Here is a 123,431-nt window from a genome sequence, read left to right on the forward strand (position 1 = left end):
GGGGCTGGTCTGTGGCTTTGTTTCCCACATGGAGGCTCTATCAGTGGGCTCCACTTCTGCGGCACTCCTTGGATGTGTGGGTCTGCATAACTGTGCAGCATCATAATAACTGTGCATCATAATAACTGTGTAGCATCATAATAACTGTGCAGCATCATAATAACTGTGCAGCATCATAATAACTGTGCAGCATCATAATAACTGTGTAGCATCATAATAACTGTGCAGCATCATAACTGTGCAGCATCAGCATCATAATAACTGTGCAGCATCATAATAACTGTGCAGCATCATAATAACTGTGTAGCATCATAATAACTGTGCAGCATCATAACTGTGCAGCATCAGCATCATAATAACTGTGCAGCATCATAACTGTGCAGCATCAGCATCATAATAACTGTGCAGCATCATAATAACTGTGCAGCATCATAATAACTGTGCAGCATCATAATAACTGTGCAGCATCATAATAACTGTGCAGCATCATAATAACTGTGCAGCATCATAATAACTGTGTAGCATCATAATAACTGTGCAGCATCATAACTGTGCAGCATCAGCATCATAATAACTGTGCAGCATCATAACTGTGCAGCATCAGCATCATAATAACTGTGCAGCATCATAATAACTGTGCAGCATCATAATAACTGTGTCGCATCATCATAATAACTGTGCAGCATCATAACTGTGCAGCATCATAATAACTGTGTAGCATCATAATAACTGTGCAGCATCATAATAACTGTGTAACATCATAATAACTGTGCAGCATCATAACTGTGCAGCATCAGCATCATAATAACTGTGCAGCATCATAACTGTGCAGCATCATAACTGTGCAGCATCATAATAACTGTGCAGCATCATAACTATGCAGCATCATAATAACTGTGCAGCATCATAATAAATGTGTAGCATCATAATAAATGTGTAGCATCATAATAAATGTGCAGCATCATAATAACTGTCTAGCATCATAATAACTGTGTAGCATCATAATAACTGTGCAGCATCATAACTGTGCAGCATCATAATAACTGTGCAGCATCATAACTGTGCAGCATCATAATAACTGTGCAGCATCATAATAACTGTGCAGCATCATAATAACTGTGCAGCATCATAATAACTGTGCAGCATCATAATAACTATGCAGCATCATAATAACTGTGCAGCATCATAATAACTGTGCAGCATCATAATAACTGTGCAGCATCATAATAACTGTGCAGCATCATAATAACTGTGCAGCATCATAATAACTGTGCAGCATCATAATAACTGTGTAGCATCATAATAACTGTGCAGCATCATAATAACTGTGTAGCATCATAATAACTGTGTAGCATCATAATAACTGTGCAGCATCATAATAACTGTGCAGCATCATAATAACTGTGTAGCATCATAATAACTGTGCAGCATCATAATAACTGTGTAGCATCATAATAACTGTGCAGCATCATAATAACTGTGTAGCATCATAATAACTGTGTAGCATCATAATAACTGTGCAGCATCATAATAACTGTGCATCATAATAACTATGCAGCATCATAATAACTGTGCAGCATCATAATAACTGTGTAGCATCATAATAACTGTGCAGCATCATAATAACTGTGTAGCATCATAATAACTGTGTAGCATCATAATAACTGTGTAGCATCATAATAACTGTGCAGCATCATAACTGTGCAGCATCATAATAACTGTGCAGCATCATAATAACTGTGTAGCATCATAATAACTGTGTAGCATCATAACTGTGCAGCATCATAATAACTGTGTAGCATCATAATAACTGTGCAGCATCATAATAACTGTGTAGCATCATAATAACTGTGTAGCATCATAATAACTGTGCAGCATCATAATAACTGTGTAGCATCATAATAACTGTGTAGCATCATAATAACTGTGCATCATAATAACTATGCAGCATCATAATAACTGTGCAGCATCATAATAACTGTGTAGCATCATAATAACTGTGCAGCATCATAATAACTGTGTAGCATCATAATAACTGTGTAGCATCATAATAACTGTGTAGCATCATAATAACTGTGCAGCATCATAACTGTGCAGCATCATAATAACTATGCAGCATCATAATAACTGTGCAGCATCATAATAACTGTGCAGCATCATAATAACTATGCAGCATCATAATAACTGTGCAGCATCATAACTGTGCAGCATCAGCATCATAATAACTGTGCAGCATCATAACTGTGCAGCATCATAATAACTATGCAGCATCATAATAACTGTGCAGCATCATAATAACTGTGCAGCATCATAATAACTATGCAGCATCATAATAACTGTGCAGCATCATAATAACTGTGCAGCATCATAATAACTGTGCAGCATCATAATAACTGTGCAGCATCATAATAACTGTGCAGCATCATAATAACTGTGCAGCATCATAATAACTGTGTAGCATCATAATAACTGTGTAGCATCATAACTGTGCAGCATCATAATAACTGTGCAGCATCATAATAACTGTGCAGCATCATAATAACTGTGCAGCATCATAATAACTGTGCATCATAATAACTGTGTAGCATCATAATAACTGTGCAGCATCATAATAACTGTGCATCATAATAACTGTGCAGCATCATAATAACTGTGTAGCATCATAATAACTGTGTAGCATCATAATAACTGTGCAGCATCATAATAACTGTGTAGCATCATAATAACTGTGCAGCATCATAATAACTGTGCAGCATCATAATAACTGTGTAGCATCATAATAACTGTGTAGCATCATAACTGTGCAGCATCATAATAACTGTGCAGCATCATAATAACTGTGTAGCATCATAATAACTGTGTAGCATCATAACAACTGTGCAGCATCATAATAAATGTGCAGCATCATAATGCACCAACTGAATGCAAAAGAATGTTCATGTTCACAATTCAGTCACAAGCAAAAGGGCATGTGCCAGATGTCAGGTGTGTGTCACTATATGATGAGTGTGTTCATGTATGTATGGTCACTATGCATCGAGGGGCGCGGGGTCAGACCTGGGTGCTGTAGGGGCGCGGCGGGGGTGGGAACATGTCCGTGGGACTGTAGTAACCCAGAGGGGAGGGGCCCCGTGGGGAGGGGCCCCGCGGGGTGACAGACAGTGGGAGGGGGTTCTCGTAGTAGGTGTGGAAGCCCAGCCGCTCCCCTCCGTTACACATGTCGTCCATGAGTCCAGAGCGGAGGTAGCATGGCGAGCAGGTGGGGCAGTGGTTGCGAAGGGGAGCCGTGTCCGGCTGGTCCACAGGCGTGACGGGCGTGCCGTTCATGGCGAGGGCGCTGCACGCGTTGCAGGCCAAGTGAGCGTGGGAGTCCCCTTCCACCGCAGAGCCCCCGCCCCCCTCTGAGTCATTCTTCTTACAGCAGTAGTACTGTGGAATGAGCGAGAGACACGGGGAGAGAAAGTGAGGAGGTGTTGGGGCTTCAGTTTTTGTTCCTGTCACTAATGTGCACAACAGAGACAGGGAAGAGAATACTTGAGAAACTTGACTTGGGTTCTGGTGACTTGGGACTTGACTTGTCTTTGACTTGTACTGTACTTGAATGACTTTCTAAAGCCTGGACAAAAGTTATTGTGTTGGTGTAAATACCTTAGACCAGAGGTTCTCAAATGTTTCTCTGCTGAGGACCCCTTACAAGATAGAAAATATACCGGGCACCCCCTCATTCTGATTTGTGATTTTGGGCTAAGCTTAATTGTTTCCACGGTAACATGCTTGACTTTTAAATTGATAGGTTTGTTAGATTAGAATGTAATCCATGAACCATTTTAGATTTAAAGCATACAATATTTTCGTTGAACTATGAAGCTTTTGCACACACCAAAAAAGTTTTAATTTAGATTTTCCTGAAAACTTTTCGCGGACCCCCTGGCAAAGTGCCACGGACCCCTGGGGGTCCCCGGATCCCCATTTGAGAACCACTGCCTTAGACTGAAGAGAGTTTTCCATAAGACAACTTAATGTAATATAATTTATTTTGAGTAACAGTAACTTCAATGATTATTGAAGTTGAAACCGATTATAGAAATGAAACTCATGATGCACTTACCAGGTTTTTATCCCATTCATATTTTGTTTTCTTGAAGATATTAAATTGATACTGGTCTGTTGATTTGTTCTGACTTGACTCAGTAGCTAATCTACATTTAGACTTGAGACTTGTGCCTCAACACTTGAGACTGACTTGGGACTCGAGCAAAGTTGACTTGGTCACATCACTGGCGCTCATCAAAGTCAAAGTCAATCTAAGATGAAGATTAGACGTTAAAAAATATAGTTGGAAAATGAAATAAAAAGTCAAGAAATTTAGACAAAATTAAAGGTGTACTAAGATGATCCGATCTACATGTTAAACTAACTAACCAAAATAAAATAAAAACATGTTGTGAAGTGTGTGCGCTTTAATGAGCATGGTACAGGTTGGAGACCACATTGCATTAATCAACCAGCAGGGGGCACTGTTCCATTTCATGGAACTCCCTCTTGTGATGTCACAGGGATGCAAACTAGTCACCTTTAGGTGACATCGCCTTTTTCATTCCAAAATGAGAGGATTTCTGAGTGGTTTTATGTCTGCCTTGGTATCTGTCACCTTTTTTCCAATCTCCATGACTTTGCATCCCTGTGTCAGTCCCAGCAGAACGCTCTCCTCTTGAGATGTCACATGCCCATTTAAAGAATGCCACCTTTTCCTCCATATTTATACCGTGGGGGCCTTTGTGTTTTTTTTGTACCTGGAGTCTACAGTAACAGAGCACTGCTACAATGCACAGCAGTATCAGCCCGGCGAGAATTCCTCCGGTTATAACAACAGTTCCCGCTGACATTCGACCAGCTCTCCATCAAACCCTTCATATGGAGAGAGAGACAGAGAGAGAGTGACGGAGAGAGAGAGAAAGAGAGGGAGGGAGAGAGAAGGGAGAATATGTTTGATTGACAGACTATCAGACATCTCGATCATGGCAGCAATGGAGACAAAGCTCAAATTTCTTACAGAACATTCAGTGTACTTACGTTCAACAAAGGTTTCTATGATACCTGCAAAGATAACCCATTTGGCTTGAATTAGTTGGATTATTTGATATCATGATACATGATATAAAGAAAGGCTATATGAGGCACTACAGAGGGCATGTAGTATAGTACGTATTTTCTTGATGCATTGTCTCTGGTGATAATTAACACACAAGATTTTGTGAACATGTTCAGCATTGTACATTTCGTGCAGTTAAATTATGAAAAAGTAATCAGCATTGGTGATAGGGGTGTCGAAATCTCTCTATTATTAGATATATCGTGATGTGGGCGTGGACGATTCTGAATCGATGCACAAATGTAAAACAAAAAGATGATCTAATGTTAATTAATAACGTGATGTTGGCGGAAAGAAAAAGGTGAAACTCAGCTGCAAGGGCTTTGCAGGACCTGAACCGTCTACAGCACGACACGGCAGAGTAGAACTTCAAAAAGGCAGCGGTGGCAAACATTGATTTATTTTTGCATCCCTGTGTCAGTCCCAGCAGAACGTTCTCCTCTTGTGATGTCACACGCCCATTTAGAGAATGCCACCTTCCTTCCGTCACCTAAGGGGGCAACAACATCTGAGCTCTACAGCTGAGACTGACTTACACTAGAGGACAGCGGGAGAGGGAGAGATGGAGGAGTGTGACACGGTGGAGGATCATGATGCTGCTCTCAAAACCTCCACTCACTGGAACTCCTGCAGGAAGAGAAACATGGCAGGACTTATGTCAAGAGGAAAGACTTAGCAGGAGACAAATGGTAAATGGACTGCATTTATATAGCGCTTTTATCCAAGGTGCCTACATTCACCCATTCATACACAGAGGGCGGCAGGCTGCCACACAGGGTGCTGGCACAGCCATCGGGAGCAATTTGGGGTTCAGTGTTTTGCCCATGGACACTTCGACATGCGGACTGGAGGAGCCGGGGATCGAACCACCGACCTTCTGGTTGGTGGACGACGTGCTCTACCTCCTGAGCCACAGCCACCCCCCCCACATATTAGCAGCTGATCACACCTGCTCGCTCACATGTCATGGAATCTGGTCTGAAGGACAAAACACATTTAGAATATGATGTACTGTCATTTAGAAGGGACAGTTGTGGAGTACCATTGCTTTCCAATCTGCCCACTCCACTGAATTGAGTTTTGGCTGCTTCTGGTCTGGCACGGTGACATGTAACAGCGATTTCCTCTGTTGAACAAATTATTAGCCAATCAGTGCCGAGGGCGATCTGATGATTACCCAATCAGCGCCAATAAACAGCACATCGGCGGGACTAATGCCGTTGTCAAGTGCACTGAGGAGGAGTAACACCCACAATGCCAGCCGCCATAGATGAGATAGACGCTGCTATTGAGGCTGAACAGGCCTTTATTCAAAAGTTTTTTTTTTTTTTTTGCGTTCTCCCAACTGGATCAATGTTATATTCAGGTGGATATGTTTGTCTCTAGTGATTGGTTAGAGAAAATCTATTCCCCCTGAGGGATTCCCCTCATGGAAATCGTTTTTAGACCGGAGGCGATGTCAGACTAGAAGATGGAAATGGAGTCTAACGAATTGACAAATCAGTCTGACATCAGGCTGGGAGTGCTACTGAACTCAAACAAGCCCACTGGGAATGGGAAACAGGTTTCTTCACTGACTGGATGTGGACGGTGATGAATTAGCATGCTGGACGTAGCAAAACCTGCTGTGTGCACTACACACCATGGACAGTAGGCTGTGCTGCTGTGTGCACTACACCATATGGACAGTAGGCTGTGCTGCTGTGTGCACTACACCATATAGACAGTAGGCTGTGCATGCAGTAGGCCTACAATTTCAGCATACTAAATTCAAGTCATACATGCATCTAGTGTCAAGTTGCTTTTCAGTGACTGATTAATTTGATCATCACTCAATGCATAGATAATTTATCATTATATGAACTCCTGCCTGGGGAGCATTTTGTTGTTGACTGATAATTCAGCAACATACAAGTACAGATGTATTTACTAAAACACCCCAAATTACCATAGGGCTATATATGATGAGAAAACTCCATGTGCCTGATGGTGTCATGGGAGCTCAGCCAGTACCCACACATAAGACACATTACATTACATTACATCCAATATAGCTTCTCTGCCAGGTGCAAATGAAGAAGAGACATGGAAAGCCACACACTACTGCCTGCCTTTTCTTTGGAGGCAGTTTATAGAGTGCAGTGCAACTCCTGTCAGCATTTACACTGCATTGCAGATACATAATGAGGATGAGGTTAAGGTTTATAACAATAATTTTAATACCTAAAAACTAAGGACTAAACAACAACAACACAAACTACATCAAACCAAAAGAACAAAAAAGTGCACACAGGTGAGGAGGGAGAGCGACACTGGTCTGCAGGCTTTTAAGGTCAACATACTGTAACTGTTTATTTAAATGTTTTAAACTTTCTAGTTTTACAAGGGTCAAACAAATACAATGATTTATTAGCAAACACACGCCCAGAGATAGTGTGAGGGTCTGCTGCCTCTGGAGCCCCATGTTTCCCTCACTGATTTCCAACAGTCTGAATACAAACCAAACACTGAAGGTGAGTAGGCCATCCTGCTTTTTGCAAATACTCTTTGACGCAGGTATGCCAAGCACTACCAGCCATGACCACAAGGGGCAATAACTGACCCTAATGCATGGTTAAGTAAGTAGTACTACTATACCACCTACTCAGATACGGTAGGATGAGAAAACTAGACAGCTGAATGCACCTGAATCTCTGCCGCTTCTAAATATGTACCACAATCGCCAAGAAGACAGGGAGTAAAGGAGGGAGAGTGAGGTAAAGAGAAAGGTGTGTGTGTGTGTGTGTGTGTGTGTGTGTGTGTGTGTGATGTGTGTGTGTGTGTGTGTGTGATATGTATGTGCGCGTCTGTGTGTGTATGTGTGTGTGTGTGTGTGTGTGTGTGTGTGTACAGGGAGTAAAGGAGGGAGAGTGAGGTAAAGAGAAAGGTGTGTGTGTGTGTGTGTGTGTGTGTGTGTGTGTGTGTGTGTGTGTGTGTGTGTGTGCGTCTGTGTGTGTGTGTGTGTGTGTGTGCGTGCGCGTCTGTGTGTGTGTGTGTGTGTGTGTGTGTGTGTGTGTGTGTGTGTTAAATGTGCATGTGAGCCTCCCGACCAGGCGGCTCCCTCTGTGCAGTATCTTCATTGCGTCATGGCTCTAAATTATATAGACCACGGGCTGGGATAATGCTGTTAAAAGCAATGTGAAGTCTCTCTCGCTCCATCTATCGTCTATCTCTCTCTTCTGTTCTCTACTCCTCTTCTCCATTCTACTCCTCCATCTCTCCCCTCTCTCTTCTCTACTCCCGGTCTCCTTCTCTGCTCCTCCTTATGCTTTGTGCTTCTGCCATCCTCCCTTTGTCTTCCATTCACTCTTTCCCCCACTTCCTACTCCCTCAGCACACACAGCATCACTCCCCTCTACCTGCTCTCTACTCCCTCAGCACACACAGCATCACTCCCCTCTACCTGCTCTCTACTCCCTCAGCACACACAGCATCACTCCCCTCTACCTGCTCTCTACTCCCTCAGCACACACAGCATCACTCCCCTCTACCTGCTCTCTACTCCCTCAGCACACACAGCATCACTCCCCTCTACCTGCTCTCTACTCCCTCAGCACACACAGCATCACTCCCCTCTACCTGCTCTCTACTCCCTCACCACACACAGCATCACTCCCCTCTACCTGCTCTCTACTCCCTCAGCACACACAGCATCACTCCCCTCTACCTGCTCTCTACTCCCTCAGCACACACAGCATCACTCCCCTCTACCTGCTCTCTACTCCCTCACCACACACAGCATCACTCCCCTCTACCTGCTCTCTACTCCCTCAGCACACACAGCATCACTCCCCTCTACCTGCTCTCTACTCCCTCACCACACACAGCATCACTCCCCTCTACCTGCTCTCTACTCCCTCAGCACACACAGCATCACTCCCCTCTACCTGCTCTCTACTCCCTCAGCACACACAGCATCACTCCCCTCTACCTGCTCTCTACTCCCTCAGCACACACAGCATCACTCCCCTCTACCTGCTCTCTACTCCCTCACCACACAGCATCACTCCCCTCTACCTGCTCTCTACTCCCTCAGCACACACAGCATCACTCCCCTCTACCTGCTCTCTACTCCCTCACCACACACAGCATCACTCCCCTCTACCTGCTCTCTACTCCCTCAGCACACACAGCATCACTCCCCTCTACCTGCTCTCTACTCCCTCAGCACACACAGCATCACTCCCCTCTACCTGCTCTCTACTCCCTCAACACACACAGCATCACTCCCCTCTACCTGCTCTCTACTCCCTCACCACACACAGCATCACTCCCCTCTACCTGCTCTCTACTCCCTCACCACACACAGCATCCCTCCCCTCTACCTGCTCTCTACTCCCTCAGCACACACAGCATCACTCCCCTCTACCTGCTCTCTACTCCCTCAGCACACACAGCATCACTCCCCTCTACCTGCTCTCTACTCCCTCACCACACACAGCATCACTCCCCTCTACCTGCTCTCTACTCCCTCACCACACACAGCATCACTCCCCTCTACCTGCTCTCTACTCCCTCACCACACACAGCATCACTCCCCTCTACCTGCTCTCTACTCCCTCAGCACACACAGCATCACTCCCCTCTACCTGCTCTCTACTCCCTCAGCACACACAGCATCACTCCCCTCTACCTGCTCTCTACTCCCTCAGCACACACAGCATCACTCCCCTCTACCTGCTCTCTACTCCCTCAGCACACACAGCATCACTCTTCTCTACCTGCTCTCTACTCCCTCAGCACACACAGCATCACTCCCCTTTACCTGCTCTCTACTCCCTCAGCACACACAGCATCACTCCCCTCTACCTGCTCTCTACTCCCTCAGCACACACAGCATCACTCCCCTCTACCTGCTCTCTACTCCCTCAGCACACACAGCATCACTCTTCTCTACCTGCTCTCTACTCCCTCAGCACACACAGCATCACTCCCCTTTACCTGCTCTCTACTCCCTCAGCACACACAGCATCACTCCCCTCTACCTGCTCTCTACTCCCTCACCACACACAGCATCACTCCCCTCTACCTGCTCTCTACTCCCTCAGCACACACAGCATCACTCCCCTCTACCTGCTCTCTACTCCCTCAGCACACACAGCATCACTCCCCTCTACCTGCGCTCTACTCCCTCACCACACACAGCATCACTCCCCTCTACCTGCTCTCTACTCCCTCAGCACACACAGCATCACTCCCCTCTACCTGCTCTCTACTCCCTCACCACACACAGCATCACTCCCCTCTACCTGATCTCTACTCCCTCACCACACACAGCATCACTCCCCTCTACCTGCTCTCTACTCCCTCACCACACACAGCATCACGCCCCTCTACCTGCTCTCAGTCTATCAGTTCAATTCACTGTGCTCTAAATTAGGGATGCACGATATATCAGCAATGATATCGGTATCGGCCGATGTTAGTCATACATTTTTTAATATATTGTGTGAGCAAAATAACAGCAATGTTAATCATATTGGTTATCGATATCGGGCAAAATGTTCATATTGAGAGGAAACAATGCTGTAAATCTATGATTTCTGAGCTTTTCCAAATGTTGGAAATAAAGAAAGACATTACTTTTTCAAACTCAGTGTTTACATGTTTTTCAGTATGTATGGTACAATTTTCTTTTTTCAATCAGCCAGGTTTAATTCACTCTGCCATTTCACACATGAAAGCTTAGCTCTTAACACTGCTATTTTATTCTGCCAGTGCCTACTGATGTACCATGAAGGCCACTAAAGCAGTTATCTCTTAATTCTATAGAAACTGGTTTTTATACAGATCATATCAACATGGATAGATATTGGGTATTGGCCATAACAGCCATGTTAATATCAGTAGGGGCCAACATTTTCATACGCCAACACAGGCAAAGAAATGCAATATCTCTGGAAGTAAAAATAAACATTACTCTGAATAAAGTGCGACCAAATGACACCATGCAGTTAGGGCGAGGTAATACATCAGGTATGGAGAGAGAACCCACGTGACAGAAGCTGGGAGACTCAACCTGTTGTCAGAATATTTGAAACACAGTTTATGTAATGTATGCCTGTTCAGAGCTGTCAGATTGATCTGACAAACACTCACACAAACCCATACAAGCACAGGCACACACAAACAAGCAAGGACATCATGCCTTACATTTTAACTGTGGCATAAAAGAAACAGTCATTCCTACATAAGGGATCTGCCAAAACTCTCATCAATTATTAACTTGGGGAAGTGACAGAGAGAGTGAGCGAGAGGGATGAGTTCTCAGGGGAGCCGACAGGCGTCTGATTTACACAACAAAACCTCCTTCAAGGCATTAAAGCGTAGAAGTCCCAGTGGACTAGAGTTGACTCGTAAGCCAAGGATCCAGCTCTTCACTTTACAAGAAAGACAAATGTCTTTCCCTAAGATTTGCAGGATTTTTTAAGGTAGCACAAAGACATATTGATGCGGGTGGTGCGCGCATGTGTGCGTTTGTGTGTGTGTGTGTGTGTGTCAGCAACACCATCTATCACTCATGCAGTGAGTGTAATATATAGATCAATGCATCTGTGTTCTCCATCTGTCCACACACACACACACACACACACACACACACACACACACCAACGTGGCCACCTTTGCTCAAGTCCCAAGTCAGTCTCAAGTGGCGTACAAGTCTCAAGTCAAGTCCAAAGTCTAAATGTAGATTAGCTACTGAGACAATCCAGAACAAATCAGCAGACCTGTATCAATTTAATATATTAAAGAAAACAAAATATAGGGATGACTTTTTTGGGATAAAAACCTGGTAAGTGCATCATGAGTTTGATTTCTATAATCAGTTTAAACTTCAATCATCATTGAAGTTACTGTTAAATTTAATTAAATTCAGTTCTCTTATGGAACTACTCTCATAACTTTTAATCTAAGTTATTACACACATTAACTTGGGTAGGAAATTAGCGGGGGCTCGGACAAATTGCCCGTAAAAAAATCTAAAATTGACCTTGGAATTGGGAAGCCCCGGTAAAGTAAAGTTAACTGTCTGTATTTTAATGTTAGTCTGTATTTTGCAAAATGTGTTTGGATTTTGTTCTGTATTTGCAAAGCGTGACTCGAAAGTGGCCAGCTAGGCATCTATACCTGCACAACCCCGGCCCCTTCCTCCTACTAGCGTTATTTCAGTGACAGGCAGCGCAAGCTAGCTGGCCAGCTAGTTCACTAACTCACTAGTTTTTCAATACGCAGTCGCAAACCACCCACTGAGTCAGGACTAGAAACTGATCAAAATGAAACAGAAACCGTCGCTGACACTCTCCTGCCATGCAGGCAGGGCCGATTTTACCAACGGGCTTACCCGGGCTGATGCCCGGGGCCCGGGACATCAAGGGGCCCAAATTTTTTTTTATTATTATTATTATTTTTTTTGGGGACCCTTGATGTTTTTTTTTTGGGCCCCCTGTCCAGGGTCTTCGCAAAAAATGTTTTTTTTACTGACGCCATTCAATTTTTTTTGCAGAGTAATAACATCCACTGTGAGAGGGTGTCCACCTGCTATGCCGGCCACTCGCAATGCCGACCTTAGGTTTAGGCGTGGGGGGTGGGAGAGGTTAGGTTTTGGGTTAGGGTCTGGGGGAGGTTAGGTTTAGGCGTGGGGGTGGGAGAGGTTAGGTTTTGGGTTAGGGTCTGGGGGAGGTTAGGTTTAGGCATGGGGGCTGGGAGAGGGGAGGTCGGAACAGCGAGAGGTCGGAACAACGACATGGAACCCTGTGAGAGGGCTCCCGAATTTGTAGATGAAATAGTGCAATTCAAAGAATTCATCAAAAACAAAGACAATAAAAGTGTGCAGCACTTGCTTCAAATAATAAGGAAGAGGAACCTGTCATCAGTTTTTCCAAATGTGGATATTGCCTTCAGGATTTACTTAACTCTCCCTGTAACAAATGCCTCTGGAGAGCGCTCCTTTTCAAAACTTGGGCTTGTCAAGAACAGGATACGGTCTACAATGGGACAAGAAAGGCTCACCCACTTGACATTGATGTCATTGGAAAGTGACATTGTTAGAACATTGGACTTCACCACTCTAGTCAAACGCTTTGCCACGGCAAAAGTCAGGAAGAAGACATTTCAGGTACGAACAGACTTGAATACTGCTTGATTGATTTGTGCAATAATTGTGAGAATGTGTGTGTGCACTGTAATAATAACAGCAATAATAAATACTAAATAATAATAATAAAAGTGCTTGTTGTGACATCTCAGTGGCAATGTTTTCTTTCCAATCAGGCTGTTTATGAAAGAACATGATGGCTAAACCTACAGTTTGTGTTTGTAAGTTAGAATGCTGACAGGAGAGCAGGTGGTGACATGAAAGTTAGTGAGAAAAGGAGAAGATACTGAATAATGACATCACAACAGTATAATCCTAATGTTGATTTAAAATGAGATATTCCTTTAAATACGGCTAAAAAAGGTAAAAAAAAAACACTCTAATTTTTTTGTTGGGCGCCGCCGAAGCCCCCCCTTCCGCTTGAGGGGGGGGCCCTGCAGAGATGAATAGACCAGGGGCCCATGAAGTGTAAAATCGGCCCTGCATGCAGGGCCTAAAAAAGCTGTCAAAGAGTCGACTATTGTGGGTTGGAGGATGGACTGCATAGCGACATGTACCTACAGTATGTGTACTATCTGTCTACATGTTATCTGAAACGTTTTTGCCAAGTACTGTACATTACATAACATGTAAAAAAAAATCCTAATTTCTTATCATCTCAACAACACTGTCTGCAGTGTTGTTGAGATGATAAGAAATAAGGATTTTTTTTAAAACTGTGATTGTTTATGAACTTTTATGCTTGGATAAGAGTCGTTGAATATTGGTCTGTCATGCAACATAGAAAAACTAAGGTATTTCCCAACATTTGATCAAATTGCCCAGTAAATGATTCAAAATGCCCCCGAAACATATTTCACAATGGCAAAAAAAAAGCCAACACACACACACTTCACTTCAAAAGAGCATATTTTCTGACCTTCATAAAGTCTGTGTGAGGAATGTTCACAGAAAGGTTTATTGGCCCTACTTGCAGAACTATATTTTTAGTAATTTGTCTTCTCCTAGTGAGAAGCAGGGGATGAGAAGCAGCTGTGAGCGAGGTGTCACTTTTTAATTTGCTTTCTCTGTGGGAAACAAGCCTAACACTTGGGCACATGTGACTGCACACAAGTGCATGTGCAACTTCCGTGGGCATGCGCACCCAGCGCATAGGCGCATATACACATTCGCCATGCACGCACGCAGTACATCACACTCCCACCCACCCATTCCCAAACATATTGAAGAGATTTTTTTTTCTGAATGAGTCCTTCCAGGCCCGTAGCCAGGGTTTGAGAAATACCGAGGTCATTTTAGCACGGCGTGGGGGGCCCAGGGCCTAAAATCTAGCCTCAATGCAAAATCTGAATGTTGTGAGTTATCTCTCTTCCTTCTATAGCACACAGAGAGAGAGGAAGCAAATTGTTGCATTTCTGATCAACTGTCACATTAAAACATCAATGTCAGATGAAAAGATCTGGGGGCTGGGGCTTTTATTTTTTTTATTTTTTATACCTCGGTGTCTTCAATGATTCAAGATTCAAGATTCAAGATTCAAGATTTTTATTGTCACTCCATGGTACAAGTATCACGTGTGAAATTCTTGTGCTGTGGACTCCGTTTACGACATAGTACAAATAGGCAACAAGCAATGAGCAATAGGCAATAAGAAATAGGCATCAATAGCAATACTAAGCAGCAATAGGCAATGAGGCAGAATAGCGATAAGACAAGTCAGTGGCATATTCATTGCACATAGGTGCACATGTTATGTGCATACGTTAGACATGTTCGGACATTTTAATTCGACGTATTTGACATACAGTGCAAATAGCATGTACCTTATTAAACATACAATTAAACATTAGGCATTGTGCATACGTTAGACGTGTTCAGACATTTTAAATTCGACGTAATTGACATACAGGTGCAAATAGCATGTACCTTGTTAGACATACAATTAAACATTAGGCATACATAATGGTAGCAGCTGCAGTACGGTACGGTACGACTACTACACTATTTGTGTATGTTAAGGAGTCTCGTGGCCTGCGGGAAGAAACTGTTCCTCAAGCGATTTGTGCGTGCTTTTGGAACCCTGTATCTCCTCCCTGAGGGTAGCAGGGAGAACAGGCTGTTGTGGGGATGGTTTGTGTCTTTGATGATCTTCAGGGACCTCCTGAGGCACCGCTGGTTATACAGTTCGTGCAGTTCTGGCAACTCGTCTCCTGTTACGTGCTGGGCCGCGCGCCTCACCCTCCGTAGCGCCCTGCGGTCCATGGTGGTACAGTTCCCGTACCAGGCGGTGAAGCAGCCAGTCAGCAGGCTTTCAATGGTGCCTCTGTAGAAGTCCCTGAGGATTTCTTTCCTTAGCCCAAACTTCTTCAGGCGCCTGAGTCCGTGTATTCGCTGTTGGGCCTTTTTGACAACAGTGGCGGTGTGGCCGGCCCAGGTCAGGTCCTGGTGGATGTTGACTCCCAGGTACTTGAAGCTGTCCACCCTTTCCACCACTGTGCCGTTGATGGTGATTGGGGGGTGTGTGCCCCCCCCTCTCCTGTAGTCCACAATGATCTCCTTGGTCTTGGAGACGTTCAGAGAGAGGTGGTTGTCCTGGCACCATTGTTCCAGGACCCTCACCTCCTCTCTGTAGGCCGTCTCGTCGCCCCCCGAGATCAGCCCCACGACTGCTGTGTCGTCTGCAAACTTCACGATGGTGTTTGAAGTTTGAGTCGCCACGCAGTCGTGGGTGTAGAGGTCGTACCAGAAGGGGCTGGAGACGCACCCCTGGGGCGCTCCTATGCTGATGGTCAGCGGGGAGGAGGTGAGGTTGCCAACCCTCACCACCTGGCGGCGGTCTGTCAGGAAGTCCAGGATCCAGTCGCACATCGCTGTGTTTAGTCCCAGGTCCCTGAGTTTGCTTACCAGCCTGGAGGGTACTATGGTGTTGAATGCTGAGCTGTAGTCCACGAACAGCATTCTCACATAGGTGTCCTTCCCCTCCAGGTGGGACAGGGCGGTGTGGAGCACGTGTGCCACTGCATCCGCTGTGCTCCTGTTGGGGCGGTATGCAAACTGTAGCGGGTCGTGGTCCGGGGGGAGTGTGGGGCGGATCTTTGATATGACCAGCTTTTCAAGGCACTTGCTGGCTATTGGCGTGAGGGCTATAGGGCGCCAGTCATTGAGGCTGGTCACTTTTTGCTGTTTGGGAATGGGGATGATTGTTGCTGCCTTGAAGCAGGAGGGAACTCGTCGGAGGGAGAGGGACTGGTTGAAGATGTCTGTGTACACGGCTGCCAGCTGGTGGGCGCAGGCCTTGAGGACCCGCCCGGGGATGCCGTCCGGGCCGGCCGCCTTGCGTGGGTTGATACGCAGGAACGACCGGCACACTTCATCCTCAGTGATGGTGAGGGGGCGGTCTGTGGGGGGTGGAGGGTGGGGGGGGTTGGTGGTTAGGTGGGAATGGGGGGGGGTGGGGGTGCTGAGGGGTGGGGGGGAGGAAGGGGGGAGGGGAGGTGATCGGGGGGGGGAGAGGAGGAGGGGTGGTGGGGGGGCGGAGAGGGGGAGGGGTGATGGGGGGGGAGAGGTGGCAGGGGGGGGAGGAGAGGAGGAGAGGGGTGATGGGGGGGGAGAGGTGGGGGGGGAGGAGAGGAGGGGGGGTGGGGAGGGGAGGAGGAGGGGTGGTGGGGGGGAGGAGGGAGGGGGGGGTGATGGGGGGGAGGAGAGGGGGAGAGGGGTGGGAGAGGGGGGGGGGAGGAGGGGAGGCGCTCTGGCAGAGGGGTCGAACCTAGCGTAGAACGCGTTGAGTTCGTCCGGTAGGGTGGGTGACGTGCTGGGGTTCTGTCGTTTCACCTCTTTGAAGTCTGTGGCAGCATGGAGCCCTCTCCACAGGTGTCTGGGGTTGTTAGTGTCCAGTTTTGACTCCAGCTGCCTTCCATAATCTCTCCGTGCTATTTTTATAGCGGTCCGGAGGGCATATTGTGCCTGCTTGTATTGGTCAGTTGTGCCAGAGCTGAAGGCGGTGGTCCTGGCGTGAAGGGCAGCCCTGACGTCGCTGTTGACCCAAGGCTTTTGGTTCGGCATTATTTTGACTCTTTTTGTGGGGACTATGTCGTCGGTGCACTTCTTTATGAAGCATGACACCGTATCTGCATACTCGCCCAGGTCTCCTGCAGCTTTGAACTCCTCCCACACCACTTGGTCAAAGCAGTCCCTCAGGATGTCGTCTGATTGGTCTGACCAGCAGTGGGCGGTTCGGAATGCTGGGGGTTGTCTTTTTAGTTTTTGTTGGTACCTGGGTACAAGTAGAATGGAGGCGTGGTCCGATTTGCCGAAAGGGGGGCGAGGGACGGCTTTATAGCCATGTCGGATGTTTGAGTAACATTTGTCCAGTGTGTTACTGCCTCGCGTGGGGAAGTGAATGTGCTGGTACAATGTGTGCATTCTGCCTCTCAGGTTTGCCCTGTTAAAATCCCCAGTCACCACCAGGGCCATTTCGGGTTGTTTTGTCTCCTGTGCGCTGATGGCGCGTTGCAGCTCTTTCAGTGCGACAGTCACGTTCGCTTGTGGAGGAACGTATACACCCATGATGGTGACTGTCGTGAATTCCCTCGGACTCCAGAACGGCACGCATTGTACCATTACATATTCAAGATCTGCTGAGCAGTGTTTCCCAATGTCTGTGGTGTTTACACACCAGTTTCCGTTAATCATTAGACAGACGCCTCCGCCTTTCATTTTCCCGGATCGTTCATCTCTGTCTGCTCTGAATACATTGAATACAATGAATGGTAGCTACGGGCCTGAGTCCTTCCTACTAAAATACATAAAACTAGAAAAGCTTTTGAAGGTAAACATGAATTGATATATATATATATAGATATACTGTATATATATATATATATATATATATGAGGTCTTCGGGTATGCCCGACCCCCCGAATACCCGAGGTTCCGACCCGGACCCGGCCGGGTCTGGGTCCATTCAAAAGAAGTGACTCCGGGTCTGGGTCGGTTCCGGTAGCGATTGTCACGGGTCTCGGGGCTCTGACAGTGAAATGCCGGGTCCAATAAGACCCGAGTGGACCCGGCGATCAGCGCTGATCACGAGAGAAGCGAATCAAAACAGCACACGTGAGGCTTGTTGTCACAAACTGCAAGTAAATCCATAGAGAAAATAACTAGCAAAGAGCGTTCCCATCTGCAATGAAAATTACTTCCTCGTTTACATGAGGCGCATGTGACCACATGCGGACACATGCGCACACATGCGCCTCAGGCAAACGAGGAAGTGATTTTCGTTGCAGAGAGGTAACCCTCTTGCTGGTTCCTCTCGCTATGGATTTAATTCAAGATGACTGTTTCCCGTACTTTTGGATTACTATTCGATGATCGCATGGTGAGTACACAAGTCACAACATGTATGTGATTGTTTCTAGCGCTGTTGTGTGTGTTTTTGGGCGAAGGAACGGCGGTAGCAGAGACTGCCACTGTACTATCTAACTAGCGTTAGGCAGCATCAACCAGGGGAGAATACTATAACGTTAGTTAATAAAGATGCACAAAGTTTCATTTGATATACAACTTGTAGCAGTTAACAAGCAACTTTGACGTCGACACCACTAGTCTCTGCCTCGGTATTTCTCGGATCTGAACGGGGCCGGGTCTCAAATTTCTAATAATAGACGGGCGGGAGGAGCAGGTGGCGCGCTGGGCTGAGCTGAGGCCGCCGCCGGTTGGAAGGGCCACATCTGGGCGGGAGGAGCGGGTGGCGCGCTGGGCTGTGCTGAGGCCGCCGCCGGTTGGAAGGGCCAAAATGGGTACGGTGTGGCGGGTAGAGCAGGCAGCACGCTGGGCTGCGCTGCGCCCGTCGCTGGTTGCCTGGGAAGGAATGGGTGAGTGGGAGGAGCGAGGAGCATGCTGGGTTCCACTACTGTTGCCGCCGGTGGATAAGGCATGGGGGTTGAGTAAGGCATGGGGGTTGGGTCTGCGGGCACCGCTGGTTGCATGGGCACCGCCTGCTGGACTGGTGGCTGCGCTGGGCGCATGGCCTCCAGGCAAGCCTGGAACTCGCTAAGGGTCCCTGCTATAGAATGCATGGCTGCGGCCAGCCCCCCCCCCCTGCCGCCTGGGCGGGCCGGGGGGCCTGCCGCGGCGGGTGGGAAGCCTGAGGGGATTTGCGGAGCTGTTGGCCTGCCATATGCCTCAGGCGGGGCGGCTGAGCTCCTCGCGGGAATTTTAGCGGCGATATTGATTTTCGCGGCGATATTTGGCCCCAATGGCCTGCCGTATGCTTTGGCCGGGGCCGCTGCGCTCCTCACGGGGGCGCGCGTTTGCTTCCCTCCGCGCCCCCTAGTGCTCGTGCCCGGGCCCGGAGCGCTCTCCACTTCGCCCCTTGCGCGACTGCGAGTTGTTACTTGTCCTCGTGACTTGGCACAGTTTGCTTTCTTTCCTCGGCCGCGCGCCCTACCTCTGCTGCGCGCCGGCCCCGCTTGCCTGCTTTTGGCGATGAGGTCCCCCGTCTAAGATGCATTTGGTGCTGCCGAAGCCTGCTGCCGTCCGCTTGCCTGTTGCAGCCCGTGCCCGGGCGTGGATGGTTCGACGGGCAAGTCCTCGTCGGAGCTGGATGCCTCGAGCTCGAATTGGTACTGCGCCTCGAAGTCTTCGTCTTCGCGGCCCGACATGATGCAGGAGAGAACGGTGAGTGGTCTCGTGAATGCGGATGGCTTGATAGCGGAATCTGGAGGAAGGTCTCGTGAATGCGGATGGCTTGATAGCAGGATCTGGAGGAATGGGCAGCTTGAGAAGTGAAACGCGGCTTCCAGAGAAGGAATTAGATCAGCTCAGTGCAGCGGCCAGAGGACAGGGAACAAGGACGGTGGTGCGCCCGGCGTGGCTATAAATACTGCCGCGTCATAGCCTCGGCACTGACGACATTAACGCCGTCACTTAGGCAAGTGCGTCACGCGGACGTCACTCTGGGATTACTGCATTGACGACATTAACGGCGTCACCTAGGCAAGTGCGTCACGCGAACGTCACGCTGGGATTACTGCACTTGTCGTCACTCTAGGATTACATGTGATGATGAGGTCGCTATGTCACTAGTTTACGTGTGGCGTGTGGCAGCGTGTCTGGTCTTCATCTTGAAACTAGGTCAAGACTATCATATATTTAAGCAATATATCACGAGAGCAAGTGTGTTGTGGTGAATATATCCCCCTGATCAGTTGTTATCCCACGAGGCCGCAGGCCGAGTGGGATAACAACTGAGCAGGGGGATATATTCCACAACACATGCTGCTCGAGTGCTATATTGCTTTTATAAAAGGGTTCCAAGTATAATAATATAATAATAATAACACTATAAGTCCGACTGGCATGGTATTCTGAGAGTCAGTTGAAACACTACTGTAAGGCGGGACCTCTAGCAAGAAGATAGACGTGCGGGTGATTTGATTGGATCGTTCTGGAGACTGAAGTCGACATTGGCCAATCCTGGCGCTTGCCTGGACTTTTTACAAAGCCCGACACCAGAGCCATATGCCCACACCAAGTAACGTTACGTCTTATTTAGAAATGCGGGGTTAAGAGTGAGGGCGCGAGAGAGGGGTTAAGACATTAGCCCGCGTCTATTCTTGTACAAAACATCATTTTCTGCGAAGTATTAGTAAAGTTATAAGCGAAGATCGATTCACAAGGATCTGAAAAGCTGTCTCCGCCATTTTGTTTTTGAGGTACTTTTAGTAAGAGAGTTGCGCCATCATGCGTCCGACTAGTGACCCTCCATACAGCAGATCAGGAGAAAGCTGTTTGGCTCGAGTGCAGCGCTGCCTTTTAGTAAGAGAGTTGCCATGGCAACCAATAACCCATGGCCATGGGTTATTGAACTCGGTTACTGGAATTATACAATGGCTGTGAACCAATCAGATTGCTTGATTTGAGAGAGCCATTTTATAAATATATTTATACCATGGTCTGGGTGAATACTCAATTCTGATTGGCTGCAAGGTGTCCATTATTTTGTGATATTGTACAGTGATAATGTACACCTAGCTAAATGGTCTGTTCACCGTTCATATCAATGCGCCATACTGGTAACAGTGGTATCAAGAGAGCTGTTTGAGCTCTATACCCCCGTTAAGGGTTAATATGACAATTTTGGAACTTGAGAAAAAAATTGAGTCGGTCAAAGTAAGTATTTAAATCACCCCTGTGTGCTCAGTTTATCAAAAATAACTCTTATTTACAATTTTGATTTTCGTTTCGGAGATTTTTTAACCTCGCGTCACCAGGCTCTTCTCGGCGAGAAAGAGGAGATTTCCCTCGCTCGTGCACGAGCGGGGGCGAGCCCGGCCTTTGACACAGAGAGAGAGAGAGAGAGAGAGAGAGAGAGAGAGCGAGAGCGAGAGCGAGAGCGAGAGAGAGAGAGAGAGAGAGAGAGAGAGAGAGAGAGAAAGAAAGAAAGAAAGAAAGAACTCATTTTCGTTTCGGAGATTCCCTCTCCTGAGAGAAGCCGGCTCTGTTCTGGTCAGCTGACAGAAACCGGGCTCTCAGCTGTCAACTGTCAAACCCCCTGTTTACAACTTGCAGCAACCAGCAGCCAGGCGCTCTGGGAGAGCGCGCGCTGCCTCTTATCACTGATACAAATCAAGGGGTCCACCCGCTATGCACAAATCAAGTCAAAGAGGAAAAAGACGAGATCAACAAAAAGAAAACAACGCAATGGGCAGTTAACAGCAACACACTGAGAGACGTCCTTGTACAAAACATACCTGGACTCCAACATACTGAAAGCAGATAGTTTTCACTCTACTCCTGCCTCGCGCCATTTACGTCTTATAAGACCCGCAAACGTTAACGCAATTCCCTGGAATGCGAGATTAAACAACCCAGTTACATGCCGTTGCATTCAGACATTGCCGTTTTATTTTGTATGTTGTTACATAGGCTACAATTGGCCAAATTATTAGTTAGCTTGATTCTAGAATTGTGCCAGGTGTAGAAACTAAGCAGCCATTTTATCCAATGATAGCCTAATCTTGAGCAGCCGAGGGGACTATTTTATCTCGCCGGTTCGCAACTCATATTCAAGGTTATGAAAACTAGATTTTGATTGCAAAATGCATGAAAATATAAATGAATGGTCTTGTTTTGTTTCTTTGGCAAGTGACCATGGTATAAGCGGGTTAATGCACTTCGAGGTGTCCATTATCACTTTTTAAGGGACTTCGCGGAGGCAACCATCCTCGGCTTCGCCTCGGACGGTTCACGCCTCCACGTCGTCCCTTAAAAAGTGATAATGGACACCTCGTCGTGCATTAACCCTTACATATATATATATATACTCAACATAACAGAGGATAAAAAGAAAATCAGACGACAAAAAGAACATCTAACAACTCAAACTAATAAGGTCAACAAATATACAACTGAGTGAAAATATGAAATGACATGTTAACAGATAACAGTACAATTAACTCATTCTCTGCCAGGGTCATTTCGGTCTGTATGCTCCCAGTGCCAGGATTTTGAGCATATTTCCTGATCTTCCAGGACCCACAGAATATTCTGTGCTAGGAATAAAATTACACAACATATCTCACAATAAAGCAGAGACTCTCTTCTTACCCCTTGTAAAAAACTGAAACTCTCCCATGTTTCCTTGTTTATTTACAAGCAGTGGAAGTTAGCTTGTTTTCACTAAAAATGCCCTCTTTGGAACAGAAATACGAGAAAAAGAGGTTTTTAGTGAAGGACACCGTTTCAAGCAGAACTCTCTTTTGAGCCTTTTATTTTTTGCCTCAGTGACACATCAGACACATTATACAGTATTTGTTTTCCCAAATAAATAAATAAAAAATAAGAGAATGTATTTGAGGGAGCTGTGTCGGTCCATCCCGCCCAGTGAGCGGCTACAGAGAGAGAGAGAGAGAGAGTCTGGCCCCTGGGGTTTCTTGACAGATGAGGCTTGGCCGCAGTATTTATCAAAGTATGATAAATATGTGTACAAAATCAAATAAATAATTTACTTTTACAGTTGCCATGTGGATTTTTAGCTTAGCTTGATAAAAGCATAAACAAATGGAACGAACCCTTATGTGGTCACACTCACACTCTCTCTCTCTCTCTCTCTCTCACACACACACACACACACACACACACACACACACACACACAGGAATAACGAGTGCTGTAACGTGACCTGCTGTCACATTACCTCTCATAACTAACGTTAGCACAGAAGATCACACAATAGCTACGTTAGTGCTGTAAACTTTGAAATGTTTATGTGACACATGTTTCGCCTTGGTTGCTGGGGACGGGTGTGTGACGCGGTTTGACGCGTTTGACGTATCCATGTGATTCCCCCTCCCTTGAGTGTGACAGAGCTCTCCCTTGAGAGGGAGAGCTGGCAAGAGGAAACGTGAAGCGAGTCATGCCGGCGGCATAAGTTATAAACAATGCGTGACAATTATACTCGAATGTTGTGTGTGTGATCATTTCATCTCAAACGCGATACAAAAAATAGGCTACTTTTTACCATCGTCATCGCTCTCTCCAAGTGGCACCCATTTCTCCTCCTCCGATTCATCTGTGTCAGACGGATCAGAACGCTGTGAAGGGGAGCCTTCGTCGCCCTGGCCCCCTGTCGTGGAGCAACAACAAAAACGCCGGCGTCTTCCTCGCCATCGTCGCCATCCGAGAACTCTGGGTCTGACTCTGTTTCGACCAAAGGCTCCACCCATAAATACTAAACTAGTATTTTATCCTTTTATCAGTTTGACCTGAAACAATGTCACAGGCTGGGAAAGGGTCTGATCTAATGTAAACAGCCAAAACATGAAAGTACGTCCGAGTACGTCTTTGGCACAGAACGCCATTGTTAAAAGTACGTCCGGGTACGTCTTTGGCAGAGAATGAGTTAAACACACTAGACAGAGTAAAAACATGAAATAAACCACTAAAGATAGACAAAAGCTATTTGGCAAGGAATTGCTTTGTTTGTTTTCTAAAGGCAGATTTATTGCTAACAGTAGATATGATGTCCTTTGGCAGAGAGTTCCAGAGTGATATTGATCTATATAAAATGGTAATTTTCCGAAAATTGGTTCTTGGAGCTGGGAGTGTAAAGTGACCAGCCGCAGCACCTCTAGTGCTGTATCCATGCCCAGAGGTCATATTTAACTGATCAGCTAAGCTGGATGGTTTGTTATGACTAATTATGCTCCGCAGTAACATTAAAAGAGACAGAGACATTTTCTGTACAACCATCAGCCACGACAGCCGTGCATGCATGACATTTATACTTGTTCTGTATGAACAACTGAGTGCTAAATGAGCCGCCTTATTTTGAGCAACCTGCAACTTTTTCAGATCAGACTGTGAAGCAGAGGACCAGATTACAGGACAGTATTCTAAATGAGAGAGAACCAAGGAATGAATAACTGATTTGAGTATTGAGGGACTGATGAACGCAGAACACTTCCTAGTGATTCTGATTCCACTTCCCATTTTGGTGACAATATTATTTATATGTTTAGACCAAGATAGTGAGTTGCCAATTGTCATGCCCAGAAGTTTTATTGTGTCAACTTGTTCAATATTTGTGGTATTTATTACCAGTTTTAGTTGAGGGTTGTTGGCCAACATATGTCGGGATCCAAACAAAATGGATTTAGTCTTAGGAATATTTAAAATCAACTTGTTGCATTCAACCCATTTGTTTATTTCTATTAGGGCATTATTTAGGACACAAGTTGCAGCTTGTTCAGATGTGGCGGCACTATACAGAGTGGTGTCATCAGCGTACATAACTGTGTTGACATTTTTGACACACAACGGCAGATCATTAGTGAAGATGGAATATAACAAAGGGCCTAGACAGCTGCCTTGCGGAACCCCGGGGTCTATTTGGCCCAGATGAAGGTTGCGGTCCCTATCGTTGCATCGGCGCTGTTTCTAGGCCGAGCGCCTGGCGCAGCTCAAATCAGTGGGCGTGGACCAGCGCACTTGATATCGTCGTGCTGGCGCTAGACGCAGCCTCAACCATTACAACCACACCTTTTAAGCGTAAAATTATGCACCGTCATGCTCATTGGATAACTGCAATAAACGAATCGCACGCTTGCCTTTTTAGCTCCAATTCCAGTGATCCCGCAAAACCAGACGAAAGCCAAACGCTCTGCCCCCCCCCCCCTCCCTTCATCCAGTCTGTCTGTCTGCATTATAGGCTATTATTCTATATTATTATGCTTCTCAAACCAATCTAACTGCAGTTTCAATACTGCAAGCATGTAAATACGCTACACTATAGCAAGATCAAAGAGAAAATAATGTTCTAAACGCATCAGCTAGAAAAATATAGCCTATTAGATTGGTGAAAGTTTGTCCAGAAAGATATCATTTTCTCTCGCCTGCTGCAGGAAGGATGATGCACATAAATATAGCCTACATTATGTAAAGTCATTGCATAAATGTGTTTTTATTGTAAAACTAAATGTGGAGTAGGGCCAAGTTATTGGAGCGGACATCACAGTATAGCAGATGACAGTAGAAGCTTCCGAAGCGCGTTCCGCTGTCACTTATCTAAATCACGTTAAATCGACAAGGGATATTTATAGCCCCAGTAGGACATATATGTTTCAAATAGGGTGGTGTTTTCATTTCGATGTTTTATTTGGTCCAATATTGAAATGTTCTACAATTGGAGGTTGTCTTACCATTACACATTATTTAGATCCTCCCTTAATATAGGTTTTCGGCTCATTTGGTTGCTATTTAGTAGCGAAATGGAGAAACACAATGCATCTTGGGACATTCACATTGCAGTGAAGTTACAGCTTATTTTTTCTATGGGACTCTGAGCGAGGGAGTCAGAGACAGTCGGTATTGTGCCTGTCAGACTGAGGAGAGAGGGAGAGAGGTGACACAGAGAAGGGTGAAAGAGGAGAGAGCCAGAGGGGAGGGAGAGAGCCAGAGGGGAGCGCTCCGCGCAACTGGCCCACTGAATAGGCCTGCTTTTCAAAGGCGCAAGGCGCTAAATTAACGCCAGGTCGGAAGATAGCAGTACGCCGGTATTTAGCGCCGACACGCCCACTTTAGCCCATTCTGGGACTGCGCCACGCCCATTCGGCCTAAAGCGCATTTGGCAGCCTAAAGCCATATTGATATCGTCCCAAAACAGGCGCAAGGCACATTTTTTTTTGCGTTTAAGGCCCGTTTTAGCGCCGAAGGCTTGTGGGAGAATAGGGCCCTGCGTGTTGGTACCTTTTTCTGTAATAACTTCATTGATGAATACTTCTAAAACCGTTTTAGATTGTTTTTCTTTTTAGCTTTTTGTATTTTTTCGTGTGTCATTGTTGAGTGAATGTGTGACCTGTGTGTACTAAACTGTTTCCTTCTACGTTGGTCTGCAAAATTCCATTCATAGACAGGAACATATTTTATTCTGTTCTCTCTATTCTATTTTGGAGCTGGAGGCCTAACTTACTGTATGGATTTTTAAAGTCAATAACATTCCTTTACTTTATATGTGCTGTATTCATGTAATACATATACAAATGTCAGATGGTAATCTGCATAAGAAATAAAGAAAAAGAAAACAATCTGTTATAATGATCACCCATTTATAGTGAACAATTTGACCCGTCCCTGGTGCTCACTATAAGAGGAGTGAACTGTATTGATACAATACGTTGTTACTGGTAGAAACTGGAATTGCTTTGAAGAGAAGTGAAGCGAAAAGAAAAGTAAAGAAGTAAAAAAATGTAATGAAAAGAGAATGAGACGAGAGAATACATAACAAGATGTGTGGAAACAATGAGATAAAGGACATTAGAGAGAGAGAAAGAGAGGGAGAGAGAGAGAGAGAGAGAGGGGAGCAGTACGTGAGTGGCTCTCTGATACGTATATCCATTCTTATTATGAATATTTCGGTGAGGTGGCCTCTAACTTGGCACTGGATATCACGGCGAGTTCTGCAATTTTAAAGCCCAGGGGCTTCAATTATTCAAATATCATTCCTTTAACAATATTTTTCCATCACGGGGCAATTTAGCCAGGTAGTAAAATGGAGCCTCTGAAAGCACTCATCTCAGCGTGTGAGAAGAGGAACACGTTCACATGGAGGAGCGAGGAGCAGGAAAGGCAGGAGAAGTGGAAGATTTCATTTTCAAATCGTCTAAACCAGAGGTTTTCAAAGTGAGAGGCGGGCCTCCCCAAGCGGGCTCCAAACAGTTTCAGGGGAGGCTCAGTGAATGGAAGTGAAAAAATATTCCATTAGTTCTTACATTAGTTATCAAATCATATAGAATAACCTAAATGTGTGTGACTCCCATAGTCAAAAACAACTAAATGCATTGCTGCCGTCCATCATCATACGCACTCGCCCACAGCACTCCTTTCTACCGTGCCTCTTCATCGTCCTCCTCATCACTCATGATTCCACGGCAGCACATAGACAGCAGTGCTGTTCTCTGTGTGTCTGTTCCCTCTTTGTTGAACTTGTTTGGTCCAGAGCAGAAGTAGCAGCAACATTCGCCGGCATTACAGTTACGGCCACTTAGTAGGGCACCTCAGAGGGGTCCACGCACAGTCGCACACCCCGCTTACTTTTTTCTAGTCTGGATTTTTGGCATCCATAGGACCTCTAAAATAAAGATTTTGATGATCCCAAGAAAAGAACCTGTCCAAAATGTGTTTTTTTCTATGTTTTATTACCCCTATGACACCCGTGGGATTGCCGGCAGGAACGCCGGTGAGACTGTCTTTCAGAGACTGTGGCACACTCAAATTCTGAGCTAGGGCAAAGGTAGGGATATCATTTGAAAGGAGACAACCTAAGGTTTCCAATGCAATGGGACCAAGCTTGTCATGCTAGCTTGCCGGGAAGGGAGCTCAATAACTAATGATTCAAAGTCAGACAAAATTTTGGCGAGGGAAAAACAGCCATCACCATTTTCCAAATGGTCCCCGCCAAAATGTTGTCCGACAGGTTTTTTTCTTGGGATCATCAAAATCTTTATTTTAGAGGTCCTATGGATGCCAAAAATCCAGACTAGAAAAAGAAAATAAGGGGGGTGTGCGTGGACCCCTCCAAAGTGCCCTACTAGAACAACATTGCCGAGTTTTCGAGTCACAATATTGTCCCTCGTTGGTATCCCCGCGAGACACACTCGCCCGGGCTCGGCGGGCTCACACACACAGCTCAGCCACTACGCGGCCTCGCTTGCTCAACTGGCCTGAGCAATTGTGCAGCGTCGGCTTTCCCTCTCCAATTATAGGGTGGTCAGATGGTGCAGAACAGAGATCAGCTCCAGCACATAAACAACATATGCTCAGCTTTTTGACAACAATGCTTTATATTTGGCACCCTTCTGACCTGTACTGGGGCAAAACTATGTGTGTTGATAGACTTTGATCTGCAAACTCAGTGCTGTAAGCCCACGTTCACACCATACACCGAAGCAACGCTCAACCCACAAGTTTAATTTCGGCGTCCTTGTTAACAGGCGAGGCCGTGCACACGATCCACACGCGTGCCTTGCTCAAGCCGCGCTGAAGTGATCGTTCAGGATTCAGTCCTATTTTCCAAGCATGAAGCTGCCAGGCCTCAAGTCAATAGAAGTTGTGGTTGTGGGCGGGGTCAAGGCACCCTGAGGGAGGCGCTGAGGAAAAGAGAGTGCTTCTTGTGTGACCGGTTAAGCGTGAGCTCAACTTCAGCGTGGCTTTAGTTTCAGCTCTGCTTCTGTTAAGAGCCAGGTGTGAACAAAGGGTAAGAGGGAGATGTGTGTGTGGTAGGGCATCGGGACCACACACACACACACACGTGCGTGTGCACGCACGCACACACACCTTACCTGTGGAAGTCACCATCTGGGGGTAGCATCCTGGACCGCGCTGCAGAGCCCCCTGGAAGGAACACAGGACATCTATTCAGGAGAAGCCTCAGTGAGATGTGGTGTGTGTGTGTGTGTGTGTCAGTGTGATGTGGTCAGCACTACAGCTGATTTGAATTTCATTTCTCAGCATGTTGCAAAATATATTGAACTTCATATTAAAGATGTAGTAGTGCCCGTCATCTTACCCAAGGCTGACAAAAATGTTATAAAATCAGTGTGTCTATGTGTAGGCTAAGTTAGGCTATACAATCTAGTTGTAGGTTTAGTTTATTTAGCACATCAGAAAAGAAAACAAACAAGCAAATACAGAAAACAGTGACCAGTGCTGGTAGAGAAGGGAAGGCCGCCTGACTTGTAGGCTACGTCTTGTCCCATCATGAGTAGATCATGTTGAGGGGGGGGGTAAAAAAAACAACTAAAAACTAGAGAAGAAAAGAAAAGAATTTAAAAATAAATAAAAAGATAGACCATCATCGGATAAGAGATAGCTGTCAGACTCCGAGAAGTTGAAGACACGATGGAGACAGGGAGTTCCAAAAATTTGGCACCTCTAAATTTGATAACAGAACTACTTCTTTGAAGTCATAAAAATGTAACATAGCCTACTTATCTGAAAATATATTTTGGTTTGTAGCTGTGGTTGCCATATGAGGATCACTGCAGGTCATAGTTTCTCAACCTTTTTAATTCACTATCAGTCCCTGAAAAGGCTCGTTTTTACTCAATTAAGCGGCTAAATTGATGAGGTGTTAGTGGCGGATGCGCATGAAAGCCTAACCTAAAACCCATAAACATGCATCCTCACAAATGAATTACCTGAAGGAAATCTCGGCAGCCTCTACGTCGCTCAACAGTAAAGTCCGGTGCGGGAATAATTGATTCCCTCCTTGGTCATTAAAGACGCTCGGAGCCCCGCTCTGCTCGCGCTACAACGGGGACCATGTGTGTCTTTATCCGTTGTTGTGTGTCCCCTCTCCTGTCCCCCCTCCACTTACAGCCAGCCAGGTGCTAAAGGAGATCTTATGGCATCTTCCTCTGTGCGCTGGAGACGGACCGGAGAGACTCACGGCGGTCTGGAGGCTGCCGCTGCTGCTGCTCCCGGCGGGGCGGGGGCAGGCACGGGATTGGAGTGGGTGATATCACCCTGCATCCTAGAGATATAAGAGTTGCTGCCACATCTCCAAGGCTACCAACAACCCCCCCGCCCGCAGACTTGGACTTAGTTATATTATTTCTGCTATATATGCGTGTAGCCTATAATTTGTATATTTTACGGTGTATATATTGTTACTCTGTATTTGTATTTGTCAAACTGCTGCTGTGACAAAATAATTTCCCCTTGGAAATTAAAATTATTACCTACCTACCAAAAAGAAGCCAGTTTGAGCTTGTTTTGTTTGTATCTAATCGAATAGGGGTCCATGGCTCGTCTATGTACTGCTGGGGTTTCAGCTGGTGGATGCTGCCCCCTGGCGGCCACATTGGAGGTCCACAGCTCATGGCAACAAAGACAGAGCACTAACAATTTCCCAGTTTCATTTTAACATGTCCAGGGGATGAACTAAAAAGGTGATTATAGCAGTATAGCAGAGATGGGGACTTGGACTTGAGTCGCACTTAAGTCACACACACAAGACTTCTCCTCAAAGACTTGACTTGAACTTGAGATTTGGGACTTCTGAACAATCTTTATTTTTCTGTGTATTAACATTAAGGAACGGTCCATTAATGTAAACTAATCAATGCTGATACTATATGACAATAAAGGAGTAAGGATAATACAGTACATGCTTTGATTTCCTTAGTTTTAGTTATGCAGTGTAGTTCTAAGCAGACTGGATGGCAATTGGCAAATGCTCATCCGTAAGAGACTTGACTTGGACTTGTGAGCAAAGACATGAGACTTGACTTGTTCTATAGCGCAATGACTTGGGACTTGCAAAAAATGACTTGTGAGCATCTCTGACATATAGCCAACTGAACATTTTAATTCTACGCAATTACTAATGAGCATTTTATTGAAAAATAATTCTGCAATCTAGTGCATGTTTCGCACATTAAAGAAAATTACTGAAACAAATAAAAGCCAATAGAAAGAAACATTACTGTTATTTTCTACATGTAAATAATTTAATGTTTGATATTAAAGCTTGAGAAATGTCTTTACTTTAAAGCTAATCCACAAAGAGCAGAAATGCAAGACCAAAACCTCTTGCGACAAGAACAGCTTCTTCCCAACTGTCATCGGCTTCAACAAGTCCCCAAAGCCCCTCTAACAAGGACTCTACCACCCCCCCCCCCTGAGCAGAGCACAGTTGAATGTCAATTTACAGTAACAGCAGCTGGACTACACTCATTACATATGAAAGTATTATAGTTGCTTCTCCTACCAGAACTTTTTGCTCCATTAGATCACACTTGTTAACTACATCGGGCACCGCTTGGACTGTAAACTCCTATTTAATGCCTATTTAACTTGGGCAGTAAATTCCTATTCAATTTCTACTTAACACTTGTCCTATTTGTATATTGAACTGCACTTGTTGCAATTTTGTCTTTTGTATCTTTTGATCTCTGAATATTGACGATACGCTGCATACTTACACAAAGACAAATTCCTCACATGTAATCTTGCATATTGTGGCAATAAAAATTATTCTTATTCTGAAATTAACCATATTTATTCCACTGATTCAACAGACAAATCATAAGATACAAATACAATCAACGGTTTTCACACTCCTGCAATAGTGATTCGATTCAATAAAGTTTTTATGATCCATGTGTTTGCTGCAACAAGAAGCAGTAATACCAAACACATAAAAGAAAAACAGGATCTAAAGAAAAAAAACGAATTTGCAATATTAACCAGAATCTGGAGGTTCATTCACTTTAAAGTTTGTCCATGACCTGCTTTTTTCCCCGGCAGAGTTTGTCTAATTCTTCTCTCAGTGGAGAGCTCCATTGAAAGAACAAATCCATCTTCAAATGTGTTTAAAGCCCCCCTCCAATGTAGTTTGCCATTTTTAAGACATTTCATATTTTCCTGAGTCATTTCCTGACATTGTTGATTAGACACACCGTTTGCCAAATATTTTTGAGAAATAACCTATTTTTGTGCTCAAAGTTCAAACATTTAAGCTGTTGCTACAATGGGATGACAACAACATGACTATAGTAATGCTAGAGCCATAGCTATGGCAATTCTGATTGAAGACGAGCTAGCATGTTAACTAGCTAGCTAGCCGTTAGCTACACCCGCTGCCTGCTATACCACGCTACGACAAGCTCAATACACCTCTGAGTGACTGAAACACTAGCTAGCCAGCAAGTACAAGTCATGCCGATTTCAATGGTGCATTCTGATTTGAAATGAATTGCTGGTTGTTGAGAAAATTGTGCTTTTCCACCTTAGCAAAGCTGCAGAGGAACGTCCGTGAGTAGCTTTTCATATGCAGCAGCCGGTTTAGCTTACGCAAATAGCGTAGCAGTAGCACAGAATCAGATTACGTATGCCTATTAACCAGGCGCCCATAGAATGTTTGAAAAGCACATTAACCGTTAAACAGGTAGTAACACTGACTAGAGGGGAGGGGGTGCTTTAAGACAGGTCTGTCAAGTGTTTTTTCTGTTGTTCTATCAAAGAAATTCAACATTAGAATGGATAATGTGGCTATAACAGTTACCTGAAAAAACAACGTAGGTCTATGTATACATTTGTTATCTTAAATGACATTGAATCCTATCTGAGGAAAATCAATTATTCTAATGAGCCTAATCTGTGTGATTTGACAGGCAAGATGATCAGAGGGGCAGCATTTTCATCACCACCATTATCATCACCTGCTGGACTGAAGAATGGGTAAAGTTTCTCAGTGAAGGTGCAGCCAGTGAAGGAGTAGATAAGGGCAGCAGTATCTACGTCATAAAAGGAGACCAGACCCTCCTCATAATGCACAAACACCCCCACCTTCTGAGGATTCGTCTTCAGTTGGAGACGGACAGAGTGAGGGCCACCAACAGCAGCGCCGTACCCATATCCCTTCCTCAGATAGGTAGTCCAGAAGCCAATATCTGGCCTCACTAAGATTGGTCCCTTCGTGTTGATCGACTCTCTGGCCACTCCTAATTTCCACGCAGTCTTCCCTTTAACCTGAACCTCGAAGTAAAATCTTCCTGAAGAGAAGCTCTGCTTTCCTAAGACACAGTCAGCAAAAGAAAATCTCTTTGGGTTGTCTGGGAGATGCTTGCATTCATCAACATAATGTACTTGTTTCCCATCATCAGACAGCATGAGCTGGCCATGTGCTGTAACAGGATCCAGAGTCACATCCACTGCATACCGCTGCGCCCTCTTCAGCTCATCAGCAGCACTCAGCTTCTGCTTCTCTTTCCTGAGAGTCTCCTCCAGCTGAGACACAGCGCTCCTCACAGTCCCCTTATATGAGTGATGGACACCGACCTCTGTCCAGCCCTTGGTGCGTGGAAGAGTGTTCAGGGATGGAAAGCATTGGAGGAGGTGGAGGTGGTCTTCAGTGTGTGAGAGCTGCTCCATCTCAGCAGTTCTCTTAATCAGCTCAGAGATCTCCTTTTCCAGCTCTTTGATGACGCCTTCAGCCTGTTCCTCCGTTGTTCTTTGCTTCTCTTGGATTGTCTCAATGACCTCAGCCTGGCCTCTCTCCACAGACTGCATGAGAGTGGTGAAGACCCGCACACTGTCTGCTATCGCTGTGTCTGCGTCTTCCTTGCTGAGCTCTACTGAGTGTTTGATCTCCTGAATCGATAGTCGTCTCTCCTGGATCATCTCCCCCAGCTCAGCCTTATTTCCTTCATATCCTTCCTTCAAAGGGACAATTTGATGTTTCCTGTGGACTAAAGCAGTGCAGACCAGACACACACAGATTTGGTCAGTCTTGCAGAACAGCTCCAGGGGTTTCCCATGCTCTTTACACATCCTGTCTTCCACCTCCAGAGGATCCATCAGCTTGTGTCTTTTCTGGCCCGTCATTCTCCGATGAAGCTCCAGGTGAGTCTCACAGTAGGAGGCCAGACACACCAGGCAGGACTTCAGGGCCTTCCGTTTGGTCCTAGTGCAGACGTTACAGGGAACCTCTGCTGGTTTGGGACATTGTTGGTCTGGGCAGCTGCTGGCTTTCATCTGAGCTGACTTTTTGGACTGAGCAACCATCTCAGCTATTAAAGTATTGACCCGCAGCAGAGGTCTTGTTTTGAAAACATCTTTACACAGGGGGCACTGGCACGGGCCATCGATATCCCAGTACTGTGTGATACAGTTCTTGCAAAAGTTGTGTCCACATGGTGTGGAGACTGGATTAATGAACACATCCTGACAGATGAAGCACATAAATTGCTCTTCAGATAGGACACTCCTGGCAGCAGCCATATCTAGACTCCGAGACCTAAAGAAAGTGTGAAATAACAATACTGTAACGCACAATTCTTAATATTCAAAACTATCCAAGTATCATTGGAAAATGATCAAAACTAATTTTGAGTTATGCAGTTAGTTACTGCACTTAGCTGAAAATGTCGTTTGACAAGTATCTGTGCAAAATGGAAACATCTTAAATAGTAATGAATATTATCTGCTGTACTCAGTAGGCTTGGGCTGATATTAATCAAATATCGCAATATTTCATAAACATGGTGCTATTTCCCACAATATCAAAAATCTACTAATGGTGTGATAGTAAAAAACTAAAATAGTCACACTTGAAGTGAAAAGAATTGTCTTTTTTGCTATGCTATGCTATCTGTTTTGTATTGTAAAGCAGCTATTATTATTATTATTTAAACCTTATTTAATGAAGTAGTAAGGAGGGGCAGGACTAGATAAGCATGGCTTCTTTCTGTCCCTTCTCGGACATATAATATGTTGTTTTTAGGGATGGGCATTTCTAGCAAAAACACTATTCGAAATTCGCTGGCCAAATTCGAATTTAATTCGAAATTCGAAAATAAAAATAAAAATGTAAAAAAAATTAAAAATGTAATTTTTTTTTTTTTTTGTGAGTGAAATGTTGCATTGTCTCCCCTGATTCTAAGTCTACGGCTTTATTAATTAATATAAAAAGCTTCTGCTGTGGATTTTTAGCTCAAACAAGCATTGCACCACTGAAGTAAAGAACATGTTACATGACATTGACATTTTCGAAAATAAAAAACAGTTTTGACAATCATGAGTTATTTATTTTAAATATATAATAGAGTATAATATAATTAAATATTTAGTAGGCTCAGGTCTGAGTGCCAAAGGGGTGCCAAAGTCACCCCCTCTCCCTCTTCATGGGATTTCATCCGCCATTCATTTTTCCATAAACCTTGCTTAAAATGCTTATAAAAATTGTTTTACTTGCTCAAACCAAGCGATTTGACTATACTTAGAATCAGGGGAGACAATGCAACATTTCACTCAAAAAAAAAAAAAAAAAAAAAAAAAAATCGAATTTCAATAATAAAAGTCGACCTTGATAATAACAACGATTATTCGAAAATTCGAAATTCGATGCCCATCCCTAGTTGTTTTGTAAATGAATGTGTTTTTAACTTCTGTTCGAGACAAATAAAAAATTCAATTCAATTCAATTCAATTTTTAATTCTGGTGGATTCCCTTTTGCACAATCAGTTTTCCTCCAATTGAATAGTAAGATCAAATTTCTAGGCTGTGTTTATAATAAATAGAAATATTAATGTATAGCGTACCTCACACGCTTCGCACAGTTGTGCACAGGGTTCATACGGCTTTTTAAGAATAAAATTCAAGCACTTTCAACATATCAAAACCAAAAAATGTCAAGACTCTCAAAGCTTTTATCATCACATCTAAATTGTTACTGTAAATGCAAAAATAGTTTGAAATATTCCAGTATACCTAGTACACAGCAAACAATGTATATTGTCACGGTTTATTTTACCAGCTGTTCATATGAACTTTGATTGTATGTTTTGATCATGACTATTTAATGCTTGCTAATTTACAGAGTAACGGATCAACAGAGCACTTTATCTAGCTATTCTAGCCTTCTTTACTGCATAATTATTTTTAAAGTTTCATTTGAAAGACCAGATTATGTTGAAAATAAAAAGCACTTTTCATAACCTTGAAAAGACTAGCGCACCGCGTGGGTGTTGGAATTAGGTAATTAGGGCAATTACCTAATTAAAAAAATCTGGCACCATCATCAATTGTGAGTCACGAGCCGCGCGGAACCCCTCGCGATATAGTAGTTAGAATGTTATTAGTAGCCGGGCTAGCGAAGCGGCAGGGCCACTTAATTGTATTTGCCAATATTATTATTATTATTATTCTTCCGGGAAGTTGGACTTCCCATGCATGAAAATAAACCAAACTTTGCACAAAGGTCCAGTCCCATGCCAAACTTCGTTGACGCAAATTTGTCTCTCAGAATTGTATCTCAAAAAATGAATTTTTTACATTTTGAATTCTGCCCTCATGTATAGCCTAGAGCATCGATGCCTTCGCCATCCTGGGGAACGGTGGGACATACCCTTGCCATCCTGGGAAAACACACATTTATGACGTCATGAGTGATGTCAGTTGGCAAAAGTGCATTGTGACATTACTGATGATGTCATCAGTGATGTCATCAGTGTTGTGACATCACTGATGATGTCATCAGTGCCCAGAGATGGGGACTTGGACTGGAGACTTGGAGGTGAGTCGCACTTAACTCACACACAGTGCCTTGAAACTTGACTTGAGACTTGTCCTCAAAGACTTGACTTGGACTTGTGAATAATCTTTATTTTTGTGTGTATTAACATTAAGGAAAGGTCTATTTATTAATAATAATGTAAATCAATGCTGATGCTGTATGCTAATAGATAGAGTGCGGATATTACAATTATAGCCTACATGCTTTGAATCCCTTAGTTTTAGCTATGCAATGTTCTAAGCAGACTGGATGGCATGCAGCAGATGATAGAACACTCATCCATAAGAGACTTGAGACTTGACTTGGACTTGTGACCAAAGACTTGACTTGGACTATAGCTAAAAGACTTGAGACTTGACTTGTACTCTATCTCAAAGACTTGAGACTTGACTTGGACTTGCAAAAAATGACGTGAGCATCTCTGTCAGTGCCCAGCCACGACCCATTGATGCGCAGCAGCTATAATTATTATTATTGTTACTAGAAATGTGATGTAATTTGGAATTAATTAAATAAAATACCCACCCCAAAAACTTAGAGTGTATACGTAAGGGATAATGTATACAGAGCCGGTGATTACTGTGGAAATAATGACCGACAGGTGAATGATTTAGCCCGACGCGCAGCGGAGGGCTTAATATTCACCTGAAGGTCATTATTTCCAGTAATCACCGGCTCAGTATACATTATCCCGCTTAGAACACGGCCTACAACTAAATCATTCAATAATCTGACAAAAATAATTATTCAAATAGATTTTTTTATAGCGTTTTCAACACAAAGCGGTTTCATTCGTAATTGGCACACAAGACACCACAGCTGCAACTGGTTGGCCTAATTAGTAGCGTCTGCAGACAAAATGCTCTTACCAACTGATTAATCCAGGTGTGGCAGAGCAGCGGTCGGTTGTCGAGAAATAATGACCGGTGAATATTGTTGATTGACCAATCAGAATCGAGTATTCGAGAGAGCCGTGTTCTAAATGTATATACACACACATGCAGAAAAATATTGTGATATTTTTGCAGGATAGTATCGTTATATATATATATTTTATCTTGATCAAAAACATGATCTTGGTGACAGTCTCGGGTCCCCTTTGTAATCTAGCCCAGATTTGAAAGGTCCAAGTATAATAGTCTTTGAACTGGACCTTGTTTTATGTGGTCTAGATAGGGAAAACAATTAAATCTCACATGTTTGCATTTTCACAAATAGGATAAAAGTTTCACAAATTTGAGTGTTACTTGGTGAGAGTGGTCCCCTTGGTAATCTAGCCCAGAATTGAGGGCAACTTGCTTGCAGCTCCGCAAAGAATGTAAATAGCATATGTATTTTATAGTGTTTAGTATTTAGTGATATCGTTTTTTCTAGCATCGCTTTCTCAACTTATATAGCCTAGCTTCGGTCTGTGATTTTGTGCCCTATTGTTTGCACTATTTACCTACAGCACCTTGTCTGTAATGGAGCCCACAGCATAAGAATTTCACACGTGCGTACTTGTACAACGGAGTGACAATAAAAAATCTTGAATCTTGAAATGTCTAAGTGTAATGGTCTTTGAACTGGGCCTGGTTTTATGCGGTCTTGATGGGGGGAAACAGTGAAATCACAATTTATTTCAGTTTTCACAAATAGGATAAAAGTTTCACAAATCTGAAAGTGTTTCTTTATGAGAGTCTAGGTGCCCCTTGGTAATCTAGCCCAGATTTTGAAAGGTCTAGTGTAGTGGTCTTTGAAATGGACCTGGTCTACTGTAGTCTAGTCTCGCTGGCCAGCCTCCTCTCCCTTCCGTCCGAGGAGTCTGGCGCCGCATAGTCTCTTAAAACAGACTGTCTCATCTACATCCGGCGAATGCAGCTATACAGTCTGTACGTTACACCCCCAGAACATGTACAAGGAAGTTGGGAAAAAAACCTTCAGACAGGAAAGAAGTTTGACAGAATCCGACCAATCACGACACGTGTGTCCACGAAAAATGCGGCATATTGGATTCTGATTGGACTAATGAGCGGAAAACCCGCCTTTCTACTTCCCATTCCTGTTGGTGCATGATTCCACGAAGTACAGACGGTATGGCGGAAGCATTTGAAAATTGCGGAAGCCAACTCGTCTGTTCTAAGAGACTAGGCACCGCAGGTCTCCATAGTGGGATTGCGATGGGCGGCGCTTATCGGCAGTGCCCTTGGAAAATAGTTTCAAACAATCCAGTGAACTCAACCCTTTTCCACCAGTTTACCTAAAATTGCACATGCCCCTCAGCATGTGAGAAATGTCATGCTTGAAAAAGTGCACAATTGTTATCCACCTTATTTCTAGTTGCCATGATGCCTGAAAAAACGTCTATGAGGATTTTACAGCAGAGCCATTCTGCTCTACAGCCGTGTCGTTCGGGTGCTGGGATAACGTAATGCATTGTGGGTAGTCGGCTACTGTGGCTAATGCTAGCGGCTAGCGTAATAGTTACTTTACATGGCAGTAAAACGCCACTGAATGACCAAATTGATTTAACTTTTAACCATTTCGAGTAACACTGTTTCCATACGGACCCTTGGTGGTTAGTTGTTTATAACGTGACTATATTTATAACTTTTATAACGTCCTCCAGTTTCCGGTTTATAATTCGGGTCTGCAGCAGAGTATAACAAAGGAAATGGTAAGCTGCAAGTCACGTTAAACCGGACCTTGTACCCACAATTCTTTTCTTTTTTTTACAGTGGGGCAGTCAAAAATACGGTGGATAAGCATTATTTGAACATTAGAGCTAGGAAAATGGTGGCCATCTTGGATTTGAGATCAAATCTGACTTCCCTCCACATCTGAAAATAAACCTTGTGGTATTCACTTTATAGCCCTTTTCCCACATGCGCTTTGTACCGCAAAATGTGAGAAATGTCATGCTTTTCTCAAAAAGTGCACAATTATTGTGTTTATACGCTCTACTATGTTGCTACTATGTATTATTCACAGGAGTTTCCCCACAGTTTATTTCTTCCATTATATCAAAGTTCATTTCTGATAATGCAACGTGGCCTGGCTTCTATGCGCGCACACACCTGTACAAAATCAGCTTTGCGCCTGTGTCTAGCATGTTGACCACATTTAACCAGTTCTAGGTTCTAACACGCGAGTATTGATAGGAGCAGTCATACAACTTACCTCTCCTCTGTGTGGCCAGCCAGCAGCCGACTGAAGTGAAGGAGAACAGCGCACAGAAGCGCGAACAGGAAGTGACGTCGCCAAAATTCTTCTTCTTCTTCTTTAGTGTTTTATGGCGGTTGGCAACCAACTTAAAGGTGCATTACCGCCACCAACTGGACTGGATTGTGGAACAGGGGATTCAAAACGAAACAAAACAAACAAAACCAAAACAACTACTCTTAAATTCTTGTGTCTACCCCAATTTCTTTAAGAAACTTAATAACATGCATATAAATGCTACCTGCTGTTTTCCCTAATAAACCTGGCAACGAAAAATCTTGATGTTTTGCCATTCTCAATGCCTGAAACATAGAATTCCTTTCTGTATCGTATTTCCTACAGTGTAAAAGGCTATGTTCAACAGTTTCTGGTTCGCTACAGTGTATACATTTCCCATCAGGGTGCTTGCCTATTTTATGTAATGTATTGTAATAATCCGCTCCCGGGATCATTCAGTGAGGAGGAGAAGAGGCAATACTTGGTACAGGCTTTATTCACGCTTCACACTCATAGCTCCTAGCTATACACACACAGCTCTTAGCTACACACACGTCCTGTCCGCTTCCTCATATTCTCAGAGTCCCTCCCCTACCCGAGACCGGAAGTCCCCTATACACTGGCTGGTCCGCTGCCTTCACGTAACGTCGTAATCGCCACCGACATGTCAAACTCTGGGTCGCCACATTACCCCCTCCCTTCTTAGGCCAGCTCCCACGCTGGCACCCACAACCCAACCCACACATATCCCCCTGTACCAAAACACACCAACACATCAACACTTTTTCCCAATATCTTTTTTTCACCCCCACATTAAATTCTAATTCCCCACAACAGTCTTTTCTTTTCTTTTTTTCCACACACCATCATCTACATCATTGACATTTTCCCCCTTTCCTTTTACACTCATTTTCACTCACATTTCAATTATCTCGTTTCTCTTTTCCCATTCATTTAAATTCTACACACATTTCCATCCCCCCTTTTACAGCTTCTGTCCCACCTGAAGCACATTACTCCCTCTCAACCCCCAGTGGGGTTAGTCCTTCGCAGGGTGACTCTTTTTCAGCCCCTCTTCTGTGCTCTACAGTCATCACACGCCCTGCAGTATCTCCGCACGTCCTCCTTTTGTTTGCCCCAGTAGTAACGTCCACGGATGAGGCTGAGCATCTCTTCGGGCCCACGATCACCGCATGGGCCCTCGTGCATCATCTTCAGTAACGCTTCTCGCAGGCAACCAGGTACAACCCACTGGGTCCCGCTTTTCCCGTGCCCCTTTCTCTCCAAAACCCCATATTCACCCAGGTGCAGGTCCGAAAACAGGTTCCACAGTCCCTTCATGGCACCGGAACACGTGTGAATCTCCTCCACAGGGGGCCGGCGTCCGGCCGCCACCCACGCATACACCGGACCGATATCCGCATCCTCCATCTGTAGGCGTCTCTTCTCACGCCCGTCGGCCTCCCGGAAGTCCCTGACGTCGTCCTCCAGGACCACCTCTTTCACTCGGTCGTCCTCCCGTCCCGCTCCCCCAGGGGTCGGCGTGTTGAGGTCAGCGGGGGTACCACAACCGGCCGCGATCTCCACCCCGGCCTCCTTCACAGCAACCGTGGGGGGTGTGTAGCAGTCAGGTTGGGCCGGCTCCTCCGGCGGTAACCCCTCTCGCTCACCCGGAGACACGAGCGTTACTCTCCCGACTGTAACAGCGCTGCAGATGTCTCTCTCCACCGTGGGGGGTGCAGAGCGACTAGGCTCCTCCGGCGTTAGCAACACCCGTCCATCTGGACAAGCAGTCCACACTCTCCTGACCTGAATGCCCGGCTCTGCACTGCTCCGCTGCTCCGCCGCTTGTTGCTCAGGCTGCTCCGCTACTCCGCTGCTCCTCTGCCTGTTGCTCCGGCTGCTCCCCCGGCTGTGTGTCTCTTCCAGCGTTCACACTCTTAGTACAGTCTCTGGCTAAATGTTCAGGCGACTGGCAAGTCCAACAAAGCCTCACCTGTCCGCCGCCTGCACGTCTCTCCTCTCTCGCTGTCTTCCAGTCCCCGACAGCTTCTTGACACTCTCTAGCTATGTGTCCCGATCCACCGCATGCCCAGCAGGCTCCCTGCTGTCCCCAGTACCTTTGCTCCGCATACCCGGTCCGTCTCCCGGGACCGCTTCGGCACCACCTCGCCACGTGGCCCGGTTCTCCACAGGTCCAACACTCTCTTTGCGGCTCCTCCGTCCGCTTCTCTCCATGCTGCGCGACCTCCCGTAGCAGCTCCATAAGCCCCTCTGCCCAGGCCGGCGTCGCCTCCAACAGCCGTCTGATCTCCTGCATCAAGCGTCCAGCATCGAGCCGAACGTCAGTATAAGGGGAGCCAGCACAAGCTCCTTCTCCCCGTTCAGCAACGGCCATTCTCCGTCGCGCACCATCGCACGTGGTCTTTCCTAGCAGCTAGCACACGCAGCTAGCCTGCTACCGCTAGGTCGCTCGAGCCGTCAGCCGTCGATTCCAACTTTTCCTCCGCCGTTCCTCCTCACTCTCTCCCCTCTCGACCGAATCAGAGGCGCTACCGCTTCACTTGCTGACACCAATGTAATAATCCGCTCCCGGGATCATTCAGTGAGGAGGAGAAGAGGCAATACTTGGTACAGGCTTTATTCACGCTTCACACTCATAGCTCCTAGCTATACACACACAGCTCTTAGCTACACACACGTCCTGTCCGCTTCCTCATATTTTCAGAGTCCCTCCCCACCCGAGACCGGAAGTCCCCTATACACTGGCTGGTCCGCTGCCTTCACGTAACGTCGTAATCGCCACCGACATGTCAAACTCTGGGTCGCCACAGTATGATTGAGAGCTGTATGACCTATTCTTAAACGGGTGATAATGCTTTCTTCCCTTCGTTTCCAACCCACCCTCCTTCCAGCCCCAACCTGCCTTTGTATGTTATATAGATGTCTACCAGTTTCTTGCCCATCCCAGTACTCCTGCCATACTGACTGCACGTATGATTTAATGAATGTCTTGACTTCAGCTTTACTTAATGGAATGTTTATATCTACCTGTTTGATTCTTAGTGATTGTTTGGCTAACATATCCACCTGCTCATTCCCCTCCACACCAACATGAGCAGGGACCCAAAGGTAGCGTGTAGCTATGCCCTTCATCTCCAACCTGTACATTATATTGAATATTTCATTGATGATATCTGTTCTGAACGCTGATCTGCCAGATTGTATGCTTTGTAGTGATGAAAAACTATCAGATGCAATAACTGTGTTGTTTCTTTCTCTCTGCTCCACCCACCTTAATGTTAATATAATTGCCAATAGCTCCGTTGTGTATACTGAAAGATGGTCCGACACCCTTTTCTTAATACAAATCTCACCCTCTGGAATATATACTGCTGCCCCTGCACACCCGGTTTCTGGATCTTTGGAGCCGTCTGTAAATACAAACACTGAATCTGAATAATGCTGTTCAAAATAGCTCTGGACTACATACCACTTTGGAATTTTCTTTGCCTTGTCCTTTAATACCTGCTGAATGTTGAGGTCTACCTTCGGCAAGGGGAATAACCAGGGAGGAATCGAAGATATTGCAACTGTGGGGCTATATTGTAACTTACCCAATCCTATATGTTCTGCCTCTCCATTACCAACCCATCCAAAACTTGTGATATTTGACTCAATTGTGTTCCCAACAGTCCAGGCCCGGCTCCAGACCCAAGTTACAGAGGGGGCCTGCCCCTAGCTTGGGGGGGCCAAGCTACCCAAGGGCGGTCCGGGGGGATTCTCCCCCGGAAGAAGATTTTTAAAGTAAAATTCGTCAACCTGGTGCATTTGAGAGCAAAATGAAGAGGCTAAATCTGTGAAGAACTACACACATCTCTAATGTGTTGTGACTTTACAAATAATTAGGCCTAAACAATTAATATTAAGTGTATTTACACATTGTGCACAAATTGCATTCATTGTGACAAATTTACAATAGTTAATATCCAGCCAGAATCATTGCAAATGGATGTTCAAAGTAACAGTTAGCAATAGCATTCAGTTAATCAATGCCTAATGACAGCCAGATTCCATGTTAAACTTTAAAACGGAAAAACGGAAAAACGTTTTTAGCAAAAAAAATTTTTTTTTTTTTTTTTGAATGGGGGGGGCCAGTTTGTTGAATGGGGGGGCCCGGCCCGGTCAGGCCCGCCCCTAACGCCGGGCCTCCAACAGTCCTTCAAAATGCTCTTGGCAGGATGTGTGTCACTACGACACGTCGCCAAAATATTCTTCTTCTTTGGGTTTTAATGGAACCTTGATTTGATATCCACTGTCTTTGCCTTCCATTACCGCCAACTACTGGATTTAAACAGAATTACCCCTTCACGACCAAAGGTCACAGCAAAAATACAATCAACGAAATACAGTCAAGCCACCCCGAAAAGAAATACACAGAAACAGATGACATGAAAAAACAACAAAACAACAGAAATAAAATAATTATTATTGGTGAATATAAACCCATTAACACATCAGTTACATTAGTAGCCTACTTATACTGTTCTTTTCTTTTTTTACTTGACTTTGTGTATTTAGACTTGAGACATGATATTTCCTGGACTTGACTTGGTAATCTACACTGATTTGAGACTTGAGCAAGGTTGACTTCACACCTCTGGACCATAGGCTACAGACATAAGTGGAGTATGACATGACGGGCCCCTGGGCTGGATGCATAAAGGCCCCCCTTCACAGTGCACATACTACTGTACGCACAATTAAGGCCAGAATAATAACTAAGACATACATTCAGCCAGTGTTGGGGAAGCTACTTTGAAAGCATAGCTTAGGAAGCCTTCAACAACTTCACCATGGAAGTAGTTGAAACTAGGGTAAAACTAGGGTTCTCACAGGGTAGCAAAGCTAAGCAAAGCAAAGCTACCCTGTGAGAAATTTAGTTTAGGAAACTACAAGCTACGCAGAAAATGTAGTTCAAACTACTTTGTAAAAACAACAACAACATTCAATTGACAATGTACATGTGTGATATATGAAATGAAATATACTAGCCTACAAAAAAGCATAATGCCACCAAAAATATGCCTTTCAAATTAGTTTATTGAAACCCAATACATTCAATGTTATATTTTTGTTGTTGTAAACAAATCTGGGTTCTTCTGAGTTTTGTTTTATCAGACAAATAAACAGTAAAGACTTGACTGGGATTGGTTAAGGTTAGGGTAAGTATATCAGGGCAAGCCAATCAGAGTGTTGGCTTTGTGTCAAGAAATTACAGTAACGTTACTCGCTGCCTTCACGGTCTATGCTGCCTTCAAAGCAATCAGGGTGAAAGAAAAAGAGGCAGTCTGGGGGTTCTGGTTCAACAGTTATGGTAAAATAAAATAAGTATATTCCTTTCATTTTATTGCCCAAAATTGTAGTTTGAGTAGTTAAATTACACAAAAATTACCAAAAAGTAGTTTAACTCACTACGCAAATATGAATGTAGTTGAACTACCAGCAAGCTACTGGAAAATGTAGTTAAACTATGTAGCCTAGTTCACTACTCCCCAACACTGCATTCAGCTGCATCTCAACAGGATTTACAAATTACAGCACAGCCACTTTAGCACTCAAAGCCAACAGTACAATAACAAGAAATAAATTCACCTCTATCTGAATACAGGGCCCAAAATCAACTTTTTTGTCCACCAGCCAAACGGCTCCTCAGGGAGGAGATACACGGTCCCAAAAGCACGCACAAATCGCTTGAGGGACAGTTTCTTCCCGCAGGCCACGAGACTCCTTAACATACACAAATAGTGTAGTAGCTGTACTGTACCGTACTGTAGCTGCTACCATTATGTATATGTCTAATGTTTAATTGTATGTTTAATTAAGTATATGCTATTTGCACCTGTACGTCAAATACGTCGAATTTAAAATGTTTAAGCACGTCTAAAGTATGCACATGACATGTGCACCTATGTGCAGTGAATATGCCATTGTCTCTGACTTGTCTTATCACTCTACTGCCTTATTGCTTGTTGTGTCTCTTGTTGTTTTTGCACTCATATGCCCTGTTATATTTGTACTATGTTGTAAACGGAGTCCACAGCACAAGAATTTCACACGTGATACTTGTACCACGGAGTGACAATAAAAATCTTGAATCTTGAATCTTGGCTAGTGAATGTTCAAATTTGACCAGCCCTACGTTCCTCTCTACAAGCACCTACTTTGAAGAATGGATGTATTGATCATTTGCGTGCTTCATCGTTTCCGCTAGGCTACCGAGCTGTAACGAGCCTTACCAAATCAATTCCCAACAAACTATTACAACGATGAGATGCTTATACTGTAAATGTATTTCAATCATGAGAGACCAGAGGGTAAGGTTAATCAGCAAGCTTTATTAAAGTATGGCATGGCGATAGGATTCATGGCCTGAAGCGGTATGGCATTAATTCTGATGACGTGGCAGCATGGCAACTGATTCTTTGGCGTAGTGACTCCGAGGCAGGATGCCTCTCTTCTTGAGGCGGGAGGGCATCTGCTCGGAGAACCCCCCCTCGTGAATGCGGATGGCTTGATAGCAGGATCTGGAGGAATGGGCAGCTTGGGAAGTGAAACGCGGCTGTGAAACGCAGCTTCCAGAGAAGGAATTAGATCAGCTTAGTGCAGCGCTAGAGGACAGGGAACAAGGACCGTGGTGCGCCCGGCGTGGCTATAAATACTGCCACGTCATGGCCTCGGCACTGACGACATTAACGCCGTCACCTAGGCAAGTGCGTCACTACTGCACTGACGACATTAACGACGTCATGCTGGGATTACTGCACTTGTCGTCACGCTAGGATTACATGTGATGCTGAGGTCGCTATGTCTCTAGATTACGTGTGGCGTGAGGCAGCGTGACTGGTCTTCATCTTGAAACTAGGTCGAGACCATCATTCCAGTCTAATGTCACCTACAAAGTACAAATGCCAGATGAAGAGTTGTTCGCCTGAAGGGACTTGAACCCTGGACCCTCAAATTAAAAGTCTGATGCGGCGAGGTGGTAGCCAGGTAGCGGATCTCAGAGTCAGACCTGAAAACTAAAGCTAATCAAATTGTGGGACATCATCTCAATATGTGGGACATGGGAAAGGCATGAAAATGCTGTGCAGTCCCACACAAAGTGGGACAGCTGGTCACCAGTAGCCTAATTCAGTCCCTCGATCTGGAAAAAGGGCAAACAAGCTGCTTTAGCCACAAAACAAATAATATTTTTACCTGCATCTAAACGTGACAAAGATTTTAGGCCTTTAGGTCTACTATATTCCCCATTCCAATCATTACATATAGCTGCAGCCAACCAACAGGTCCATCCCTAATATCCACACAATGAGATTTAGCCTGGTTATAGCTCTTTAAGTAGCCTATCATTTTGATATGTACGTATGTGTGTGTGTGTGTGTGTGTGTGTGTGTGTGTGTGTGTGTGTGTGTATTTAACATTTCTCTAGCTGTATGGCGGGGGGCTGATGAAGACAGGCCTGGGGGGAGCAGTAAGATTACTGCTCAAATTGAATAAAGGAGTCGTCACTTTACAGCGGCTTAGACAATACACTCCGCTGCACTAATGAACTAGCACAATGCTTTACACTGCACTGAACAGCCATACAAACACAGTGACCCACACAGATACATCACACACAAACCACCAGCGTAAACATGTCCAACCCCTCCATTTAACACCATCTTTACTTCTCCTTGTCTCTCTTATATGCACACGCGCACACACACACACGTACGTACGTACAGTATATACTGTATGCACAAGGATGCACAACCACCCAGCATGGCCCCTGCCTCATGTTCATTATAGTCTTGACAGGGTTCCTTAAATGAAATGAGACAACAGGAACCTGACAACAGGAATGACAGAGTGCAGGAGTGGAAAGTTTACACAGGGTGAAGGCAAGTGTGTGTGTGTGTGTGTGCCTGTGTGTGCACGTGCATTGGCCAAATCTAATCTTCTCTGATTGATGGGCAAGCTTGTCTGTATGCATTTGTAATGCACTCTCTCTGTGCACTTGTACTAAGAAATGGAGATCGAGAACAAATGAGACCGAATGGCTATGACCCTATTTACACCTGGCATTCAAATGTGATTTGGGTGATGAAATTGCAATCAGATAGTGCTTGACCACATTAACCCGATTCCATTTACACCTGGTATTAATGTGTCTCCAGTGTCCACATTGAGATCCGATTGCAATCGGATCAGGCAAGCTCCATAGCATAGGGGAGCAGAAAAACACGGGTGACTGTTGTTGTATGTGGATTGAGAACACTTTGCATTTACACTTGTGTTCAATGTGGTCACAATGCGTCCCTGGTTTGGCCGATCAGATAACAATCCAATCTCAATGTGTCTTAAAACACATTTTAATGTCATGTTTAAATGGGGTCTCTGAGACAGTTGTGACAAAGTCACAACGCCTTTCTTACAAGAAGCAGCAGTTGGTGTTGACAGTGCAGGGAGGCTTCCTATGAAAACTCACATAGGCCTACTGGCAATTGTAGCTATGCACCCCTTTTAGGCAAAACTATGAACCGCTTGGCTCCCTGGTCCAAAGAGATGCCGAGACACTCATTCTACTGTAGAGACAGAGAGAAGATGAACGCCCAAGGATGCATTGCCTACAGCACAAAATGGTGTTGGTTCTTCAATGTATACTATGAGCAGCCATCATGTGTCATGTCATGTCTGATAACTATGCTCTATTGTCGTATAACAGCCAAGGAAGGAATAGGATGTGATTTTACAGGATGTGCTGCCACTAATCCTTCATGATCTTTGCATATAGGTGCCCCCCCCCCAACACACACACACACCCGGAGTGCAGAGTGTGAAGCAGTTTTCCCAAGTTCTTCATCCTTCTAAGAACTGGAGGGGCTTTGCTTCTTGAAGAATGGTCCCACAACACAGTTCAGGATTGTTCTGAAGGCGGACGGTGGCTTTACTTAACAGGTGCTTGATATTCATATAGGTGTCAAGGTGCGTCTTTTACTTTGTATGTATGCATGTATGTATTATTGTCATCTCTATGTAACATGCATAAGCTATGTTTGCTAAGAGTTCAGTTGATTCAGATTTTTTTGTTTTGTGTTCTCTGTAGAAGAGCTTAAGGCAGAGCTGATCTAGAGACCCAGAGTGCTGAGATCACATTAAAATAAAGTTAAAGTTAATTAGGTCTGTCATCGCCATTAATTCACCAAGGGACTGTATGCTATGGGTACCTTTTGGCCACTGTATAAAACATGTCAAGTAAATCCCAGATTGACTAAGAAGGGTAGCAGCACACCAGCTCTCCTAGACAAGCTATTTTGCAGTCCAAACAGCCCAGCAGAGGTATCAATATGTGAGAGTGAAGCTACTGCAGGTGGAGAGTTTGCTATGAGACTTCCCTGAGGGCATGTTATTCAGTTCTGTTAACACGCTCTGCTGCGCAGGCCTCTGGATTAGCTTTTAATTGCATTCAATAGTGTGGAGTGTCACCAGCCCCGAGCCCAGTGTAATACTGCCTCCAACACACACACACACACACACGCGCGCGCGCGCGCGCACGCACACACACACACACAATTTACTTGGCGGTTTCCTCAGGGATGGTGTAAGCACAAGTAATGATAATGTTTTTGAGTATGTGAGTATGAATGGACAATTTCACACAAATTAAACGTGCATAGGTTTCGGAGAAACAGCTGACAAAACACATATTATGCTCCCTAATGACGCCACAGTCTGAGCCACCAGCCTAACAGTTGTGCCTTCGAAGTGACTTGGTTTAGAAGTATATTCATTCATTGACTCATCACTCATTGATTTATTTCTTTGCAAAGTTTCATACCACGGCAAGTTCGAGTCAGCTAGTAACAACACTGCACAGTCAAGATTGAAATCCAGCACACACACACACGCACACTCTGGGGTTCAAAGGACTCAGCTGAGAGGAGGGAGGATGTTTCCACAGATTATTTTCACAGTCGTTTTGTGTTACGGAAAGCTACTAAACTAAGTCAAGATCCAATGCAAATATTGGAATAGACAAAACATTTTTTTTTATGCTTTCTGAGTTTGATTCAAATATTCTGTTCAATTTGGGATATAAGAAAAACGTCCCCACGCTCTCAGTGTCCGAGGACATAAAAGAAGTGAGTGTGATAAGTATGAGTATCTAGGTTTTTCTTTATGTTAAAGCATTTTGATATAAAGGCTTATGCTTAATGTTGTTTCTTTTACTTTAATTGTGAAGTTGATGTCTACCGGCATGTATGAATGTCTTTCCAAACATATTTCACCGGCCACCGTCAGCATGAGTGTGTGTAGTGGCCGCATGCATGTGTTGTAGTGTGTTCGTGTGACAATATAGACGGGCTGCCGTCTGAAATCGTTCGTTCAAAGCCCTTGCCTTCCCATTCAGGCAAATGGTGGCTACTTTAAATAATCTATATATAAGATAGTTTTGATTTGTTTGACACTTTTTTTGGTCACTGCAGAATTAATTTGTGTTATAGTTTAAATGTTATTTTTCAAAAATATGGAAAACAGGATAACAGGTAACAGGATGTGAGCTGCCAGAACTGCAGGAACTGTACAACCAGCGGTGCCTCAGGAGGTCCCTGAAGATAGATCATCAAGGACACAAACCACCCCCACAACAGCCTGTTCTCCCCATTACCCTCAGGGAGGAGATACAGGGTACCAAAAGCACACACAAATCGCTTGAGGGACAGTTTCTTCCCGCAGGCCACGAGACTCCTTAACATACACAAATAAACCCCCAACAATCATGTAGTAGCTGTACTGCAGCTGCTACCATTACGTATGTTTAATTATGTCTATGTTATTTGCACCTGTGCAAACAGAATGTTTAATTATGTCTAAATTATGTCTATGCTATTTGCACATATGTGCAGTGAATGTCACTGTTTCTGGCTTGTTTTTATTGCTTTACTGTTATTGCTTGTTGTTTCTCTTGTTTTCCTGCAACTATATGCCCTGTTATTTTGCACTATGTTGTAACGGCGTCTACAGCACAAGAATTTCACACGTGATACTTGTACTACGGAGTGACAATAAAAATCTTGAATATTGAAAATGGTAACAATAAAGAAGAAATGTGTCCAAACTTTTGACTGGTAGTGTATGCTCGATCTATTCTAGACTGCACAGTCATTTTTGCTTACTTTGCATTGTATTGGTAAGATCTACAATAGCGACAAAATACAGGGCCAGACAGGAGCTGAAGCCATTCCAACAGTCTTTCCTCCTCACTTAATGTGCTGGAGTCCCCAAACATGCCTCGATAACAGAGGCAAAGCGCTGCGGTCTGCCTGTCTCTCAGTCTGAGCGTGGGTTCATTTGAGTATCTTGTGGTAGGGGAAGAGAGGCAGGCCTTTGGTGAATGCAGGGATGGCCATGATGGCGGTGGCGTCCGCCATCTTGGGTGAGGCAGGGAGGAAGGTGAGTTTGGACACCTCGCCGTAGGCAGAGCTGCTGCCATCGTCCCCTTTGCCCTCCTCTCCTTCTTTTTTACCACCGCCCTCCTCATCATTCTCCTCGACACCGAATCCCACCACCTTAAGGGGACAGAGAAACACACACAAATGTGTGTATAGATAGATAGATAGATAGATATTTTTTATTCAAGTGTCGTGCACACAGGGTGCCCAGCCCGCATGGGCTTATAAGACACTAAAGACAACAATCTTTCAAGGTGTGTAAACAACTTGACATAAACATACAGTATGTATGCATACATATACACACACACACAATGTGTATGCATATATAAACATATCCACACTGGATACATATACACAAACGTACACATTATAAAACTCAAATCAAATATACAGCATATTTTTTCTCTTTTCCCAGGCTTTAGAAATGAAATTGGCTGCATGGAATGCTCCCTTTCTAAAACATAATTCCAATTTTTTATAATCATCCAAATAAAAAAAAAATCATTATATAGCCAGCTCATTTTCTCGAAAAGCACATGTCTAAATTCATCATACAGAGGACAGAAGAACATAAAATGAATCTCATTTTCAATCTGTGTATATATGTATGCATGTATATGTATGTGTATATATATATATATATATATATATACCGGGGTATATATATATATACATACATACAGTACATACATACATACATACATACATACATATAAAACGTGTTTTATTTCAAAGCATAATATTCCCTCTCTGTGTCTGTCAAACACACACACACACACACACACACACACACACACACACACACACACACACACACACACACACACACACACACACACACACACACACACACACACACACACACACACACACACACACATATACACACTTGATAACATGAAGGGATATCTTACGTGGACGCTGAGTTTGCGGCTGTTCTGTCCTCGATGTTCTTGGAACCAAGTGAGCAGCTCATCCTTGGTCATCTGCTTGAGAGCCTCGATCTAAACACACATATCCACAGAGGCTGTTTAATGAAAGGCATGGTTTAGTGCTGTGGCAGTGTGAGCAGCGAGGTTTGGCATAAGCTGTCAAGAATGGGGTTTGTGCTCTATGTATTTAACCAGTCAGAGTAAACCAGTCAAACCACTTAAAACGAGGGGTGATGTTTGTTTTGTTTGTCTGATGTTCCACACATGTGGAACGCACAAAGTTGTGAATGTGGCAAATGGATGGTGGACAGAATGTCCCCACATAGGTTAAGGTTGGGTGAGTGAATTGTATAAGCCAACAGAATGTTCCCAAAAGCAAAACTACAAGGGCACTCTGAGAGCGCAGGCCTCCGCTAAGGCCAATAGTCCAGTATGCTAGGATATGTAGATCTTGTGAGTCGGATCGGTTCCGCTCCCAAATTGAATGGGTTCTTCGTTGGCCAATGAGACACCCTTCCTCCAAGTTTCATGAAAATCCGCACAGTAGTTTTTCTGTAACAGACAAAGAGCACTGAAAACTAGGGCTGCGCGATATGCCCCCCAAAAAATCATATTGCATTGTACGGACAGATATTGCGATTGCGATATGCAATACCTTTTTAGTGGGAATGGCAATTTTTCTATTTCTTTTTCACACAAAAGTTAAATAAAAATGTGATGTGATTTTTACTGGGGTCTGTACCAAACAAGGATGTTCCCTTACGTCTGGAGAATATAATTTGTACGCCGGGACATCTCTGTAGCACCACAATGCTTCATTTACTGTTGTGACACATTTTTCCTTCATCAAATAATTGCAGGCTCCTGTGATTTAGATATTGCACTTAGCCATTTCAATTGTGATTCGATTAATTGTGCAGTCCTACCGAAAACATAACCTCCTTGGCGGAGGTAAAGAGAGGACGTGTCATCAAGCTAACTCCATAGCGTTTGCCTCACTTCAAGCCTGGAGACTTAGGCCCTGTTTACACGGCGACGCTCCCCGTATAAAACGGCAAACTTTTTTAGTGTTAGTGCCTTCCTTTTACACGGTGACGCCGTTATTGGGGGGTGAAAACGCAAAAAAGTGAAAACATGTCCCAGAGTGGAATTCTTGATAACGCTGCCCCTTACTTTTGCCGTGTAAAGTGGAGAAACGCAATTCAGGTGATGACACAGCCCCCCTTCACCATGGAAGACAATGGTAGGCAATAGGAGCATTGAATTAGCCCAATACTATACAGCCTTATGGCACAGGCACAATGTCGCATTGACATTCAACAAATGTGATAACGATTTGCTAAAAACACATAATCTGCGTTAAGTGCCCCCTACTAACGTCGTACATAGCCTATTAATCACTGTCTCCCGCATTGAATAATTGAAGACAACTCACTGTGAAGTCCCAATTGTGCTCAGGTCTTTTTTATGTTGCTTTACTGGGTTTTTATTCGGTAATCCAATCTGGAGCAGTTTATTAGGCTACCATTTGTGACTTCTGTGTCACTCTATCGCATGGAAAATTCATTTGAACTTTAATCACAAAGATAAATCAAGCCTGTTAGAAACAGACAGAATAGGGGAAGCTAGGCGTTCTTACCTTCAAAATAAAAGCCATATTTTATAACTGGGTAAATAAAAATCAGGGTCGTCGACTCACTACGTGTTAAAATTGACTTTTAGTTGTCTGTGTTCTATATGTCTTCCGTGTATTTCGGATCACACACAAAAAAACATTGCAACATGCATCAATAAGACTATGGACACTTGCTCTCAACGGAGGCGGTCGCATTTCTCCTCCTCTCCCTCTCCCTCTCCCTATCCCTCTGCTTGCTACCTGTCCTAATCCGGAGCCAATCTTGCACTTGTCTCTTCGAAACTACAAATATGGATTATATGGATTATTAAGCTGGTCTCTCAACGCAATCGACAAAAAAAATTCCACGAGAAATGCGGGGTCCGGGGAACCCCCCCCCCCCCCCTCTGCCCAGACGGGACTTTCGGCGCGGGCTACGGGAAGACAGCAGCCATTGACCCTAGGCTGCACGTCATGATAAACGAGATGAGCGGGGCAGTGAGTACTCGGAATGTTGGAATTTCTGATCTCAATCGCAAAAATTGATTACTTCCTGGAGAATATCACTGCTGCGAGCCGAAGTGTTTAAATTGAGGACCACGGACAGACTCATGTGAGGAATGCAGTTGATCCCGCGGAAACCCAAACATCTGATCTAATCTGGCCTCCCCCCACCTGCTATCGGCCATCAAGGCCACTAGCAGCAAATTCTCTCCTGAAGTCTCGACTGCAACAAGCGCTTTCAACATCCACGCCCCCCCCCCTCACATCTGTTGTTTGACTCTTGGACTGGGAAAGAACGAGGCTATCTCCACAGCAACTGCTGTGTTATCAGCTAAGGGGAGCTCCAGACTTACACACACACACACATGGACCCTCCAAGGACTCATAGGCCCACATACATGGACACGCACGCACTCCCCCTAACCCCCCCCCCCCCCCGCTCTTCCCCCCCAAACCCCACCCCCCGCTTTCGCACCCCCCCCCCCCCCCCCCTTCCCTCCCACAACCAAACTGGTGCCGTAATGGCAGGCTCCTGTGTCGTGGTGTGGGTTGTCTTTGCTGGTAATCCTGTACATTTACAACAAATGTACTGTATATGTATTGTATCATTTTGAAGCGTGCCCTTATTACTTTTCAAACTACCGTAGTAATAATGTGAATCTGAGTGTATTTTATTTTAAATGCATTGTCCAATGAATCTGATGGCGCCGCCCTGTGGCGACTTGGTCCTGCTCTCCTCACTCTGAGAGCGAACCCAGAAGCATTTCGCTCGTGATACTTGCGAAATAAAAGGTGAGAAGGCAACGCTAGTTTCCAACAAACATGGCTTTATTCTCCGCAACTGGAAGTCTGATGAACCCCCATCATTCACAAGTTAGATTAAAGAAGTGCTATCCTTAATTCCATTAGAGAAACTTCGATATAACAGATGTAATTCCCATGAGAAATTCAAGGACACCTGGTCCCCCTTTCTTGTCTTCACTCATGATACATTCTTTTCAGAAATAGCATAACAGATGTTTCATGTTTGATTGTAAATGAGCCTGTCGGTGATTACTAAATTAAGGTACACATACATACTGAGATATTTGGGTATATATATATTTTTATGTGTATGAGTAAGTATGTGTATATATTGTATATATCTGTGTACTTTGCACTAAATGTCTGACTATTGAGTGGTCCCAACTGTAACAAACAAAGCCAAAACAATGTTCTTTGTTGTCGTTGCTGTTCTGTTGTTTATTGATTACTTTTACTACTATTATTATTGTTCCTATTATTTCCTTCTTCTTTTCTTTTGGACGTCCAGGGGGAAGGGAGGGTTGTGTTTCAATGTTTGTGTGTACAATTTCTGAAAACCTATAAATAAAGCTTGGAAAAAAAGGAAAAAAAAGAGGATGAGTGTGTGTATGCGTGTATCTACGTGCCTGTACACATCCAAGTGTGTTTGTATTTACTTGTTGTAGACATCCCTGTGTGTGTGTGTGTGTGTGTGTGTGTGTGTGTGTGTGTGTGTGTGAGCGTGCGTTGTGCTCACCTCTCTGTTGAGTCGGTCAAAGACATACTGCTGTGTAACCACCTCTTCCCAGTTCCTGTCCACTTCCTCCCCGAGGTGTGTGTCCTCGCAGCCCTTCATCTTCACTAGGGAATTCACCTGCAGGAGACAATCAACACACACAGGTTACACATTCAAATCCCTACCACTGTTATTATGCCGTATGGTCTCATGCGGTTTGTTATTTTGTTATTAATCCTCCAAAGTAACCCGACTAGTTTGACATTAACACTGGACCAGTGGAAAACAGAACTCCACGATGTTCCCCAAACAGGACCAGGCAAGCCTAGTTAAGCCGGACCCAGACTGCTGCCACTCAAGTTCAGATAAGAGATAGCTCAAAGTTCAGTTCACACAGATGAAAATGAACTAGTTCACGTTCAGAGTTCACAATTTTGAACTAAACGGCAGGATAAATCTGGGTGGGGAAAGTGAAAAGCAGCATTTCCTCATTGCCACCAGGGTTGGAAGGGTTACTTAAAACATTGAATCCGTTACAATTACTATTTACCTGTTAATTTTTTTTGATCAGTAACATAATCCAAGTATCACAATATTAAAGTAATGTATCTGTTTACTTTCCGTTACTTTTGAACACATTTCCTGAATTTGATATACTAAAAGCCAGCACGGTTGTAAGGCAGCCGATCTGACATCAATGAAGATGTCACCTGTGACATGTGCTCCCTCCACTCGGATGTGACTGCTGCGGATCAATCCCAAAGGATCACTGAGGTGCCCTTGAGCAAGGCCCTTAACCCCAACCGCACCAGTGGAGCTGCTCAATGGCCAGAAGATCAGACTGTGGTTGTACTGGTCAGTTTCCAGGTGTGAATGTGTGTGAGAATGTGAACATGGCGCTCCTTAAAAAGAGAGCATTGCTCTCAGTGAGACTCCCAGCGTATAAATAAAGGTTTATAAAAAAAGTTCAGTCCCATAAAGCAGAGGTTCTCAAATGTTTTTCAGCCGAGGACCCCTTACAAGATAGAAAATATACCGGGGACCCCCTCATTCTGATTTGTGATTTTGGGCTAAGCTTAATTGTTTCCACGGTAACGTGCTTGACTTTTAAATTGATAGGTTTGTTAGATTAGAATGTAATCCATGAACCATTTTAGATTTAAAGCATAAAATATTGTTGTTGAACTATGAAGCTTTTGCAAAAAAGTTTTTAGTTTTATTTTCCTGAAAACCTTTCGCGGACCCCCTGGCAAAGTGCCACGGACCCCTGGGGGTCCCCGGACCCCCATTTGAGAACCACTGCCATAACGAACTAGTTCCTGTTCATTTCTTCATTTTTTGCTCTGAGCTATTCTTTTTCAATAGAATGACCAATATTGCAGACAATCTCTGTGATTATTATAAATCACTGATCGTCCCCAAAAATGTTCACTTCTCTGTGAATATCTCCAACTGCTTTTTCTTCCCAGTTCAGAAAACTGGATGGGATGGTTGTTTTAGGCCATGTCCACACGGAGACGGAAGCAATCTTTTTTTTTCGTTTAAGAAAAGTTTTCCATAAACACGGAATCGTTTCAAGAAATGTGTGTATCCACATGAAACCACTGAAACCGCTGTAGTATATACTGTATACCAGGCCAGTAAGTGGCGCTGTAACGCTGCCACAAAGTACTGTACACCAAAAACAGAGAATAAGACAATCTCGTCAATAATGGCATTCAACCACTAGGGGCGCACAGTCTATAATGTGTATCTCACTGTAGCGAGCAGCTTAAACCCTTGGCTTTGTGGGGAGGTTTGCCATGTCGATGAATAAAATGATTAAACCTATACAGGCAAATGCAGAGCTGTTCAGCAGGGCTGATGGTTCTCCCTGTAGCCTACAATATAGAACGTAAACTATCGGTAACGTTCCTGATATCATCCACTTCCATGATCTTTAGACATATGTTGCAAACACATCCCAGCGTATTGGCTGCTCCTGCACATCACAGCACAGGCTAAATGATGCAACATAAATATACATTATATAAACCCATGGGATAAATGTGTTTTTATTGAAAAAGTGGCATCAAGTAAGCCAAAGTCTTGTTGGAGTGGACACGAGTGGACAGTGCAACCGTGTGGTCGTCAAACCTCTCACTTCACTATTCACGTTGTATTTGCGAGGGTTATATATAGAGCATCCCGAGTATGTCCGTTACACTCAGGGTTTATATTTAATTTAATTTTGTCCAATATTAAAATATTCCAGAATTGCATGTTGTATTAAAAATAAATATTATTTCTAACATGTTTAGCCTGATTTTGTTTGTGTTATTGTAAAAACGTAGCCGCCGCTAAGCCTTCTGGGAAATATCCAATGAAGGGAGGGGAGGGGTGGACAGGCCCGGCGTTGAGGGGGGGCCTGACCGGGCCGGGCCCCCCCATTCCCCAAACTGGCCCCCCAATTCAATTCAAAAAAAAATTTTTTTGCTAAAAACGTTTTTCCGTTTTAAAGTTTAAAACGGAATCTGGCTGTCATTAGGCATTGATTAACTGAATGCTATTGCTAACTGTTACTTTGAACATCCATTTGCAATGATTCTGGCTGGATATTAACTATTGTAAATTTGTCACAATGAATGCAATTTGTGCACAATGTGTAAATACATTTAAAGTCCCTGGAAACCAGAAATATTTCTTTATTATTTAGCATTTTGAAATCATCACATCACAGGACCCTATGTTAATAAGCCACCAGCCAAATTTGAACGATGATGAACGTCGCAAAGTATATAAATTTAGGTTTGACAGTCATGGCAAAAGTCAGGAGAATCAATTAGTTTTTAGAGTGTATTTTCTCCCGCTGACTGTGTGGGCGTGTCCCGTCTGCAGCAGGTCTCCTCTCTCTCTCTCTCTCTCTCTCTCTCTCTCTCTCTCTCGGAGAGAGAGGGAGAGAAGGAGAGAGAGAGAAGGAAAGATACTGTAGATGGGGTGTGTGTGAGTGTGTGTGTGTGTGTTCGCGCGTTGCTCTGCGCATAGCGTACTGAGAGGAAGAGATCTCTGCTCTGCGCTGCGAGTGCACAGCGCTACTGTGTGTGTGTGTGTGTGTGTGTGAGTAACCTTGCATCACCAGGCTGTGTGTCGAGCGCTATGCTGCCTGCTCTCTCTCTCTCTCTCACTAGTCCCGAGAGAGAGAGAGAGAGAGCAGGCAGCATAGCGCTCGACACACAGCACACAGAGTGGGAGGGAGACAGACAGACACTGAGCGAGCGCTGTGGGGGCAAAGAACGGACGGGCGGGTTGCGCGCGTGTACAAAGGTTATATAGAGCTTATGACGTCATAAGCTCCTGCATTTTAGCACCTCGCGCACTACTCTCTTCAATGAGGAAGTACCTTGTAGAATCTTGTAGAAAAGTGTCGATTTTAAGGCTTTGGGTTGAAAGTAATGTATAATAATTTCTGAGGCACACAATTACTAACATAAGACCCTAAATAACATAGTTAGAACGTTTTTGTGGATTTTGGTTTCCAGGGACTTTAATATTAATTGTTTAGGCCTAATTATTTGTAAAGTCACAACACATTAGAGATGTGTGTAGTTCTTCATAGATTTAGCCTCTTCATTTTGCTCTCAAATGCACCAGGTTGACGAATTTTACTTTAAAAATCCCCCCGGACCCCCCTTGGGTAGCGTGCCCCCCCCCAAGCTAGGGGCAGGCCCCCTCTGTAATTTGGGTCTGGAGCCGGGCCTGGGGGTGGATGGGAAGAGTCAGCTGTGGAGCCCTGAGGATGTTGTACACGCTGTTCTCCGTGTCCACTTGTCGCTGACGGTGGTAATAGAGGAGCATTATATTTTGCTGCAAGAGCCCTAACAGGCTCAGTAGCTGCTGTAGCATGACCACTAGTGCACTGTAAGCCGCCATGATTGTTATTGTTGCTGGTGGAGAGAGGTGGGGCTATGGCGTCATCGGTTCAGGAAAGATGCGTATGGGTTGTAAACATGGAAATGCAAGGGTGGCGTCTTCAGATTTATTCACTCTGGGACCCGGTTTCAAAAATTAGCGTATACTCCCAGAACGTATACTCCCAGAACGCTGGTTCCGTCTGGACGAAACGTCTATACGAGAAAAAACTTTAGCGGATACACCTAAATTCGTCTCCGTGTGGACATGGCCTTAGATGAGCTTTAGTTTAGTATTGCCACTTTTCGTTGCCAGAGTTTTAAAACAAAGACCACAGAGCTTATTCAGGTTAATTGGCTCTCCTCTCTCATTCTGCTTAAAGCCAAAATATTCCCACTCTGTGGAGTTTGGTTGACACAGGTTAATGTAATCAACGAGTTCAGTGGTTCCCAACCTTTTGGGGTGGAATTAAAATGGGGTCGTCTGAAACTTCTTAACACGTTCACTGCCAATGACGTGTTTTTTTTTTTGACCGTGGGATGTGCATCTAACCCTTTTACATCTCTTATATAAATATTGGAGCCACCGAACGTGTACAACCCATTCCACCGACCCACTAAGTGGCGACAGCGCTCTCCCAGACTAGAAAAAGCAGAGCCAAAACTGCAGGGGAACGCGCGATGAAACCATTCTCATACTGTAGAATGGATTGGCGAAAACGCTTTCGCTTTCGCGCTGATTGCTGGCGGTGAGGGATTGCAAATTTGCATAATAGATTACGGGTGGAACACACTTTGAAACACGCAGCATAAATAAGACCAGAATCGCAAAAGCTTCATCAAAGCTCTCAACCGAAACTCCAAGAAACGAGCGAGCCCATCCAGACTTGCCCAGCGGCCGCCAGCAGACAGGCAAAGCAGCAAAGCAGTGAGCCTGGTGACGCGAGGTTACAGCAGCAACAGAAACGAGCTTGTGACACGCCCGCTGCAGCCAAGAAGAACACACACGGAGGGAGGAGTTTGAAGGAGAGGGGTGTTTCCTGCTGTTATGGAGGAAATTACTGTTCAAAACTATTGTTTAGATGTCTGACGTCTTACTGATGCCAAAAATGAATGGTTAAAGTGACTGTTCTATCGAATTTCACAAAAAGCTATTTATCTCAGCTTAAATTTTCAGACGCTGAAACCATGCTGTATTCAAGTGCTAATGCCTACATAACTACTAACTCTACAAACTAACTCTTTTAGACAGAGAAAGCACACATTCTATTAGTTCTTTTTAGATATTTTGTGTTCACAAAATCTTAGCAGAAAAGAATCCTCAGGTCTTGAAAGATGAGCCAGAATCCTCAAAAAACCCCTCTGGCAGAAGCTACCTACAGTAAAAAAAAAAACAGCTGGCAGTGAATGTGTTAAAACAAACAAAAAGATAATAATTACACCACACACAATTTAAAACTACCGAAGAGGATTGTGTTTTTTGGGGGTTTAAAGTCAGAATAAAGTTATAATTCTGAGTGTAATGTCAGAATTCTGAAAGAAGAAGTCAGAATTCTGATGAAAAAAGTCAGAATACTGAGATTTAAATAATTCTGAGTTTACTGTGAGAATTTTGAGAAAAAAGTCAGAAACCTGAGATTATTTATCACGGGGAAATAATTAGAGCTGTGCATCTTCACTGATCTCACGATTCGATACGATTCGATTATACAAGTCTACGATTCGATTCGATTCGATTATACGATGCATCTCGATGCATCTCGATGCATCGCGATGCATCTTAAATCGATGCATCACTTTTTCCGCAATACATGATTTATTTTTTCTCACTTTCTTTTTTCTCACTGTGTGGCTACTTTTAAAATAAAAGTGCATTTGGAATTGCATTGTACTATGATCCATAATTAAAATAAACAACTGCATGTACTTACATTCTATTTTATTTGATTATTAAAAAAAAAAAAAAAAAAAAAAAAATAATTAAATAATCGATTTTTGATATTTGTTAATCGATTCAGAATCGTCCTATTAAGCATCGCGATGCATCTCTGAATCGATTATTTTCGGCAGCTCTAGAAATAATACACAAATTCATACAGTATAAAACACAACACCATAACAGACCTGTGTATTAAAGGCCTCCACAGTAAATGAACCGAGCTTCTCCCCATAAGAAACCAAGAACTCTTCAATCTTCAACTCCACCACCTCCGTACTGAGAGAGAGAGAGAGAGAGAGAGAGAAAGGAGAGAGATATAGATTATACAAGACAACTTTGATTCCTTTAGTCATTTATCAGTTCTGTTTCCAAGACCAGACGGACAAATTGTAGCTTGGGTTTGGGTGAACTGTAGCCGAAGATAAATTACCTTGGTTTTGGGTGAGCAGTTAGACAAATTGTTCCTTGGTTTTGGGCAAATGAAAGGTTAAGATTGTGTTGCAGACTCACTTGAACTTGGTGGCCTGCGTTTCCACGGTGACAGAGAAGCCCAGAACTCCAGAGGTGTTTCTGCAGGTGGGGTAGACATGGTACCTGTGGAGAGAGACAGAGGGGTAGAGAAAAGTTAGTGAGTCAGCTGGTCAGTTTGAGGAGTCTTACAAGCGTTCTGTAGATTAATGTACATGACATTTGTTGTTTAGCATTTGGTACATGTCATCTAATGTCACTGTCCCACCCTGTCTCTACTCTACTTTGCACCATCTAATAAAAACAGAACAGAAGGGCCTGGAAAGCCGAGCTGAAAAGCCTGTATTCATGAGTTATTTCCGATCTGAATTGAGTAGCCTCTTGAGCCGGTGTGGTACACCTCTACAGCCACTCAGCAACTTACTCCTGTTACACAAGAGCAATTTATCAATACCTAATACGGTGACATTGTATCCTCAAGAAACGATCAAGGCCACTTAGAATGAAGGAGTCATAGACAGAGTGCAAAATCTAAATCAAACAATCTAATGAGGTTAAACAACACGACATACCTTCTCAGCAAACCAGGGAAGTGGAAGTGATTCATCTCCGAGCTAGCAAAATGCATAGTGGCCAATTTAAATTGTAGATGAATGGAAATGGAATGTGCAAATTTCAATAGCCGCAGCTGGCCTATAAAGGGTACTACCACAGGCATTTCAACGAGAAATACTATCCTAGTGACACAAACAGAGACACAGACAGACAGAGACTCTCACCCCAGAGTCTCTTTGGTCCTGAGGAAGTCAAAGCATGGCTCCTCCATGTGCATCTGCAAGACAACAAACAATGCTTGGGTCAGTGATGGAGGGATGACCGAGTGGACTGACAGGATGGAAGGAAAGACGGGCGGAGGAGAGGAAGATGCAAATTTTAGCACTCACCACCAGCAGCTCCATCAGTGTGTGTTCCCTCACGTTCTTGGGACCAGACTAGAAAAAGAAGCAGAGTGAAACAGGGTTAGAGACAATTAGAGATAGTGCATAAACTAAGAAAGAAAGGACACTGCTAAATAAGTAGATGTTAAATAATTTTCTCAAAGATGGCAAAGATTTTGTTATTTCGAAAATAGACTTGCGTGTGTGTGTGTACCTGGTAGTAAACTGTGACCTCGGAGTTGGCGTCTCCCTTATTGAGTGACTTGACCTTACAGATGTGGTGTTTCGCAGGGAGCTCCACCACTCTGAACATCACCGGCACCTCCGCTTGCAGCTTGGAGAACTGCAACTTACTGCCAGTGGAGAGGCGAGGGAAGGGTGGAAGGAAGGAAAGACGCAAGGAAAGAAGAAAAAGAGTGGAAGAGGTGAGGAGGGAAGGTGGAGAGGAGGAGGAATAAAAAGGAAGCATTAGAAGGGGACATGGCGGGAGGAAAATAATGGCTTGAATAATTGAGGCTAATGCTAATTAGTTCAACAGTCCCAGCTGATTGTATATCTAGGAGTGGAGTTCTCATTAGGGAGTGCAGAGTACATTCAGAGGGATTGTTGACTTACTCTGTGACATACTGCAGGAACTGCTCCGACTCCTACAGGAGAGCATAATGAACAGACAGAGATAAAGGGAGTGTGTGTGTGTGTGTGTGTGTGTGTGTAAGACAGGGAGATAACAAATGAAAGGGAAAGAGAAAGAGAGAGAGAAAAGAGAGGGAATCAGTAACAGAGAGGGGCAATCTCTAGTAATAAAACAATGCAAGTACAGATACATAATAAACTACTTCAGTGTTCATGCATCCATTTGTCCATGTTGGAGTGCCGTCCACTCACAGTGCTGGTGAAGTTGCCCTGCACCAGTCCCTCAGCGTACAGCTGGGCCTTGAAGGTCCTGCTGAACTCCATCAACTCGTCCAGGGTCAGACCGGCTGTCAGAGTCTGGTACTTCTCCACCATGGACCAGCGAGAGTGCTCCAGGATTAACAGACGCACGTCCCTGACAGACAAGCAGGGAGGTTGGAGTGTACAGTAGTAGGAGCCATTTGTTATGTCTGTTTGTATTCTGGGCTGTCACACTTTTGACCACTAGGAGGTGTTATGTTCCTGGTGATGGGTGAGATGATCAGGTGGTTTCAGGTCACCGATGATGGGAAATTTATCGCTCACGGTTGGTTGGAGGTATACTAGATGAAAAACATAACTAGAGGGCTATCAAGCATGTTTCAATACACTTGGATCACTTCACCTCCTTCACTTTCAATATAAATATCTTGTCAAGCGTGGATATACTGTAGGCAGGAGGATAGGATAGGCTTAATCTGTCCATCAACGCATGGAAGGGGCTTTGACCAGAAAATCCTAGTCTGCATCTGCAAGTGGCGTTGAGACCTGATACAAATATCAGATCAAAAGCAGAGTGGATTGAGGGAAGAGAGGCTATAGGCAGGAGGCTTTACCCTGTATGATTCCCATCCATCTGAGGCCCAAGAGGAGAATCTATGATTCTGGCCTGCCTTAGGCAGTGAGATGTGAAGTAAATATCAGATCAGGAGTACTATCAGGAAGAAAGACTTATGGGTTCACTCACAATGTGCATCTAAAAGTGAGAATATTTGTTGTGTTCTTTTATCTTTTTATTTCTTTGACTTTATTTTTTAAGTAATTTATCTTTTGTATCTCTTGTCTGTACTTTTGCACTTTTTAAATTCTAAATCGTTTACTGTATTCTTATTTATTTTTTAAAGCACTTTGAATTGCATTTTGCTTGTTCTTTTATATGAATTTTCTTTTTCACTTTGCCTTGATGCTTTTCATGTTTTATGTGAAGCACTTTGCCTAATAATTGCCTACTAAGTTGTTTCTGAGATGTGCTATACAAATAAACGTGCCTCGCCTTTCACCTCACCACAGTAATCAATTCCTTTGTAAATACTGCAAATAACTAAACGCTGCAATAAATGGGAACATCAAGAACATTCTTTCCACCTGGGCAAGCAGCTAATTAGAATATTGGCTTTAATTGCCAACACCACTAGAACAAGCATGCCTCTTTGATCACATTTGCCGCGTGACTAAACGTCAAAATGAAACATTTAGAAGACACACACATGACTCACTTGCCAAGTTTCTCGGGTTTAATGAGGATGTTGTAGTAGGCTTTCTTCAACGTCTCTGAGAACATGCTAAAGACATCGGGGGAGGCAGAGAACTCCGCCAGGTAGTCGATGATCAGGTGGAGCAGCAACTAGAGAAGGATAAGCAAGGTAGATAGAGATACACCATCATGGTAGATTCCCTGCCTACCAACACGAGGGTCGCAGGTTCGTGCCCCGTGTTTCCTCTGGCTTGGTCGGGCGTCCATACAGGCATGATTGGCTGTGTCTGTGGATGGGAAGCCAGATTAGGGGTATGTGTCCTGGTCGCTGTACTAGCGCCTCCTCTGGTCGGTCGGGGCGCCTGGTTGAGGCGGAGGGGAACTGGTGGGAATAGCATGATCCTCCTACGTGCTACTGTATGTCCTGCCGGTGAAGCTCCCCGCTGTCAGGTGAAAAGAAGCGGCTGGCAACTGCGCATGTGTCAGAGGAAGCATGGTGCTAGTCTACGGCTCTCCCCAGATCGGCAGAGGGTGGAGCAGATGTCTGCAAACGCATCTGACCATGTATTTGTGTCTACAGGATATTATGTGTTAGTATGCATGTATCTGTGGGCAGGTTTAAATATGCATGCCTGTAATAAATAGCGTGTAATTGTGTGTATGCATTAGAGCTGCAACGGTTAATCGATTAGTTGTCAACTATTAAATTAATCACAAACTAATCACAAACCGACCATCGGTTTGAGTAATTTTTTTAAGAACAAAAAGGGTCAAAACTCTCTCATTCCAGTTTCTTAAATGTGAATATTTTCTGGTTTCTTTACTCCTCTATGACAGTAAACAGAATATCAAAGTAAAGTAAATAATATCTAAGACATTTGAGGACTTGGGCTTTGGGAAACACTGATCGTCATTTCCCTCCATTTTCTGTAATTTTATAGACCAAACAACTAATTGATTAATCAAGAAAATAATCAACAATGAAAATAATAATGATTAGTTGCAGCCCTAGTATGCATTTGTATCTATTATGATTTGTCCATGTGTTCACTCACAGGTAGCTTGTGTTGAATGATGTGTTCACTCACAGGTAGCTTGTGTTGAATCATGTGTTCACTCACAGGTAGCTTGTGGTTGAATCACGTGTTCACTCACAGGTAGCTTGTGGTTGAATCATGTGTTCACTCACAGGTAGCTTGTGTATGAATCATGTGTTCACTCACACGTAGCTTGTGGTTGAATCACGTGTTCACTCACAGGTAGCTTGTGTTGAATGATGTGTTCACTCACAGGTAGCTTGTGTTGAATCATGTGTTCACTCACAGGTAGCTTGTGGTTGAATCACGTGTTCACTCACAGGTAGCTTGTGGTTGAATCATGTGTTCACTCACAGGTAGCTTGTGTATGAATCATGTGTTCACTCACACGTAGCTTGTGGTTGAATCACGTGTTCACTCACAGGTAGCTTGTGGATGAATCATGTGTTCACTCACAGGTAGCTTGTGGTTGAATCACGTGTTCACTCACAGGTAGCTTGTGTTGAATCACGTGTTCACTCACAGGTAGCTTGTGGATGAATCATGTGTTCACTCACAGGTAGCTTGTGTTGAATCATGTGTTCACTCACAGGTAGCTTGTGGTTGAATCACGTGTTCACTCACAGGTAGCTTGTGGATGAATCATGTGTTCACTCACAGGTAGCTTGTGTTGAATAATGTGTTCACTCACAGGTAGCTTGTGGTTGAATCATGTGTTCACTCACAGGTAGCTTGTGGATGAATCATGTGTTCACTCACAGGTAGCTTGTGTTGAATCATGTGTTCACTCACAGGTAGCTTGTGTTGAATCATGTGTTCACTCACAGGTAGCTTGTGGTTGAATCATGTGTTCACTCACAGGTAGCTTGTGTTGAATCATGTGTTCACTCACAGGTAGCTTGTGGATGAATCATGTGTTCACTCACAGGTAGCTTGTGTTGAATGATGTGTTCACTCACAGGTAGCTTGTGTTGAATCATGTGTTCACTCACAGGTAGCTTGTGGTTGAATCATGCGTTCACTCACAGGTAGCTTGTGTTGAATCATGTGTTCACTCACAGGTAGCTTGTGTTGAATCATGTGTTCACTCACAGGTAGCTTGTGGATGAATCATGTGTTCACTCACAGGTAGCTTGTGGTTGAATCATGTGTTCACTCACAGGTAGCTTGTGTTGAATCATGTGTTCACTCACAGGTAGCTTGTGTTGAATCATGTGTTCACTCACAGGTAGCTTGTGGTTGAATCATGTGTTCACTCACAGGTAGCTTGTGGTTGAATCATGTGTTCACTCACAGGTAGCTTGTGGTTGAATCATGTGTTCACTCACAGGTAGCTTGTGGTTGAATCATGTGTTCACTCACAGGTAGCTTGTGTTGAATCATGTGTTCACTCACAGGTAGCTTGTGGATGAATCATGTGTTCACTCACAGGTAGCTTGTGGATGAATCATGTGTTCACTCACAGGTAGCTTGTGGTTGAATCATGTGTTCACTCACAGGTAGCTTGTGGTTGAATCATGTGTTCACTCACAGGTAGCTTGTGTTGAATCATGTGTTCACTCACAGGTAGCTTGTGGGTGAATCATGTGTTCACTCACAGGTAGCTTGTGGATGAATCATGTGTTCACTCACAGGTAGCTTGTGGTTGAATCATGTGTTCACTCACAGGTAGCTTGTGGATGAATCATGTGTTCACTCACAGGTAGCTTGTGGTTGAATCCTTTGATCTTGATGACCAGGCCGTGCTCGCCGGCCACCAGTTTGTAGTCCAACTGGGCCACGTCCGCTTCGTAGGCCGGCTCGGCTAGGTTGTGGCCCAGGATGTTCACCAGCAGGTCAAACAGCACCACACTGGAGAAGGGAGAGAGAGAAAGAGAGGGGGAGAGAGAAAGAAAGAGAGGGAGGGAGACAAAAAGAGAGGGAGACAAAAAGGGAGACAAAGAGTGAGAGAGAGAGGGGGAGAGAGAGAGAGAGAGAAAGAAAGAGAGAGAGAGAGAGAAAGAGAAGGAGAGAAAGAGAGTGAGAGAAGGAGAGAGAGAAAGAGATAGAGGGAGAGATAGAGGAGTGGAACGATGAGAGGGAAAGGGGGATGGGGTGAGAGAGGGTCGGCAAGGAGACAGGAGCGAACGATGGCAGAATCATGATGAGCCTAACAGCAGATAATAAATGCTTTTTCACAGCGTAACACTGGAGCCTGGACTTACTTCTTGGCAGACTGCTGGATCACCGGAGAGACGATGTGGAATCTGACGTAGGCTGCAGGGAGGAGCACAAACGGCTGTCAAAAAACCTTGCTAATGAAGGCGAGCGTCTGTTTTAGAAACTTCTTGCATGCAGAAATGAGTGTGTGTGTGGGCATGTGCACACACACGCGAACACACACACACACATACAAATCCCACCTTTAGACACACACACAAATAAATCCCACCTTTAGGGATGTTGAACTTGTTGTCCTTCCTGTACCAGAGGCAGCCTCTGTCGCTGGTGGCTATCCTGACAGGGAACTCAGTGTCTGGGCAGTCAGAAGGCTTCAGGGTGAAGTCAGTGGCTGAATAAATGCACAGGAATAACAGGGAAACCCTCATCACTCTACTTGGTACAATCTTATAAATAATGCGCCATTTTCAACACCTCTGTATCTCTAGTTTGGAACAACATGCAGTCAACTAGAGCTGAACAATCAAAAACACAATATGGAATAATGTAATTTTCAAATCACAGAAACTGCAATTACCGTAAATTCCGCACTATAAGCCGCACCGGAGTATAAGCCGCAGCAGCAAAATTGCCTGTTTGTTACATATATAAGCCGCACCGGACTATAAGCCGCGGGTGTTTTAATATATATTTTTTTTATTGTGTTTTAATGTTTAATTACCATATGTAAGGGTTCATGCACAGAGGGGATTGTCGGGAAAGAGATGGCTGTTTGAGGAAGCTCCCATTTATTAACATTTCAACAAAACAACATAACACAACACCACCTGTGTTTTTTTTTACAGTGCACACAGTGTCCGCGGTGTGGTGAAAAGAGGGCAAGAGAGGAAATTAAAACAAAGTGGATTTATAGTTAGAAAGAGTGCTAAAAAAGAGAGATTTTTTTTTTTTTTTTTTTTTTTAATCCATAGATAAGCCGCACCGTTATATAAGCCGCAGGGCCAAAAAACGGGGGAAAAGCCGCGGCTTATAGTCCGAAATTTACGGTAGGTTCTTTAGAGAGTGACATCCAAAAATACAAGTACAAGGTACAAGGTGTTGGGGGGACAAACTACGTCCTGCCAGTGAAACCCCTCACTGTCAGGTGAAAAGTAGCAGCTGCTGACTGCGGAGGAAGCATGTGCTAGTCTACGGCTCTCCTCGGATCGGCAGAGGGGGTGGAGCAACGGCTGGGACAGCAGGGGGAATTGGCCAAGTAAAATTTTGGGGGTGGGTGGGGGTTATAATTATGATTTGGTACTATATAAATAGACCAGACGTGACTCAAATAAGCAATTCAACACAGTATAGTTAACAAGTGACACAATCATCTCGACTCACGATGCTGGCACCCTTTGGGCCAATAAGTACCAAGCATCATCCCTCAAAGTTTAATCAAAATTGGACTGGTGTTGAAGCAGTTGTGGTTTTTATGTGTATTCTGTAAGGGCAGTTGGATTTGTGTACTAGTAGCATTAAGGAAGTTTTGTGTCAATCAAACTTATGTCAGCATAATTTATACAAATTGCAGCTCCTCCATCAGGCTAATCAGTAAATTACAGCTCCTCCATCAGGCAAATCAGTGTAACATTTTAAAACGTGGTGCCAAATTGTGTCATCCCTCTTTTAAACACTGTGCCAAAATGCAGCATCCCTCCAAATTTAATCATCATGGCCCCAGTGGTGTCTTGAGATATCACAGTATGAGTTTAAAATTTTGATATTTAATTATGCCGAGCGCAGTATGCCAATCAGTGTAATTGTTTAAATGCTGGAACACAGTGTGAGGAGACATCATCTGTCCAAGTTTCAAAAATCAGACTCCACTAGTCTCATTTTCATGTGTGATATCAAGGTTGGTCGCTTAGACAAACAAATGCATTGACGATGTTCTCAGCCATTTCTCATATAGACAAGCACCTGCTGCAGTTTAGGACCAAGCAGCACAGTTGACACCCACAGCAGATAAGGACGGTTCACTCACCAATGAACTTGTTCTCAGCAGGAAGGTGCAGCTCACTGTTGAGCTCCAGGTTCCCTGTCCAACGCTCCCACCACTCCTGCTCAATGTCTGTAAGAGGACAACAAGTCACTGACTACACACTCCTGCTCAATGTCTGTAAGAGGACAACAAGTCACTGACTACACACTCCTGCTCAATGTCTGTGAGAGAACAACAAGTCACTGACTACACACTCCTGCTCAATGTCTGTGAGAGAACAACAAGTCACTGACTACACACTCCTGCTCAATGTCTGTGAGAGAACAACAAGTCACTGACAACACACTCCTGCTCAATGTCTGTGAGAGAACAACAAGTCACTGACTACACACTCCTGCTCAATGTCTGTGAGAGAACAACAAGTCACTGACTACACACTCCTGCTCAATGTCTGTAAGAGGACAACAAGTCACTGACTACACACTCCTGCTCAATGTCTGTAAGAGGACAACAAGTCACTGACTACACACTCCTGCTCAATGTCTGTGAGAGGACAACAAGTCACTGACGACATACCTAGTTTTGAAGAGGTACAGGAGCTGCTACACCACTACACTGGCCACTAGACTTCACAATAAAATAAAATACAGGTATGTTGCCTTGACAAGGTTCTAATGACCATTTTTGGGGGGATGGGGGGGGGGGGGTGATTAATTTATCATTATTGTGACTTTGTTTTCTATTTTGAACTGAGTGAATGGAAGGTGAATTGACCCAATTCCTGCGTCTTACTAAAACATAATTCTAATCTATTGGTTTGGATGCTATTCTGCCCCAGCTAAAATACGTGAATAAATGCTGGTATCTCTATAGCTGGATGTCTGCAGTATAGGAGGATAACTATCAGCACACAAGGAGAAAAGGACAATGTATTCATTCAATGTCTGCACTGGGGGAGAGGGACACTGCTGTCACAAAGACACAGACACACACCAAACACACACCCTCCATGCTGTATTGTGTGCCAAACCACTTCTCCCGGAGGGGACAGTGGCCCTCATGTTCTGGTGACAGCAGCATCAGGTTGGCTTTCTCTGGGATGAGGAGGGACAGAGCTGCACTGATCACCTGCACACACACACACACACACACACACACACACACACACACACACACACACACACACACACACACACACACACACACACACACACACAGCGAAGAGACAAGGTTACTACACAAACACACTTGCATGCAGACAAACATGCCAAATGAAGTCACATTTTCAGCAGCTTAGAAAAGGCCATGCAGTTTAGCATTCTACATTCTACACTGCCTTTTCCACAATGATGAATCACATGTGATGCAATGTGAGCCGGTGGGCTCGCTGAACTCCTTTACCTCTGGTCTGAACTCAAACATCAGCTGGTCTCCTGTCAGGAAGTCCTCTTTGGGGAACAGCTGCATATTCTCACAAATGTTCTCCACGTACTCTATAGGGTCAGTCTGACAGGGAGGAACACAGAGGAGGGGGGGCGGGCAGACAGACAGAGTTTATCTCCATAGTTTCACTTGCAATAATACAACATTATAGTCCTCTAACTGAAACACAACATAATACAACATTATAGTCCTCTAACTGAAACACAACATAATACATTATAGTCCTCTAACTGAAACACAACATAATACAACATTATAGTCCTCTAACTGAAACACAACATAATACAACATTATAGTCATCTAACTGAAACACAACATAATACAACATTATAGTCCTCTAACTGAAACACAACATAATACATTATAGTCCTCTAACTGAAACACAACATAATACAACATTATAGTCCTCTAACTGAAACACAACATAATACAACATTATAGTCCTCCAACTGAAACACAACATAATACAACATTATAGTCCTCTAACTGAAACACAACATAATACAACATTATAGTCCTCTAACTGAAACACAACATAATACATTATATTCCTCTAACTGAAACACAACATAATACAACATTATAGTCCTCTAACTGAAACACAACATAATACAACATTATAGTCCTCTAACTGAAACACAACATAATAGAACATTATAGTCCTCTAACTGAAACACAACATAATACAACATTATAGTCCTCTAACTGAAACACAACATAATACAACATTATAGTCCTCTAACTGAAACACAACATAATACAACATTATAGTCCTCTAACTGAAACACAACATAATACATTATAGTCCTCTAACTGAAACACAACATAATACAACATTATAGTCCTCTAACTGAAACACAACATAATACAACATTATAGTCCTCTAACTGAAACACAACATAATACAACATTATAGTCCTCTAACTGAAACACAACATAATACAACATTATAGTCCTCTAACTGAAACACAACATAATACAACATTATAGTCCTCTAACTGAAACACAACATAATACAACATTATAGTCCTCTAACTGAAACACAACATAATACAACATTATAGTCCTCTAACTGAAACACAACATAATACAACATTATAGTCCTCTAACTGAAACACAACATAATACATTATAGTCATCTAACTGAAACACAACATAATACAACATTATAGTCCTCTAACTGAAACACAACATAATACAACATTATAGTCCTCTAACTGAAACACAACATAATACAACATTATAGTCCTCTAACTGAAACACAACATAATACAACATTATAGTCCTCTAACTGAAACACAACATAATACAACATTATAGTCCTCTAACTGAAACACAACATAATACAACATTATAGTCCTCTAACTGAAACACAACATAATACAACATTATAGTCCTCTAACTGAAACACAACATAATACAACATTATAGTCATCTAACTGAAACACAACATAATACAACATTATAGTCCTCTAACTGAAACACAACATAATACAACATTATAGTCCTCTAACTGAAACACAACATAATACATTATAGTCATCTAACTGAAACACAACATAATACAACATTATAGTCCTCTAACTGAAACACAACATAATAGTCCTCTAACTGAAACACAACATAATACAACATTATAGTCCTCTAACTGAAACACAGCTGCATAGAAATGCATGGTTTCTCACCTGCTCCTGATAATGAAACTCGTTGGCCTCAATCTTCTGAATCTCTTCATATATTCTGGATGGAGAGAGAGAGGGAGAGATAGTTAAAATGTGCCTGCCTCTACCAGAGGGAAGCTCAGGTGTCAGAGCAGCAGCAACGCCCACTTGTCACAACATGACAAAAGACTATAGAGCTAACTTTTGCTACATCAACACAAATCTCCATCAGAGGGTTGATCTTGGGATGGAAAGGAATGATCAATTTGAGTGCTATATTTTTTATACAAAATCAAGGACATTGAAGGCCATCCATTCATTTTCAAAAACCTTTCAGGTCTTATTTATTTTTCTCAAACTCAAGGTTTCAAGGATTTTCAAGGCCCAATGGGAATTTGCCACCACCGTCCCTCATACAATCACACAAGGTATAATAACCATATCAACATACAGTAGGGCAAAGTAGTTACTACCAATACCGTGCCTACAGACAGACAGAATATGGAGGTTGGATTTAGTTATGAAAGGATTGTCTCTTTGTGACTAAATCTGCCTCTGAAGTGTTGTGCGACTCTGTGTGTGTGTGAGAGAGAGAGAGAGAGAGAGAGAGAGAGAGAGAGAGAGAGAGAGAGAGAGAGAGAGAGAGAGAGAAGAGAGAGAGAGAGAGAGAGAGAGAGAGAGAGAGAGAGAGAGAGAGAGAGAAAGAAAGAAAGAAAGAAAGAAAGAAAGAAAGAAAGAAAGAAAGAAGAAAGAAAGAAAGAGAGAGAGAGGCAGTGCCTTTGATCTGGTCCCAGGGTCTGCAGCATCTTGAGGTACTGGAACACCAGGTGAACCACCTGAGAGAAACACACACACACATAGAGATCAGACCTCAAAACTTAAAGTGGCTTAAATGTGTTGCATTTTTTTAGATAAAATGACATCATTATCACACTAATTGTTTGACATGATTACATTACATTACATTACGTCATTTGGCAGACGCTTTTATCCAAAGCGACTTACAGTAACACACTTTTTGTCAGCAATAGAGCAATCAACTATGGAGCACAGTCTATGACAACTACAAATCCTGAAGTAACAGTGGTAGTTTTAGTTTAGGATTTTTTTATTTTTTTTTATTAAATGAAGAGAGAGAAAGAAGAGAGAGAAAGAAGTTAGATCAAGAAGGGCCCAGGTGGAGCCTGAAAAGGTGAGTCTTTAGTCTTTTCCGAAAGATCGGCAGTGATTCAGCAGTCCTGACATGATCATTATTACCATAAACACATGAGACTATGGAAGAAGATTGTCAGCTCTTACTACTTTCCTCTACACTGCATGTTACATTGTGTGCCATCGGATTAGGTTTCGTGGGAAATCTGCTGCATTGCTTTACAGCACAAAACAGGAAGTAGCTGCTGTCCTTCCAGTGCAAACCGAACAAGCAGCAACATCTCCATGGTGACAGGAAGCCACAAGGTTTAATGGAGGTGTGGTCTTAATTTTGAGAAACAAGAGCATTAACAAACCACTGGCGTGAGACAGAGGCCCGACTATTGTCTTGACCATGGTCATTTGTTTACAATAACAATACCAAGGTATCAATTCATTTGTCACACATTTAGACTTGAAAAATCAAGTCTGTGTGTGTGTGTGGGGGGGGGGGGGGGGGGGGGGTTTAAGCCAAGAAAGCAAAGGCAAAAGTAAAAGGCCTTTAAATCAGACTACAGACAACCTGGTTGGGGGCTGGTCTGATTCAATCAACTCAACTCCAAGGTCATCCTCTCTCAGCATGTACAAAATGGATATTACTTAGTACAGTAAATCTAATCACAGTAAAGAACATCCTCAAGGTTATTATGGCATTCATGCAACAGCTATCAATGTTACCAAGTGTGTTGACTGTACAGTTTTCTAATAAGTTGTAATAAAACAACGAAAGTGCTGTGTGAATGATAATCCATGTTTTATTGGATTCATCAGCATGGATAGAATTGGTCACTGACCAAACCGACAAAGTTATCAATTCTTATCATTTCACAAGCAGCCAAGAATGTGAATATTGGTGATTGGTGATTGATGGTTATACCATCACAGACTAACAAATACAAAATAGATGTGGCTCTGCATGATCTGTAACAACAAATGGTTAGGATGCTAAACTCTGAACTGGTGCTGGATATGTAACCCCCTGGCACATTTTTATTTTTTTCTCCACTTGGCCCCGCCTCCCAGTGTTCATCTGTATCTGGAATGACAAAGAACGAAAGAACAAGTAACAGCCAAGGGTGAAAAGGTGTTTTCTCTACCTGGTAGAAGTTCTGGAATCCCCAATCAGTGAGGGTGATGGAGATGGAGAAGATGGAGTAGGTGGTGTTCTGGTCAAAGCCGGTCTCACTGTTCCCTCCAAACAGAGCCAGGGCCCAGCAACTTCAGGCACACACAACACAAAAACGCACACCCCAATTATCATTGCTTTAAAAGCTGGAGTGCTGGTAACTGTTCACTTACTCACCAAAGGGTTGAAATATACATGAACAAAGGTCGAATCTCAATCCAGCCCCACTGCCCTTAACTCTGAAGAGTAAGGGGACTATCTAATGGGCTGTTGGTATTGTGGGAATGTAGAGGAGTTTGGAAAATCACTGTGCCACTTAGCAACAAGAGGCTGAAATTGTGTTGTAAATTCATATCCAGAGACGAGAATGGGCGAATCACACCATCGAGTGGGCAGACGAAGTTTATGGGTTTGAAGACTCAAGGCCAAACACTCAGGGCTTATGAAAGCTCCCGTATAAACCAGCAAAATGAAGAGCTTTTAATTGGGTTTCGGAGTGCCCTCGAATCACAAAAAGAAAGATAGACAGAGCCAAGGACACTCACTTCTTCCTGAGCATCGAGAGGATGCTGCCTGTGCCTTCATGGCCAATCAACCACGAGATGTAGTGGAGAGGCTTCACTCTGAATGGAGGAGAGGGGGGGCAGGCAGAGAGACAAACAGACAGAAAAACACATGATGCAATTTCTCTACAGTCTGGAGGGAAGGCACGGCCTGTTCTGTTATGGCTGGTCTAATTCTGCATTTATGTGGAGAGGCTTCACTCTGAAGAGGAGAGGGGGACGTGAAAAAAGAGAAACGGAAAAAAATTGATGCAATCCCTCTACTGTCAGGGGAAAGCATGGAGTGTGTGTGATGGGTGGTCTGATTCTGCGTTTATATGAAGAGGCTTCACTCTGAAAAACGAGACAGGAACATGGAAAAAGGGAAACAATAAACTTGATGCAATTTCTCTACTGTCAGGGGAAACCATGGTGTGTGTGTGTGTGTGTGTGTGTGTGTGTGTGTGTGTGTGTGGTGGTCTGATCCTGTGTTTATGTCCTCTCTACATGTACCATCTGTATCTATGCAGTTCACCTGTAGTGTTTCTCCTGAGGGGGAAGGGCCCAGGTGATGGTCAAGGCGTGAACTTTCCCCACCGGAACGACTGCAAACGCACACCCAGATAGAGACAGAGACACAGAGATGGACAGATAAATAGATAACTGAACCTCTGCTGATGGATGGCATAATCTAAACTTAACCAGAGTCTACCAGATTCTGCTAAGATGCAACAGATGAATGTGTACATTAGAGTGGGTTGGAGCTGTACCTCTGTACAGCTTGTTGAAGGCTGCTGTGTCAAAGGGATCCGGCATGTCAGAGAAGTCCGGCTTGGGCTGCGTGCTGCAGCCACAGAGAGGAGGAGGAGGGGGGGGGTCTAGGGTTACAAGAAGCTACCGATCTCAGTGATGACATAATATGATAATAGCATTGATCAAATGTACTAACATTTTGATCAACGTGTTTGCAGTGCCCATTAGGGCTGCAACTAACGATTGCTTTCATTGTCGATTAAATTAATAATTTAGTGTAGAAAAAGCAAAAAAAAGACAAATACCATCAAAATTACCGCAGGCTAAAAGCGATTCTTAAAATTGCTTAATTAGTCTGACCAGCAGCCGGAAAACCCTAAAGATTCATTTTTATAATGATATGAAATAAAGAAAAGCAGCAAATCCTAACATCTGTGAAGCTGTAACCAGGAAATATTTGGCATTCTTACTTAATAAATTACTAAAATTATTAATTCATTATCAAAATTGTATATAAAAAAATATATATTCTTTTTGCTGGCTGGCTGGCCGGTAAAAAACCTTGTATGTTTAAAGTTTTTTTTTAAATAAATCCAAGGATAATACAATTTTCTCAAGGGGTTACAGAGTTTTTTGTTTAAGTTTTCACATGGCAACAACGATATGCAAATTCATTCTGTGTAAAACCTAGCACCATCATTTATGAGCCAATATAATGGGGCTCATTAAGGAAACACTAATGGGAATTTGACTATGGGAGAAATGAGCCATTTCAGGTGTATGGCATTGAGTGCCTTATCATCATGTGCCTTATCATCACACACACTGAGGATTGCTCTCCTCCACTACTCACTTGTTGGGCACCTTACTGAAGATTTCTCTCACCCACTCCTCCAGAGTGTCCAGCGTTTCTAAAGGGCAGAGGGAGTGAAGGGTCAAAGATTAGTATTCCAGTGGCTCTCATTAAACCTGAGTGAGTCATAATTCTGGGTTATTCTGAGCAATGCAAGTAATTCTTGCTTTCAAACTCTATTGTGTACGACTGTAGCTTTGACTACATTAAGCCCAATTTCCACCTTTGCTCTTCCATCAATGTTTACACAACATCTCACCTTTTCACAATGCGTTCAGCAATTACCAGGACATTTGAACAATGAATACACTTGCTTTACTTCACCGCATTTCCAAGTGAAGACAGTCTGTTACTGTATGCTAGGTCAAAAGACGGGTTGCAGCAGGGAAAATGAAGATACTTTTTGGAAGGCTCATAATCATTCAACAGATATTTCACCAGTATCATATTGCACATTTTTCAGTGTGAGATGATTCCTAATTGTCTCTATCTGCAGTCTGCACATGTATTAGCTGAACATGGATCATGGATGCAGTGGATATGGCACAGCCACAGACTGAGGGGGGCATTGTTGTAATGCATGAGATTGATTCCTCTGACCTTTGGATTGCACAGCCAGAGTCATGTAGTGGGCAGAGTAGTGTCTCTTCCAGAAGGCGCGTAGCCGCTTGTAGACATTGATCTTCTTCTGCTTTGGCTCCTGCTTCAGTGTCTGGGCATTCCCTGGTGTTGTTGTCACAAGTGTGCAATCAATTTAGCAGAGCCAAAACAAGACTGTAGAAAAACGGCTTACAAATGTAAGGATATCAACAACAAAGGAAAATTGGCTTCGGCATCAGTGCTGCGATTTGTTGTTGCTAAACATACCCCAAGGAGGCCCTGCGTGCGCTGTTTGTCCCAGTGCTAGTGTGTAGCCACTCACCCCAGCAGAACTTGCCCATAGGGTGTCCAGGTTTGGCAAGACTGCCAAACAGCATCTCCTTCCTGTGGGAGTCTGATGGCTTAGCCAGCTGGTACTCTGACAGAGAGAAGGAGAAACAGAGGAAAGTATAGGGAATCACAGCAAGCGATGCCTTGTAAAGAAGAAAGAAAACTGTGAGGCAAACATAATGTGGCTGTTAAAGTCAGAGGTCCAAGTATAGGTCAAGGGCTTCAATTTGAAGTAGTCAGCGGAGAGGACTGGTGCACAGACACTGTAATGGCCGGCCAAGACTCACCGCTGTCCACGGCCTCCACCTCCCTATCGATGGCATCTCGGATCATCAGGGGGCAGATGAAGAACTGAGCCCACCTGGGAGGGAAACAGCAGCAGAAGGGCCATAATCAGGGGCCATGTAGCAGCCGGATAGACAGAAGCAAACAGCTTCAAAATCACATGCAGACTGGCACACAGCAGACAGTGGGAGAGCAGTGGCTGATTCAGCCTGTACTGCCTGGATATTGTACTAGTAGGCATTCGATTCCTAGGCTCACCGAGCTGGCCCTGCAGCCCACATAGCAGCTCGGCCGCTGCGCGGCTTCTTATGACATATGCCACAATGCACAATTGCTCAAATGACATCACTGATGACATCACTGATGAAATAACTTCCAGTTGAGTGACATCACTTCCGGGACAAATATTTCAGACAGAGATTGCCCACTTGCTCCCTTAGATAGATAGATAGATAGATAGATAGATAGATAGATAGATAGATAGATAGATAGATAGATAGATAGATAGATTAGATAGATATGCACATTAGGGGTTGCATGACTCCAGATTTACTACCAATAAAGTCGATGTTGACTACGGTAGTCGTAAAAATAAAATAAAAATAAATAAAAAGTAGTGTTGGTGGCTGAGTTGAGCAGCCCGTGATGCAGGAGGAATATAAACACAATCATATTATGATTGGCAATATTAATGGCTAGTGAAAACTATCTGGGCAAGTACTGTAATATGAAGGGAGACTTACTGTAACGTTACTGCTAACTAGGGATGTAACGATAACCAGTTTTAATGATAACCGTGATAAAGTTCCTTATGATAACCGTACCGTTTCAGATTTTCATTATCATTAAAACCGTGGGACCGTGATTACGTGTTACCATGATTACAGTGCTTTGAAAAACATGGTAAATACTGTCCATCATCAACCAAAGTTGGCAACCGTCTTCCAGATGTAAACGTGCAGCCTTGGAGAAATGATTTCAGTGAGTGTATCAATCCTTTTGGGGTCTGAGTTTTCAATATAAAACTTGGTGAAATGATTTCTGTGAGTGCATTAGTACTTTTTGAACATTTTCAGCACATTTTAACAAACCGTGACAATACGATAACCGTGGTAATTTTTTGGTCACGATAATCGTGATGTGAAATTTTCATACCGTTACATCTCTACTGCTAACAAAATAAGTCCCAAAAGCGGCTACTGCTAACACAGTTTGATAGGCGGGCTGCATGCACATGTTGTTTGACTGTCAGGTCCAGAGTCACACCTCCCCGACGCTCAGTCCATGCTCTCTCACTGTAACTCGTGTCTGAAGCGGGCGGCTAAACTCTGGATAGAAAGCGTGTATTTGTATTGGTATCTCTCCTCTTCCTTAACCATCGCCTCCCTCCTCCTCTGCAGCCCCAGGCTGTATTTCCCTCTTGGGGATTCATCTCTCAAACTCACCGCAGCCACATGCACAGTCAGGATAGCAGGGTGAGTTCAGTCCCGACAACACGTAGCAAAATGTTTATTTAAACGGAAACGGTGGTGCATTGAAACATGCGAGAAAACATGAACATTCAACCTGGGAACCGTAGCAAAAATGTGCACAACGTTTTCATAGTTGAACACACTTCAGCTGATCCCTGGTAGTACCCAAAACAATGGACCCACTCACAACAATAAAAGTACTCAGAGTGAGAAAAACAACAACGCACATGCAAAGCCAGATATTATAAGCCAAATAACGTAGCTTACTACTTTGATTACCAAATAAATCTAGAAAAAGTAAATATAGAGAAATGTGTGGAAAAAGAGAAGATAAGAAGAGCAGCTCTGGCAGGCTGCAGCCTGGGGCAGCGCAAGACAAGTCTTCAAACCACGTGACGACTTGTCAACATCCTCCGGGAGGGGTCGACGCGTGATAGTTGGGTCGACTCGACGTGTCGTCGAGTTCATGGAACCCCTAGTACACATCTGACCTGCCCATCTAGTAATGGCTAATGAGAGGCTAGTTGGTAATTAGTGTGATTGGTGTTAAGCCACATAAAGTGTCTTTCAGCGACCAACACGAGAGCAGGAGGTGACGGAAGAATACTTCAGTGATGGGGCCACAGGTATTCAAAAGAGCCATCAGCAGAAACTTTTGCTTCTGAAACAAAAACCTCTCTGATCCTTCCTCACCTGTCAAGAGCTGCTTTGAAGCATTGCCTAAGGACGTCAAACTGGAAGATGGTCCTCTCGCAGTCTGTGGAGGCGTTGTCACTCCCTCCATGCTTCTTTAGGAAAACATCAAAGCCGTTCTCCGAGGGGTACTTCTCACTGCCCATGAATACCACTAGGAAAGAACAAAAACAACAGCAGTGAGATAAAAGGAGGAGAAAAGCAAAGTGAGAGGAGAGGAGAGGAGAGGAGAGGAGAGGAGAGGAGAGGAGAGGAGAGGAGTGGTTGTAAATGGAGCATTACAAGTAATTAAAAGAAAAGTCTACCCTAAAACACTTTAATATTGCATTTGTTGGGTTGGTGACAGCACATCAGAATGTATTCAACATTTCAAATTGATGTTATGACAAAAGATCACCCCCCCCACCCCCAGACTCACTGTGTTCCAGGAAGTGTGCGAGGCCAGGGAGGTCGCTGGGGTCACTGAAGCTGCCCACACCGACACACAGCGCTGCTGCAGCCTGGCACACACAGAGAGGACATTGCGTCATGTCTCAGACAGGCACCTAGAGGGACACCTGTGCAGCTCAAGTTCAAGTATGCTTGACGTTCTTAGGAGCATGAGCACGGATCAAGGATCGTCGTTTGAAGAGTTCTATTCCGTTTTAAAAAGGAACATCATCACCTTGCGCTCTAGGGTTTGAGAGGGCTCTGAGCCCTCGGCTCCACTTCTCATATGTTTGTGGGTGTGGGAGTGGGGCCCAGGATGGAGGTGCCAGAGCTCTCCTTCAATGGCTGAGGGATGACGAGGAGGCCAGTGTTTCCCATACATAAAGGAATTGGTGGCGGGCCGCCACAATAATATTTTGACCGCCACAATAAGATGTTGACGGAAAAAAATTTTTTTTTTTTTTTTTTACAGTGCACCTGAACGCAACATGCAAGATATCCGCTGAATAAGTGTCCAATAAATGTTCATGTCATTCTGGCCAATACTTCTGTTATAGCATTTCAGTCTGGAATATGGAATATCTTTCAATAATCTATGATTTAGCTGCTAAATTGTCAAATACCGCCATCTGCTCGCTACCCAGGCACTTATGTATGTACTTAACCTAACTAACTTAACCTAACTATCCGGTGTACACAACACTGTCAGCCTAAACTCCAGCTGACACCCCAAAAACCTACAATCCGCTACAGAAAAATGTATATTGTTTGTTTATTAACTGGCCCCTCGCCTTCTATCATTTCACAAAAGTGGCAAAGCAAGTTGAGTATCCCTGACCTATAGGGAGAAATTTAGTTTGTCATTGTAAACCCACAGCACAGTAATGATGACATGTTCTTCATAGATCTAGCCTTTTAATTTTGCTCTTAAGCTTTCTCAAAGTACACCAAATTCATGCATTTTACTTTAAAATGTTAAAAAAAAGTATTGCGGGGGAGCATGCCCCCGCACCCCCTAGGGGGTCTGCGGTCCCCCACCACAAATACTCTAAATCCTGTGGGAAACACTGGAGGCTGTAGATGAGCTTTGATTGTTTTAGTGTTCAGAATGAGTAACAGCTGTATGCCCTAAGGCTGGGCCAAAATCCACTACTATCGTTTGTTGTCTATTCAGTGGCATCATATTGCCAGGTAATTACAATATATTATAATAATATGGAAATTGGAGAACTAAATTTTACTTTGCTTATAATGAACTATATTGTGATATACATTATAGTATGTTTCGAAACTGACGCCTGTGACAATCGTGATATTGATTTCAACCGTATCGCCCAGCCCCAGTATACCCTGTTTCTTCTGCTCTCTCTCCTCCCTCCTCCCCTAGCTTTCTCACCTTCTCTCTTCCCCCTCTCCCTCCTCCCCAATTCTCTCCCTTCTTTCGCTCCCTCTCCCCTTATTCTCTCCCCTCTCCCATCCCTCTGTCTCTCTCTAATATAAGATTGTTCAATCATGTTTACTATTATTATTAATAATATTATTAGTGCTCAGCTAGATTTAGCTAGAAATATGATCTGTAAAGCCCTCTGATGCTTGTGAATTATGGCTATACAAATAAACTTGATCAAGCGTACCTGTTTTTCTGCATTGCCTTTCTTCTTCTTGCCCTCGTCGTCGTCGTCATCGTCTTCAAAGTCGCTGTCCTTTCCGTCCTCGTCCTCCTCGTCCGATCCTCCCTCAGAGCCGTCCTCCTCTTCCTCGCCCTCCTCACACTCGTCTTCTCCGTCCTCGTCCTCGTCCTCTGATGCTGCTGGCCCTCTGGAGTCTGAGATGAGCAGGGCTCGCAGCCCGTTGTCCAGCTCAATGTACCTGAGGGAGAAAGTCCCAGGTTAGAGGGGCAGCACAGAGAACCCAGGCAAAAGCAACAACATAATGTGCTGTATCATAGTCTTGTTGCTTTCAGATTTTTAACCTGTTATGAACAGATTGTGGGATCAAAATATGGCTGGGTATAGACAAAAACTAAATTTCAAGATTCAAGATTATTTTAATAGCCATAGTGAGTAAACATGTTACAAACGAGGAATTTGTCTTGTGCATTATGCAGCACAGCGATCACAGCAATAGCAAATAAATATCAGAATACTGTAGACCAAATATCTTTACATCAATAATGTGACACTATTCTGGGGATGAGTATTCGTGGCGTGCTTAAGTTATTTCACAATATCGCGATAACCACAATCCCAGACGATATCTTGTCTCATATCACACGATCGATATTATACAATATATTACGATATAGCCTATTGCGCATATCTAGGTCAAATGTTTCTTTGCAAACTACATCTTGTACTTGTCAACACTAGTTTGATCTATGTTTCTTCACAACAGATGTCTAGTACATGCCCTGGAAGAGGCCCGGTACATTGCTGTGTGCTTTAATACAACATGAAATCGTCTCATCATTGTACTCAACTGATCAATGAGAGGCTCCTTTTCACACGTTTTCACACCATGCAGCCCAGGGCAATAAGGAGCCAAATTCAGGTCAAATCTGTTGCTTCATGAGATGATGCGCTTCGATAGATGGCCTCTAGTCTGTGGTATTTAAGTAACTTGGTGGAATTAGGTAATCTAGCCATGCTGCAGTGTTTCAGTTGAACACCCTCACCGTGGGCCTGTACAAGGTCTGAGCTTGTTGGATCTGGGTTACCCCTTTTTCCCCAGCAAAATGTAAGTCTCATTTCATTTCTTTCAAGATTACAAATAGGTCTAGACTACACAAACTAGTGTCCTCCTAACCTCTATATATTGCAAAGTAAATTATATAACAATGATTGAAAAGAAATGACAAAACAATGCATATGATGTAGCCTAATTGGGCTACAGCACATAATTAAATTCAGTAGCCTAGAAATGTCAGAAAACTTGAGTACAGATGTTAAGTTTATAGTAAGTTTGCGGAGTGGAAGTGCCCTTTACCTGTACTGTTTGGGGTCACTGGGAGACTTGATGATCTCGCTGTCTCCAACTTTGCCCTCTACTGCTGCTGCTACCTCCTGGCTCTCCCCCAAGGCCGCCCCCTGGTCGGGATCTTCTGACGCCCCTCCTGAAGACGCCGGGGCGGCTCTGGATTTGTTCGTCTGCGGCATCCTCAGCAGAGACGAAGCTTTGGCACTGCGGGTTGACAGCAAGGTGCGAGCATAAACAGCAAGACAGCTCGCTGTCACCGGTAATTTCCTCCTCAGCACACCGTGTCAGCCGGAGCAGGGCTATGATGCTGACCCTCTCTGACAGACAGACAGACAGTTATGGCAAAATGAAAGCCCAGAAACTTGCGATGGTGTGACCAAAACAACACGGCGCAGATGAAGCGTATCTCTCACAGCAGAGGCCTAGCTGATCCGTGAACTGTCATAGCAGCAGCGTCCACAATGACAGACCAGTCTAGGCTACGAGAGGTGCGATGGACCGACAATACAGCTATTCATACAGGCTGTCTGGTGGTTTCGCCCTATTCAGATGCATGTCAGCTAAAATCCGACCCATCCATTGACTGCACCACCATCAAAAATGCGCCTTTTATCTCCACAGCGCGACTGTAGCACAGCAAGACAGATGGTCAATGATCAATACAGTCTATGAAAACAGCAACAATAAATGAAATAGTTGCAGTAACGTTCGTATTATGCGTAGGCAGATTAGCGAAAAGGCTATACGTGCTACCTCAATAATTCACTGTCATCATGTTAAACTACATAGGCTACATCGGTTTTATATAGGGCTCTGTTTGAAGGCGAAGCTAAACTGTTAGTACTAATAGAAGCTTCAATGTAGCTTTTAAAGCCGGTACCAATATCCATACCTTCTCCTTCCTGACACAAGGGCCTCAACTCAACGCTCAACATATGGGAAGACGGCTGTATGTCAACAAGCAGCGCTGTGATTCGCTGAAAAGTTGCAGCGTTTCAATATCGGAGCCTCTGATTGGTTTGCTAGACGAGTGGGCGTGATGTGTTTTAAACACGTGTGCACTGTAGCGGCAGGAGTTGGATGGCGGCGACAATAAGTAAGTTGCCATCATGCCACCTGTTTATGAATGCGTTATGACTGCTGGCTCGTGATGTGACACAGCCGATGAAAGACAAAATTGCTCGTTTGGCATCTTCCAGATTATATGAAACGACAGTTCAGGGAAAGCGTGCACCTACTGAAAGGTATATAACCTGTTTGTTGGTTTGAAATATATGCATTGTGTCTATACTGTTAGCCACATTGCAAACACACCAATCTTCTTCTACCCCTCTGCATCTGATAGTTCCGATAGTTCACCTGTCCTGATGATTGGCTGGCTGCCGCTAGGTGGCAGGAATAGGCCACGAAGCACACGGATGTTGGGTAAATTTTACACTTGATTTTTGATGGTGGTGTAACCATAACTTCACGAAGTTTACTCCCATGCTGGCTACAACACTAATGCCATCCTCTTCTTCGTAGCTTATACATGGCATCATCTGTAAGTAGCATTGCTTATTAACATAAAAGTGACATAGATGCATGATTATTTGTTTGAGATATGGTATTTTGCATGTTTAGTTAATAATGCCTTGTCTAACTTAGCAATGGTTGTGAATGGGGTTTTAGCTAACCGTGCATTGTCTACATCAGCAATTGTGGAGTTTATTGTTTGTTTTACAGTCAAATTAGATGGTTTGATAAGTGACATTTAAAGAAATGGTCATAGATTTACAGACTTACACTGTATTTACCATATGCTGTAACAAAACTTATTATGTTTTTTGTAATGTGGTGATGCAAAATGTCATCTAGCACTTAAGCCAAGCTTTGTGTGATATTGCATAGTGATGCAACATTTTCATTTGTATACCCCTGTTCTTTTGTTCACAGTTTTACACTTACTCCTGATTTAACTGCCAAATTCAACACATGGGTCTGTTCCTTGGAGTTTGATTGGGAGAGTGTTTAGCTGTCTGTATAGCTGAGTATACGTTCATGGGGACAACACTTAGCGAGGACAGAACACTTACCACGAATACCATGTCCAGTGCCCTTCCTCAGCCACCCCTCTGCAGCATGTTGGCATTTCACCCCTCCTCTATGCCAATAGTCCTCCCCCTCACTCACCACCTCCCTCTCTCTCTCTCTCTCTCTCTCTCTCTCTCTCTCAAGCCAATCTGATTTGCCCGTGGGCTTCTGTCGGTGGAAAGAGGTGATAAACACCGCAACCATGACAACCAGCGAGGGTGTATCCTAATGGCTTTACTTGGCATCCTACTCGCCCCCTTCTTCAAGTCTATTCTTCCACCTGCACTGATATCACACTCTCAGGATAGATCAAAGCAGTGCGATTCCACCACAGTATAAGGGCCAAGCTTCGCCCATCCAAGTCTTATGTTAGACAAGCTGGCAGTAGGTCTATCACCATGTGAGTAGAAACAATGTTTAAGATCTCTCCATTGTTTAATTGATATGATGTGGATGATACAGCAACGTAAATCTGTCACTGATGAATAAATATCGATCGATAGTAAAGTTAAGCATATTGATGTTATAGGGTTCCCCTTCGCTCTCAAGCAATCAGGTTTAAGAAAGCACTTTACTGTGGGATTTTTACAAGCATGTCCTATTGATCGCTAACCGAGCCCTTTTGCAAACAACGTGAAAAAGGCTTTCATACCAAATTTGGTTGCAGAGAAAGAGGCACCAGGCTTCTGTTGGCAGTGCCAGAGGAAGTACTAAACCCATATCACTCTCAGAATTGCATGTGAGCAATTGCAGGGCTGTGGTGATACTGACAGTAAGTAGCTGAGCTGTGTGAAATGGCTTTTATGTGATTGGTGATGTGAAAACTTTTTTGAATGCAATAAAAGGGAGTGTGTGTGTAGTGTAGTGATCAATTGGATGGGGCTCTGACTAAAAACCCTCGACATTTCCTTTAATGCCAGCGTATATAGCCTTCCATGGCAAGGCATTGTATTAGCACAGCTGCAATGCGAGTGGCAATCATTTCAGATTTTTCCACTTACGTGCCCCTCTATAACTGAGTCCAAATTGAAGTTTGGATCGGGCACCTCGGGCCTCTCCAGAAAAATGTGTCTGTGTAAAAATGCAATGTAGAATGCAGCCAGCTGAATCATTGTAGGTATTATGAATTTGTCCCCCTCGGTCAGCTGTCTCTGTAGAGACATGGGAGACAGCAGCAGCAGCTAGCTAACTCTGTCTTTACCTTAAGATTCCAAGGGGGCAAGGTTCCCATAGCAACTGATTTAAATCCTAATTAAAGCAGGAGGTTTGATTAATTAGCTCCAACGATGTGTGTGTGTCTGTGTGTGCGTCGTGTGTCTCTCTGTGTATGTGGCATGTGTGGGAGTTCTCGTCGTGAGTCACTGCTGTGTCTCTTGTGGAGCTTGTGCATGATATGTTGAATGAGTAGGGGGAGTTATACCCGTGTGTGTGTGTGTGTGTGTGTGTGTGTGTGTGTGAGTGTGTGCATGTGTGTGTGTGTGTGCGTGCATTTGTGTGTTTAGTGTGTGTCTTCAGATGCATGCTTTGCATGCTTGTGGGTAATCCTGTGAATCACTGCGTCTTCTGCATATGTGCTTATGTGTGTGCCTGTGTGTGTGTGTGTGTGTGTGTGTGCGTGCGTGCCTGTGTGTGTGTGTGTGTGTGTGTGTGTGTGTGTGTGTGTGTGTGCGTGCCTGTGTGTGTGTGTGTGTGCGTGTGCGTGCCTGTGTGTGTGTGTGTGTGTGTAGGTGTGTGTGCACATCCATGCATGTGTGTGTGTCTCCCATGAGGCTTGTCCTTGCCAGCAGTACTAGTGTGTGAATCAGAGGTGAGTCCTCTGGAGTTGCCCTCTGCTTTAATCTGGAGCTAATGACAGAACCACCTGCGCTCTTGGCCATCTCTCCCCCACTGCTCTCTCCCCTCTCTCTCCCCCACTGCTCTCTCCCTCTCTCCCCTCTCTCTCCCCCACTGCTCTCTCCCTCTCTCCCCTCTCTCTCCCCCACTGCTCTCTCCCTCTCTCCCCTCTCTCTCCCACTCTATCTATCCCCCTATCTATTGGCTCCTCTCCCCTCTCTCTTCACCCCATGTCTCTCAACGCTCCCCGAATTCCCTCTCCTCATTGTCTCTCTTTCACTCTCTCCCACAAGCAGCCTTCCCCTGTGCCCCCTCCCTCCCTGTTTCTCTCCTTTCCACTGGGTACAGGGTGCCCTTGCCTCGCTGATTGCCTTATCCCAGTGAGTAATGAGAGACTGGGGGCAATGTAGGCCCAAAAAGAATCCAAAACACGTGTTACGGGACAGCGCTGCAGTACAGTATGTGAACAACATGTAGCTTTGAGCACATTATCTGACGCACAGATTTCCAGGGGACAGGGATGTGTGTGTGAACAATGTTTTTACTCTGGGACAAGTATGTGTGTGTTTATGTGTGTACTTGTAATTATGTGTGTGTGTGTGTGTGTGTGTGTGTGTGTGTGCGCGTGCGTGCGCGCGCGCGCGCGCGCGCATGCATGCATGTGTACACTACCCGCTCACACACTAGTTTCTCTTCCAACAATATATCTTGAATGAGAACAAGAACATATTATACACTTGACTTTAGGCAAGCGTTGGTTTAGTTAGAGAGCTACAGTTTGTTATGACAAATCCTTTACTGTGTGACCAGGCAAGAAAGCAACAAACTAACTGAACAAAACAAGCCTAATGGCCAAAGGGAAGAAGGAAACAAAGAAAGAATGACACGAGAGGCACCCTGAACTGACAGAGTCCACAGGAGAATCAAAGGAAGAAAGTCAAAAGTGAAGGAAGAAATGGATGAGAAGGACGGGAGGAGGAAAGGCTAAATGAAACAGAAGAAATCAAAGTATGATCTGACAGAAATAATTCACATGGGGGGTGGAAGGGGAAGGCTTTGGAGGAGAAAGCAGAGGAGGAAGAAAGAGGGAAGTGGCTGGAATGAAACAGAATGAATCCCCATCCATTTCAGCACCGGACAGCTCCACAGACAGGACAGCACTAGGCCAGTATAAATAGATCCCCTACTTTAGAGGCCCCTTCAACGCTCCAAAAAAGTACTTTATGTGCTCAGAGCGGCTCCTGCCCCAGGAGAACAGACACGCAGGTATCTGATGGTGGCTGATAACCATCTTCTCTGAGTTCCTCTCCGTTTGTTTTCTTAATTTAGGGAGCCTCCACGCTTCACAGACAACACTGCTGGGAGGGAAGCGGGTGTTTTCCTCCTAGACTCTCTGGCGTGGACGTTGTTACAGTCTGAGCTAGTGCTACACTATATATCACCTCAGGTCTGGGATCACATTACCCCTGCCGCAGTTCTGACATTAACAATTAGAGAGCTGGAAATAATATCTCACCCAGAGTCAGTTGCTGGCAACACCTATAGGCGATGCATTGTCTTGTTGGATCTTATTAATGCATCGTCTGCTGCAACTGTATATTATGTGACTAAAGTGACTTGTGCGTACGCGTAAGTGCATGTCTGCGATGTTTACAAATGCATGTGTACATGTGCCTGTGCAACCCAGCCAGCCTGTTTCCATTGCAGCCAGCGTTAAGTAGCCTTGTGGGGAAGCAGTATTACAGCCTAATGCACCTGAGAGCCCTGAAATCTATAACCATCATCTACATCTGCCTGATATTACTGGAACCGTCTATGTTACTGTTTCTGATAGCAATCTCCAGGGAGAGCTTTCCCCTCCATTGCTGTGGGGAGAGTTACAGTGAGGCAGAGAGAGAGAGAGAGAGAATGCACCTCTCCATTACCTCAAGGTGATTCGCCTTAATGCACGCTGAAATCAATGTGAAATTGAACTGAAAATTGAACTTTCAGCTCAGTAATGTGGAAGACATGTTGTTATTAAATCTTTTCCTATGGCTGACTGATATTTGAACGCTTTTTGAATGCCCTGTTTCAGCACCGTGGTACCACAGTTGTCCTTGATGGAGACCCTGACATTTACCCGCTGGAGTAGGGGACCCCGGGCCGTGGGCCTACAGGCCTCTTAATGGCAGTATTGATGGAGCAGCTGAACACCTAGCAGGCTGTCATTAGGAAAGCCAGCTCAGGCTAAATTCAGTGTTGGTGGGGGGGCTTTATCGCTCTCAGTCTCCGTGGCATCTGTTGCGCCCACCACTTCCATTTGGCATGACAGGTGTTGTGATGTAGGCCATACAGACTTCCAGGCTTCCACATAATCTCCCCATAAAAGTCACCACAGCCCCCCCCCCCCCAACTGATGCTGCGTGCGTGCGCGCGCGCGCGATGATGCCAGCTGGCACGGGTCGCCATGGTAACACACACCGGTTTCACGAAATCCGTCGGTGCTTAAGGGCAAGATGAATAAACTAATGAGATTATAAATTATTGTCGGTATAGCTGAACAGTCGGGGTATTTTTACCAGACTGCATATGGGGGCAACGTGAGGAGAAAGTTTATGGGGCCCATTGTGTCTGCGACTCTGTTGTGTCTTCAGTAGGCTACTAATGTGTTTATTATGGGGAAGTGAAGGCTCCATGGTGAGGACGAACCCACCCTGCGCGTTATGCCTATAATTTACAAACTAGCAGTTGTGCGCCATGCACCTTATTGCATGCTTAATTGCGCCTCCGTCCCCCTTTTCTCCATGAATTAGCCAGTTGTCTGAGACGAAGAGGGGCTGATCTCCAGCTCCACCATCATTAAGCCTGCCTGCCACAACTCCACGCATCGCACGCCTGTCCAGCGGTCCAGTGCCGCAGCTCCCACGGGCTGCGCACTGTGGAGAAGCGGACCTGCATCCTAAAGCCAATCGTTTCTCTCCCCCGTTTTTTATCCTCCACCTCATTGCAGTCTTATCACGTCCCCCGCTGCTCCCCCCATCCGCCCGCCTCAGCCGCTACAGGAGAGGCGAGAGGGAGAGAGAGTGCGGCTGAACGTGAACGACATGTCGACAGTCAGCCTCTAAAGTGTTTTCTCGGTCGTTCCCTAATTCTTTGGCGGCGGACTGAGTGAGTATTACCCGCATCCGTGCTCTGCTAAGCGTCGCTGTGTGGATCAGAGGGGCTGGTAGGGAGACAGACAATGGGGAATGCAATTGGATTGCGTTACTCTGCCAAGGATTTTCATGGTAAACGTCTTAATAGGTTATGTTAATGACTAGGGTATTTAATTTGTCATGCTTTAATTCTGCTCACTATTACAATATGTGTGCACTATAGTTCAGGCTAATTGATTTTTGTAGAGGGCTGTGGGCTATCCAGGCTGATAGCCCATACACTTGATCATTGATGCTGCGCTGCTTGTGCCTGATAGTGCGGGTCTGTGCTGGGAGCAGGGGCCCATGTAAATCCGTGTGAAGCTTGGCATTGGCTCTGTATAGCCTGACGGACAGAGAGGACGGAGAGGTAGACATTGGAATTATGTGACATGAATAATATGGCAAGGAATAAGCGGTGACGGTCATCTCTGGTTCGCTTGCGTCAGTGTGCAGGATAAGGAAGACAAAGTCGGAGTCAGAGAGACTCAAGAAAGAGATGGAGAGAAGCCACACCTGTCAGGCCTGTTTTCACTGTTTAAATTGGACATGAGGAAAGATGCATGGAAAGACAGACAGGCAGGCAGGCAGGCAGACAGACAGACAGACATAACCTACAGACAGGCATACAGACAGTCAGTCAGATAGAGATAGATAGGCTAGATAATGTTATAACTTCTATGCATCAATCAGCACATAACTTCTTTGGCTCTAATGAGGCTATGCTGAATGCTGAAGAGTCCACTGGGCTTATTGGACGTGGAGAAACTTGGGTGTTGACTGTGTGTCTCATTATGGAGAGATGGCCATCCACCAAAGCTAATTCTAGCAGGAGGACCCCATATGTCTCTCTGGATTCAATATTGATCTCTACTATTCAGGGGGCTTCGGGCCCAGTGGTAAACAATGCATTTTCTTGGACGTCTGCATTATTCTCCCAACAACGACCTATTGTATATTGTCTTCCACATGCAGTATTGTATTCCAATTTGTCAGGCACTCTTGAGCATGCTGACCTTGATTGCATTTCTTGGGTGGACCCTTGTGTGAAGAGTAGATGTGCAGCATTTCCACAGCATGTTTTCCACCACTGCTTATTTGTGTTCAGTTGTTTTCATGTATTGTTGCAATAATATGTAACATTGCTGCATTGCACTGGTTTGTTAAGGAAGCACAAACTCTTGGATGCGTGCCTAGCTACAGTACCTATGTTTGGTAGAGGGGAAAAAAGAACTTTTCGGATATGGTCTGACCTTTCACACATTCTTTTCAACAGTAACAACACACACACACACACACACACACACACACACACACAAATGCACATACTTGGATCCAACGCTACTGTATTTCTCTGAGGCAGGATTGTGCGCAGAGAGAGAGAGAGAGGAGGGCTTTGATGTAATCAATATCAGATTTCAGCTGTTTCACTGTGAGCTCTCATCCTGAGTGGCAGCCTTTACTGACTTATGCAATCCCACTCTCTGCTCTCTCCCACCTCTCCTGCACCGCTCCTCTCCTAGCTGTTTCCTCTTCCCTTCTATGTACTCTCTGCTCTCTCCCACCTCTCCTGCACTGCTCCTCTCCTAGCTGTTTCCTCTTCCCTTCTATGTACTCTCTCCCATTTCTGACTCTTCTTGTCTCCTCACCTCTCTCTCCCTACACTCCATTCCTTTGCCTCGTTGCCACTCTCCTCCACTCATTTCCCCCTCTCGCCTCATCTCCCCGTCATAATCATCCCCGTGATTGCTCTTCCTCTCCCGGGCGGTGATGTTTTCACTGCTGCCTCCTTGTCTAACTGGCTGATGTTAGATTATTGCTGTATGATTACAGCCACCATACCACCATGATCATTATTGCATTTCGCATGGCAGCGTTCAACAACACTGTATGAGCTGATCGAGGTGCTTTATCCAATTCAGATCTCATTAAGGCTTGAGACGAAATATCCCCCATGCAAGATTTACAGTACGTCTCAGCTTTTTTCCTCTCCTTCAGGACTGCTGCAAGTCGTACTTTCGCCGCACTAAGTTCTCATCTCGATGTTATTTCGCTGCCATTACCATCATCATCATCATCAGTTCATCACTCTGCCTGGCTGTCACTGCATTGGCTTTACAGCAACCCATTTGACGTTTAGAAGGGTCTTTTTCATAACTAATGATGCTGTCACTCTTCTATTATGATCATGATTATGATGATATGATCATGATTGTGACAGGACTTGATAACCTAATATTCTGCTGATTGATAATATAGGGCATTTAGTGCAGCATCCTTCTGCTCTGATTGCCATTCATTTGATAAAATGGAGCAGTTCATTAGACAGGGTGTTATGAATCTGATTTGCATTTAGCCATATTCATACATGCATACATTAAAACAACACATGCGTGACATCTCAGCTCCACTGAGCATTTGAGACTATATGAATATATTCATCACAAGCTTTTTCTCAACTTGTGCACGAAGCCACTCAAAAAATGACAACATGTGACTCACAGGTGAAATAGCCCGCGGTGTTTACCTTTGCTTTGCATGATCTATAACACACTTTTCAATTTGAATTCAATTATGATGTTGTTAGAGCAGAGATATTGTTCTCAGCCTTTACACCTTTGATTGTTTATCAATCTTTGTTTTCCGTTGTTCCAAAACTGTTGTTCGTGGGCTGAATACATCTTGCATATGTGTTCGCCATGGTTCTGCTCATAGAGCTGTGTCCGATGGCCTCCGGTCACATCGTTAATCCAATTTAATCTAATTCAGCCATGGCATTCCACTCTCTGTGTCATTTAACTTGCATTTTCTGTCCGCTTTAGTTAGTCTGTTTTTTGTTATTAACGATGTCTCCCTGCATGTTTCTGCTGCAAACCGTGTGTGTGTGTGTGTGTGTGTGTGTGTGTGTCTGTGTGTGCATGTGTGTGCGTGCGTGCGTGCATGCGTGCGTGCGTGTGCGCGCGTGTGTGTGTTGCGTGCGCGCGCGCGTGTGTGTGTTCATGCTTGTGATATGCATGTGTGTCTATGCGTGTGCTGTGCAGTGCGGTGAAGGCTGGATGCCGGGCTGCTGCCCCAGGCTGCTGAGCTGAGAGGGAGAAGCAGGAGGTATGCAGTGGGTCACTCTGGCGGTGGCCCTGGGGTGTGTGTGTCTCTCCCGGGCCTCGCACACCCCCACCCCCACCCCTACCTCCACACACACCCCTCTGGTGGACAACTCCGAGGAGGAAGTGGACGAGCCGTGCTTCGAGCCGTGCACGTGCGAGGTCAAAGAAGGCGTGCTGCACGTGCACTGCGATGGGCGCGGCTTCACGAATGTCAGCCAGGTACTGGATGTATCATCATCACTATTCATTATCCTGCCATGTATGCGGGGCCACACTGCACTTTGCTGCGCTGCATGTGCTATTTAAAACGTATAGGGTGCGGGTAATCTGTATCTCATTACCATACCATATCTCTAAGTCTAATATCCTGTGACTAATGTGGCTTATGGGTGTTTCTGAATATTATATTCATGTAATTAATAAGATAACCAATCAATCCACTAATTAATCATTCAGGTGTCACAGTCGTGGGTCCGCCCATTCAAACTCAACCTCCAGAGGAACTCTCTGAGGCGTCTCTATAGCAACGGATTTCAGCACCTTGGCAACGCAGTGGCGATAAACCTTGGCAACAATGCACTCCAGGACATCCGGGTGGGAGCGTTCCACGGGCTGGCCAAACTGAGACGTCTGTACCTCCACGAAAACAAGCTAGAGGTGTTCCGAAATGATACGTTCGCTGGCTTAGAGGCACTGGAATACCTCCAGGTAGGCTTGAAACAATAATCCATATTGGTTATCCATGATTGACGGGATTGTTGAGCATTTGTCAGATATTACTGCACATTGCTGTGACAGTAATGGTCAATAACCACCAGATGGCCTCAATGAATCTGCCTTATTGAGACCTGTGTGTTTTTAAAGAATTGTATTTATTTTTCAAAGAAATTAGTTGGCTACTGCATCATCATTCCTGCAATATACAATTTACATTCACATTGCAACAATTACACGTAGTTCACCATAGTTTCTGTTGCCTACCTGCAGGCGGACTACAACGTGATCAAGCGTATCGACAGCGGCGCTCTAAGGTTCCTCTACAAGCTCCGAGTTCTCATCCTCAACGACAACCTGATCCCCGTCTTGCCTGCTCATCTGTTCAGGTTCGAATCTGATTACTGCAAAGCTCTTGAATTGTGGAAGTTCTTCACCTGTAAAAAATAATAATGACACATGCAGTACAATGACTGGCCAGTCTGTTCTTTCCCTCTCAGGCTTTTCACACCAGAAAGGATGGCTTAATCATCAAATAACAGGACATTTCACAACAATGAAAAGTGCTTATTTGATCACATAGTCCTTTTATGTAACCAACTACCCCCCTCCTGCAGATCTGTGTCTCTGACTCACCTGGACCTGCGGGGAAACCGTCTAAAGAGCCTGGCGTATGCCGGGACCCTGGAGTATGTCGGTCGCTCCCTGATGGAGCTACAGCTGGAGGAAAATCCCTGGAACTGTGGCTGTGACGTGGTCCAGTTACAGCAGTGGCTGGGTCAGATCCCCTACACGGCTGTCGTAGGGGACGTCACCTGCGAGTACCCCTTTCACCTTCACGGCAAAGACCTGAGGGAAATCCCCCGCAAAGAGCTGTGTGCCGACCTCCCAGATAAAGAGTTACAGGGAGTTACTGGCCCAGCAGGTGGGTCACAGCCCCAGCATCTGCCCCCTAACCCTAAACTCAACCCGGGACGAGTCCGGCCAACTAAACCCTCTTCCATGGTCCACGGCTCCCGCCAGAACACACACCCCTCCTCCACGGGCTCCTCCTCCTCAGCAGAGCGTAAAGAGAGAGAGAGGCACCTAAGGCCCACCAAGAGGCCCCGACCCTCTAGAACGCCCCCCACACCACGCAGCCTGCTGCCCAATCAGAATCCCCCCGTGGCCGGCTACCAGACACGCCCACCCATCCCCATCATCTGCCCCCTGGGCTGCACCTGCAACCTGCACATCTCCGACCTGGGCCTGACCGTCAACTGCAAGGAGAGCGGCTTCTTCAACGTGTCCCAGCTCATGCCCCGGCCGCTCAACGGGCGCAAGCTGTACCTTAGCGGGAACCTAATCCAGAGGATCTACCGCTCCGACTTCTGGAACTTCTCCAGCCTTGACCTGCTTCACCTGGGGAACAACCGCATCTCCTACCTCCAGGAGGGGGCTTTCTCCAGCCTGGCAAGCCTGAGGAGCCTCTACTTGAATGGGAACAACCTGGAGAGGCTCAGCCCTGACATGTTCCTGGGGCTTCAGAACCTAAGGTAGGATTTATTCAGCACCCCGCTGGAATGTATTGCATTTTTGCAACATATTTTGGTTTTGTGTTTCAAGCACTTTGCTTTCAGTGCTCTTGAAATAAATCCATAACCTGAAGTCACCTCTCAGCTTAGAAATTTAGACATCTGTTTCATAAACATGTGCAAATTAATTTCACTGCAATAACAGCATAGCACAGAGCAGAACATTTAGATTATAATGATGCTAGATTTTGATTGAAATGAACGGTGCCCAATTCTGCCCATTCTTTTCCAGGAGTATCATTCGTTAGTCACGCTGCCTGATTGCATGTTTCAGTTGGGGTGTGAGTCTGGTATGAGTGACAACGTGAAAATGAATGCTTTTTATATTTGCATGCAGAGGTGTTGATAAGATGGTGAAATGTCTGGGAGATGCCAAGAATGTGCTGTTGCAAAGAGGTGATGCATGTATCATTGTCAGAGATTAGGCTTACCAAGATAATTCCTCTACAAATAATGTATGCTGCCTAACCATAGCAGATATCTGGTGTAAGTAATTGTATTGTTTCAACTGATATGGATTCAATGAATTAAATGCTGCAGTGTTTGATGAAGACCATATGTCAACTTTCATATGCGCTGTGCTCTGCAGTACAACAGAAATATTACAATATCTCCTGTTATACCTTTATATTCAGAACATAATTTAGCGCTCTGTTTTTGGTTCCAAAGTCTCTATATTTAATGAAATTGGTTCAGAAATTTGACAGGCCTATTAATCAAACTATTAATTGAACTATTAATCACCAATGAAGACAAAATGTCCCCTTGTGTTAACCTTCTGGTAGTCTTTGGTAGTGATACTAGAGCAGGTCAATGGTATATAAGTCATTTTCAACCAGTTTCATTACTGACTATAGGGGATACAAGTAAATGTTCAGTCAGTTGAGCTGCTCATTCGAATTGAACTGTCTTCAGGCACAGGAAAGACATGACTAAATACTGACATCCAGTGATATTCTCCCCTAATACAACCATGCCTCATTTACCCTCTCATTTCCATAGCCCTTCTTCACTGTCTATGCAAGTACTGTATACGCAGACACTAACACTGTCCTCTCCTCTCCTTAGGTACCTTTACTTTGAGTACAACGAGATCCGTGAGGTGGATCCCGGGACCTTTGACTCCATGCCGTCCCTCCAGCTGTTATTCCTCAACGCCAACCTGCTGCGGAGCCTCCCTCGGGGCGTGTTCTCTGGAGTTAATCTAGCGCGCCTCAATCTGCGAAACAACCACTTCCTCCAGCTACCTGTGGAAGGCGTGCTGGAGCACCTCACCGGACTGGTACAGGTTGGTGCACTATTAGAGTAGCGCGAATGCCGATTCTGATCTACTCACCTGTGCGCACAAGCATTTTGCACATGAAAATAGGGTAGATACCTGGCTAGTGGCTACCTTGAGCCTTTTAGCATGTTTGACTGAATTCATATGTGTTTTGAGTAGTGGCAATGCAGGACCCAAAAATGGAGGAGATTATTCAAATCGATTATTCCCATTGTATTACTACTGTAAACCAAAACATGCATAATTTTGTACGGTATTTCACGTAGCATGTCCTAACTTCTCCCCCTCATAAAGCCATGGCTGTTGTGTTATTTGCTCAAAGGCACAACAGGCAGAGACACAATAAGGAAGAATAACAATGAAATTATCAATTGCCTAGTCATATAAACAGCAGTGGAAAGTACTCAAGCACAAGTAGTCAAGTAGGATTTGTACTTTTTAAGTACTTTTTATAATGTTAAACTTTTACTCTTACTTGAGTAACTATAATCATAGATATTCTACTTGAGTACTTTTAAATGTACACTGAGTAAATGAGTACATTTAGATTTTTGTTTTGCACACGGCACTATGAAAACAGCACTGTCACTTCCGCATTTAGGGCAGTGGGCACCCAAACTGGTGGCTCGCGCTCAAGACTGGCCAATTGAATTAGACAGGTAGACAGTGAAATTGTAATGATCCCAATCGCCACATTAGTTCGGAAATCTCAGTTTAATTTGACAAAATGGATGTATCTGATTGTGATATTGCTGCTGCTAGCAGCTCTAGCTCGTCTGGCAAAGGAGAGAATCGCCAAACTGAGCATCCCTGTCTGCATCTGAATGAGCTGTTCAGTATGAAAGACAAGTCAGATGAAGACAGGTGCTGGATATGTAAAATGTATTAGGGTAAATCATTAAAATATTAAACATGAACGCAAACATACTTTTACTTGAGTGCTTTTAAATCGTCTACTTTTTTACTCTTACTTGAGTAATTTCCTGGACTAGTACTTTTACTTGTACTTGAGTTAATTTTCACTAAAGTAACAATACTTGTTGTACTTGAGTAGCATGTGTCAGTACTCTTTCCACCTCTGCATATAAAGTTATCACATGATTGATTAAATACAAAAAACTAACTGGAATCTCAGACCAAGCGGAGTCATGCCATACCTGCATCGACAAAACATATGGCAACTCCTCCTCCCCTGGGCTCCAGCTCAGCTCCTCCTCCCCTGGGCTCCGGCTCAGCCACAGTGGGGAAATCACAGGCTGCTCTCTCATCTGCGGTGACTGTTGTTTGGCGAGCGATGCTGCTGCGTGTGGGACTCTGGTTGCGCCTCAGGTATTCTAATTGGAAAATTGCGACTGACTTGATTTGCATAAGTGATCTTAATAAATCAGGAGCTAAACTGGAGAGAGCTGCGCCCATTACGTTTTTGCGTCGTAGTAATTGGCACACCTCTAAGTAAATACAGCCCTTAAACTGTTTAAATTCTTAAACTCACAGTTACTAGTACACCTTAGCTCGCACATTCTGGCCGTAGCCTTGCATTATGTGAATGGGTGCTGTACACAACAATGCACTGATAAGGAGTGAAGCAGAGGTTTTACATTTTTTCATCCTGCCTCCCCCCACTTCAGCAAGTTTAGTATACCATGCACTTCCTGCCTCCCTCCCACTTCAGCAAGTTTAGTATACCAGGCACTTCCTGCCTCCTCCCCCCACTTCAGCAAGTTTAGTATACCAGGCACTTCCTGCCTCCCTCCCACTTCAGCAAGTTTAGTATACCTGGCACTTCCTGTCCCCCCCCCCACTTCAGCAAGTTTAGTATACCAGGCACTTCCTGTCCCCCCCACTTCAGCAAGTTTAGTATACCAGGCACTTCCTGCCTCCTCCCCCCACTTCAGCAAGTTTAGTATACCATGCACTTCCTGCCTCCCTCCCACTTCAGCAAGTTTAGTATACCAGGCACTTCCTGCCTCCCTCCCACTTCAGCAAGTTTAGTATACCTGGCACTTCCTGCCTCCTCCCCCCCCCCACTTCAGCAAGTTTAGTATACCAGGCACTTCCTGCCTCCCTCCCACTTCAGCAAGTTTAGTATACCAGGCACTTCCTGCCTCCTCCCCCCACTTCAGCAAGTTTAGTATACCAGGCACTTCCTGCCTCCCTCCCACTTCAGCAAGTTTAGTATACCAGGCACTTCCTGCCTCCCTCCCACTTCAGCAAGTTTAGTATACCAGGCACTTCCTGCCTCCCTCCCACTTCAGCAAGTTTAGTATACCATGCACTTCCTGCCTCCCTCCCACTTCAGCAAGTTTAGTATACCTGGCACTTCCTGTCCCCCCCCCCCCCCACTTCAGCAAGTTTAGTATACCAGGCACTTCCTGTCCCCCCCCCCCACTTCAGCAAGTTTAGTATACCAGGCACTTCCTGCCTCCCTCCCACTTCAGCAAGTTTAGTATACCAGGCACTTCCTGCCTCCCTCCCACTTCAGCAAGTTTAGTATACCAGGCACTTCCTGCCTCCCCCCCCCACTTCAGCAAGTTTAGTATACCAGGCACTTCCTGCCTCCCTCCCACTTCAGCAAGTTTAGTATACCAGGCACTTCCTGCCTTCCCCCCCACTTCAGCAAGTTTAGTATACCAGGCACTTCCTGTCCCCCCCCCACTTCAGCAAGTTTAGTATACCAGGCACTTCCTGCGTCCCTCCCCCACTTCAGCAAGTTTAGTATACCAGGCACTTCCTGCCTCCCCCCCACTTCAGCAAGTTTAATATACCAGGCACTTCCTGTCCCCCCCCCCCACTTCAGCAAGTTTAGTATACCAGGCACTTCCTGCCCCCCCCCCCCACTTCAGCAAGTTTAGTATACCAGGCACTTCCTGCCTCCTCCCCCCACTTCAGCAAGTTTAGTATACCAGGCACTTCCTGTCCCCCCCCCCCCCACTTCAGCAAGTTTAGTATACCAGGCACTTCCTGCCTCCTCCCCCCACTTCAGCAAGTTTAGTATACCAGGCACTTCCTGCCTTCCCCCCCACTTCAGCAAGTTTAGTATACCAGGCACTTCCTGCCTCCTCCCCCCACTTCAGCAAGTTTAGTATACCATGCACTTCCTGTCCCCCCCCCCCCCCACTTCAGCAAGTTTAGTATACCAGGCACTTCCTGCCTCCTCCCCCCACTTCAGCAAGTTTAGTATACCAGGCACTTCCTGCCTTCCCCCCACTTCAGCAAGTTTAGTATACCAGGCACTTCCTGTCTCCCCCCCACTTCAGCAAGTTTAGTATACCATGCACTTCCTGTCCCCCCCCCCCCCACTTCAGCAAGTTTAGTATACCAGGCACTTCCTGCCTCCCCCCCACTTCAGCAAGTTTAGTATACCATGCACTTCCTGTCCCCCCCCCCCCCCCACTTCAGCAAGTTTAGTATACCAGGCACTTCCTGCCTCCCCCCCACTTCAGCAAGTTTAGTATACCAGGCACTTCCTGCCTCCCCCCCACTTCAGCAAGTTTAGTATACCAGGCACTTCCTGTCCCCCCCCCCACTTCAGCAAGTTTAGTATACCAGGCACTTCCTGTCCCCCCCCCCCCCACTTCAGCAAGTTTAGTATACCAGGCACTTCCTGCCTCCTCCCCCCACTTCAGCAAGTTTAGTATACCAGGCACTTCCTGTCCCCCCCCCTCACTTCAGCAAGTTTAGTATACCAGGCACTTCCTGCCTCCCCCCCACTTCAGCAAGTTTAGTATACCAGGCACTTCCTGCCTCCCCCCCACTTCAGCAAGTTTAGTATACCAGGCACTTCCTGCCTCCTCCCCCCACTTCAGCAAGTTTAGTATACCAGGCACTTCCTGCCTCCTCCCCCACTTCAGCAAGTTTAGTATACCAGGCACTTCCTGCCTTCCCCCCCACTTCAGCAAGTTTAGTATACCAGGCACTTCCTGCCTCCTCCCCCCACTTCAGCAAGTTTAGTATACCAGGCACTTCCTGCCTCCTCCCCCCACTTCAGCAAGTTTAGTATACCAGGCACTTCCTGTCCCCCCCCCCCACTTCAGCAAGTTTAGTATACCATGCACTTCCTGTCCCCCCCCACTTCAGCAAGTTTAGTATACCAGGCACTTCCTGCCTTCCCCCCCACTTCAGCAAGTTTAGTATACCAGGCACTTCCTGCCTCCTCCCCCCACTTCAGCAAGTTTAGTATACCAGGCACTTCCTGCCTCCTCCCCCCACTTCAGCAAGTTTAGTATACCAGGCACTTCCTGCCTCCTCCCCCCACTTCAGCAAGTTTAGTATACCAGGCACTTCCTGCCTCCTCCCCCCACTTCAGCAAGTTTAGTATACCAGGCACTTCCTGCCTCCTCCCCCCACTTCAGCAAGTTTAGTATACCAGGCACTTCCTGTCTCCTCCCCCCACTTCAGCAAGTTTAGTATACCAGGCACTTCCTGCCTCCTCCCCCCACTTCAGCAAGTTTAGTATACCAGGCACTTCCTGTCTCCTCCCCCCACTTCAGCAAGTTTAGTATACCAGGCACTTCCTGCCTCCTCCCCCCACTTCAGCAAGTTTAGTATACCAGGCACTTCCTGCCTCCTCCCCCCACTTCAGCAAGTTTAGTATACCATGCACTTCCTGCCTCCTCCCCACTTCAGCAAGTTTAGTATACCAGGCACTTCCTGCCTCCCTCCCACTTCAGCAAGTTTAGTATACCAGGCACTTCCTGCCTCCTCCCCACTTCAGCAAGTTTAGTATACCAGGCACTTCCTGCCTCCTCCCCCCACTTCAGCAAGTTTAGTATACCAGGCACTTCCTGCCTCCTCCCCCCACTTCAGCAAGTTTAGTATACCAGGCACTTCCTGTCCCCCCCCCCCCCATTTCAGCAAGTTTAGTATACCAGGCACTTCCTGCCTCCTCCCCCCACTTCAGCAAGTTTAGTATACCAGGCACTTCCTGCCTCCTCCCCCCACTTCAGCAAGTTTAGTATACCAGGCACTTCCTGTCCCCCCCCCCCCCCACTTCAGCAAGTTTAGTATACCAGGCACTTCCTGCCTTCCCTCCCACTTCAGCAAGTTTAGTATACCAGGCACTTCCTGCCTTCTCCCCCACTTCAGCAAGTTTAGTATACCAGGCACTTCCTGCCTCCCCCCCCACTTCAGCAAGTTTAGTATACCAGGCACTTCCTGCCTTCTCCCCCACTTCAGCAAGTTTAGTATACCAGGCACTTCCTGCCTCCTCCCCCCACTTCAGCAAGTTTAGTATACCAGGCACTTCCTGCTTCCTCCCCCCACTTCAGCAAGTTTAGTATACCAGGCACTTCCTGCTTCCTCCCCCCACTTCAGCAAGTTTAGTATACCAGGCACTTCCTGCCTCCTCCCCCCACTTCAGCAAGTTTAGTATACCAGGCACTTCCTGCCTCCTCCCCCCACTTCAGCAAGTTTAGTATACCAGGCACTTCCTGCCTCCTCCCCCCACTTCAGCAAGTTTAGTATACCAGGCACTTCCTGCCTCCCCCCCACTTCAGCAAGTTTAGTATACCAGGCACTTCCTGCCTCCCCCCCACTTCAGCAAGTTTAGTATACCAGGCACTTCCTGCCTCCTCCCCCCACTTCAGCAAGTTTAGTATACCATGCACTTCCTGCCTCCTCCCCACTTCAGCAAGTTTAGTATACCAGGCACTTCCTGCCTCCCTCCCACTTCAGCAAGTTTAGTATACCAGGCACTTCCTGCCTCCTCCCCACTTCAGCAAGTTTAGTATACCAGGCACTTCCTGCCTCCTCCCCCCACTTCAGCAAGTTTAGTATACCAGGCACTTCCTGCCTCCTCCCCCCACTTCAGCAAGTTTAGTATACCAGGCACTTCCTGTCCCCCCCCCCCCCACTTCAGCAAGTTTAGTATACCAGGCACTTCCTGCCTCCTCCCCCCACTTCAGCAAGTTTAGTATACCAGGCACTTCCTGCCTCCTCCCCCCACTTCAGCAAGTTTAGTATACCAGGCACTTCCTGTCCCCCCCCCCCACTTCAGCAAGTTTAGTATACCAGGCACTTCCTGCCTTCCCTCCCACTTCAGCAAGTTTAGTATACCAGGCACTTCCTGCCTTCTCCCCCACTTCAGCAAGTTTAGTATACCAGGCACTTCCTGCCTCCCCCCCCCACTTCAGCAAGTTTAGTATACCAGGCACTTCCTGCCTTCTCCCCCACTTCAGCAAGTTTAGTATACCAGGCACTTCCTGCCTCCTCCCCCCACTTCAGCAAGTTTAGTATACCAGGCACTTCCTGCTTCCTTCCCCCACTTCAGCAAGTTTAGTATACCAGGCACTTCCTGCTTCCTCCCCCCACTTCAGCAAGTTTAGTATACCAGGCACTTCCTGCCTCCTCCCCCCACTTCAGCAAGTTTAGTATACCAGGCACTTCCTGCCTCCTCCCCCCACTTCAGCAAGTTTAGTATACCAGGCACTTCCTGCCTCCTCCCCCCACTTCAGCAAATTTAGTATACCAGGCACTTCCTGCCTCCTCCCCCCACTTCAGCAAGTTTAGTATACCAGGCACTTCCTGCCTCCTCCCCCCACTTCAGCAAGTTTAGTATACCAGGCACTTCCTGCCTCCTCCCCCCACTTCAGCAAATTTAGTATACCAGGCACTTCCTGCCTCCTCCCCCCACTTCAGCAAGTTTAGTATACCAGGCACTTCCTGCCTCCTCCCCCCACTTCAGCAAGTTTAGTATACCAGGCACTTCCTGCCCCCCCCCCCCACTTCAGCAAGTTTAGTATACCAGGCACTTCCTGCCTTCCCCCCCACTTCAGCAAGTTTTGTATACCAGGCACTTCCTGTCCCCCCACTTCAGCAAGTTTAGTATACCAGGCACTTCCTGCCTCCTCCCCCCACTTCAGCAAGTTTAGTATACCAGGCACTTCCTGCCTCCTCCCCCCACTTCAGCAAGTTTAGTATACCAGGCACTTCCTGCCCCCCCCCCCCCCCACTTCAGCAAGTTTAGTATACCAGGCACTTCCTGCCTCCCCCCCCCACTTCAGCAAGTTTAGTATACCAGGCACTTCCTGCCCCCCCCCCCACTTCAGCAAGTTTAGTATACCAGGCACTTCCTGCCTCCCCCCCCCCCCACTTCAGCAAGTTTAGTATACCAGGCACTTCCTGTCCCCCCCCCCCCCACTTCAGCAAGTTTAGTATACCATGCACTTCCTGTCCCCCCCCACTTCAGCAAGTTTAGTATACCAGGCACTTCCTGCCTCCTCCCCACTTCAGCAAGTTTAGTATACCAGGCACTTCTTAGAGAGCTAGAGGGGAATGAGGTAAGGTGGGTGTGGATTAGCCTGAATGTCATCGTAAATTTACGTTTTACTTTGCTCTCTGAAAATTCCTAATCCTAGGTAGTGAGGGTCAGGCTAGCCGTTCAGAGGCTGTTCCTTTGTGGGGAAGTGGTTTATGAACCATGTAGAAATGCATTATGGTTGTTTGCTGTCATAGAAGCTGTGATGTCCAAGACAGACATGTTTGGACAGCATTTTGGCAGGCAAACAAAATGAAGGGCCGTAGCTAAAGCCAGAGTGGTTTTTCAACAGCAGGGAAGTGCCTTGCAAGCCTGGAAAACCATCCTGATCACGTGAATTCACATTCTGTTTCGTTGTGCAGATCAGACTGGCCTCCCACCCACCCCCAACGATTTCCAGAAATTATAAAGTCCACGGGCCAATCAGGGACCTGCCTTGTAGTTGACAATGTAACTGGCCAATCAGGGTTGCCGCTGGCAAAACAGTAATGGCGGCTCCCAAAGCAACAAGCTGTAACATTAATGTTAATAGAGTAAACACAGCCATAAGTGCAGTTATTGCAGAAATAATTCTCAATAACAACAATTAAACAAGAACAAGAGTCTGCACCAGCGGAGTTTCTTGGCAGAAAAGACGTCTTTGCCGTTCTTCCGCGTGGATTTGGATTGGATTTGGTGACACTGATTGGTTGAAAGAGTTGTCTCTCAAGGCAAGTACTCCCGCCCACTGATATAGCTGTGGACGGATTGGAGTCCTGGGGCTGGTTGCACCAACTGGTCTTAACTATGCCTGGTCGTAACTCCTACGTCGGTCTTAGTTAAGACCATGGACTTACGCCTGTTGCACCAACACGGCTTATGTCTGGTCTTAACTATGCTGGTCGTAGCAATGCGCGTCCATGTGAATTGCCAGGGAATGCACCCTGATTGGATGATGTTGCAAAAAATGTGCCTCGCGACCTGCTTGGAGCACCACTGTGCCACTACGCTCTCTCAGCCACTACTGTAAAACACCCTCCCTCCTCTCACCCTCCCTCGCTCCGGGGGAAAAATGGCGGCTATTGAGCAGACAGAGTCAGTCTGAATGAAATTGAAAGTAACGTTCCCAATTCTATGTATTAACTTCTAAAAAACTAACGGCAACATTTTGGAAGGCAGGTTAGGTTAACTAGTTAGTTATAATCTAACGTCGTGCTTTCAAAGACGGCGAACTGGCGGTGTTACGACGATGACGGTCAAAAAGGTCTCCGCGGAGATCTCTGTTACAGGCAGGCTCTACGCCTCCTCCTGACGAGGCGTAGGAGTTACGCCTGGTCTTAGTGAAAATAAGGCTTAAGTCGTCTTGGTGCAACCGGCGTAGCTGTTAGGTCGTAAAGTTACGACCAACTTAGCTTAAGACCAGTGTAAGACCAGTTGGTGCAACCGGCCCCAGACTGTTACGTAGAGTGAAACAGAATGTGAGGTCACATGCTCATGGATTCTGGATCACGTGATCAGAATGCTTTTATCCAGGCTAGCTCACTGCTCATGGATTATTTGCCGTGTTTTGGACCTGTGATGCTAACGCTGCCTACTGGGGCCAACAATGCAAAACGCAACAAAACGAATGTATGCTACTCGTGGTTCTGTGAGGTGCCGTGGATAAAAGCCTTCACCAAATGGGGTACACTATGAGCTGTATTCAGGAAACTCAGTGGCATCAGCATTGTGGTGTGTAAAATCTGCTGCTCAGTAATTGGAGCCAGGGTGAAGCCCCCAACTGCTGGAACAACCAGCCCATATTGCTAATCATAAAGCACGGCGATGTGCAGCCTGGAGCCGCTGTCATCGCCCAAAAACAGGATTATACAGACACGCACCGAAATGCACTGAACCAGCACTGAAATTCACTGAAATATCTTCCTAATGGCACACTTAGGAAGAAATTAGCTAATTAAAAATAGCTATTGGGACTATATATTTTTTGTAGAAACAAGTGAATTAATAACACAGACAAACTATGGTAATCTTCCCTCTGAAAACCAGTGAAAAACATGGACATAAAACCATCACTCTTGATACAAAAATTAAGATGAAGATAAGATAAGAAAGCATGTGCCTTCTGTAGTTGACATGTTCCTGCCTTAGCCTACAATTATAAAAAAAAAAAAAAAAACTCTCGTAACGGACAAGCCCGTCTTTTATTGTCACACGAACACCACAATACATGCATGCGGCCACAACACACTCATGCTGACGGTGGCCGGTGAAAAGTGTCCTCTGCATTTAACCCATCCAGGCATGTCCTTTCCTCCGGGGGCAGGCCAGGAGCAGTGGTCGCTTTCTCGTACAGCGCCCGGGGACCAACTTCGGATGTTGTCGTCACTGGTCGGATGACGATGACGATCTGATCTTCTGCATGTTTTTAGTGGGGGGGTTATATATGGAGGAACCCCCTGGGGGAACACGGGGAGAACATGCAAACTCCACACAGAGAGAAAGGCCTGAAAGTATGTTGGCAATTAAAACAATGATTTAGACACATTGTTGCCGACCCACTTGTCCACAGCTGAATCTCACCTTGGCTTTCCTTGACCTTGATTATCCACCTGTGTGAGCCGCATTAAGCCAGCTATAGGTAGATAGAACAGAAGTCTAATGATTGTGCCTGCAAAAAAAGGAGACATTTTGTCATCTATGGAAAAGCAGATTATTTTAGTAATAGGTTGTACAGAATAACCCCCCAAAAAAAACATTATAATGAGGGCAATCATTACAATATGTATGAAGTTCATATCCAGTAGTTACATACTGTAGATTTCTTCTTAAATTGCCTTTCTGTAGCCATTGGTAGGTGTGTGCCAGATACTATGTACAACACCTTGTTTACAACTTGGAAGGGTGTCTATCTACTATGCTAAGCCAGTCTATTCTAAAGGAAACATACTCCCATAACACTGTTAAACAACAGCTGTTGGCAATGGAACTTGCATTTCTGAGCCAGTTTTGCTGTTTGGTGCTGGTGTTTTTCTAGCCTGGTATTCAGCCCCTGTGAATCGCACTTTTCAGCACTCTTTGAATTTGCATGGCGATTCATGAGATCATTTGAATCACTATGCAAATTCAAAGAGTGCTGAAAACTGTGCTTCATAAGGGCTGGATATGAGGCTAGCGTTTTTCTTATTCCCGTGGATAACTGGCAACAGACAGCGTGACGTGAAAATTCAGTGATCTGAAACATCAGCGGTAAACATCAGGTTTTGGTGTCAGACCCTCAGAATAAAAAATCAAGGGCTTCTGTCTACACTTACCATGTTGTATCATGTTCGACAAACATACAGGGACAAATCCATCGCAGAGATATGAAGTTCTCCACTGACAGTAGCCTCAGTAGACCGCAAACTCTTACGCTCCTGCTCAGTACTATCGGTATCTCTCTCTCTCCTCCTACACATAAAACTAACAGCTGCATGCAACACGTTGAGGCTCTCTTCTCTAGGGGTTGTTGAAAGTCGTTCTGTGAAATGCAGGAAATCGACGAGGCAGGTTGAGGGAAATAGGGAACACCAAAAAAGTAAATTACAACACTAAATCACAAAGTACCTCCCGGAATGCAGTGAACATCACCGGCTGATGATAAAACATGGTAACCGTATCCGGGAGTGGATTTATTTTTCCTTCAACCCATTTCAGTTGCCCAGTTATGTATACAGTATATGGCATCATGCATAGGCCGTTATGGCTATTAATACATGCTGTGAAAAGGACATGATGCCAAAAATAACAATTGTATTGTCATATACTGCAGATTTGTCCTCAAATGCCATTCTTTTCACATTTGTTCTTTGTATTACTCCAAGAACATGGACATAACTACATATTACATATTCATATCAATAAGGAAGGAAGGATAGGTTTGCCAGACTTAAACCCAGGGGTGTCATTTCACTAAAGACTATATAGCGAAGTCCCTGCACAATTTGCCACCAAAACTTCCGAGCCTGCTTATATTGACAATATTTATGGGGACTAAGTGGAACAATTTTGTTGACAGACAATATACTGCTGTTTGGTCAGCGTGAGCAATTATCAGACAAACGGCTTAGTTGGAACATCCTGAATGCTTCCCTGATGTGATTCTTTTACGGCTCCCGAATAAATTTCGGGCAGTTATTGCCTGATCTTTGCTCTCCATTATAATGATAAAAACCACAAGATCAAATACTCCCTCAGGATAAACTCTGGCAATTGCCACCCAGAATTGATGCTGTGAAAGTAGTGTTTTTCTTATTCAACAACCTGAATTATGACTCGATCAGTCTACTGTCTGACTAGACAATTGTTTTTTCCCATGTGGCTTTTCTGAATTTCTGAACGTGCAGATGTCCAAAAGGGAGGGGTGATGCTGGAAAACACAAGCTGTAAAACTGACCCAATAATTCATATCTATAACTATAACTCAGTGACACAATAATTCATATTCATAAGTATAACTCAATAACTCAATGACACACAGGTGATAGGAGGTGCCCACTTGATTACCCCACTGACATACCCCCAGCCACACGCTACCCTGTGACATTTAGATTAGGTAGCTCGTGAATGATGCTGCCTCTCTGATAGTCCTGTAGATTTATGACAGTTTAGCTTTTTTGTTGCTAAGCATTCTCTGAACATCCGAATTCTATATAAGGTGGGTGCTACACATTGGTGATGGATGAGTTGAATTCCCCCACCCCCCATATGTCAAGTGCTTTTAGTACTGAGAAAAGCACTATATATATGCAAGTGTTGTTATTATTATTATTATTATTATTATTAATAATAATAATAATCCTCACCATGGAAATTATATGTTTGCAGGATTTCAACAATTTCTAAAACATTGGGGGATAGGTCGGTGACAAATCACCAAAAAAGTGCAGGTAAATTCACTAAAAACACATTGGTCTTCATTTTCATGAACAAAATACTGGTTTCATGCACCCACATTTTAACTGCATCTAGTACCTGTCTTGATAACTGAGGGTGTATCACTCCTGTTCACAACAAAGCTTTGATTGACAAGTTGACAGCCAATCACACACTAGGTAGCCATGCATGTAAATTCCAAACAATGTTGATATGTTGCACAGATGCACATGAGAGGAGGGGATACAGCCCATAGTATGATAGTATGATTAAGCAATATGACATGAGCGGGAGGGCAGTTGTACTGTATATCGGCAGGGCTGTGATTCGGTCGTAGGCACGAGACTGCAGGCCAACTCGGCAGAGTGCCGAAGATGACAGTTAAAAGTAAAAGCTATTCATCAAGTAATAGTATTTTTTGTTTTTGTTTGAGACAACAGATGATATTTTTTCCCACCAACATAAAAGTTCCCCAAGGAGTCGACTACCAAGTGTTGCAAAGCAACAGGTATTTTTGTTGCCTGAAGTTTCCCAACTGCAAGCTGCAGGATAACATTAGCTACTTTGAGGAGAACAGATGATTTCAACTTACCGTTCTTAATTAAAGTTGAGCTGAACCCAAGAATGACTTTTCTTTTCTTTTAGTTCAAATACCTGGGTATGCAGTGCACCTATTTAATAATGTATGCAAAGCAAATCACAACAATCTAATTTCTTTAGTTTTTCACACTTTTTCACATCAAAAGTTCGTTTTTCAAGATTTCATTGATAACAGTAATTTACAGTTTGCTGACGTCACCCAGTACTATCAAATTTCTACCCCATTTCAACCAATCATATCACGACATGCAGCTGTCAATCAAATCTTCATTTCTGGATAATTTTCTCTTCCAAATGAAGTCGAAAATGGCGCCTAGTGCCTGTCATCTGGCAGAATTCCTATCCCATAAACTAACTACTAACTTGGCCAATTGTTAGAAACATTAACAAATAACAAAAACAATAATCTCTAAGAATGCAAAGAAATGTAACTGGCTCGTTAAAACGCGCATTCCAGGGATATCGTATCGTTACAGCAGCGATAATGGCGCACATCCGAGAGCTTGGTTGTCAGGGGTCGCACTTCGGAGATTCCAGGCCGACGTCGCTGACATCCACTCCTCCCGTCAAAAGGCTCTTCCTGAGGGGAGCGCCACAACACACTGAATCCCACTCGATTTGGAGGCGGAACACGCCAGGATTGGCCAAAGCCCAATCCAGTCCCCAGAATTGTCAAATAAAATCATCGACATGATACTATGACCCGCCTCTCAACCTGTCATCTTAGACAAACTATATTTTCAGTCTGAAACGGACTCATTATGCACGTGACGAACAGGTTCAGTTCGACTTTAAGGTCAAATGTATCTGTTATGTTCAATAAACTGCGGACCACAATGTAACTGTTCATGTTTTAACACGCTGTCACAAGCTCTATCTATCAACACCACACTACGACACTTTCCGGCAGCTGTCGTAAAGCTGCCCGGCTGTCTTAAAGGCACAGCTACAACTGCTGTAACACATACACAACAGTATCCATATCGCTGTCCCTACTATGTGTGAATGCAGCCTAATCAGGTTTGAAGCAGAGTGATACACAGTGAAGCGTCTCATGCTGTTATACTGAATACCAGCACTCATGGAATGCCTCTTGTCCAATCAAATTGTTCGACTGGAACTAACTGTTGTATAAAAGCAAACATTACCTGTGAATAAAAAGAGGTGGCTACTTGCAGGTAGTTGATGAAGGAATAAAATCAGGCAAACCCACAGTGTTGGCTATGTCAATGTGCAGGTTGATGCCCTGGTATTATACAGTGATGTACAAAACTAATAATAATTAGTGTCTAATAATATCAGACCAGTTACACTTGGTGGTGCATTTCCCAGGATAGTTAGGACAAAAAAATGCAACCAGTGATATTTAGTGTAATTCCTAACGTAACAACAATGCTAAGAAGGTTTTGGTCATACGTTTACTGAAAATTTCACAAACCCCCATTTTCAATATTAATTCACACCAATTTAGTCCAAATACCTACCATGCAGAAAGCTGGAAAATTCCATACATTTTTAATGGAATGAACCTTTAATAGAGTAGAACTACAGTATGTAGTGCTCAAAGTGAATAAAAGCTATCGCCGAGGACCAGCCACTACTGGGCTTTTGGTTTAATTTAAAATAAAACTCGCTCTCTGGCATTGTTTGTACTCATCCTCCAGTAGGAATCGTATCATTATCAACACATGAAAAAACTTCAGAAGGTAAAGGTTGTTGTACCATGGCTCTGCATGCTGAATCATCTCAAAAAGTATCCAGCTATTTCTGCAACCAAAAAAGATGTATGAGGTAGCCAAATTAGCATGACAACATTTGTGAAAGCTCCTTGGAAGCGTGACAGAAACTGAACTGAGAGAAGCTCTGTCTTCATTGCCAATATCATTGCTAAAGATATGCAGGATCAGTACTATTGAGAGCAGCAAGAGATGTGAGTGATTCTTTCTGTTCAAAATCTGCTTTAGCCATTATAAAGCGTGGCACCCTCAATACAATAAACAAATATTGTTTAGACCACGCACCGAATAATCAGCAATGAGAAAATGGACTTATGTACATCCCTGCTGGATTATTGCACAAGGGATTGTTCCGTCACATCCTTTCTATTGATAAAAAGAAAACACTAGCGTTCTCAGCCCATAACATCACACTAACCTTGCTGGTGCGTTTTATGAATAACCACCTATGTAAACGAAATGTTATTTTGAACTGAAATCTCCATATAAAACCTAGAGTGTGCAAGCATGTTCAAGGAGGGCACAGAGTGTGAGTGGGCAGGACAGGCAGCAGGACAGGCTCTTGACCTCCTCTATGATATCAATACCTCACTCTACTGTTATAACATCTCTTTGCACAGCCACTCAGCAAATGCATAACTAATGCATTCTCTCACCTCTGCTGTACTCAATATATACCAATGACTATGCATCCCATTCTGAATCTGTGCAGATTTCTACCTCCACTAAGAAGGTTATGTCTGTTTGTCTGTCTGTTAGCAGCATTATGGAAAAAACTACTGGGCTGATTTTCATGAAACTTGGTGGAAGGGTGTAGCATGGGCCGAAGAAGAACCCATTACATTTTGGCGCGGATCCGATCTGATTCGGGTCAAGGAAGGGGGCGGGGCTAGGGAAAGGGGGCCGTAGCAAGGGATAAGAAGGTCGTAGAGAGTCGGGATTCGAGGGGTGGCTAGGGGGAGTGGTTAGGGAGATGTGGGTGGTGGGAGGAGGCGTGGTCAGGAAGGGGGCGAGGCTAGGGAATACGGGCCGTGGCTAGGGATAGGAAGGTCCTAGAGAGTCGCAATTCCAGGGGTGGTTAGGGAGATGTGGGTGGTGGGAGGAGGCGTGGTCAGGAAGGGGGCGAGGCTAGGGAATACAGACCATGGCTAGGGATAGGAAGGTCGTAGTAGAGAGTCGGTATTCCAGGGGGAGTGGCTAGAGTGATGTGGATGGTGGGAGGGGCCATGGTGAGGGAAAGGGGGCTAAGGATTAGGGGCCATAGCTGGCGATTCAAGATTCAAGATTTTTATTGTCACTCCGTAGTACAAGTATCACGTGTGAAATTCTTGTGCTGTGAACTCCGTTTACAACATAGTACAAATATAACAGGGCATATGAGTGCAAAAACAACAAGAGACACAACAAGCAATAAGGCAGTAGAGTGATAAGACAAGTCAGAGACAGTGGCATATTCACTGCACATAGGTGCACATGTCATGTGCATACTTTGGATGTACTTAAACATTTTAAATTCGACGTATTTGACGTACAGGTGCAAATAGCATATACCTAATTAAACATACAATTAAACATTAGACATACATAATGGTAGCATCTACAGTGCGGTACAGTACAGCTACTACACTATTTGTGTATGTTAAGGAGTCTCGTGGCCTGCGGGAAGAAACTGTCCCTCAAGCGATTTGTGCGTGCTTTTGGGACCCTGTATCTTCTCCCTGAGGGTAACAGGGAGAACAGGCTGTTGTGGGGATGGTTTGTGTCTTTGATGATCTTCAGGGACCTCCTGAGGCACCGCTGGTTATATAGTTCGTGCAGTTCTGGCAGCTCACATCCTGTTACGTGCTGGGCCGCGCGTCTCACTCTTCGTAGCGCCCTGCGGTCCATGGTGGTACAGTTCCCATACCAGGTGGTGAAGCAGCCAGTCAGCAGGCTTTCAATGGTGTCTCTGTAGAAGTCCCTAAGGATTTCTGGCCTTAGCCCAAATTTCTTTAGGCGCCTGAGTCCGTGTAGTCGCTGTTGGGCCTTTTTGACAACAGTGGCGGTGTGACCGGCCCATGTCAGGTCCTGGTGGATGTTGACTCCCAGGTACTTGAAGCTGTCCACCCTTTCCACCACTGTGCCGTTGATGGTGATTGGGGGGTGTGCGCCCCCCCCCTCCTGTAGTCTTCAATGATCTCCTTGGTCTTGGAGACGTTCAGAGAGAGGTGGTTGTCCTGGCACCACTGTTCTAGGGCCTTCACCTCCTCTCTGTAGGCCGTCTCATCGCCCCTGGAGATCAGCCCCACGACTGCTGTGTCGTCTGCAAACTTCACGATGGTGTTAGAGATTTGAGTCGCCACGCAGTCGTGGGTGTAGAGGTCGTACCAGAAGGGGCTGGAGACGCATCCCTGGGGTGCTCCTATGCTGATGGTCAGTGGGGAGGAGGTGAGGTTGCCCACTCTCACCACCTGGCGGCGGTCTGTCAGAAAGTCCAGGATCCAGTCACACATTGCTGTGTTTAGTCCCAGGACCTTGAGCTTGCTTACCAGCCTGGAGGGTACTATGGTGTTGAATGCTGAGCTGTAGTCCATGAACAGCATTCTCACATAGGTGTCCTTCCCCTCCAGGTGTGAGAGGGCAGTGTGGAGTACGTGTGCTATTGGCTATGTGGCGGAGAGGGGGAGGTGGGGAGGGGAGGAGAGGGGGGGGCGAGGTGGGTGGGAGATGTGGTGGGTTGGGGGGTGGACGCTCTGGCGGAGGGGTCAAACCTGGCGTAGAACGCGTTGAGTTCGTCCGGCAGGGTGGGTGACGCGTTGGGGTTTTGCTGTTGTCTTTCCCATTTGAAGTCTGTGGCAGCGTGGAGTCCTCTCCACAGGTGTCTGGGGTTGTTGGAGTCCAGTTTCGCCTCCAGCTGCCTGCCGTATTCTCTCCGCGTTTTTTTGATTGTGGCTCGGAGATGAAGGTCATAGAGAGTCGGGGTTTGAGGAATGGGTAGGGGGAGTGGCTAGGGGCATGTGGGTGCCAGAGCCGTGTAAGAAGAGTTGCGACATCTCCATTCACTCCAATGGACCAGTTTTTTACTCTCAAGAGTTCCAGGAAGTAAGGTCCTGGATTAAGCAGCACTGTCAAGTTGCAGCAAAATGGACAGTTTGTGTTGTACTTTGAAAGTTTTTTTTTCTTGAATCAAATTATACATTATCAGCTTTATTTTAGCATGCAAACGTAGCGGGAGAGCCATTCCTGGCTGTTCATTGGCTAATGAGTCTCGCATTTTGGTCCTCCGCTGACGCCACTCTCTCTCTAGAGGACACTAGTGGGTGCTAGTGGGGGGAAAACGGGCAGGGTTAGTCAGTGTTAGGGCTAATGTACACCGCCTCCGGGAACAGATGCGGTACAGCTCCGGTATGGCTGCGAACAGACCCACACTCATGTAATCTGTCAGACGTATGCGGGATCTGACAAAAATAGAACAGTTGTGTAATTTTTCCGTACCGCATGTATCGCCCATCAATTAACATGGGCGAGAGTCGATCCAGCAGTTTTGCCTGATCCGCAACGCAGCCGTAACGTATCTGGTGTACATTGACTGTTAGGGTTCCAATCTGACACAAAATTTGCATATCATAGCAGACTGGAAATTGGACTTGGCGGAGGTCTACCCTCTTGGAGTGCACTGCTAGTTAAATATGCAGATGACACAACAGTGGCAGGCAGAAGGAAGGGTGATGAATCAGCCTACAGGGCTGAGGTGCGGGCCCTAGTGGACTGGTGTAGGGCAAACAACCTGGTTTTAAACATTGCTAACACTAACAAAATGACAATTTACTTCCAGAGGTGTGAGGTCATCCGACTCATCATAATGATGACTCATCAATGACCAGATAGTGGAAAGGCTTGACATTTTTAAATTCCTTGGCACCACCATATGTCACACTCTGAAGTGGGGAGCCAACACCAGCCACATAATTAGCAAGGCCCACCAGAGGCTTCACTTTCTGCATCAGCTCAAAAAGGTTGGCGTGACTGGGAACTACTGTGGAGAGTGTCCTCATCGTCTCAGTCACAGTGTGGTACTGTGGAGAGTGTCCTCATCTTCTCAGTCACAGTGTGGTACTGTGGAGAGTGTCCTCATCTTCTCAGTCACAGTGTGGTACTGTGGAGAGTGTCCTCATCTTCTCAGTCACAGTGTGGTACTGTGGAGAGTGTCCTCATCTTCTCAGTCACAGTGTGGGACTGTGGAGAGTGTCCTCATCGTCTCAGTCACAGTGTGGTACTGTGGAGAGTGTCCTCATCTTCTCAGTCACAGTGTGGTATTGTGGAGAGTGTCCTCATCTTCTCAGTCACAGTGTGGTACTGTGGAGAGTGTCCTCGTCTTCTCAGTCACAGTGTGGTACTGTGGAGAGTGTCCTCGTCTTCTCAGTCACAGTGTGGTACTGTGGAGAGTGTCCTCATCTTCTCAGTCACAGTGTGGTACTGTAGAGAGTGTCCTCATCTTCTCAGTCACAGTGTGGAGAGTGTCCTCGTCTTCTCAGTCACAGTGTGGTACTGTGGAGAGTGTCCTCATCTCAGTCACAGTGTGGTACTGTGGAGAGTGTCCTCATCTTCTCAGTCACAGTGTGGTACTGTGGAGAGTGTCCTCATCTTCTCAGTCACAGTGTGGAGAGTGTCCTCATCTTCTCAGTCACAGTGTGGTACTGTGGAGAGTGTCCTCATCTTCTCAGTCACAGTGTGGTACTGTGGAGAGTGTCCTCGTCTTCTCAGTCACAGTGTGGTACTGTGGAGAGTGTCCTCATCTTCTCAGTCACAGTGTGGTACTGTGGAGAGTGTCCTCGTCTTCTCAGTCACAGTGTGGAGAGTGTCCTCATCTTCTCAGTCACAGTGTGGTACTGTGGAGAGTGTCCTCATCTTCTCAGTCACAGTGTGGTACTGTGGAGAGTGTCCTCGTCTTCTCAGTCACAGTGTGGTACTGTGGAGAGTGTCCTCATCTTCTCAGTCACAGTGTGATACTGTGGAGAGTGTCCTCATCTTCTCAGTCACAGTGTGGTACTGTGGAGAGTGTCCTCATCTTCTCAGTCACAGTGTGGTACTGTGGAGAGTGTCCTCGTCTTCTCAGTCACAGTGTGGTACTGTGGAGAGTGTCCTCATCTTCTCAGTCACAGTGTGGTACTGTGGAGAGTGTCCTCGTCTTCTCAGTCACAGTGTGGTACTGTAGAGAGTTTCCTCGTCTTCTCAGTCACAGTGTGGAGAGTGTCCTCATCATCTCAGTCACAGTGTGGAGAGTGTCCTCGTCTTCTCAGTCACAGTGTGGAGAGTGTCCTCGTCATCTCAGTCACAGTGTGGAGAGTGTCCTCGTCTTCTCAGTCACAGTGTGGAGAGTGTCCTCGTCATCTCAGTCACAGTGTGGAGAGTGTCCTCGTCTTCTCAGTCACAGTGTGGAGAGTGTCCTCGTCTTCTCAGTCACAGTGTGGAGAGTGTCCTCGTCTTCTCAGTCACAGTGCGTCTTCTCAGTCACAGTGTGGTACTGTGGAGAGTGTCCTCGTCTTCTCACCACCCTTGAGAGGAGACAGAAAGAGTTGTTTGCACAGCGTCTAAAATCATTGGCTGTGACCTTCCTTCTGTGTCCTCCATATATGCCACACGTATCAAACGTTAAGACGCAGAAGGTGATCGGCGACCCCTCTCACCCTGCTGAGCGCCCTCTTTACACCCCTCCCCTCTGGTAGGAGATGACAGAGTTTTAAGGGTAGGACATCTCGCCTCAGGAACAGCACATATCCTGAGGCTGTTTGATACTTGAACTCTGACGCACAGCACATTAACATGCACTTCCAAAGTAGGAGGTGGGTAGCAGCATAAAGCCACAAGCACTTTCAAACGAATGTAGCAGCACAAAGCACTTTAGGACTTTATCATACAGTATTTTGTATGTTTGAATGTATAAATGGAATAACGGTTTTTGCTGTTCCTATTTTAGATATTTTCTTTATTTACTTGTGTGTGTTTTCTGTCTGCTTTTAAGAGCTGCACTGAGGCAAATTCCTATCAACTGTGTTGACATGGCAATAAAGTATATCTCGAATATGTTTTCATGACATTGATTTTAACTGGATAGTATTTCATTACTGCATTATTATGCAACTTTAGTCAATACTGTACATCATCTGCATATTTCAAAACACATTTTAGAGACATTTGTCATCATGGAGGCTACAGCATTCTACTATGCTAATCCTCAAAATCCTGTTTGTGAAAGGCAAAGGCAAGAGAGAAAACATGATTTCTTTTGTTGCCATCTCATTAGAGTGCAAGCTATTGGTTTATTCTTCAACAAAAGTGACAGTCTCCAACCCACTGAGCAATTTCACATTGAAAAGCCATTTAATAGACATATTCAATGTCTATTTGTCTGTAGATGTCTAGTCTAGATGAAAGGAGAATTACGTTTTTTTACGAACTGGACCTTATTTCCCGTTTTAAATATGATTTTAAGTCGTAGCGTTATGGCATAAACTTGTTTTTATATTTAAAAAGTGGGCGTCAAGTAAAGTCTTTCCGCAGCGGACATCACCGTGTGACCGTCGATCAATTTCACAACCAAATAAAGTGTCGATCAAATATTCAACAACAACAAAACAAAGACACATACATGCATATGCTGTTAAGTGTTGGTCAGTTTGGATAAAAATGGACAAATAATAATATAAGAATGGATTTATTTATTTTTAGCTCGATTACAACCATTTAGTTATCCTTGTGGAGATTTCAGTGGCAAAGTATTTTTCTCTGTGATAGGGTGATATTCTGGGCCAGACTTGATCTGGACCCTCCCTCGATTGGTCCCGGTCCGTCCGTGCTTGCTGGGCACAATGTTGCATAGTGACAGAGTGTATATGAGAAAAAATAAAGAGTTATACTGTAAACATAGAGGTGTATGTTAAACATTCACAGGTTCTATGCATTTTTAACTACGGTATATGTATCTATTGAAGTCTTTAAAACATTGTCTAAAACCCGGCTAAAAGTAGACCCAAAATCCTCGTCTAACCATGGTCTATATCAGAGCTAAAGCTTAGAGGCATGATGTCTCCAGCAGTATCTATTTTTTGTTAACATTTGACAAAGTGATTCATGAACTTTCATCGCATAGCAGGGCAGTAATTAGTTTCACACACTGTGGTGTTCTCTGTCTCCCCAGGTGGACCTGCAGCAAAACCCCTGGGAGTGTAACTGTGAAGCGGCTCCTCTGAAGCGTTGGCTGGAGGGGCTGAGTGCTGTGGTGGTGGTGGGAGAGGTGGTCTGCCATTCCCCTGAGAAGACCAAAGGCATCGACTTCCGCGCTCTCTCCATGGAGCTGCTCTGCCCAGAGCTGGAGCCCCAGGAGGACCAAGAGCAGGAGGGGCAGACAGCCACCGCCACAGCCCCAGACAGAGGTGTCTCGGTCAGCTATCCCGACTCAGGCCCGGGCCCCCTGATTCCTCCGGGGAAAGACTCCATCCCTCTGTCGGTGTTAGTGCTGAGCTTGCTGGTGTTGTTCGTCTCTGCGTTCTTCGCAGCGGCGGCGCTGATCGCCTACGCTCTGCGGAGGAGGGACAAGCTGCCGTTCCGTCGGCAGGGGGAGGTGGACCTGGCCGGCATCCAGATGGAGTGTGGGATCTTCACGGAGCAGACGCACCACCACCACCATCACCACCACGGCCTCCCAGAGACACCCCCTCTCCCCCCGCCCGAGCACAACCACGTCTACGACACCATCCTGCCCCCGGAGCCGGCCCCCAAAGGCCCTGACATGTGCAGCAGCTCTGCCTACAAAGAAGAGCAGGGCGCCGTGGTGAAACAACGACAGCAGCCGCAGCAGTTTGCCAGCGCTCAAGAGAGCCAGGGAGGTTATTGCTCCGCGGCGGAGAAGGAGAGGGAGTGGACTCTGGAGGTGACATCATCGCCCATCAGCACGGTGGCCGGGGCAATGGGACCCCTCGCCAGCCTCCACGGGAACGGGATCCTATGCCCCACGGTCATCGACAGCCAAGGCCCCACCCCCAAGGTGGAGCTGGTGGACTGCCTGTTCAGAATCCCTGCCCCCGAGTTCAGAGAGCTGCCGGACAGGTACACACGGCCCCCGCCACGCTACCCCCACCCCCCGGACCCCAAGCAGGACGCCAGGCCGGACCACCAAACACTGGTGGTCACCACGGCCAGCTCCGCAACAGGCGGTGGTAATAGAAGCCAGAGTGAGCAGGCAGCAGGGGAGCAGAGACTGAGGACCACACCGGACTACATGGAGGTACTGGACCGCTCTTACCAGTTTTAACACTCCTCTACCTTCTCTTCCTCCTCCTGCTACCCTCTCCTCCTGTTTCCTCATCATCTCCCTCTCTGGCGATGAATCATCCCGTAACAATGACTCCTGTACAGAGGCTGGCGTGGCTTCGAGAGGAGCCTGTGGGGGAGCGGGACTACAATACACCGTATGTTTATTCCTGGATAACGAGCTGAGGTCAGTTTTGTACTTTCCCACTATTGGCTCGTAGGTCAGGATTTGGCACGGATTAGCTGATCCCAGATCTCTGCCTGGAGGCAAAACGTCAGCTGCAGCTACTACAGTATTTTTTCATCCTGTATGCCTCTCTATCGTACAGCACTGAGGCAGGGGCTATTTTTTTCTACTCCCAGTGCCACAATGAGAGCGAGAGAGAGAGACAACCTGGTGGGCGTTACTGTTCTTCTGATCACTCTCAAAGATCTGCGTGGAGGTGACCTGGTGGGCGTTAGTGTTCTTCTCACTCTCAAAGATCTGCGTGGAGGTGAAACGCACCAGCTCTCACTCTCAAACACAGAGTCCTTAACTGTGACGCCTGGAAGGTGTGGAGTGAGCTGGACGAACGGACGACGGACACAGAGAGAGGGAGAGAAATGACCGAAAACAGCCAAGTGCCTTAGCAATGAACAGCCAGCAGTGTGGTCCATGCTTATTTTTCTATGAATACAGATCTATTTATCTAAACAAAGAGGTTTGACTACTAACGGATGGGATGCTGATGGACGACTGAGACTTAGAACCCGACCAATCAAAGCCGCCGAATAATTGCATTCCCTGGATGAGCCAAAAATAACAGTGTACCCAGTCAGTCAGTTTTGGAGTTGTTTGTATGCAGTTAAGTTCATTTCATTTATCCAGTTAGCTTAATTTGCTTACATACATCCAGTTGAAATTGTTACAGTAGATGAGGGACATTTTCTGACTTATCCAGGAAAAGTTGGTTGTAGGTGAAATGAAACAGGGTTCTAGGTGAGTTGAACAGGGTTCTGGGTGAGCTTGTATGGAAGAAGAGATACAGAAGTTACTTTTTGAATGTGAGATAAAGCCAGAGAATGGGCAACATAGTGTGGCAAAGGATGCATTTTGGATTTTGGACTTAAAGGAGCCATGAGGACCTCCGCTCCACGTTTTCTTTCATCGGACAACGGCACCGAGGTTATAACTTATCCTATTCAGTTTGACATATTTCTCAGAGGAGATTTGAATGGCAGAAAACAAAGGACAAAAAGCAGGATATGAAGGGATATTGTTTTCTTTTTCAAAAAAAAAGAAAGACACTTCTATCAACTATCGATTATTATCTTTTACGGAGGTACCTTTTTATGCTTTCATCTCCTACCAATATTAGAGGCAATTGTGAATATATTTATTCTTAGTTTTTGCGTGTTGAAGCTCTCCTGTAAGGGATCATGTTATATTAATGTATAGGATGATTCTGCATCTGGTTCAGCCTTCTTACCGCCGACCCAAGAAATACAATAAAGGGTGCTACATAAACCTTGAGATGACAGCAGTTGTGTGACAAATTGACACACAGACGCACACACACACACACACACACACGCACACGCACACGCACACGCACATGCATACACACACCATGACCCCTATAAATGCACACTCACTCTCACTCTTCCATGGCCCTAATGGTGCATGAAAGTAACAGCTTGAGGTATGCTTAAGCCTGTGAGCACATCCACACAGCGGCACACACAGTCATCAAGATCAGATGAGAGTTGAGCAAAGCCGAGAGCCTGCAGGGTCCTTCACACTAAAGGAGGGAGATAGACCCTAATAGCGTGAAGTGGGTATGAAATCAATACAATCTATTTGTAAAATAAGGACATGTAT

General features: G+C 45.0%; 4 protein-coding genes across 5 annotated transcripts; 1 reads left to right on the forward strand and 3 right to left on the reverse strand.

Annotated features, from left to right (window-relative positions):
• Positions 1-3,051: 3,051 nt before the first annotated feature.
• LOC310773717 (protein FAM163A-like) lies at positions 3,052-4,886 on the reverse strand (the record flags this gene model as incomplete). Its single annotated transcript, XM_083633650.1, has 2 exons — positions 3,052-3,429; positions 4,794-4,886. The coding sequence occupies 2 exons, from the start codon at positions 4,884-4,886 to the stop codon at positions 3,052-3,054; spliced, it is 471 nt and encodes a 156-aa protein (XP_083489776.1).
• Positions 4,887-31,835: 26,949 nt separating this feature from the next.
• Positions 31,836-34,563, reverse strand: LOC310773658 (E3 ubiquitin-protein ligase TRIM39-like). Its single transcript, XM_083633583.1, has one exon. The coding sequence runs from the start codon at positions 34,530-34,532 to the stop codon at positions 32,928-32,930; it is 1,605 nt and encodes a 534-aa protein (XP_083489709.1). The 5' UTR covers positions 34,533-34,563; the 3' UTR covers positions 31,836-32,927.
• Positions 34,564-49,912: 15,349 nt separating this feature from the next.
• Positions 49,913-85,960, reverse strand: nrd1a (nardilysin a (N-arginine dibasic convertase)). Of its 2 annotated transcripts, none has more exons than XM_083632787.1 (32): positions 85,937-85,960; positions 85,054-85,361; positions 83,703-83,937; positions 82,058-82,139; positions 81,640-81,793; positions 79,477-79,550; positions 79,182-79,277; positions 78,860-78,982; positions 78,260-78,317; positions 77,424-77,497; positions 77,189-77,258; positions 76,657-76,734; positions 76,083-76,203; positions 74,572-74,630; positions 73,819-73,873; positions 72,092-72,196; positions 71,695-71,818; positions 70,733-70,819; positions 68,981-69,100; positions 68,754-68,805; positions 68,250-68,400; positions 65,535-65,662; positions 64,252-64,414; positions 63,982-64,013; positions 63,581-63,719; positions 63,373-63,420; positions 63,208-63,260; positions 62,471-62,554; positions 62,146-62,236; positions 56,156-56,272; positions 52,479-52,568; positions 49,913-51,678 (listed from the first exon to the last, which is right to left on the reverse strand). In XM_083632787.1, exons 2-32 carry the CDS (start codon positions 85,221-85,223, stop codon positions 51,457-51,459), a joined length of 3,255 nt encoding a protein of 1,084 aa, XP_083488913.1. In that variant the 5' UTR covers positions 85,224-85,361; positions 85,937-85,960; the 3' UTR covers positions 49,913-51,456. The 2 variants fall into 2 exon arrangements, with proteins under 2 accessions (XP_083488913.1, XP_083488914.1); XM_083632788.1 differs by having other exon boundaries at positions 85,054-85,248; positions 85,937-85,957.
• Positions 85,961-95,208: 9,248 nt separating this feature from the next.
• Positions 95,209-121,571, forward strand: LOC310773517 (SLIT and NTRK-like protein 3; the record flags this gene model as incomplete). Its single annotated transcript, XM_083633412.1, has 6 exons — positions 95,209-95,449; positions 95,687-95,938; positions 96,218-96,333; positions 96,562-97,479; positions 98,587-98,806; positions 120,459-121,571. The coding sequence occupies exons 1-6, from the start codon at positions 95,234-95,236 to the stop codon at positions 121,569-121,571; spliced, it is 2,835 nt and encodes a 944-aa protein (XP_083489538.1). The 5' UTR covers positions 95,209-95,233.
• Positions 121,572-123,431: the final 1,860 nt, after the last annotated feature.

This window comes from Poromitra crassiceps (genome assembly GCF_964638095.1).
Source record: "Poromitra crassiceps genome assembly, chromosome: 3".
Classification (NCBI taxonomy): Eukaryota; Metazoa; Chordata; class Actinopteri; order Beryciformes; family Melamphaidae; genus Poromitra; species Poromitra crassiceps.

Bases quoted from the DNA above. Each gene is read 5' to 3' on its own strand.
- LOC310773658 (XM_083633583.1), bottom strand. From the start codon at position 34,532: ATGTGCTTCATCTGTCAGGATGTGTTCATTAATCCAGTCTCCACACCA.
- nrd1a (XM_083632787.1), bottom strand. From the start codon at position 85,223: ATGCCGCAGACGAACAAATCCAGAGCCGCCCCGGCGTCTTCAGGAGGG. The intron at 72,197-73,818 runs GTGAGAAACCAT...CCTCCCTGTCAG, and splicing joins AGTTTCATTATCAGGAGCAG to ACTGACCCTATAGAGTACGT. The intron at 63,261-63,372 runs GTGAGTGCTAAA...GTTGTCTTGCAG, and splicing joins CACTGATGGAGCTGCTGGTG to ATGCACATGGAGGAGCCATG.